The 144,179-nt window shown below is 36.3% G+C and overlaps 10 protein-coding genes, 1 long non-coding RNA gene and 4 gene segments (V, D, J or C); 6 read left to right on the top strand and 9 right to left on the bottom strand.

Annotated features, from left to right (window-relative positions):
• Positions 1–5,615: 5,615 nt before the first annotated feature.
• slc6a5 (solute carrier family 6 member 5) lies at positions 5,616–17,210 on the top strand. Its single transcript, XM_073836401.1, has 16 exons — positions 5,616–5,743; positions 6,536–6,979; positions 8,321–8,465; positions 8,872–9,003; positions 9,156–9,329; positions 10,097–10,244; positions 10,327–10,459; positions 10,779–10,913; positions 11,063–11,166; positions 13,378–13,502; positions 13,667–13,779; positions 13,869–14,000; positions 14,278–14,377; positions 14,711–14,811; positions 15,595–15,762; positions 16,755–17,210. The coding sequence occupies exons 1-16, from the start codon at positions 5,741–5,743 to the stop codon at positions 16,911–16,913; spliced, it is 2,316 nt and encodes a 771-aa protein (XP_073692502.1). The 5' UTR covers positions 5,616–5,740; the 3' UTR covers positions 16,914–17,210.
• A 20,462-nt stretch (positions 17,211–37,672) lies between these two features.
• On the bottom strand, positions 37,673–39,080 carry LOC141331657 (Ig kappa chain V-VI region NQ2-6.1-like). The segment is given in 4 exon segments: positions 37,673–37,766; positions 38,098–38,119; positions 38,523–38,870; positions 39,038–39,080. Coding segments are annotated over 4 exon segments (507 nt in total).
• A 9,661-nt stretch (positions 39,081–48,741) lies between these two features.
• On the bottom strand, positions 48,742–50,575 carry LOC141331656 (Ig kappa chain V-V region T1-like). The segment is given in 5 exon segments: positions 48,742–48,855; positions 49,497–49,528; positions 49,649–49,798; positions 50,030–50,407; positions 50,572–50,575. Coding segments are annotated over 5 exon segments (678 nt in total).
• Positions 50,576–52,113: 1,538 nt separating this feature from the next.
• On the bottom strand, positions 52,114–53,814 carry LOC141331655 (Ig kappa chain V-II region 7S34.1-like). The segment is given in 4 exon segments: positions 52,114–52,221; positions 52,574–52,608; positions 53,262–53,612; positions 53,772–53,814. Coding segments are annotated over 4 exon segments (537 nt in total).
• An 8,034-nt stretch (positions 53,815–61,848) lies between these two features.
• On the bottom strand, positions 61,849–64,840 carry LOC141332509 (uncharacterized). The gene is made up of 6 exons (XR_012355314.1): positions 64,246–64,840; positions 63,685–63,750; positions 63,223–63,337; positions 63,018–63,095; positions 62,700–62,933; positions 61,849–62,615 (listed from the first exon to the last, which is right to left on the bottom strand). It is a non-coding gene; the product is annotated as an uncharacterized lncRNA (long non-coding RNA).
• A 7,043-nt stretch (positions 64,841–71,883) lies between these two features.
• On the top strand, positions 71,884–73,157 carry LOC141332485 (uncharacterized). 2 transcript variants are annotated; one of them, XM_073837623.1, is made up of 4 exons: positions 71,884–71,978; positions 72,072–72,166; positions 72,558–72,902; positions 72,985–73,157. In XM_073837623.1, the coding sequence occupies exons 1-4, from the start codon at positions 71,884–71,886 to the stop codon at positions 73,155–73,157; spliced, it is 708 nt and encodes a 235-aa protein (XP_073693724.1). The 2 variants fall into 2 exon arrangements, with proteins under 2 accessions (XP_073693724.1, XP_073693723.1); XM_073837622.1 differs by having other exon boundaries at positions 71,884–72,166.
• An 8,480-nt stretch (positions 73,158–81,637) lies between these two features.
• Positions 81,638–82,857, bottom strand: nitr8 (novel immune-type receptor 8). The gene is made up of 4 exons (XM_073837624.1): positions 82,827–82,857; positions 82,324–82,674; positions 81,852–82,211; positions 81,638–81,690 (listed from the first exon to the last, which is right to left on the bottom strand). The coding sequence occupies exons 1-4, from the start codon at positions 82,855–82,857 to the stop codon at positions 81,638–81,640; spliced, it is 795 nt and encodes a 264-aa protein (XP_073693725.1).
• Positions 82,858–86,152: 3,295 nt separating this feature from the next.
• Positions 86,153–86,905, top strand: LOC141331774 (secretory phospholipase A2 receptor-like). Its single transcript, XM_073836803.1, has one exon. The coding sequence runs from the start codon at positions 86,153–86,155 to the stop codon at positions 86,903–86,905; it is 753 nt and encodes a 250-aa protein (XP_073692904.1).
• A 4,249-nt stretch (positions 86,906–91,154) lies between these two features.
• On the bottom strand, positions 91,155–92,851 carry nitr12 (novel immune-type receptor 12). Its single transcript, XM_073836695.1, has 5 exons — positions 92,809–92,851; positions 92,335–92,688; positions 91,864–92,241; positions 91,659–91,781; positions 91,155–91,225 (listed from the first exon to the last, which is right to left on the bottom strand). The coding sequence occupies exons 1-5, from the start codon at positions 92,849–92,851 to the stop codon at positions 91,155–91,157; spliced, it is 969 nt and encodes a 322-aa protein (XP_073692796.1).
• A 2,878-nt stretch (positions 92,852–95,729) lies between these two features.
• Positions 95,730–98,280, bottom strand: LOC141331653 (uncharacterized). The gene is made up of 5 exons (XM_073836694.1): positions 98,277–98,280; positions 97,753–98,103; positions 97,298–97,450; positions 97,129–97,160; positions 95,730–95,843 (listed from the first exon to the last, which is right to left on the bottom strand). Exons 1-5 carry the CDS (start codon positions 98,278–98,280, stop codon positions 95,730–95,732), a joined length of 654 nt encoding a protein of 217 aa, XP_073692795.1.
• Positions 98,281–99,332: 1,052 nt separating this feature from the next.
• Positions 99,333–100,855, bottom strand: LOC141331368 (Ig kappa chain V-V region HP 123E6-like). The segment is given in 4 exon segments: positions 99,333–99,437; positions 99,632–99,666; positions 100,303–100,653; positions 100,813–100,855. Coding segments are annotated over 4 exon segments (534 nt in total).
• Positions 100,856–102,958: 2,103 nt separating this feature from the next.
• Positions 102,959–104,222, top strand: LOC141331652 (uncharacterized). Its single transcript, XM_073836693.1, has 3 exons — positions 102,959–102,995; positions 103,571–103,915; positions 103,999–104,222. The coding sequence occupies exons 1-3, from the start codon at positions 102,959–102,961 to the stop codon at positions 104,220–104,222; spliced, it is 606 nt and encodes a 201-aa protein (XP_073692794.1).
• A 7,795-nt stretch (positions 104,223–112,017) lies between these two features.
• Positions 112,018–114,005, bottom strand: LOC141331363 (uncharacterized). The gene is made up of 6 exons (XM_073836395.1): positions 113,975–114,005; positions 113,423–113,773; positions 112,923–113,282; positions 112,519–112,611; positions 112,362–112,402; positions 112,018–112,143 (listed from the first exon to the last, which is right to left on the bottom strand). The coding sequence occupies exons 1-6, from the start codon at positions 114,003–114,005 to the stop codon at positions 112,018–112,020; spliced, it is 1,002 nt and encodes a 333-aa protein (XP_073692496.1).
• Positions 114,006–123,884: 9,879 nt separating this feature from the next.
• On the top strand, positions 123,885–124,637 carry LOC141331651 (snaclec stejaggregin-B subunit beta-2-like). Its single transcript, XM_073836692.1, has one exon. It carries the CDS (start codon positions 123,885–123,887, stop codon positions 124,635–124,637), a length of 753 nt encoding a protein of 250 aa, XP_073692793.1.
• A 1,347-nt stretch (positions 124,638–125,984) lies between these two features.
• On the top strand, positions 125,985–126,737 carry LOC141331650 (lymphocyte antigen 75-like). The gene has a single exon (XM_073836690.1). The coding sequence runs from the start codon at positions 125,985–125,987 to the stop codon at positions 126,735–126,737; it is 753 nt and encodes a 250-aa protein (XP_073692791.1).
• Positions 126,738–144,179: the final 17,442 nt, after the last annotated feature.

Genomic DNA, 144,179 nt, shown 5'->3' with positions numbered 1-144,179 from the left:
ACTCTTACGTGTCATTTGTTTCATTCATACTCGACACTGGAGGGCACCCTCGCCGAGAAAGTCCACAAGTCAGATTCATATTAGTAATAAAACAAATGACTTTTTTGACCAGGAAATCTCTTACACGGACAAAGGCATACAGCTGTCACTGTAGCTAAATAAAATGCAGAAAGAAATGTTTTGTATGATTAAACATGATGAGAATTAGCCCACAAGTATATGGTTTATCTGTGTTCTTCAAGCCATCTTAGGTATTTTCATATGGATGATGATGTATATTTTTATTGCAATGCTAATCAACATAATCTGGTTTGCACTTATGTTACGGTTTGGTCAGTTACCCAGATGTACAGCCATTTTGGAGATAACTCGCATGTAAACAGCACGAATCGCATGGGTAATGTTATACTGAATGCGTTATTCTGCTAATTTATGCTGTCTAAACCATGAAAAAAAAAACATGTGGAAGCTGCTAAATCATACTGAGAAGGACTTAAAAAAACGTAAAAATGCAACAAAAAAAGCTGGAAAACCAGTGATATTTTGGCAAAGTAAAGTTAATAGTTGTTAAGATATGCACAAGCAGTATGAATTAATTTATAAGCCTAATATTTCACCTACCTGAACGGAAATGGTAAGAACAAACATGAATGTTGTCCAGATTCTTGCCCTGGAAATCCTGCCTCAGTTTGGCCAACCACAAACACCTTTTGTTCTCTTCTGCTGGATTTCTTGAATCTGATATCGTGACTGCCCTAATTTAAACTTTATAGTTTTTGTCCTTCGTATTAACAGGCCTCAACAGTCTTGCACTTTTTTGGGGGCAAGGAAAAGTGAAAAGTGAAAGAATTAATTTTTAATGTTCTTTTAAGGGGATCATTTGACAGTAAAAGGTACAAGAAAACCAGTGTGACAGTTGCAGCGCACCATGACGGTCACGTCTGACTTCTCCCCATCTCCTTGTGTCAAAATGCTGCAGTCAGCATATTTTTATCTCATGTAACCTGCAGCAAAGAAAGAAGTGGTGGGGGGTGGAGAGCTTGTTTGCCAAGTGGGTAAACATTCATTTACGTCTGGCAGTGAAACGTGAAGTTAATCAAAGTGATTATCTGGTGTAATCATCGTCATTGTCTTCAGGCCTTCGCGATAAAACGTGCCGCCTGTATTCCTACTGTAGCCGTACTGTAGCAAGCAGCAGCTTTCTCTGCCATCTGGAGCCAAGTGGCATATCATCCTCCCCTGGTTCACTCTCAGCTTTTTAATCGCATCTTTCTCTTCTCAGCTAGGTTTGGTTTTGTTCAAAGAGAGGCATAGATATTTGCACCTTTGCCATTACACAGCTCTGAGTTTTGACAGAAAAGTGTCAGGCTGAGCTATATGGTAATAAAAAGTGAATGTTTTCTCTTGCATGTAGAGGAAAGCTCAAATATCTTACATTTTAAGCTGATGTGAAGGCATGTCCCCATGAAGATTGATCTGTGTTAAATCCTGTTTACCACTTTCTGTTTTTCCTTGTGCAGGAGAAGAACTTCCAGGTCGAATCGCAGTGCATAAGAACAGAAAGGACCCCAGAGCACTGCTGATCACACTTGACGTCGCTGGTCGGAAGCAAACCTACAGCCTTCAGTGAAGAGGTTGATTTATTGGGGAATAACACATACAATGTAGTGTTTATTAACTGCAGTGTTTATTAACTGAAACATAACATTAAAAAGCTTTTCTACCAAATGTCAATCATTCATGTGTTGTATATAAAGCCAAAGTTGTCAATGTTTATATATATATATATATATATATATATATATATATATATATATAAGTTGTTATAAGATGTTCTCTCTGTGACAAACAACAGGACCATACACTGAGACAGCTTGGGCAACTAATGAAACTGACTGTTTTAACATTTGGGGCTCTTTGACTTTTCATATAAAGCAATGGAAAAAAAATATTTCCTGTTTGTTTGAATAATGACTGAGTGAATAAAGTAAAAGCTTCCATGTAATTCCTCAATTACTATTTCATTTTAACCACCTTTTTCTTCATGTAAGAGTGGGACCATTTGTAAACTTTATGGGTCTGGCTTCCGGTCTCATCCACGTCCAGCTGTTTTTAGCTTTACAAAACAGCTGATTTTGCTGCTTGATATTGCAAAGTGGTGTGTCTTACCATCATTTTTAGTGTATTACCTTAATTCTAAGCACACTGGTTTGTAGTGCAAACAGTATTACTGTTTACTGCAGTTATTCTTCTTGTTATTTCCTTATAGCGGATAATGAACCGGAAGTGTCACCTATAGGCTTACTTCCGCATTGAAGAATAAGGTGGATAGGAAAGGTTTTATGTTTACCATGAAAGTAACTCTAAAGTTCCCTGAGCCCTTTTTTCATCAGAGTTGGAGAGTAGACACAAGATGATGTGATGGAAAGATATTTATTTTTGTGCAAACCATTTAAAAATACATCCCGCAGTTCTTTTACACCAGGGCTATTCAATTGGCGCCCGCATTCCCAATCCGGCCGGCCAATCATATTCTTCCTGCCTGAGGGACGAGTATTCTCAGGTCGCATTAGTTTGTCCAAAAGGTTGTAACACTGCTCCAGGCCAGCCGAAAAAATGGATAAGAGACAAGGCTCGTGTGAGGGTGTTATGAGATATCCACAACTCTAATTTAAACTAGTATAAAGACACTCATATTGGTCATAACGTCTGGCAAGAAATAGCCAAACTGGACAAAAATGATTAGCAAATGAAGTATAATTTTGATGTGTAAGGATATGTGTAAGATCTGCCTCATGTAGGTCAGGTTTCAAAGAGACAGCGCTGCTTTTAAAGTGAAACCTGCTTGAGTCTGTCATTGATGGAAATCAAAAAAAAAAAAGTCACTCAACTGCTTTAATCGCTAATTAACTTTTGTAGCTTAAATAAAGGTTAATATAGTTTATGCCTATACAATTTATAGTTTATATGAAGATTGTTTTAAGTTTACTTTAATTGAATTATATTTCTCAGAACCTATTGAATGTTGAAACATATTTCAGTTAATTACAGAAAATGTGTTTATTTATTTTTTTAATCGATTGACAGACAGCACTGCTGTTAACCTTATTAATGTTAGTGTTGGTAATTTTAGTTCATTTTAATGCTGAATATGCATTTTAATTTCATTTCTAACTTTATAGGCCCCCCAGAAAAGAGATCAGGATCCTTGGCTTCCTTTAAAACTTTAAGTTCCATAATCCGGCCTTTTAAATGAAGCTAATTGAATAGAGTTATTGTTTTATGCCATCCTGCAGTTATGTCTTATTTATAACAGCTGTCTAATTAAACGGTAAAGGTCGAGCATTCATGTAGTAATAGCCGATATAGAAGATCGGTTGCCGTTTGAGAAGGATATGTAACTTCTGAAAGCCACGATTGACCAATCAGAATAAAGTTTTAAAGGAGCAGTGTAATAACAAAACCCGTCCCCTAGGGGGAGCCTCAAATATTAGCTTAATTAGATCCCGGAAGATAAACAAAAGCTTGTTTGAATGTCATACCGCAGAAGGATGAATAAACTGCGTTTGTGTTGAAAAAGCTGGTAATATAACAAATTTGTTATAGGCCTAGGCCTATCCGCTAATCTAACTTTTGGCATGACTTATTTAATTTCAAGTCAGTTATATTTAGGGTCTGGGCCCCAAAATGCTGTTTTTAAGAGAAGTCAGGAACAATTTTGCCTCACGTATTATTTATTATACGGCACTAATATGAGTATGTTCCAATATCCACACTTGTGCTTGCCCCCCTAAATGCGCGTGCACGCTGCAGCGAGTAGGTGTGCAAGACTGATTCCAGGTCTTCAAAAAAGCCATCAAGCTAATATAAAACTAGCTTTTATTAAAACGATTGCGTTACATTTTAAAAACGTCCATGCAAGGAGAGAATCTGATAATCGTTGTTGAGACTTGCGTGAATTCGTTTAAGGCCCGTTAATATTTCATATCTTACAGGCAGGCACGTTTTGTGTTTTAACAACAAATACTAACAAGACAAATCGACTGATGCATAATGTTATAGTATGTAATTAATTACAAAGAAAGTGAAGAGCACTGCTTTGTTTCAATGTAATTTATTCTTTATCAGACCCAGTGTGTCCATTGTCGTTTTTATGGCAAAGCAAGACGTTGGGAAAATACCCGAATTCAAAGTTTTTATTCAAAACAAGACCGTTCCTTATTTAAAACTGGAATAAACTGCAAAAGAAATTGAATTATTCGTTAGATAAATGTTTGGCTCGTTGTAGACCATTGAGGACTACATATTTTTTGGTTCTTTCTACTTAAGGCATAGGCTACCTTGTTTCTCTTTAACGTGCTTTAAAGAGAACGTATAAAGGTGACACGAAAAGAGAAGCAGAAATCAATTACAATTATTCTCTGTTGACAAAGCAATTAAACCCAGAGCGAAGAGCTAATCCAGCCGTATAGAGGCTTATCACAGGCGGCCGCAGATTTATGATGGTCACCGCAGCAGCGTGCATGTATAGAGTGATAGCAAGGCTGAGCGGCCCGAAGACTGGAAAAACAACTTACCGACGTTATTATATTTCTTGATTAACTGGTTTAAAGTTTAATCAAAGGCAGTTATTATATAATCTTTAACAACTCAGTACATTAAAATATGAATCGACTTCAATCGGTTATTATGGGTCTATACATTATAATGTGTTCAAGTTTTGCATGCAAGTTAATATATAGCCTATTCTTCATAATAATAAGTATTTCATTGGCTAAAGAGGCTATGTTCAATTCAGTGCTTTTCTGTATAAAAAAAATGGTACTCCAGGGCATGATGCTTGGATGCTCAATGCAATGTGCTTACATCGAAGCTAAAAATTGAAAATTACTCCTCCTTTGTCTTGCGTAAAACTTTAACAAATGAGTGCCTCCACTCCTCAAAAACCTCGCCCACTTTCCACACTTGAACAATATGTATGCAGGTGACGCATTAGGGAACGCGCGCGTTCGTGTGACGTGTGAACTATGAACCGTGATCTATTACACAAATACTATAGTAAATATGCTACAAAAGTTTTATAGTCGTGTTTCATAATTTTCCAAAGTCAACGCGCGGTTTGGTTGTAGACGTAGTCATTCATATAAAATATAAGCAAATCGTTTAAAAATACCATGCCCATGGCCTTATAAGTAAAAAAGCAAAACTTGAGCAGAGCAGATCTGTGCATTGCATGTAAATAACCTAAGTGTGATAAGATATAATTAAAAAACATAAAGTAGGCCTGTTATCTATCTTTAATAATATTGCATGATGAAAAGTCATTAGATTTATCTACATGTATAGGAGTCGGTCAACTATACAGTCTCCACGATGCCTGCGTCTGCAGAATCTTCCCGTGCGTCAGATGAACATCTTTACATAGTCCTGAGGGACAAGTTTATTAATCAGTCACGAGCCAGTCCGTCCCCAAACGTAGTCTCGCGCTGCCTTGTGTGTGTCACGAGCTCACGTCTTCGCTCGTTGCCCCTTTAAAAATCAGAATTGAAGGCCAATGATTTATCAAAGCCCTATTATCAAGAAAATGTCATGCGAAGGGTACCTTGCCATGCACTGACGCAAACCCGATCTTTCCCACGGAGATATAGAAAGCTTTGCACTTTGCACAGCCAAACTCAGTCTGCCTGCCGTCTTTCCAGCTGTTTTCTGCTATTAACCCACATTTGTTGACTCTGCACAAATGGTAAGTACAGCACATTCGTTACTTTACGCTTTGCGTGTTTTTTGCAGTTTACAAATATTTACAGCAGTCTTGGGAACAAAAAAAAGTATTATTTGTAAGTGCACTAATGAACGAAGTGTCGCTATCCATGGTGCTGAAACTTTATGGCAGGCTTTTAGACACCTTTTCAATGGCAATATTAGTTATACAGTATATGTTATAAGAAACTATCACTTTAAAAAAAGTGTTATTCATAGAATGATATGGAAAGACAAACGATGTATTTTAATATTGTTTTTTTCTCTTTTGGTATTTAGATAATATTTTAATTTTTTTAAAAGGGTTTTAGCACAGTGCTCTCCTATGGTGCAGTGTAATTGTTGGTGTAATGTTCCATGTTTGCACCCGGGTTTGCACTGCACACTTACACCGGGACTGGTGCCTGCCGCAGGGGGGAAAAGCCTCGGCCGAGCCCGGCAGCTTGTCTATTGCCCATAAAACCAGGGGATGTGCCGGGGTTGAATGACAGGAGGTAAATGAGGCGTAAAATTAAAGAATCTTTCTCTAATGGTAAAAGCAAGAAGCAAACAGCTACCGTCCGTGAGCTGAAAATCAAAGAAGTGGAGCAGACATGTCCAGAAACGGTCTAGCATAAAATACATTGCAGAAGTTAGGCTATGATAGCGTTACCATTTCGCTGTGCTGCCTGAGGGTAGGTCTATGTAAAAATGTTGGGTCGCTGTAGGTGTGAAATAGCAGTTAGTTATTACGTTAATTATACTGGTCCTGACTAATGTGTATTTAACGTTGCAGGATTTTTCAGAGCACGGGGAAATGTTGAGACAGCCGTCAAACAGTATCCCGCCCCAGCCATCTGGGGGAGCGGTTGGAACTACTAACAAACCGGAGAACGGGAACCCGGTGCCCCAGCCGCCGCCTGTAAACGAACGGAAAACTTTTTGTCCCTCGGAAAATAAACCGTGCGACATGGAAGCCAATAAAGCATACGGGACGTTTAAAAACGCCGCACCTGGACCCACGTTTTCTCCCGTTAATTCTGCCGTGCGCAAGGATTCCGTGGGTAAAATGGATGGTTCGACCGGTAAAGCCACGTCGGACTTCGTGTCTAACAATCAAAGTGCTGTAAGGATCGCGGCGGAGCATAACAACACCGGTGACTGGACCTCCATGAGCCAGACCACCATCATCCTTGGTACAGATGGCAATACATCTGTTCTGCCTGGCACGGTGACCGGGGTAAGTGGTTAAGGAACGTTTCATTCCGGTTGAATCAGCCAATCACCCCCAAGCGTAAAGCTTTCAAACGGGGAGAGTCTTGAGCAAAAACAAAAGCTAGATATTTTCTTTTAAGTGTCGTATATTTCATTGTAATACCAAAGGAGTTCAACCGCCGCTTTGTCCGTTACGACCGTAACAGTTAAAATTTTATTCGCGAGATATTTATTTAACCCACTTGCTTTTGTAAAAATAAAAAAGATTCGAAAAATGATGATGATGATGATAAGGTTGGACTTTTAAGAGGTTTGTCTCACTCAAACGAAACTGTCATTTGGCCTTATCACAAGCGCTATTTTTCTTTAAAAAATATGTCGTGTTTTATTGTGATATTTAAATTACACTTAGTGATAAGTAGTGACGGTTATTTGGAGCGGCGTACTGTTGCTATGGTTACCTCGTAACCGAAATCTATTCGCTGGCGTCTAAAGCGACAGGTAAAAATGCGCTGCGACTAATTTGTAGTTTTTTGTAGGATTGTACCGCTACTGAAACATTTGAAACAAATATGCACTTACATGAATATGTATTCTAATTTAAGACCTCCGAACCTTTTGTTTGAACTTCCCCATTATTTGCACAGTTTTTACTGTGTAAAATAACGGTATAGTTTTCTATGCAATGTGCTTCACGAGTAAAAAACTATTTGTGATTAACGGCTCGTAAAAATGTTTTGGACAAAAAGGACATTGTTCTTTAGTCTCTCAAAAGTGAGCAGCGAAACGAAATCCGCTTCCAGTCTGGAAACATTTGAACAGTGATAGTGATTATTTCTGACAGCACAATAATTACAGCAGTTTTCACGAACAGATCGAGTAAGAGGATATGTCAAGGAACCTGAATACATCAAATGCTGTAGGCTGTAGGATACTGCATTGCTATTGAAACAACCCCCCAGAACAAGAGTTACAACATTTGCTCTATGATTGGAAATGAAGCTGCTGAGCTCTGCATGTATGTATGAGGTTTATTGTCCTCAGAGATTGCTTTCTGATGACTGGTTGTGTTGTAGGATAATGTGTTACATAAGAATCTGCTTATGGTACAATTCCCATTGGGGTGTTTCATTAGAGCCAAGGGCGACCCGTTTATTTCCAGGTCACGGAAACGAGACAAAAAAAGTTGTTAGAGGAGCATTTTGATTTTTAATTTTTTTTCTTCAAATGTTAATACCTCTTCAATTTTAATGCTCCATAATTTGATGATTGTCATAATAGGTAAAAACTGAATATCTATTAAAGTGTAGGCTACATAGAAGCTCACATTCGATCATACTAAATACTTAGTGGACTGTTCTTTCAGGAGGAGGAGGATGATGGAGGAGATGAGAATAAGGCCCGGGGGAACTGGTCCAACAAACTGGATTTTATTCTGTCCATGGTGGGATATGCCGTGGGTTTGGGAAATGTGTGGAGATTCCCATATCTTGCTTTCCAGAATGGTGGAGGTGAGAGATAATCAAGGGAAAGCATACTAGAAAATATTAGGATATATTTTTGTTTCATACAGATCGAAAATTAGTAGTTTAAAAGTCTGGAAAGTCAATGCGTATTAATACACACAAATAAACTTTCGTTAGAGGGAATTTGAATTTCTGTTATAAAGTAAAAAATTCGTTTCATGATTAAACGGATTTTATTTTAATGTGCGAAATATAACGGCAACGAAATTTCTATACATTAATAGTGTATATATGTAATTGTATTTTTTTTATTATATTTAATATTTAGTGTGTTTGTTATAAACGATCTATTATAAAATAATACAATGCATTATATTTGTAATAGATTTGTTGACGCACTATTCATGAATCATGACTTTTTTTCAACAGTAGCTGTTCTCTCTTTTTGTAGGTGCGTTTTTGATACCTTACCTAATCATGTTAGGCCTCGCCGGTATTCCTATATTTTTGATGGAGGTGTCTTTGGGTCAGTTCGCCAGCCAAGGCCCGGTGTCAGTATGGAAAGCGATTCCCGCTCTACAAGGTAAACTGGCGTTACTTTAATAACTGACCCTCCGTTATAATAAGTAATGTTTGTGCTAATGTGTTACATTCGTGTTTCCAGTGAACTGGTAATCGACTTTCCGACTGCTTTAAGTGTAATTTCTATTATCTGGTTTCATTTTGTTATTATAGGTTGCGGGATTGCCATGTTGATAATATCTGTCTTGATAGCCATATACTATAATATTATTATGTGCTGGACATTGTACTACCTGTTCGCTTCGTTGAAGGAGACACTGCCATGGGCCACCTGTAAAAATGAATGGAACACAGTCGAGTGCAAAGACAAAGACATGCTGCTTTTGGGTAAGGATGAGCGTCTCTCTCTCTCTCACTCTATCTCTCTCTTTCTTTCTCTCTCTCTCTCCCCCTGTGAGTCCACCCCCCAACACCCCTTCTTTTTTTCTAACTAAAATGCGCAATGCGCAACCTGTATTTCAGGAATTAAGTAGCCTACTGCTCAATTTAGGTTATTCAGTGTCATCCTGCTCTCTTTGTACCCCAAACGCAACTGTTTCACCTCATTAAGCCAAAAGTTCTTATTTGATGACTTGACAGATTTTTTGTCAGCTATGTAAACTTTAAAATCAAGTGCTTTTTTAATTTTAATTTTAATTATTTAATAATTTTATTTAAGATTATTTTGTCACTGAAAAGTGAAATAAGTGCTTCTAATCAGAATGAGTTTTGCTTAAAATCTAATTTGAATTAATTCTCTTGTGTTTTATCGTGCATTCGATTTAATTACATAACATTTTTACGTTTTAATTCGTTTTAAAACGTTTTTCTCAATGTCGTGCTTTTGGTGAATTCAGCAGAAAATCTGCTTGCTTGACAAATTTACTGTAAGAGTTGGTGCAGTGCCGCAGTGAGATGCACTGCCACCTCCTGGCCACTTTGAGTAGCGCCACTACTACAGACTGAATCAAATTGAGTACAGTACTGCAGTTGTACGACGTTTAAACATTTAATTTGTTGTAAGAATGATTTTCAACTAGGCAGTGAATTACGATGGAAAACAGGAACTTTTTTTCACGTTCATTCCAAGTTCTATCATTGTTTCTTCTGGCCAGACTCCTGTATACTAAGAGACAGAAACATCACATCAATCAAGAACTCTACATTCTGTTTATCTGCAAATGCTTTCGGGAATTTGAGTAAACTGTTAAATATCACATCGGACAATAAAACCTATGTCAGCCCTAGTGAGGAATATTTCAAGTAAGTGTGCTTTTCCATTTAGGTGTATTTAGAGGTGGTTTATAATAGAGGTGAGATACTAATCACTCTGCTTTCTTGACAGGTATAATGTGTTGCATATTTCGAAGGGTATTGAATACCCAGGTGACATCCGTTGGCCCTTGGCTGCTTGCCTTTTTCTGGCTTGGCTTATTGTTTATGCCTCTTTGGCTAAAGGGATCAAGTCCTCAGGGAAGGTAAGAAAACTGCGTGACTATTTCTCTCATTATTTCTCCTCTCTGTACAGTAATTGGCAAGAGAGAAGCCTACAGCAGGCCTCTGTCTAGTCTATTGCAATGCTGACTTCCAGAAAAATCCTTCATATTAACATGTAGACAGTAACCAAATTGTAAGTAATCAGCAATTAAGTGGAAATAGTCCTGATGTCACAAAGTAAATGTGTGTTTACTAATTTGAAAGAAATATTAAATGGGTTAATAATGGTTTCTAAGGCTGTAAGATTTATTTTTTGAGTGATAACTGTTTTTCATTGTATTTTGTATATGTGTTTTTCAGGTGGTGTATTTTACTGCCACGTTCCCCTATGTGGTGCTGGTCATCCTGTTAATCCGAGGGGTCACTCTGCCCGGAGCCGGTTCTGGGATCCTTTACTTCATAACACCCAAATGGGAAAAACTCAATGATGCCAAGGTAATAAAAAAGGACAGCAATAAACCATTTTTATTTATTATATTTTATGATAAAATGTTTCCAATGTTGTCCTCCAGAATTAATTTAATTTATTTTTCTCTCTCTATCTGTCTATCTTTGTTTCTTTCTTTCACTATTTTTCACTTTAGGTGTGGAAGGATGCTGCTACACAGATTTTCTTCTCTCTGTCTGCAGCATGGGGTGGACTTATAACCCTGTCTTCCTACAATAAGTTCCATAACAACTGTTACAGGTAAGCAGACTGTCACTTAAGAATACACTACTGTTTAAATGTTAAGGGCAGAAAGATTTTTTGAAAGCAATTTATAGTTTTTATTCATAATGGATGCATTACTTTGATCAAATGTGAAAGCAAAGACATTTATGTTACAAAGGTTTTTATCTGCTTGTGTTCTGAACTTTTTATTTATCAAAGAAATGTAAAATGTGCATATTTTCCAGCACAACAGTTTTAAAAACTGATAATATTAAATGTTTCTTGAGCAGCAAATCAGCAAATTAGAATGATTTCTGAAGGATCATGTGACACTGAAGACTGGAGTAGGCTAATAGTTGCTAAGAATTCAGTTTTGCCATCTCAGGAATAAATTCCACTTTAAAATGCATTAAAATTAGGGCTGTCATTCGATAATTTTTTTATCAAATTAATTACATGATGCGTTTATTAATTAATCTAATTAATAGCTAAATATATTTGACTGTGAAAACACCCACAAAAGATTATTTAAATCATTTTTTGTGTGTGTTAAATGAGAAAGTATGGAGTAGAGATTACAAATTGTAGATTTAGAAAGAAATATTTTATTTAAGTCATAAATGTCATTTAGGGTGCAACGGCCTAACATAAACTATGGAACATAAAAGAAGATCATTTGAAAAACATCTCAGTATTTTTGTTCATATAATGAAGGTCACTGGTAACTAAAACAGCTTTGTTATCAACAGTCTTCAAAATACTTTCTTTTATGTTCCACAAAAGAAAGGTTTAAAATGACATGAGGGTGAGTAATTGAAGACAAAATGAATCATTTTTGGGTAAACTATCCCTTTAATGTTATTAGTTTTATTATTATTATTTGTTTTATTGTATTTTCTTTTTTTATATAATTTTTATATATATAACCCTAAATAAGAAACTAAATCTGCCAGCAGATGGCGGTAAATGTCTTTATGAGTCATTTACTCATTTGATGTACTCAACTGTGAGACAAAACACATACAGGGGCATTTTTACACCAATATCTTGAAATTTAGGCCATAACTGTATTTATGGAGTTGTTGCCCTACATCATATTTGTCAACAGTCAAATGTAGAGACGGAGCGCATTTAGACCATGCCCACACCAGCCAAGCCACGCTCATCATTGACTTTGTATTGTGAACCCAAAAAACAATCAATGTTCACTGTTGCCGTTAAATTTCCCTCCAGCGGGCGCAGTTCTCTGAGTAATAAGACGCGTTGCGCTCTACTTTTGTGTTCTTAAACACTGTTTTTTTTTAGGTCGACAGCTTATAAAAACGTAGTTCTGTGTTTTTAGCTCCAGTTACTCCAGTCATAGCAGCTTTTAGACATTGTTTTGATTTTTTTTTGTTTTGAAGTCAGAAATGACAAGGAGGGAGCCTCCCCCAATACAAAGTCAAAGTGGTCGTTTTTTTTTATTACGATGGGTGTGGCTCTGTCTCTATAATGAAATATAAGACAATGTATGGGGGCGATGCCAGCGCGTTTAACTGTGTTCAAATATTTTAATTGCATTATTTTTTATAACTTAATTTTAACATTTTATCAACTGACAGATTTTAATACATTTTAAAGTGGAATTTATTCCTAAAACTGAGTTCTTTGCAGCGGTTACTCCAGTCTTCAGTGGCACATGACCCTTTAGAAATCATTTAAATATGCTGATTTGCGGCTCAAGAAACGTTTAATGTTATAAGTTTTAAATCAGTTGAAAGTTCAGAATAAGAGCAGATAAAAATCCTTTGTAACATAAATATCTTTGCTTTTACATTTGATCAATGTAATGCATCCTTGATGAATAAAAAACGATTAATTGCTTTTCATTTTTGCACCAATATCTTGAATTATACGCCATAACTGTATTTATGGAGTTGTTGCCCTGCATCATATTTGTCAACAGTCAACTATGAAATATAAGACGATGTATGGGGGCGGGGCCAGTTCGTTTAACTGCGTTAAAATATTTTAATCACGTTTTTTCATAACCAATTTAGTAAGTTAACGCGTTAGCGTTAAACTTACAGCCCTAATTGATTTTTTTTTATTATAAAAATATTTTACAGTATTACTGAAATATAAAACTTAACTGTGCTAGATATTACACACATTTTAATAGACACATGTTCTCAAAATAACATCTATGCATTATGATTATTATTCATGATGTGAGATCACATGATGTGCTCTGTCTTTGTTTTTCAGGGATACTCTCATTGTGACGTGTACTAACAGTGCCACCAGTATTTTTGCTGGTTTTGTCATATTTTCAGTAATTGGCTTCATGGCTCATGAGCTCAAAGTACCAATTGAGAGTGTGGCAGATGAAGGTACATAGTATGAATGCATGTGTTTGTGGCTGGTGAGCTATGATTAACTGGGATTAGATTTTTTCTAAAAATACAAAACATGACATCACATTGTCATTTTAACTTTCATCAGACCTGAAAGTCATTTCATCTGTTATGCTCTTTTTATGCTCTTTTTTGTGTAGGTCCTGGGATTGCGTTTGTGGTTTATCCAGAGGCTCTGACTAGGTTGCCCTTGTCACCATTCTGGGCCATCATCTTCTTCCTCATGCTGCTTACACTGGGTCTGGATACCATGGTAATGAAAATGATATAGTATTTACAGACTTTTCTAAACTAAATCAATGAACTAAATCACTTTTCGTTCACGCTTTCGTTCCTCTCCAGTTTGCCACCATAGAAACTATAGTGACGTCTGTTTCTGATGAGTTCCCCAAGTACCTGCGCAAACACAAGCCTCTGTTTACTTTGATTTGCTGTCTGTCCTTTTTTGTGCTGGGTTTCCCCATGATCACTGAGGTAGGAAGTTTACTCTTATTCCCAACTGCAGAAAACTTTACCTTTATAGCACACTTTAATTAAAGCAGCTCTCTGGTAAACAATAAAAAAACAAGTAAATAGAAAAGCAAAGAGACTGGAATCGAATTCCTAAAGCAGATAATTGGAAAGGTCTGGAATGAATGTTAGTTTGTTTGTTTGTTTTTTTTAATTAAAGTGATCCGCTGGGTGATTTTTAGATCAGGTCTCATTTATTTTTATATTAAATGTGCATGAATGTGTGTGTTTTCACGCACAGAGTGGAATGTACATGCTTCAGCTGGTGGACACATTTGCAGCCTCTTACTCTCTGGTCATCATTGCCATATTCGAACTGGTTGGAATCTCATACGTTTATGGTGAGTTTACAAAAAATTATGGTCATTTGTTTTACTTAGGGCTCCAGTAATATATTTTAGTGCACAGCAGGAATCAGACTTTTAGGTAATGAATAAGAAAATGACAAATAATTAAACAAACAAATAAGCAGACAGCAGTGAATACATTTAAAGCTCAAAAGCACACAAGCTAAATAGTACTATTTAGTATAGGTTTGATTAGTTTAGCAACATTAATTTATTTGATATATAGTTGATAAATAGTTAATTTAAACAAACAACCATGACTTTCTTTCTTTCTTTCTTTCTTTCGTCTTTCTTCTTTTTTTCCTTCCTTCTGTCATTGTGGTGCAGGTCTACAGCGGTTCTGTGAGGATATTGAGATGATGATTGGGTTCCAGCCAAACAAGTTCTGGAGAATCTGCTGGGCCTTTGTCACACCAACCATTCTCACAGTATGTCCACCTTATACCTTACTGTATATGTGACTCTGGACCACAAAACCAGTCTTAAGTAGCACGGGTATATTTGTAGCAATAGCCAAAATACATTGTATTTTATTTTATGCCAAAAATCATTAGGATATTAAGTAAAGATCATGTTCCATGAAGATATTTTGTAAATTTCTTACCGTAATTATATCAAAACTAAATTATTGATTGGTAATATGCATTGCAAGAACTTAATTTGGACAATTTAAAGGCGATTTTCTCTGTTATTTAATTTTTTCCACCCTTAGGTTCCAGATATTCAAGTAGTTGTATCTTGGCCAAATATTGTCCTATCCAAACAAACCATACATCAATGCAATATTTATTTATTCAGCTTTCAGATTTTGTTTAAAAAAAAAAAAAATTACACTTATGACTGGTTTTGTGGTCCAGGGTCACATATGACCATTCCTGCAGATACCTGTGGCACACAACACATTCATCAGTACACTGTAAAAAGTTTTAACCAGTTCCAACTTAAAAACTGAAGTTCAGCAGCTGTCTTTAAAGTTAAATCAACTTAAAATTACAAGTAATTTCAACTAAATGACAATAAAATTAGTTAAAATGACTTGTACTTTTAAGTTGATTTAACTTATGAGTTGAAACTACTTGTATTTTAAGTTGATTTAACTTAAAATGTTAAGGCAGCTGCTGAACTTAAGTTTTTGAGTTGAAACAGTGTACTATTACTGTTGTTTAGTACTGCCAATGACCCTCTCTCTCTATATATCTCTCTCTCTTTAGTTTATTTTGGCACTCAGTCTGTACCAGTGGAAGGTGATGACATATGAGGATTACACTTATCCGACCTGGTCTATGGTTCTCGGCTGGCTTATGGTCATCTGTTCTGTCATATGGATTCCCATTATGTTTGTTATTAAGATGCATCTTGCACCTGGATCGTTAATTGAGGTAAGAGAGAGATGTTTGGGTTGTTTTCTATTTGAGTGTTATTGTAAATTGCTCAATATTGCTATGTAATAAGTAGATTTTAGTTTGTTAGAAATTCTGGAAAAGTGTTTATTCCAGGGGTTTTCTTTTTTTTTTTTTTCACCAGTTTTTCACCTTTTTTAATTATGTTACACCATCATTATTTCATTGTATTTAGTCCTGTGGCATGAAAGTCAGTGTTATTTCAGTATCACTACTAGTTTTAATTTTATGATTTTGATTTTAAAGTTTAGTACTCTGTGACCCTGGGCCAAAAAACTGTCATAAGGGCCATTTTTTTAGTTGAGATTTATACATCATCTAATGGCTGAATTAATAAGCTTTCCATTGATGTATGTTTGTTAGGGCAGGACAATATTTGGCCAAGATACAACTATTTGGAAATCTGAGAAAATCGCTTTTAAAGTAGTCCAAATGAAGTTCTTAGCAATGCATATTACTAATCAAAAATTAAGTTTTGATATATTTACAGTAGGAAATGTACAAAATATCTTCATGGAACATGATCTTTACTTAATCCTAATGTTTTTGGTGTAAAAGAAAAAACTATCATTTTGACCTATAAAGCATATTTTTGGCTATAGCCACAAATACACCTGTGGTATTTAAGACTGGTTTTGTGGCCAAGGATCACATTTCAGTTTTAGTTTTAGGTTTTTTTAAGTACACCAAGTTAAACTAAATAAAAATGAGAAATGTTGCTGAAATTTTCTAAAATAAGGTTTTATTTTACATTTTATTTTACTTTATTTCAAGTAATGAAAATCTTCTTTTTATGCATGCATAATCATTCTAAAAGAATGGATATAAAAACATGTTTTATGCACATAAACAATGTTAACAACAAAATTAAAGTGAAATCTTTTCAGTAATTCTGTTTTGTTTAATCAGTATCTAGGATGCAAAGCAAGCACCTGGCATCCAGTTTTGATGGCTCTTTTCTTTCTCCGCAGCGTCTGAAGTTGGTGTGCTCTCCTCAGCCTGACTGGGGTCCATTCCTGATGAAACACCGTGGGGAACGCTACAAAAACATGATCGACCCACTCGGCACCAACTCCCTCGGCCTCAAACTTCCCCCCAAAGATTTCCAGCTATCAGCCCAATATCAATAATCCTCCTCAATTCCATGTGAGTGCGAAATTCCCCGAGGCCTCTGAGGGTGAGACTAGCACTCACGTCAAACTCTTTCTCCCCTTTTCCGTAGTGTTCTCTTTCAGCCATATTCCCCCTCTTCTGGCACATCTAGAGGGGTCTTTCAGGTGGAAAGCACAGACAACTCCCTATGATTTCAATATTTTCTGAATAATTATCAATAGTCAGTCTGAGAGTGGAAATCTTTCGCATACATTCTGATACACCGATTCCAGCTGAACCTTTTTCTCAGAGGCAATATAATGATGCAGTTGCAACTGTTGAGGCAATATTTGACTGATTGTGCATCATGCAGTGATTGTTTTTTAATTCTTTTTTCATTCTGAAGTGACTGCTGATGTTGATAAGAAAAAAAGAGGAGAATAGCATTTATATTTCTTGTCTATTTGCTTGTCATAAATGTAGCAAACATAAATGAGATAAACTGCTGAGTAGTGCACAGTGAACTCGAAATCTTTTCTGGTATCGTACTATCGCTCTCCACTTGTGTCCACTTATAGCCGTACCTTGTGCCTCAGACTTCCTCTATTTATAACATACCGCATAGTATAGTGCTAATTAAACCAATCGTACTACATTATGGAGGGAAGTGAGCACATTTCAGTCTCTGTGAATTATAAGCTATCCTACTCTTCTACTAACCTGTCGGAAATATCTCTACAATGTTATAGAAGCCAAACTCATAGTGTAGGTTCCAGTAGTATAGATCCATCCCTGTCTTCAAAGAAAACTTAGCCATGCAAAACTGTAATAATACCTGTCAGTGTTGTTTAGAGTAGTACTCAAAGGCCAACTAGCAGTTATGTATGTATGTATACTAATATTTAGAGTATGCTTTCGAGTTTGTGTCGTGATCTGTTCATAGAGTTTGTGAATCCTCCTGTACTTATGCAGTACGCAGTTATAGTGGAGTACACAAAAGAAAAGTAGAGGAGTGTGGTATGTGTGGCAAACCAATCGTCTCATAAAAAGTGTATATTTTAGAAACTTCAACTAGCTGACACACTATTTTTAACAATTGCTTGCAGAGGATATGTAGACTAGAAAAAAACGTTTTCATCTTTCAATCCTGTGCTTGGGGACCACACTCCTTTTTTTTAAACGTTTTCCATCCGTTCGTCTTCATGAAACAGGGTCTCAGGTATTACTTCATTCCATCAACCTTATTAGATGTTGGATTAGAGTTGAACATATTTGTGGAAACTTGATGTGATTCACATACTGTAAAACTAGGGCTGCACGATGAATCCTATTTTAATCGTGGCTGTGATTTCTGCTTCTCTCGATTTATTAAGCATAATCGCCTGTGATATATGCCCGCTGGTTATTATCCTGAAAACCTTTGATTTAATTTAGCATTTGCATTATCTTGTACTGGTAATAAGCCTCCTTCATGTTTGCCGTTGAAAGATTTCAAAAGTTGAATCCCCCAATCAGAGATGTCTTTCTTAAATTAATAATCTGCAAAAAAGCACAGATGAGCTAAAAACACCGGCAAATATGTAAGTTTGAGTTTAGAGATCTCTACTGAGATATTCTGCTCAAATAAAAGTGCAATACAGCAACTCTGTTTTCTTCTATGTTGGCATTTGCACTGTTTGCTGCAAGCAAACCATGCGAGTTGACGTTCTCTTATGTGAAAGTGCAATAATTCTAATGAAATAAAATAAAAAATACATATATTTTAAGCAAAGAAATTTTAATCGACCCTTTAACCATTATCGTGCAGCCCTACATATAACCAATTCTCTATAAGAGTTGTAAAAGTGCACATATTCAGAATATTATGCCATATATTGACATTTGAATCCTTATAAATCTTATAAATAGTGTCCTTTTTCCAGCTATTGGACTGTAAATATGGTTACAGATAAAAGGCTTTAGTAGTATTGCTTTAGGCAAAAGGTTTTAAGTTCTGGTTAGTTGTGGTGCTGGTCAGTCAAAGCACTCCAAAAAGCACTTTGATTAAACATCACATTAAAATAAGTGGTTGTTCTCCACCACCAAAATAAAAAAAAAGAGTAAATTAACAAAAAAATTAAAAATAAGAAGAAGTCCTTTTTTTATTAGTTCAACATGTATACCTAAATAACGAGTACTGTGGATATGATTTAGTTAGTGTAAAGAGCCACACTGCCCACGCAATGGAAGTAAAACCACTGAGACTTTGCCTGGGCGTGATGTGTTTCAAAAGCCATGTATTATGCAGATACTACACTAATCACCTTGAATATAAAGCATTTATAAAACAGAAAAAGAAAAAGATATTCCTCAGTATATTAGTGTTGCAAAAGAGATGCTTTTTCTGTACATGTTTAATCTTACTCTCTGTGTAGTATACGTGTGTGAATGTGAATGTGAATGTGTGGAATAATATGCAGCGCTTGATGTTTAGATTTATACTTATCCAACCATCCAGACATGGTCAAATGCAGCCTGGCAGTCAGGTCAGTTGAGGTTTCCCTATACATTGTTTCATCTGTATTCAAGAGCTTCGAATAGAAGCTCTGGGTTACGTAGCACAACAAAGGGTATACAAAGCACATGAATTGTTTCGGCTGCTGCGATCGTTATAATATTTGCGGTTCTGGATGGAGTTTCCGTTAGTCCTTGTGTTGCTGTACGTCTGTCCGAGAGCTATAGTTACAGCCCTATCATGTAACAAATATTCTGTGGGAAAAAAAATAATAGGTAACAGTCTTGCATGTGCTGTTTGTGTTGCTGTGGATTATTTGTCCATGTATGCTTCCCCTTTACGCTCCTTTTCTCGAATGTGTCCCTCACTTAGCAGCTGCAGCTGAGTTTACCACCTCTTCCTACCTACAGGGCGACACTGGGCAGTAGGCAACCAAAGAAGGAGAACTTCTCAAAGGGTTCTGAAAAAAAGCTTAAAAAGAAATATATACATATATATACAAATAGCCTATATGAAGAAATAAAATATATATTATTCTGTGTATTTAGGAGACTGAGATACTGCCACTCATCCTTCATTTAGTGGTCATTATTGATGTGTGTCAATATGTTATATGACATCTTCAGGTAACCTTTTGGCCTTATAGATGTCCTCTGGTAATAAACTATTACGTGTATTTCAGAATAATGATACAGAGTAGCTTCCAATCAGTCATTATGTGGTCAGTCTATATTGTAATGTATGTCGTGTCATTTGGCACTTTACTGTGGACCTATCGGAGCATAGGTAAAATTTCTTATTACTTGGGTAATGTCATATATTTCTGTGTGTTTTACATGAGGGAAATCTGCCTATGGATACAGATACGTACCTCCAACAGATCATGGCATCATTTGAGTTGAACTGTAGAGTATAAATATGAAAAATATCTAGATTTTGAATCATGTGCCGGACAAAATAAAAAAAAGCAAAACATATACAAAGAGGAAAATATACATATATGAAAAGGCATAATTTATTTTAAATGTCATTAATCCTTGAGGCCCTACCTCAGATTTTGTATTTATGTATAGAAATGCAATTTGAATCATAGTATCTTTGCCAATAATACAATAAAATACCATATTTATCATAAAATGTATAACCTCTTAATCAATAAATAAATGTTAATGTTTTCAACTCCAGTTGTGTTCTTATATGCCTGAGGTGTTTTGAGTAATATTTTGTACAAAAACACGTGCACTTACACATACTTAACACTGCACACTTTACACATGCTTTTCACCAGATTCAACTTAACAACAAACAAACAAAAAAGTTTAGCAGCTGCCTTAAAATTTTAAGTTAAATCAGCTTAAAACTACAAGTCATTTTAACTCAAATAAAATAAATTGAGTTGATTTAACTTGTGATTTGAAATTACTTATGTTGATTTAATTTAAAACTTTAAGGCAGCTGCTAAACTTAAGTGTTTAGGTTTTACAGTGTACAAGACAGTTGGTTGCAATTTTAAAGAAAGATTAAAATGAAAAATTGTGTCAGACAATCCATTTCAAGACAAAATATCAACATCTTTATATATATCTTTGAGAATTTGTCAAATAAGTACACTGGAAAAAATGACTTTTCAAAGATTACTGCAGTGCGTTTTTACAAAGAAAATACTTTTTTGACCCTGGACCACAAAACCACACTGTAAAAAGTTTTCACCAGTTTCAAAGTAAAAACATAAGTTTAGCAGCTGCCTTAAGATTTTAAGTTAAATCAACGTAAGTCATTTAAACTCACAAGTTATATCAACTCATTTTTATTGTAATAAGTTAAAATGACTTGCAGTTTTAAGCTGATTTAACTTAAAAACTTAAGGCAGCTGCTGAACTCAGGTTTTTAAGTTGAATCTGGTGAAAACTTTTTACAGTGCAGTCCTATGTCAATTTTCTGAAATTGAGATTTATACATAATTTGAAAGCTGAATAAATAACCTTTTCATTGATGGTTTGTTAGGATAGGACAATATTTGGCCGAGATGCACCTTTTTGAAAATCTGGAATCTGAAGGTGCAAAAAAAAAAAAAATCTAAATACTGAGAAAATCGCCTGTAAAGTTGTTCAAATGAATTTCTTAGCTATGCATATTAGTAATCAAAAATTGTAATTTGAATCATAGTATCTTTGCCTTTAATACAATAAAAGACCATATTTATCATACAATCAATAAATAAATGTTAATGTTTTCAACTCCAGTTATGTTCTTATATATGAGGTGTTTTGAGTAATATTTTTTTTTTTTCAAAAACATGTGCACTTACACATACTTTACACTGGACACATGCTTTTTACAATACAGACAAAATGGTTGCAATTTTAAGGAAAGATTAAAATGCAAAATTGTGTCAGAAAATCCATATCAAGACGAAATATAAACATCTTTATATATATCTTTGAGAATTTTTCAAATAAGTACACTGGAATAAAAGACTTTTCAAAGATTACTGCAGTACGTTTTTACAAAGAAAATACTTTTATTGACCCTGGACCACAAAACCAGTCCTAAGTGTCAATTTTCTGAAATTGAGATTTATACATCATTTGAAAGCTGAATAAATAACTTTGCGATTGATGTATGGTTTGTTAGGATATTTGGCCGAGATGCAACTTTGGAAAAATCTGGAATCTGAAGGTGCAAAATAAATAAATAAATAAATGAATAAATAAAAAAATTGAGAAAATCGCCTGTCATTGTCTAAATTAAGTTCTTAGCTATGCATATTAGTAATCAAAAATTAGGTTTTGATATATTTATTAAATCTTGGAACATAATCTTTACTTAATATCCTAATGATTTTGGCATAAAATAAAAAACGATCATTTTGACCCATACAATGTATTTTTGTTAATTGCTACAAATATACCCATGCTACTTAAGACTGGATTTGTGGTCCAGGGTCACATTTCAGTTGTTGTACTTCATAATTTCACATTTTATTCAATATGTTACTTGCTGTTTCTGTATATGTGACCCTGGACCACAAAACCAGTCGTAAGTAGCACAGGTATATTTGTAGCAATAGCCAAATATACATTGAATGGGTCAAAATTATACCGTAAATATATCAAAACTTAATTTTTGATTAGTAAGATGCATTGCTAAGAACTCCATTTGGACAACTTGCACAAACGATTTTCTGAATATTTAGATTTTTTTGCACCCTTGGATTCCGAATTTTCAAATAGTTGTATCTCGGACAAATTTTGTCCTGTCGTAACAAACCATACAACAATGAAAATCTTATTCATTTAACATTCAGATGATATATATATCTCAATTTAAAAAAAACTGACCTTTATGGCTGGTTTTGTGGTCCAGGGTCACATATTTGTGAAAAAATTACTAGCAATTTCTGAGTGAAAATTGTTTCCACAACCATTTTTTTCAGTTTGCCATACACTCCTACTGTGAGTGTTTTTCATGCGTATGAAACATTAGTACACATAAACTTGATCAGGAAAATAGTTACGCTACCTGATGCATTAGACAACAGAAATATTGTATTGAAGCAGTCAACTGGGCATGACATTGCATATTGTTTTGTACACAGCATGTTTACTACACAGCACAAATTATACAGGTCAAAATTGGCATTTAGTATTTTAATTGTCAGAAAAAAATTATCGCTGAATTGGATATACTGTAGGTCAATCCCTTTTACAACAAGATTATATAGAATAATTTCAAATGATCATTTCAAATCCATTAATTCTCTTGATGTCTCACAGCCTCGTATATTACCTGGGGCTCTTGAACTTTTTTTGGTCTCGGTTTAGTTTTCCTTGGATTGCGAGCAAATCTTAATGCAGCGTAGTTCACCTCCTCCGTTTTTGACTGAAAAAAATATTTTTAAAAGATAGATTAATACATTTAATAGCTATTAAATATTTGATTTTAAACCACCAAATCATGTAGAATGTGTAGAAAAGTTCTTACATTTTGACTTGCATTAGTTTGTGACATGCCTGAAAAAAAATGAACAAAAGTGAGATTAGAAAAACAAAGAAATTCACATATTTTAAAAATACCAGTATATGCGGCAAATAAATATTACCTGCTTTATGTTTCTTTAAGATAAAACACAGGATGACGTTGATAAGTATTAACACCACAATGATTGTCAGCAGTGTTGGCACAACATAGACGGACTGGTTCTCTACTGTAAGATGAAATATAGAGTATTTTGACATTCTTTAATTATTCTGGTAACACTTTACAATAATGTCTCATTTGTTAACATGAGGTATTGCATTTGCTATTCTAAACTTTATTCTATTGAATTATTCCAACAACTGTAAAAGTACACCGTAAAAATGGTTTCTGAAATTGTATAAATTAAAACAAACTGTTAAGAAAATACAAATTCTTAAAAGTAGTCTTTCTAATTCAAAATATCATGTTAACTTCAATGTGTTATTTGCCATTTATTTGTCAAATTTGTGAAATTTACTAGCAATTTCTGAGTAAATCCTGCACCAACTTTTAAAAATATTTGATTTCATCATCTTGTCTTTACTATTCAACTACAGTAATTGAAATCAAAGTGGACTTACTGCAGTTGTCTTCCTTTTCTTTAATTACTTCCTTTCCTATAAACAAAGCAAGTAATTTCATATTAAAATAAGTCACACTGTATAATGCAATATTTGAAAGTTACAAAATCATGACACTAAGGCTATTTGCAAAGTATTTCTTCACACACTTCAGGTGCATGAAATAAAGCACATGTGCTGGGTCTACATCCTAATTCTATTGCTTACCATTAAAATGCTCTTCAAACATCAGTCTTGTTCCATTTCCAAAAAGCATCCTATTATAAAGAATAATCCCACAGTAGTACACAGCAATGTCTGTTTGCTTGATGTTCAGGACTGAGAGATTGAAGCTGAGCTGGTTCCATGTTAAGCTATACTTTGAGGGATCCTGAAATTTTTCTCCAATCTTTATGTCAGCTTTGTCTGATTCAGCCAAAGCCACAAAGACTGGAGCAGAGCTGTTTTGTAATTTCAACCAGAACACTTTAAAGTGCCCCTCGTCTGGTATGAAGCACTGAAGAGTTGTAGAGTGTCCAGGCTGAACTCTCACTGCTGACTCTGGTTAAGATACATAGAATATCTCAGCAAATGCACCTGAAATAAATTTAAATAAACGTTCAGTGTTTGCAATGGTAAACACTTGTTTCTAAGTAAAAAAAAAAAAAAAAAAAAAAAAGGACAAGACATATTAAGTGTAATAGTCTAGTCATGTTTGAGGAGCTGTGCGCATACACTCCTTCACCAGAAATGAAAATGAGACAGCTTTGATCTTGTCTTCCTGTCAGCCTTCTCTTAAATGCTCATTCATTGGGTCGGGGTTTGGAGAAAGACATCTGGGCTCAAAAGTGGTTGTTTTTAGTTATTCACAGCATCTTAGGCGGAGCTTGTGCAGGAACTTAACAGGAAATGAACAGGAACTTGAGGCAAAAATTCAACCGAATTAGACAAAAATGCAACTCTACAATTGAATTAAATCTATTACAGCTATCATGAATAAAGTGAAAATTAAATAAAAAGTGTAGATTTCAGCATTCATTTTTAGATCAGCTCGCATTGCATCATACGCCTGTTTATGTATACAACGTTTAGAAATTGTAACCAATCACACGCAATTCTATTGAGTTTATGAATGCAATGGCCAATCAGTGGCGTTCAGATTAGTCATCGCATTTTAAGAGTGCTTAAATTCATGCTAGACTGAAGTCAGTGATAATGTTCTTTGATAATGTAAATGTTTTTGCTCGCTTTCTATATATAATTTATTTTCTGTCTGAATAAATGTGGAAATTAAATAAAATTATGGAATAGGCAAATTAGTAATTTACGTTTTTTTAATTATGATTAAAATGCTAAATTCAGTCAAATTAAAATATATACAGTATATATATTTTATGAGATAACAGTCAGCTTAACCTGGAGTTGGTTCACCCTCCGCCTGTGCACATCAGCATATTCCAGTAAGCCTATATATTTTTTTTTTCTTTTAGCCCTTAATTCTATTTAACACTTAAACTTGATTCAGAAATAATTTTCTTTTATTCAGTGTCCAACTCACCAGTGACTGTATTGATCTCTGATGTCAACTGTATTGTATGTTTGAGAGGTGATGAAAATAACCAATGTTGGGATATTAAAGCCCCTGGGGAAAGTACTCCTTTCTGTCCATCAAATGTAAAATCATTTTAGAGTTTAATTTTAGATTCATTATATGTGACCTTTTGAGTCTCAAACTATTTTTGTGCAGGCTCTAGCCTCTTACCAAGAATTGAAACATTTTAACAACTGCAAAGAAAATGGTAACTGTTGTCATGGCTCTCCAGTCCAGTAGCCTATTGCTGCCTCAAATGAAGGGAGGTGTGAAAAGCATTTCTGAAATGCTTGTGTTTGTGGTTTTGGGTGTGAAAGTGGAGGTACGGTCAGCACTGTGGACGGAAAGTTTATGTATACACCTAAAAATAAAAACTAGGCTATAACATAGCATGGTACATCAAAAATAACGGGGTTTTTGCACCACTTAGTTTTTATGAACTCAATTCTAGGAACTAGCCAGCAGGGTGGTTCCTAAAAAACCAATTACCTCCTTGGGCCGTTATCCCAGCAAACACATTTACGTCTGTGCAAAGTTGCATTTTTATAAAGACACCGTCGCCGCCTACGTGATCACAACATTGTAACAACGTAGAAATGTAAGACGCGAAAGGCTGTGGCAACGTTGTTGGGCGACCTTTATCAACCGTGAGGCGACGTTTTTACTATACATTTATATTTTTTTCATGCCAGATTATAAATATAGCCTTTTCTGCGTGTTATATCAGACACAGGATAAGTGTTATACTTGTACATACTGTTTAATATTAAAAATCGTTCATTAATATTGTTCTTTTTAACTTAATATCGTCTGCTTGTGTAAACTTTGAAGAGTAAAAATGCCATACAAAATTCATATAATCAAACTTTATTTCATACCAAACATTCCATACATACCATAGTCAAAGGCAAAGCGGTAGGAAAAAAAAAAACAGTTCAAGAAAGATCAATAAATCCAGTTGGCAGGCACAACACCAAACATCAGTAAGGATATCTGAATACTGAAAGCAATATAGCATTACACCAAACTCGACCGCAAACTAACACAGTTATCAGCTATTATGTTCATCCATTAACAGAAAAAATAAATCTCTCATTGGACAAGAAAATTGTACCTTTCAGGGTACAACAACTTGTCACTGGAGCAGTATGCTTAAAAAGACAACTTTGTTCCTTTTTTTTACCCCAAATCGGTACATATAAGTACCTTAGAGTAGTAATACGTATCCTTAAGGTTCTAATATGTACCTATTAGGGGTAAAAAAGCTATAAAGATGTCCTTTTAAGGGTACTGCTCCAGTGACAAGCTGTTGTACTCCAAAAGGTACAATTCTGGCCTGCTTTTTTCTTTGTATAGAACTGTTTTAGACCCTACTTTGAAGTAGGAGCTAAATTAGTTCCCTAAAACAAAGTTCTTAGAACTAAAACCTTTCCTAGTTCCTGTGGTGCGAACACGCCAAAAAGTGAATACTTTCGCCAATAGTTCTAGGTACTATGAAAAGGTTTCTCAGGTGCGAAAGCCCCTTACAAGACTCATAAACCGCAGTTAATTAATTTAATTAAGAGCTGTCTTATTACTAAATGTATTAGCAATGCTCTGTACTAATTCAGTTAAGTAGCACAGAACAGGATGAGGCAGAAGCATAGTTAAGATTACACGTTTAAACGGCATGTTTCCCACTGTATTTTTAGGCCTATATAAATAGCTGTGATGTGGTTTCTCATGCATGCAGCTAAAAATCGTCATTCCAAAAAGAAATACCCCAAAAAGTTTTATAACAATATAAATTTATAGACAAAGTCTGACAAGGGCAGAAACAATGTCTTGGACTGAAGGTTTACACCATTTTGCTGGGCTCGAGCTGTAATCACATTCTCACAGATCACTTGCACCACAGGAAGTGTTTTTCATTTTTTGACATCATGAACATCTGGGGATAGTTGCATTAGCATATTTACCACATTAAGACTGTGCCTTAAGAACTAGTTTGACTAACTAGCAGTTAACCAGTTATCATTCCTGTTTCAAATGAGATCAAGCTACATTTTTATGTAGATGACTTTAAAATGTTATGACCAGACTTGCATCAAAAAAAATTAAGTGTCTAACTTTTAAGGCTATAGTCTAAGCAGTTTATGCAACAGGCTATTGAACTCCTTCTTCATGGCTGCTAGTAATGTGGCAACAGGTGATTTTGTACTCTTTAAGCTTATAGTAATGCTACCAAATGATTCAAAAGTTAATCTACTGATAAGGAACACACTTTCTCAAGGGTGCTTGCACTCTATTGTTTATGACAGAAAAACAACAATGTACAGGTGAACAAAAAAGTAAATACATATAACTTGGAACATTACAAATTTCAGGCATTTGTAATCTGAAGAAAAACTGACAATAAAAATCACTGATATTATAAAAGAAAAACGAAAAGAAAAAAAAATACAATTGAAGGATAGAATTAATTCAAAAACTTTTTTTGTTAAAATAATATTGACAATCAAATATTCAGTCCAAAATCAATCATCTTTTACAGCTGTGTATACAACTTGGGTCTCCACATCTTTTAAAAGAAACATTTGTATTTTACCTGGTTTATGACTTTGGCTCTTTTACATGTCTGAAAAAGTGTCAAAAATAAGATTTTAATAAAAAAAGTCTTCTTTTTCTTTAACTAAACCTGTTCCTGTAAACAAAACAAATTTGTTAATAAATAATAACTATTACAGACATCATCATCTGAAAGGCTTTTTTACTACAATGTATTTTTTTTTTTTTACTGCAAACTATTTACCTTTACATTTGCATGCATGTATTGAAGTATTTGTTGGGTAAATAGTCCTTAACATTTCAATGTTTCTTATTTTGATTATTCACTACTTACCATTAAAATGCTCTTCAAACATCCGTCTTGTTCCATTTCCAAAAAACATCTTATTAAAAATAATCATCCCACAGTAGTACACAGCGATGTCTGCTTGCTCAGTGTTCAATACTGAGAGATTTAAACTGAGCTGGTTCCATGTTAATCTATACTTTGAAGGATTCTGAAATTTTTCTTCAATTATTATGACAGCTTTGTCTGATTCAGCCAAAGCCACAAAGACTGGAGAAGAGCTGTTTTGAAATTTGAACCAGAACACCTTAAAGTGTCCATCGTCTGGTGTGAAACACTGAAGAGTGATAGAGGTTCCAGGCTGAACTCTCATTGTTGACTCTGGTTGAGAAACATGCAATGAAACGCCCTCAGCAAATGCCCCTAAACAATTACAACAGAAAATTAAATATCATATTTTTAGTGTGATTCTGTTTTTAGCATTTTTATGAACTGTCAGAAAGTTCTTAATTTGCCGAAGGATTAAAGAAAAATCTTAAATTCATACTTACACAGGTTAAGTATAATGCATGTGATGTATGATAATTTAGTCATCTTAATGGATCTGTTGAACATTACACATGCAACAGGCCTTTCTTCACAGGAACAAAAGATCGATCTTGAAAGGGTTATAAATTGAGTGTTGGGTTGGAGGATTTGTGCACATTACATGCAACTTGACCACATTAGCCACATCTTCCTGTCATGTGGTCTAAAGTGTAGAAGGTTTACCTAAGATACTTATCCTTTGTTATTTGTAGCACTGGCCATGTAAAGTCCTAAAAAGGACCTTACGAATTAGCAAAAACGACTTAAGATAAACTAACATTTGTTCTTTTTTTTATTGCTGAAGGGTTTTGAGGCTTTTAATGTGAAAGGGCTTTTATGTTTGGCAAAAATATAACTTTTTATATTAAACACAGACAAGCAAGCACTGCCCAGGTTTAAAAAGTAACGTAATGCATTACTTTCCATAAAGAGTAACTAAGTAATGTAATTAGTTACTTTTTCGGGAGTAACGCAATATTGTACCTAATGCATTACTTTTAAAAGTAACTTTTCCCAACACTGCTTCCTGAAAAATGTAGTTCAAATGGAATGTAACAATGAAGCTAAACATAGGGTGTTTTATTTTTATTTCATGTGGCTGATTGACAGCATAAAGGCTTATTTTGGAACTGACCAATCAGAATGGATATTAAACAACGCAATGTTGTTTGCTTCAGCCAGAAATTGACCATATGCACGGAGCGTTCTTTAGAACTTCTGCATAATGATAAGCCAGCTCGTAAACTTCCGCTGAATTTTATATGTGCTATATATAGGTGGAAACTCTTGAGACTGCTCTACTGCCTGGTTCCTGAGAAAAAAAGTAATTGCTACATTGTAAACAATGATAGTGGCATGAACATTCAGTTTCATATTATTTAACAACGTATAATTTAAATGCAGAGTCTGGTAATTCCTAGGAGAGTACCTGCATAGTTGTACATAAATGCTGACAGCTAAACACTATCATAACGTGTTTAGGCTAGCGTTAGCTAGCTAGCGATACTTCTCTTCAAAAACATCGTACAATCGTATTCTTGATAATCAGTAACTTGCCTTCATAGTCATGAACACATTTTTTAAATCTTGTAATATTTTAAAGTCTTAATTATTTTTCAACTTCATTATCAACTTCAAAGATTCACTTTTTATTAATAAAAATGACATGGTAAAAAATGTCTTCACGGAAAACATGAAATTACTCATATAACCAGAAGATGGCATCAGAGGATCAATCATTAGCTGGAACTGCCAATTCAGCTCCCTTAGCTCAGACACAAACAGCCTATATTATTTAAATACATATTCATATTACATATTACATTACATATACATTGTTCACTACAAATTTAATAAGTTAAATATTAATGGTATAATAAATAAATAATGCACTCAATATGAATCATTATGAATTTGAAATATTTTATATAATTTAATAACTACATCTTTTAAGCTTTATCTTAAACTGTAAAAGCTATTACATAGCCTCTATTTAACCATCACAAACTTGTTGCTGCCGTAGTTTTGTTATTTTGAATTTAGTCTGAATCATTTAATGCACAGCTCTTTTTTTGACATCAGCTTGTCAGATGTTTCGTCCGGTTATTATTGTCAATCATAGCAATTACTCGCACATATTTAGCCGATTTACTCCCATATTTTTTTAAACTCACGTTTGTCATTCTTGAAATGGTTTACATGGACGTTTGGTCCTCTTAGACAAACAAAACTTTTCTTCACTTGTAAACGAATTATAGAGAAAACGAGCAAACTATACTCCTATTATGATACAGTTGGCTGGAAATGACTTAGCTGGCTTGTCTAAAACAAGGAAGTAATCCGTGCATATGGTCAATTGCGGCTGAAAAGGCCTAAGGCGAATGAGTTTGTCGTGTCTGTATATAAAACCAGTCAGGGTTACTCATACTAGTCAATCAGGTTTCAGTAAATTTTGCATAATGACGGAATGGAGAATGGAGCTCATTTAGCCTACGCAAATGTGAGTAGATGCGAGATGGATTGGGATTCTCCATTTATATTTAAATGTTTATAATGGTCATAATATGTATATAGTGTGATTTGATTAGCTGATTTATTGTATTGTTGAGTTGTTAACCAGATTTTAACGTGTCACCATTATCAAGACATTTCAGTAGGATATCATTCGTGTACGCGAGTTTAATTGTCATATTATTATATCAAAAACTTAGGCTATCAATTTTTGTTTTAATTAATATTATTAAAAAAAAGTCCTCAACTGACCACCAGTTGTCAGTAACACGTGTTTAAAGTTCACCAAAGATTATTGTGTCATGCCCAATCCATCTCAGGACCTCTATTATAAACTTGACATTTAGTATACATGACGCTGGATTGAAAACATTTCAGTTTATTAACCGCATTTTAAGAAAATCTGCTTCACCATTGCAATTTCGATTCTCAACAGGAGGGGGAACCAAACTACACACTCCAGTGCTATTCTGCTTCAAATAGCCTTATTGCGTGTTGTAGTCTTAATAATTAAAGCCTAATTTAACCAATAGCTTAAACTGCTTTAATCTGACATGTATTATTATTGTTTTGTTTTTATATGCATATATAGCTTATTTTGGTTCAGGTGATTGGCTCAAAAAAAAAGAAAAAAGAAAAAAAGAAGTAAAACGGAGTATTAGAAGTAAACTCTGAAGATGTTTAGTTACTGTTTTATGTTACTGTTCCCATTCTGAATGGGAAAGTGACCAAGAAACATTGCGCAAAAAGTTACCTTGTGTATCATCACCTTTACTCATACAATACAAAGTATTGTGTTGTTGTATTTATTGCAATAGATCAGTTTTGCTTCACTGATTAATAATAAGAAATCGCTTAGCGAAAGAATAAGACCACAGGAAATGGTCTTTAAAAATAGAAAATATCTAGTGAGCAGCAGTTTTGTGGGCAAAAATGCCTTGTTGATACCAGAAGTCAGAGGAGAATGGCTAGGTTTGAACTGATAGGAAGGTAACTAACTCAGATTACACTGGTGCTTCACGATACCATAGAAGAACCTTTTTGTCCAAATGACTCTAAAAGGAGCCTTTAACATCTGAAGAACCTTTCTGTTTGACAAAAGGTTTTTTGTGGCAAAAGAAGGTTCTTCAGATTATAAAAAGGTAAGAAAGAGATAGTTCTTTAAAGAACCTTTGACTGAATGGTTCGTTGTGGAACCAAAAATGTTTCTTCTATGGCATTGCTGTGAATAACCTTTTAAAGCACCTTTATTTTTAGGAGTATAGGAAGAGCACCTTCAAACCCACAACATGTCAAACCTTGAAGCAGATGGGCTACATCAGTTAAAGACTATACCGGGTGCCACTCCTGTCAGCTAAGAATAGCAAACTAAGGCTAATTTCACAGAGACTTGGACAATAGAAGATGAAAAAAAGATTGGAAAAAAGTTGCCTGGTGTGATGAGTCTTGATTTCTGCTGCGACATTCGGATGGTAGGGTCAGAATTGGCCCATGAAAGCAAGGATTCAGTCTTATATCAGTGGTTCAAACTGGGGGCAATAGTGTGGGGGATGTTTTCTTGGCACACTTAGGTAGTACCATTTGAGCATTGGTTAAATGTCACAGCCTACCTGAGTATTGTTGTTGAACATCTCCATCCATTTATGACCACATCTTGTGATGGCTACTTCCGGCAGGATAATGCACCATGTCACAATGCTCAAGACTATGCACAGTGATTCAGGAAATTAAAAAGAATCCCGAATCACTATTTGTGCTAGAGGGTTGGTTAGTAAAGAAACTCTAAACATAGCCAGATCACAGTCTGCATTTCACTTTGATGTTTGGGTTTCACTGCAATAAGATAACAAATGGAAACGTTTACCCACAGAGACCTAAGTGTGCTTAAGGCCACTTGTTTATTGTGTTATTTTTAGAAACAAAAGCTGACCGCAACCTGAGCGCTGTGCATCAAATTCATTGTCTTGTATTTTAACGGCTTAAGTCTGTTTCTGAAACCATTAGTCAATGTGTGAAAGGAGCTAAATGTGGTATAAATGCAGTTGCACACTTTAACAGTGCATTGCAACAAAATTGCATTGACACTGAGACTTTAACACACTACAATACTAGAAATAAAACATAGTAGTATATTTATAGCTAAATAAGCAGAAGTAAAGTCAGTCGAGTTTCAGTGGTGCACAGTTCTAAACAAGTTATTGTGCATTAAGAGAAATATTGTTTCTGTTTTGTACGCCAGCCAGGAGCCTATAAGGTTTATTTTGGACTACTATAGGTGGGACCAAGATAAGTGACACATACTTTTGGAGTTTTTAATTTTATTAGCCTACACATTGACCTGGGAAATGGTCCTTTTGAAAGTTGCATTAAAGACAGCCAGTCATGAGAATGCAACTGCAGCACATAACAAAAATTTGCTCTGAAAGCCACCAGAAATCATTTTGAAAAACAAACATTGTGGTTTTGAATTTAGGCCGTATTAAATTTTAATTTTTTTAAATTGTTATTAGTGCTATTAACATCATGTGTTAATTTATTTATCTTTATCAAAATGTCACGTGTTCTGTTGTCATTTGTCCTCTCAACATCAAATGCTTTAAACATTTCAGCTTTAGTATCCACTTGGAATATCTGTCCATAACATTCCATAAATTTACAGTATTTAATAACGCTTTACAGCAGTATACTACATATTTAAAAAATACTGGGAATTGTTCATTTCAGAGCAAAATTAATTTAAAAGATATTTTTTCAATCAAATTCCCAACTGTATTTCATCATCATTATTATTATTATTCAAATTACTGTCATCTGTGACTTGTCATCGTTTTTTTTTTTTGTCTGTGGTTGTGAAAAGTAGTGTGAAAGTCAAGTAGTGTGATGGTGTTTTTGTGGTTGAGCTGCAGTGAGGGAAACAGCCAAACTGTGTAAATAGGTACAGGCACACAGACTTTTAAGAATACCTTTTTGTCGTTCTTATATGGCATCATTTCATTACAGTAGATAAAAATTTTGTTATAATAAAGTTTTTTTGCTAATAAATTGACATGAGTAATATCAGTATTCATGATGGTCATTCGCTATACTGCTCAAGTCAAGTCAAGTCACCTTTATTTATATAGCGCTTTTAACAATACAGATTGTGTCAAAGCAACTGCACAGTATTTAAACAGCACCATAGTGTGTAAGTAACGCATTATTGAAAATAATCAATTTTCATTCAATTGCAGTTCATCAATGAATTCAGTGATATCATCGTCAGTTCAGTTCAAATAGTATACGATATCGCTGGAAAGTGTCCCCAACTAACCAAGCCAGAGGCAACAGCGGCAAGGAACCAAAACTCCACAGGTGACAGAAATGGAGAAAAAAAAACCTTGGGAGAAACCAGGCTCAGTCGAGGGACCAGTTCTCCTCTGGCCAGACGAAACCAGCAGTTTGTACCAATGTCCGATTGTAGAGAACTCATCAGGTTCCTGTGGTGTAGTGCCGATGGCCGTCTAGGTTGGTGAGGTCTTTAGTGATGATCCGTCTCTGGAGCTCATCTGGTTGACATCCACGGCTACTGAAGTCATCTCCAGGTGGTGATCCATGATCTAAGATGGGTACGGACTGGATCCGGGGGACTGCAGTGACCATCTGATCCGGATACAGGCTGGGTCTGGTGGCTACGGTGACCTCGGAATAAGAATGAAACAGACTAATATTAAGGTAGATGCCATTCTTTTTACGATGCAACGAGTGCATCATGTGTTATGGTAAGTTTTTTCGGTTCCGGTTTACCTAATTAATGTAGCCTAACAATCCTTTAACGGATTTGAATTATAGGAATGTGTTAATGTTTTTATGTTTAAGCCAGGTTAAAGAGATGTGTCTTTAATCTAGATTTAAACTGACAGAGTGTGTCTGCCTCCCGAACAGTGTTAGGTAGATTGTTCCAGAGTTTAGGCGCTAGATAAGAAAATGATCTGCCACCAGCAGTTGATTTTGATATTCTAGGTATTATCAAATTGCCAGAATTTTGAGAACGCAGCAGACGTGAGGGACTATAATGCAATAGGAGCTCGCTCAAGTACTGAGGAGCTAAACCATTGAGGGCTTTATAAGTAATTAGTAAGATTTTAAAATCTATACAATGTTTAATAGGGAGCCAATGCAGTGCTGACAGAACCGGGCTAATATGGTCATACTTTCTAGTTCTAGTAAGAACTCTAGCTGATGCATTTTGGACCAGCTGGAGTTTGTTTATTAAGTGTGCAGAACAACCACCCAATAAAGCATTACAATAATCTACCCTTGAGGTCATGAACGCATGAATTAATGTTTCAGCATTTGACATTGATAGCATAGGTCGTAATTTCGATATATTTTTAAGATGGTAAAATGCGGTTTTGCAAATGCTAGAAATGTGGCTTTCAAAGGAGAGATTGCTGTCGAATAGGACGCCTAGGTTCCTAACTGATGATGACGAATTTACAGAGCAGCCATCTAGTAGACTGTGTTTTAGGTCATTACTTGTGGAGGTTTTGGGTCCAATAATTAACACCTCTGTTTTTTCAGGATTTAACAGTAAGAAGTTATTTGCCATCCAGCTATGCATTCTGTTAGTTTTTTGAATTGATATGTTTTGTCGGGCTGCGTAGAAATAAAGAGCTGAGATATGGTCTAAAACCTGACTGGAAATCCTCACAGATACCATTTTTCTCTAAGAAGGAGTATAATTGTGAGGATACTACCTTTTCTAGTATCTTTGACAGAAAAGGGAGATTCGAAATTGGTCTGTAGTTAATTAATTCAGTGGGGTCAAGTTGTGTTTTTTTTAATGAGTGGCTTAATAACAGCCAGTTTGTAGGTTTTGGGGACATATCCCCAAAATATGTCATAGCCAGCTGTACCATTAGCTGGCTCATACAGAACAAAATTATCATCAAATGTGTACATAATCATATTTTATAACAATTATAATAATACAACTATTTTTAATGTGTATTTACAGCTTTGTAATCTAGTCCGCTGAAATTCCCCCCAGCATGTCTCATTCTACACTGAACAGCTTCTTCCTGTCAGGGTCTGTATAGGAAATGATATCATTCACAGCCCCTGCCTCTAGAGAAAGGTTCTGCTTATATATTTATCATATAGAAACAGGTCTAAATGAAAGGTGTAAGCTGAAAGTTTACATGCATTTGATATTCACTACTTTTATTGTGTCAAAATACTGAACATTGCAGAGCTTTTATTTGAATTACAAATTTATTGAAAAGTATAAATATTAAAGAGTATTGATGAACATATGGCTTATGAATGGTACAGCTGGCTATGATATTTGGCCTTGTGCCAGTGTTAGACTAATAGCAGAATTCACAACAGTCGTGTAATCCACTAATCTTCTGGATTTGTGTTCTGAGAACTGTTAGAGTGGCATACACTGATTAATGAGGCTCCTGCAACAGAGTGAAAGATGACCTAAACACCAGAGTTGCTTAATGATTTTACTGTCAAAATGCAATTTATTTGTGATTGAATTAAACTCAGATAAGTTCAGCTTAAAAAAAAGCACAGTAGCACAAACTGCAAGACAACGTACAAAACAGAAGCAGGCCCAAGAATACAAATATGCATTACCTGAAAAATGTTAGAAATGTAAGAAATATTGCTAAACACAAATTTTAGAAAAGATATTTTAGAGTTTATAACTATTGTCATTCCCCATTTGAATAGTATTTGTATATTGAAATATTTTCATGCACGTCAACCCAGTATTTTATTGCATTATATATATGCTGCCGATCTAACTTCTGGGTGAAATAAGCTTTGCTTATTAAATATTTTTTTTATTTTTAAAGTTTACCTCATGATGTAGTGTTTGATGTCGATTTGCACCGATGACAACACAGACAAAGAGACATTTAGATTTTTTTAGCTTTACATTTGTGTTTTATAATTTATGATGAGTAAATACTGTAAACACTATTATATCATTACTTAATATATTACCTTATCCAATCAAAGGTGTCTTACTGTAAGTTATTTGCCATTATACATATTAAATCAGTCACACTGTAAGTAAATCTCTTAAACTAAATATATATTTTTTCTGTTTTTCTGAACTTAACAATGACCACAGTGAGAGGAATCATGACAAAAATAACAATAATACCAGCAAAAAGAATGGTCAGTTTATAAAATGTGGTGCAGAACGGGCTTTTGTAATGGGACTCTTCTTAAGATCTATTAAAAGTAATATTTTACTCTTACAAACACCAGCTAGATAAAATATTTATTGTATATGAATGTTATGAGTGTTAAAAAGGCACTTTTTTAAATGACCTTTAATGTTATTCCTATTAAATTATTTAAGACATGAGTCTTACAGGTTTGGAATAACATGAGGTTGAGTAATTAATGACACAATTTTTTATTTTTGGGTGAACTATCCCTTTAAGGCCAAGACTTTTGCTATCAGCTTTAAGTAGATAGAAGGCTAATGGGCCTAAAACTAGAACAAGGTCACCAAAATTTAAATGGTATTAGTTAACAGTACAGCCTCTGTTTATTAGCATGAGAAGACTTACATTAATTACATTTCTTAATTAAAACAGTTACATTTTTTAGGTGTTAAAAATAAACCAAAGTTCATGAACAAAGCTTGTGAAAGTTTTATGTTTCAAGTAGCATCAGTACACACAACAATTGCATATTCAATGTCTTCCTGCTTTTTTTGGTCTCTTGTTTGAGAAATACACAGCAGCATATTCTACTGAATCGTTTTCCTGCAAGAAGGCAGAAATATGTCTGTCAATATTCGGATACAGGCCATCACATGAGAGGTCATTAAAAGATTTGTGAAAAAGAAAAAAACCCATATGCTTTTCAATGTTTTGCCAAAAAATACAAAACAGCAAATACAAAAGCTTGTCTACCCGACAGATTTATTAATAATTAATTTAATTTTGTTCATTATAAAAAAGAACAAACAACAAAAACTTTCTATATTCCACTCAAGGGCACAATAACAGTGATTTTAGAAAGCGACAAAACAAAGACAAAGTTTTGCTTGTTTTTATTTCTACGTTGCGATACGGAAAATAATCAAAAGTCTGTGGAGTTTACCTTGTTATCCTGCTGTTGTGCTAGACATTCAATGACTGCTACAAAGCAGAAAAAAAGATAATCAGTAGTGAGGGAAATGTGTTTACCAAAGCCAGAAACATATCTGTTTTTAATATTAATTTCACATTCGCATTTTACCTTTTTTATACTTCTGTCTTCTTTTTCTGATGATCATCATTATGAGAGGAGTAGCATACGTAAAAAAAATTATCCCACCAAATAGGAGGGTCAGTATGAAATAGACGTTTCTAGAATACTCCTCAGTAGACATGGGTGATTTTTCCTCATCTGTGAAAATGTAATAATTTCAATTAAACTTTTTGACACCACAAAGAACATTTACATTTATTTACATTATTTGTGTCATTTACTAGGGAGACGAAAAAGCATAAAGCTCAGAAAATTATGAACATGACAGTATAGTTTTGAAAATATTACCTTTTACTTCAAGCCTGGTTCCATCACCAAATTTCATCTGATCTCCCGCAGTTCCACAAAAGTAGAAGCCAGAATCAGAAATGCTTGCTTTCTTAATTGTTAGGTTGGTGCTTTTGTTAAAAGGATGTGCGACCAGATTGTGTCTTGTAAAGTCATTATAATATTTTTGTTTTGCCTTCTGACTTTTTGTGAATGATATACGCACAACAGTAATGGGTACAGCCCCATCTGTTTGTTTAAACCAGTACAGAACTCCGGGAACATAGATATTGTGATGACACAACATAGTAACACTTTGTCCTGGATGAGCCTGAATATTTGCTATCGAAAACATAACTTGGAGAAAACCTGAAAGCCATTAAACAAAAAAAAGAAAAAGAAAGTAAAACTATAACACAACACAAAACAAAATCATTCAATTAAAATATGTCTCCCCATTTCAGTAACACCTCATGTATATTTATCATGTGTCACTTATCATAATATTGTAGTTCAGAGTACAAAATAATTCTTACCTGTCACAAAGAGCAATACAGCTGGAGCTGAAATATGTAACATTTCTGCACTGAGTCAAACCAGAATTCAAGAGGAAATAAATGTGATATCAAATATTTAAGAAGGAGGAGTGGCTTTTGCAACAGGAACTGTGGTAGACCCACCAATGAAAAGGCCCGTCAGGGTCAGACCATATCTGATAGTTGTTATACAAAAAATATATAGAGTCAAGCCCGAAATTATTCATACCCCTGGCAAATTCTGAGTTACTGTTATTCAACCAGCAAGTTTTTTTTATTTTTTATTAGCTCTATGTTTTAATACTAGAACATCTAGCAGTGGAATATACAACATGTGCGTTTGAGCTTCTATCAGTCTCGTGTCTCTTTAAGTTTCTTCCATGGAAATGTACTGCTGCGTAGCTTAACTCTGCTGCGCCCTAAAACCAACACCAAAGTTATTTTTTACATAACTAAATAAATTAAACAAAGTATAAGAAACACAGCAATATAGTTTATTTAAATTTTACCTCAGTAGCAGGAGACGAAGAAAGTGTTGTTTGCAATGGCTAGGTTTCTGTGAGGAATATAAACATTTTCAATTGCAGTAATCAGTTTTTTTTTTAAGATACATTATTAAATATATAAAATCTTAATATTTAATATTTTTTTGATATGTTAATATTCACATGTATATTTTGCAGTGAGTGCTCTAAAATAATGAAACTTCTCTCAATCATATCTTAATGATACAATCAGATTTCATCATATTTAACAATATAGAATTTTTTAAAATTCAGGATTTAATTTCATAATTAGTGTCAGTAATGCGTTAATAGTCAACATTATCATACAATATGCTCATCCATGAATATTAATGGCTCACCAGAAAATGTTTCTTGTCGTTTTTGTACTCTCTTACATAGAAGGATAGCGATGATCACCAACCACAAAATATTTGTTGCTACCAAAACTTCTTCAAAACTGTAAATCTCTTGTCATTCTTGAAGTCTCCATAAAACGTTGGTGGGAAAGTTTCAGCATAGAGGCTGAGGATGCATGTTGGAGCTTCTCCCAGAGATTGCTTGAACCAGGAATAGTAGTTTTCATAGTTTTGAGATATCAAGCACTCTAAAGTTGAAGTTTCACCTGCAGTAAAGGTCTCCAAGACTTTCTTTTGAACTACAGCAGTAGATGCGATGAAGTCTGATAGGAAAAAAGATCAAACAGAGTATCATCAGAGCAAATCAGAACAACAGTTTCCTAAATATTATAAGATAAGAATTGAATTTGCACAACAGATCTCTTTTCCACAGGAAACACACCTCTCCCAATGGGTAGAAAAAATATCAGAAGTAGTTTAAACATAGTTGAGATCCTCTCTGCATTTGGCAACATCTTATGGAGTGTTCCCTTTCGATACTTTCACTCGTACTGCGTCGTAAGACGCTTATGGGAAAAGCTCCTTTTCTCCTGAGACTGAAGCATTTCAATAACGCAGTGTAACTGCACGGCCATTGGTTCGTGCAGTGTTAAAGAAACGAACCAATGGCTCGGCAGCGGAGATGCACAAACCTATGGCGATGATTCGCGCCCGATCGCGCCAAAAGGGGCGGAGGATCTGGCTATATAAGCGAGCATTTCGCCATAGGGAACTCAGATCCTTCTTCTTCAGCGACGACTTCATATCTTCGCAGAGACTGACTACGCAGACTTCGCTCAAGCAAGCCTCTTCTTCGCCGTTGACGAGCCTCGCAGCGGATCTTCACTGCTCGGCGGATTGACGCTCCGGAGCTGATTCCCTGCTGCTATCCGGCGAACATCATAAGAGCAAATTTCAAAGAGCAAATTTCTAAAACGGCGTTGTTTCAAATGCCACGGCGTTATTGTCGCTCGTGCAGAGCCCCTCTGCACGCCGCTGACTCTCACGCTGAGTGCGTCTCGTGCCTGGGTCACGCCCACGCCGAGTCTGCACTCACTGAGACGGAATGTTCCCATTGTGGGAATATGAGTCTCACTTCCCTCCGCTCGCGGCTAGCTTTCTTTTCAGAGAGCGACGCCGCTCCTCGCGCCCTCCCGCTTCCTTCCTCGCAAGAGCCTGCTAGGAAGAAGCAGCGGGGCAGGAGAGCTAAGAGCGCGGTGACAGGCGAGCTCACGCCGGCTCAGACCCCGCGTGCCTCGCCTTCACCCCATGGAGAGGAATCGCCAGTTCTCTTCCTTCACCCTGACCAGCGTCCCTCCGCGGCTGCGAGCGATCTGGTCTCCTTCGGAGGAAGTGAATGCGAGGATGACAGCATGTCATTGGCCGCATCTGACGCGGAGGAGTTGTCGGGCTCTTCTCACGACCCCGCCCCCTTGCCGTCTGCGCAACCCAGCGCCGCCAGCGCCGGTATGGATGCCGAACTGTTCCGCATCTTATCTAAAGCTGTCGAGGAGCTGGAACTTCAATGGTCTCCCCCCGAGGAGCCCTCTAGGAGCCGGTTAGACGAATGGTTTCTGCCGGGGCGCCGCCAGGCCCCTCGTCAGCGAGCTTCACCATTCTTCCCCGAAGTCCACGACGAAATCTCCAAGTCCTGGCGTGCTCCATACTCCGCCCGCCTTCATACTTCCTCTTCTGCAGCCCTCACTACGGTTGATGGCGCCGAGGAAAAAGGCTACGATAAGCTGCCCCCGCTGGACGAGTCTGTAGCTGCGCACCTTTGCCCGCCCACCGCTATCGGCTGGAAGGCGAGGGCGTCACACCCGTCCAAGCCCTGCAGGACGACCTCTACCCTCGCTGGACGAGCGTACTCGTCTGCTGGACAGGCAGCTTCAGCGCTTCACTCAATGGCGGTACTCCAGGTGTACCAAGCGAAACTCCTCCGCGGGCTGGACGAGTTGGGCCTGGATGATTCTCCGCTTAGAGAAATCCGCAGCGCTACGGACTTGGCGTTACGCGCCACTAAGATGACGGCTCAGGCAATCGGGCGATCGATGGCCAGTTTGGTGGTGCTGGAGCGCCACTTATGGCTCAATTTAACGGAGATCAAAGACGCGGATAAGGTCGCTTTCCTTGACTCCCCCATCTCGCCGACCGGCCTATTTGGTCCAGCTGTGGAAGGTTTCGCAGAGCGCTTCACTGCAGCGCAGAAGTCGTCCCAAGCCATGCGACACTTCCTGCCTAAACGCTCTAGCTCTGCAGCGGCTCCTAGTCGCCCCAAGCCGGCGCCGACTCAGCAGCCTGCAAAAGCCACGCCTCCAGCTGCGCAACCAGCTCCTCAGACGGAGCTCCGTCCGCGGTCACGCTCGGCCAAGCGCTTCCCTTTCCCTAAGCGCCAGGGACCTCGGCCAAGAGTGGTGTTGGACCAGGCGCCGCCAGCGTCTTCCTGATCCCAGCAGCAGGAAGAGGGAGGGGCCAAGTCTCGCAGCAGCCGGACCAGCCCCCAAAGTGCCTCTTTTGAACCCTTTTACACCCCGTTCTGTTCCGAGTGTAAAGGGACACATGTTTGTGGACAATTTAGCTGTAACTCACGGGCCCTTTGTATCAGCGCCCTTACAGCAAACCGCTGTGATAGCGGAAAAAATAAAAAACAAACATTTTCAAGAAAAGAGCAAATTTCCTCTTCCAATGCTTTCAGACAGCATACAGCTGTGCGAACCATTACAGCCCCTGGCGACACGATCCGTGGCGTGGCAAGCCATCCCCGGAGTGTCAAAATGGGTTTTGGGTATAATAGAACGAGGTTATGTACTCCAGTTCGCTCGAAGACCTCCTCGCTTTCATGGTGTGATCACCACCTCAGTTCGCAGCAAAGACGCAGACGTCTTGCGATTAGAGGTAAAGAATCTGTTGGCCAAGGGCGCCGTGGAAACGGTCCCCCCAACACAGAGCGAGTCAGGTTTCTACAGCCGTTACTTCCTCGTTCCAAAGAAGGATGGCGGTCTGCGACCCATCCTCGATCTCAGACAGCTGAATCGCGCCCTCATGAGACGGCCGTTCAGAATGCTCACACTAAAACAGATCCTCTCGCAGATACGCAAAGGGGACTGGTTTTGTTCACTGGATCTGAAGGATGCATACTTCCATATTCAGATCGCCCCCCATCACAGGCAATTCTTGAGATTCGCCTTCGAGGGAGTGGCATATCAATATACAGTCCTTCCGTTCGGACTGTCGTTAGCTCCTCGCACCTTTACAAAGTGCATGGACGCAGCGCTTTCCCCTCTGAGACAGATGGGAATTCGCGTCCTGAACTATCTAGACGACTGGCTCATTCTAGCCCAGTCAGAGAACGAGCTAATACACCACAGATCCTTAATCCTCAGCCACTTAGAGTGCCTAGGACTCAAGGTCAATTTCGCCAAGAGCGTGCTGTCTCCCAGCCAACGCATTGCGTTCCTGGGAGCAGTTTTCGACTCATCTCAAATGAAGGCAGCAGTTGCGCCGCAGAGAGCCCAAGCCATTCGCAGGCTCGCGGCCTCCTTCAAAATCGGAGCCCTTCGCCCACTCAAGATTTTTCAGAAGATGCTCGGCCTTATGGCCTCAGCATCTCCAGTACTTCAGTTGGGTCTGCTTCAAATGCGCCCCCTGCAGTTCTGGCTGAAGCCAAAGGTTCCTCCTCAAGCCTGGCGTTTAGGACGCCAGCGCATCAAGGTAGATCGGGCCTGTATAGCAGCCCTAGCTCCTTGGAGGTGCGCTCAATGGATGGAACAGGGCGTTCCCCTGGACTTGGTAGTCAGAAGGAAGGCAGTCTCGACAGACGCCTCCAACTTAGGTTGGGGGGCGCTGTGCGACGGCCAGCCTGCTTTCGGCCTATGGTCGAAAGCAGAGAGTCGCCTTCACATCAACTGCTTGGAAATGCTAGCAGTGTGTTTAGGCCTTCACACCCTTCTACCTGCCCTGAAAGGACACCATGTCTTAGTCCGTTCGGACAGCATGACAGTGGTGTCCTTCATAAATCACCAAGGGGGCCTCTCGTCGAGACGTTTATTTACGATGGTAGAACGTCTTCTAAAATGGGCTCAGCTGCACTTCCGCTCTCTGTGCCAGGCAAACTGAACCAAGGAGCAGACATGTTGTCTCGGAGCAACGTCTCCTCAGACGAATGGATGCTTCACCCTCATACGGTTCAGCAAATATGGGCTGTCTTTGGCAAGGCGCGAGTAGATCTTTTCGCCTCAAAAGACAATCATCACTGCCCAATTTATTTTTCGAAGGAACAGGACGCATTGACCCAAGAATGGCCCAATCTCCTGTTATACGCGTTCCCTCCGATCGCTCTGCTACCACAGGTCATCAGACGAGTGCGGGAACAGAAACTCAAAGTCCTGTTAGTGGCTCCATTCTGGCAGAACCAGCATTGGTTTCCAGATCTTCCCCGGCTGCTCTCAAAAGCACCATGGCCCGTGCCACTGAGACGAGATCTCTTAACACAGGCGAACAGAACGATATGGCACCCCCAACCGGAATTGTGGGCGCTGCACGTTTGGGCTCTAGACGGGAGCCTTTAAGTCTCCCTGAGTCGGTTTTGAGTACTATTTCACAAGCTAGAGCACCCTCTACGAGGCGGCTCTACGATCTCAAGTGGTCTGTCTTTTCCGCCTGGTGTTCCACCCGCGGTGCAGACCCAATTTCATGTGACATATCAGTGATATTGTCCTTCTTGCAAGAGCTGTTGGATAAGGGGAGCTCCCCTTCTACGCTCAAGGTCTATGTTGCAGCTATAGCGGTATTCCATGACCTTGTAAACGGTCAATCTGTGGGAAGGAACGACTTGGTCGTTCGTTTTTTAAAGGGGTCAAGGCGGCTTAATCCTCCTCGCCCCGTCACAGTTCCGTCTTGGGACTTACCCACAGTGTTGAGGGCCTTGAGAGACCCTCCCTTTGAACCGCTTCAGTCCATAGGCCTTCGCCCCCTGACGTTGAAGACTGCCCTGCTATTGGCATTAGCATCAGTTAAACGCATGGGTGACTTACAGGCGCTCTCTGTGAGCCCCGTTTGCTTGGAGTTCGGGCCAAATGACTCTAAGGTCATCCTGAAGCCAAGATGTGGGTATGTTCCCAAAAGTCTCTCTACACCTTTTAGAGACCAAATTATTTCCCTTTTGGCTCTTCCTCCTACGGAGCAAGACCAGGGATTTAACCCTCTCTGCCCCGTCAGGGCTCTGAGATGTTATATAGAGCGTTCTGCTCCTTTTAGGCAGTCAGAACAGCTGTTTGTGTGTTTTGGTGGCTGCACCAAGGGGTTTTCGGTCACAAAACAGAGATTATCCAAATGGATTGTGGAAGCCATCACGCTGGCTTACTCTTCTCTGGGCCTACAATGTCCCATGGGAGTAAGGGCCCATTCGACTAGGGGCATCGCCTCGTCCTGGGCGTGGTCTAGTGGGGTTTCTATTGCAGAAATTTGTGCGGCGGCAGGCTGGGCCTCACCGTCCACATTTGCTAGATTCTATAATCTGGACGTCCCAGTCTTACAGACTCGGGTCCTTTCTGCATAGTGGTATATCTGTTACCAGTATGTTATGTATGGTGCACCTTGGCCTCTTTGGAGCTCCAAGTTGTACTTATTCCTTGGAACGGACGTTTATCAGGCTATCTGAATGAAAAAAATTGGCCCTTATTAGTCCTTTAGTGCTAGGGTCATGTCAGTCGTTCCTCTACCTTAGCAACGGCGGGATTGTACTGGTTCCCCATAAGCGTCTTACGACGCAGTACGAGTGAAAGTATCGAAAGGGAACGTACTCGGTTACTTTCGTAACCTCGGTTCCCTGAGATACGGGAACGAGTACTGCGTTGCTGGCCGTGCTAGGTAGCTGCACGACTCAGTCGTCGCTTCAGTCGAAGTACCTGAGTTCCCTATGGCGAAATGCTCGCTTATATAGCCAGATCCTCCGCCCCTTTTGGCGCGATCGGGCGCGAATCATCGCCATAGGTTTGTGCATCTCCGCTGCCGAGCCATTGGTTCGTTTCTTTAACACTGCACGAACCAATGGCCGTGCAGTTACACTGCGTTATTGAAATGCTTCAGTCTCAGGAGAAAAGGAGCTTTTCCCATAAGCGTCTTACGACGCAGTACTCATTCCCGTATCTCAGGGAACCGAGGTTACGAAAGTAACTGAGTACGTTTGTAAGACATGCAGGTGTGAAATGTCTGGGTTTAGGGGAGTCAAGTCTTGTCTTTCTGATTTAGACAACGTGATTGGCTGTCATCATTTTTCCATTCTGGGCTACTGGCCCATGTGATGTGGCTTGTCTTTTGTTCTTATGCTCATGATTGGAGCCTCTGTGAATCTGGTTCTGGTGTCTTCTGATGATCAACTGGTAATCATATTCTTTAATTCTCGCAAACTCTTATTTTCAGTAGTTTTTGACCTTTTTATAACATCATACTCACAAAATAACTTTTATATGTAGTATGTAGTCTAGAAATGCAGGGAACATTTAAATGTAGCTCATCTAGTAATGAGCTTTTCCGTATAATTTAGCCTCATGGCTTTTGGACACACTTTGCGTGCTTTCTGATGCCTAATTGATTATTTAACCCTCAGAACATGTCCACTAACATGACCACTAACAATTATTTAGTGAAACATGTCAGCTACTGAACTAGTGCCCCCTATGTGCAGTCATTGGAAAAACACCTACAAAAGTATCAAAACGCCTCCCATCTGTCAAACCACTACAGAACAACTTGTCATAAAGTGCTTTTATTAGTTTCCCTCACAATATAAAAATCTAACCTTAATAAAACACACCTCAACCAGCTAATCAAGAGTTTAAAATTGCCCACATGCCTTCATTCACTGTTCCCTACATTAGTCCATTAATATAGTTCATTTAAAGGAGTGAGTGAATTTGGACACTGAGTGTGATAGAAGTGCTGCCACTTTTGCGTAGTTTGTGCCCTTCTGTTTAATAATCATTAGAAAACTGTCAGCTCCTGTTGTAATAATAAAGATTTATCTTGACCTCATGGAAACTAGCATGTACACTATGCATGGTGATTCAGTTTATTGAAGAAGTTATTGAACAACCACTATTTGTGATAGAGGGTCGGTTTAAAGTGCTGGAAGAGAAACTCTAAATATAGCGAGATCTTGCACTTTGCTTTGGTGCTTGCTCCACTGCAATAAGATGATGGATGGAAACTTTTACCCACAGAGACTTAAGAGCGCTTAAGGCCATTTGTTTATTCTCTGTTACTTTCAGAATCAAAATCTTGACCGCAGCCTAAGCGCTGTGCATCAAATTCTTCGTCTCATGTATTTAGTGGCATGAGCCTGTTTCTGAAACCATTAGTCAATGTGTGAAAGGAACTAACATGTGGTATTCATGCAGTTGCACACTTTAACAGTGCATTGTGACAAAATTGCATTGACACTGAGACATTAACACACTATACATAAGATAAGACATATTAGATCATTAATGACGGATAAATAAGCAAATGTGTCATGTTTCAGTGGAGCAAAGTGGTAAACAATTGATTATGCATTAAGAAAAATATTGTTTCTCTATATCACACTAAAAAAAAGTCTATATAAATAGGGCCCAATGCACTATTCATCTAACTGAATTTTCAGTATTGATTTTTTCCATAGGTGTTTTACCCATATTTTGAATAACACATTGCATTGTGTTGTGTGAGTTAAAGAAAATGTCTATGAACTAAACAGATAATGTCCTGGTAGAATATTACCAGCATTTTTCCTGCTTTTCTACAGTGTTTAATACACTGGCCAAAGACATGTTACATGTTTTGGACTGCAGGTTGGACCAAGATAAGGTACAGATCATGTTAAACAAGTTTTTGAATTTAGTAATAAGACTGGCTTGGAAGATAGTACTGAATGTTGCCACACCCATTGAAGGTATATTATAATAAATAAATATATATAATATGTTGATAATATGTTTATTTTCGTGGCTGTTTCATAATCAAATTCTAAAAAGTTTTTTTTGCTGTCATCTGTGACTTGTCACCTTACTTATAAACAAGGGGTATTTTGTTTGTGGTTTTGGAAAGTAGTGTGAAAGGCATGTAGTGTGATTGTGTTTGTGTGGTTGTGAGGGCTGTGAGAGATGAGCTGAGGGGTCAGTCAGGTGGGTGGAACACAGTCAAACTGTGATACTCTTATATGCTAACAGGTGCACACACTGGCACACAGACATTTAAGAAAGCCTTTTTAAACATAGTTTACACAAATTTTAAATAGATTTAAACATTGTTTTAAAATTTTCCAAGTAATATTATCAATATTCAATAGTATTATTAATACCCCTACTGCTCACAAAGTACTACACTGTTGTGAAATGTGTGCTTAGTTATTGATAATTTTATTTATTTGTATTGCTATGTTTTTTTTGTATATGTTTTGTAAATGTATATTTTTACAACTTTATAATTTGGTCTGCTGAAGTTCCTCTCAGAATGTCTCATTCTACACTGAACAGCTTCTTCCTGTCAGGGTCTGTATAGGAAATGAAATTATACACAACCTCTGCCTTTAGAGAAAGGGCCCGCTCTTATATACATCATAGAGAACATAAACAGATCTAAATTAAAGTTCTTAGAACTTTCAAGTGCATTTGAACTTTTATTGCAAATACTATGAAAATACTAAGCATTGAGCTCACATACACTTTAAATGTATGACATTAGTAATAGTGTATCGGTATTACAGTCTTGATGAACATATTGCTTTTAAACATAACAGTATACTACAATATTTGACCTTGTTGGACTATCTAGTCGCAGAATACACAACATCAGTATCTTCTGTATTTCTGGTGGCTCTTCTGGATTTTTTCTGGTGTTTTGAGAACTGTAGAGCGGCATACACTGATGAATAAGGTTCCTACAGCAGATTGAAATATGAATTTAATGACATTTAAAAATTGAAATTGAATTTTACATTTAAAAATTGTACAGAAACGTACAGAAGAAGGCTTATTAGAGTCTGAATACATTCTCTAATGTTAGAACTTACAATTCATTGCTAACTCTGATGTTGGGGACAGCTGAGAAATAGTCAAGGAATGTAGATTTTCTAGCTGATATTGGTGCTTGTACCCCACACATACAAAAGGCAAGATACTTTATACCCAAGCTTTACTTCATTACGTTGTTTTTTTGGTTTATTTTTACTTTTAAAAATGAACCATATTAAATTACTGTAAGACACAGCAATATTCTATTAAAAAGTTGTATTTTCACATAATGATTTTGACCATATGCAGGCCATATGCAAAACAGTGTCAAAATATCTACTATATTTCACTAAAAGATTGTTATATAAAAGTAATATTGAAAAACATTGTTATTATAGTAGTAATTTAAAGAAATCATAATTTTGCATTTTTAATATTTTTTTGTACACCGGTCAGCCTTGTCTTTAATTTTAATATTTTTTCTATATATGTTGCAGACCTTTCGGTTATGGATTTAAATAAAAATGTTCCCCATTTAAAGAATGTACATTTTTATTTTAAAATTTACCTCATGATGTTGTGTTACATGGTGATCAGCCTCTGCGGCAACAGAAACAGAGCCTGAAAAATGGTGAAAAAAGCGTATTTATTTTATTTTAACAATTATTTCACAGTTATTTACCAGAGTAAAACTTTTGAATTAAATAGATGTACTGTTACCGTTTTCTTGTGTGTTTCTCCTCTGTATCTTAATGATAAGGGTGGTGAGCAGAATGATGATAAGAATAACAATACCACCAAAAATAAAGGTCAGCTTATAAAAGATGTTTTCAGAACATTCTCTTGTAGAAATTGGGCTCGTCTTGAGATCTGTTCAAATTAAATCACATTTTACTTTAACAGACCACCATCTAAATAAAAGCATGTAAAATAATGTTATGAGTGTCAGATAATAAACACCTTTATTTGCTATTTCTGTTTCATTCTGCAGTGGTGTAACAGCCCTCTCTGCAAAATAAAGAAAGGAATTTTTTCATATTTTGCTTTTAGTCACTGAGCATGAAATTTAAAAAAAAACTATTACTGATAATGACAGATTACCTTTAATGTCTAGTTGTGTTCCGTCACCGAATGTCATTATTATAGAGTCCCAACCACAGTAGTAGAGTCCGGAATCAGAAATATCTACATTTAAAATGGTTAGGGATGTGTTTTCGGTGTTCAGAGACATCAGCATGCGATCTTGTCGAAAACCATTTAAATAACTTTTGTGTAGTACCTTAAACTGGTAGGTTATCATCATGTATACAATGGCAATAGGTACAGAACTGTTTGTTTGCTTGAACCAGTGTATGTTCTTTCCAGTTTTTGTTGTGTGTGGACACCAAACAGTGACATTCTCTCCTGGTTGAGCTGATAATTTGACTGTCTGAGATGATTGAACAGCTGTAAACAAGCCTAAAACCCACAAAGAAAAAACTGTTTTGTAATAATCATATTTAAAACCTTGATAACATAAAATAAAATGCTCCCAAAACACTTTTAAAGCTAATAGAACTATCTCACACCTGATGTTTACTAATCAATCTTGAATTAATCATTCATTAATCTTGCATGATTGAAATAATTATAGAGATGCTTACCCATGCCACAGATCAACAGCACTGAAATTATTCTATGAACCATTGTAGTACTGAATCAGTCTAGAACCAACGAGGAAATTAAGATGAGGAAATCAATGTGCTTTTTTATGTGAGGGGGCGTGGCTTATGCTTACATCAAACTATGACAAACCTGTCAATCAACAGGCGAGTCCACGGTTACTATTGCCAGTTTAAAAGTTAAGAAGTATCATTATTAATCAGATATATTGATAATGATGTGATGCTTTCTTTACTTATTAAGCACTTTTAAGGCAAGACACTGCAAGTGAATAGGGTAAACAAATACTTACCCAGTTGATTGATTACTTTGATAATTGCAAACATTTTTTAAGTTTTTTAAAATGTTAGGTTTAAATATGCAAATGAGGCATTATTTAATGAAATATGTGCTAATTTGCATACATTTCCTGCATGAAGTCAGTTTCAAAATTCTTGTTTAATTTCTTTGACATAATCAAAAGTTTTTACAGAGGGAATTTGGGTATCTCATTTAGTCACAAAATAATTCCAAAAAACTTAGAACAGACAGGAAACACTATATTTTATTATTGAGAAATGAAATGTTGTATAAAAAAAATCCCTCTGTAAAAACCTTCAGGATACAGACAGGAATAAAAATGTAAAGTTTGATGTGTGTGAGTGCTACTTAAGTGGAGATTTATGACTCAGTGTTGGAGAAAAAAACTCATTTTGAGGGAATGGCCTATAAAAATATGCATTGTAATTTAAATCTATTGAGACAAGTAGATAAAGTGCTATAAAAAAATACTTAACAGTATTTTTTTTATGTTTTCCACTAGTCTGAAAAAACACTTTATGAAAAATCAAAAAGCCCAAAATCTCAAACTTGACAGGTGCATGAAAGAATAAAGAATAAATTGTTCGAAAGCTGGTTTACAAAGAACAAAATGCATGTTTGACTCTTAAATATCTTTGAAAATGTCTTTTATTGATAATTTCTGAATTATCTTATTGACATACATTTTACTTTTCCCCCAAATTGTTACTTGATTTTATCCTAATTTTATTTTTCTGACAGCCCAGAGTTTAGGCAGGACCGTAGCTTTCTGCCTAACCCTTTGACTTAAAGTGTATGAAAGTGACTAAGCAAAACTACTTAGTTACGAGCTAGTGAACATAAATTAGGTAATAGTTAATACTACGATGTATGACTGATCAAAACTGGTATATTTGGGACCATGAGACTCTTGTATGGCCAGCATGACACTTTAAGCCACATAAAAATTGAGATGCAGCCTTAAACACCGATATTTAATTGGAATTTGAATTCAAGGACTTTGTGAACTAGTGAGATTAAATGAATTAATCAGGAGGAATCCAAGTTAACTGCAGTGCAATTTTAATAAACTTGACCATTATGTACAGTAATGCAAAGAAAAGACAGATCTCCGATCACCTCAATAAGTACATATCTAAATAAATAAAACAGTGATACAATTTAGCTGTTAAAAATAAACCATAGGTAATAAATTAATAATATTTTTGAGTAAGTTATATATTTCAGTTAGTATCATTGTACACAACAATTGTTTCCTCAGTATGTTGTCCTGCAGTTTTGGATCTTTTGTTTGCGAAATACACAGCAGCATATTCTACTGAATCATTTTCCTGCAAAGAAGTACAAACATATATGTCACGATTCTAATCCAGCTGATCATATGACAATTTAGATTTGATTCTGAAGCCTTTGCATACTGTTTTCCTTTTCCTTAGCCCCCCAAAAAAAATCTACAGCAAAAAGAAGAAAATGCAACTATTTAAAACTAAAAAAAAAAAAAAAACTAAAATAGCAGTAATTAATCACTTATAAAAGAAGCAGAGCTGTAATTATTGTATAAAGTAATTAAATGTTCTTTATAATAAAAAATGGTTTGATCTGGTAATAAAACAGCAACAGTTGAAACTGGGATTGTTTTAAAATGTTTTTTCTTAGCGCTTGGAGTAAGTCTGTGGAGTTTACCTTGTCATTGTGCTGTTGTGTGCGACATTCAAAGACTGCTACAAAGCAGAGAATATATATATATATAAGATAATGAGAGATTTAAAATGCATTCCAATGCCACTTTTGAATATTCACTTCACATTTGTGATTTAATTTGATCTTTCTAACCATGTGAAAATGGTTTACCTTTTTTATGCTTCTGTCTCCTGTGTTCCCTGATAATCGCCAAAATAAGAAGAACAATAAATGTAAGAAAAATTATTCCACCAAATAGGAGAGTCAGATTGAAATAGATGTCTCTAGAACACTTCTCAGTAGACATGGATGATTGCTCATGATCTGTAAAGGAGTGGACATAATTTCAATTAAACTTTTAAGTAATACTCCAAAGAACACATTACATAATTATTTTCCCCCATAATTTGATTAGAGAGATTAAACAAGAACTTCCATATATTAAACACATGTTAACTTTAATACTGAAAGTAAAATAACATACCCTTTTTTGAGGTTCCTGTGTCATTTTTCTCTGATATAAAAACAGTTGACCAGTATAAGTTATTTGCCAGTGTGACACTTGCAATGTTATTTAAATTGTGGTGTTTTTCAACATGGGCTATTACTGACAAAGTGAGAAAAAAGAGCTATAAACAGGATAAAAAAAATAAATAAATAGAGTACAGCGAGAGAGCTTTAAAAAGATTACCTTTTACTTCAAGTCTGGTTCCATTGCCAAATTTCATGTGATAGTCCGTAGCTCCACAAAAGTAGAAACCAGAATCTGAAATTTTCACTTGCTTAATTTTTAGAGTCGTGTTTTTGCTGAACTGATCCATGATCATGCGGACTTTTGTGAAATTGTTGAAATAATTTGGCTCAACCTTCTGAAGACTTTCAGTGTATAACATATGCACGATAGCAATGGGTACATCACCGTCTGTTTGTTTGAACCAGAACAGATCTCCAGTAACATGGATATTGTGTGAACACCACATAGTGACACTTTGCCCTGGATGAGCCTGTATACTTGCTGTCGAAAACATAACTTGGAGAAAACCTGAAAGTCATTAAATAAGAAAATTAAAACAAAATCACACCAAAAAACAATTTAATTATATTAAAATAAGTGTCTCCCAATTTCATTAGCACCTATTTTTAAAATGTACTACACTCTCTTAATATAGTTTTGTAGATTACAGTAGAAAATAATTCTTACCCGTCCCAAAGAGCAATAAAGCTGCAGCTGAAATATGTAACATTTCTGCACTGAGTCAAAACAGAGCTGAAGAGGAAATTAAGTGGGCGATATCAATGTGTTTTATATATAAGGAGGAGTGGCTTTTGCTAAAGCCAAACTATGGTAGACCTATCAATGTAAAGGCCAGTCAGGGTCAGACCCATATCTGATATAGCTGCAGAAAAAAAAAAAAAAAAAAAAAAAACTCACAGAGAAAGAGAGCATGATCAAATACAAAATATGTTCTGATGACGGCCTCATTGCACTATTGTTTATCCGATTTTTTTCAGTGCGCTGAAAATATTTGCTACTTTCTGAATGAATTAGATCAGTAAATTTGTATAATAATAATAGTTGTTTTGATTTGTATAAATTAAGCTATTTTATGTAATTAAAAACGTATATGAAAAAATATTTCATGGTTAAAACTTAATGCGAACCATAGAGGGTTAAAATATAAATAGCTGGCTGAAAATATAAGAGATTGCACTTATTGTAGATATCAATATATATGTCTCAATAAATATATATCAGAGAGGTAAGGTACTTACAAGAAAAATACTCAAATGTAATTGTAGTAATATCATTATTACATCATTAATATGAAAGTATAATATATTACATTTATTAAATGCATACAATATAATAAACACAACAAATTAATAAAAAACTGCAATCAAATTATTGATGTTACTATCTATAAAAAATCCCACTGGGAAAATACATTACTTCAATTCCACTGTGGTGCAGTGTTGCAATATGGCAACATACCAATGTTTCCGTAGTGGTACAGTGTTGCCATTATGGCAACATTGATATTTTCTAATTTTGCATTAAAACTATGTTAGATACTGTTAATTTGTGAATAAAAATGTGTAATTCACTAACCAAAGATGATGCAAAAAAAATCCCCCTTGAGAAGAAATGTTCAAAAAATGAGTTTAACACAACCATTTCTGGAGTACATCAACAGGTGTCCTCTATGGGAGGGTGACGGTGAGAAAAAGTGTTTTGGAGGAACATTTAAATGTCATTTGACTTAAAAACAGCACACCATTGACTACCTTTGGGCTGGTCCTTTTAATAACCATATTCCAATATATTGTATTTATTTTCAGAATAGCAAGGAAATCAGTTGAAATTAATTGTTGCCATGTGGCAACTATGTACCATGGGTTAAATGAGATTTTTACACATTTGCTTGTAAACACCTACTAAAAGAGGTTGCACATCTACTGGAATCTATATGATGTTACACTTAATGTTGTGCATTGGGTCTAGCCTGTACAATGCTTTCTAATACACTTTGTAAGCCAAATGAATTAGCAATACAAAAGTAGAAGTACATCTTTTTATTTTACTCCGTGTTAAATTCTTCTCATTTGCAGTTTAAAGTTAAAATATCTAATTAGCAAACATGAGTAATTACCATCCCTCACTACAGCCCTCTGGTGGCTTTTAAAATCATAGCCATTAGGCTCCTTTTGTCTACAAAAACACTTGGCTGGATGGTGGGTCAACACGGTCTCACCCCTATTCGTCACATACTGCCGTTTGGTCATTTTCCCCTCACGTCCATAAGCTGACGTTGAGGGTACCCCCTCTTCGTCGCGTGGCACCGTAGAGGGTCATCCGATAGATTTGAATGCAAATCCCTCATCTTTGGATTTTGACGAAAGGGGGTTAGGCATCCAGATGAGAGCAGTTGCGTACAAATACCACGCAGAATCTTCTACGGCAATTACGTCACCAGCGAGGCTCAGTTCGACCAGTTCACCTGATACGTGGTGTACACCTTCAAGCAGGTAAGTGACCGCAACAATCTTTTCATTATTTTAATTATTTCACTGTTTCTGCATCACTTGCATGGGGTCATGTGTTAAAACGGAAGCTTAGTGGAACAGTTAGCGCGGCTGCTAAGTTAGCCTACGATTGACATTAGCCGAATGCTAACTTCTAACTCGTGCAGTTTGAAATCGATACATAAATAAAACTGTTTTTAATCATATTCACGTGGCTGAAATCAGCTCTACAAATCAACCAGCCTAGTATCGCGTATCATGTAAAAAGTCCGCACATTTACCATATTTTTACCATAGTAACGTTCACTGTTGCTCGACAATGTCATGTAAATGCACACTAACCACTAGCTTACTATGGTTTTACCACTGTAACCGTAGTTTTACTGTGGTATTTGTAGTATAAGCACACTAACCACTAGCTTACTATGGTTTTACCACTGTAACCGTAGTTTTACTGTGGTATTTGTAGTATAAGCACACTAACCACTAGCTTACTATGGTTTTACCACTGTAACCGTAGTTTTACTGTGGTATTTGTAGTATAAGCACACTAACCACTAGCTTACTATGGTTTTACCACTGTAACCGTAGTTTTACTGTGGTATTTGTAGTATAAGCACACTAACCACTAGCTTACTATGGTTTTACCACTGTAACCGTAGTTTTACTGTGGTATTTGTAGTATAAGCACACTAACCACAAAGCTTACTATGGTTTTACCACTGTAACTGTAGTCTTACTGTGGTATTTGTAGTATAAGCACACTAACCACTAGCTTACTATGGTTTTACCACTGTAACCGTAGTTTTACTGTGGTATTTGTAGTATAAGCACACTAACCACTAGCTTACTATGGTTTTACCACTGTAACCGTAGTTTTACTGTGGTATTTGTAGTATAAGCACACTAACCACAAAGCTTACTATGGTTTTACCACTGTAACTGTAGTCTTACTGTGGTATTTGTAGTAGAAGCACACTAACCACAAAGCTTACTATGGTTTTACCACTGTAACTGTAGTCTTACTGTGGTATTTGTAGTATAAGCACACTAACCACTAGCTTACTATGGTTTTACCACTGTAACCGTAGTTTTACTGTGGTATTTGTAGTATAAGCACACTAACCACTAGCTTACTATGGTTTTACCACTGTAACCGTAGTTTTACTGTGGTATTTGTAGTAGGCTATAAGCACACTAACCACAAAGCTTACTATGGTTTTACCACTGTAACTGTAGTTTTACTGTGGTATTTGTAGTATAAGCACAGTAACCACAATGCTTACCACACTTTTAAAAAGTTTTTGTGAAGTAATTGTAATTCAGTATTTTTTTTTTCTGTCTTGCAGTTATGTCAGATCACCTACTCCAGGAGCTCTTTTAAGTAGGGATGCACCGATCCGTATCGGCCGATCACTTGCGCGTTTTGTCAGTAAAGCCGGTTCTGTAATCAGCGGTAAATGCCATCAGGTGCGTGATTTCACGTTGAGCCGTATATACTACACACAGCCGTTGTTCACTGACGAGCTGCGCACATTCACACTAGGTGCGTTCCGATCGACAGGGTCCCTACGCAGTGTTCACTGCTCCCTACTCCCTTAGCACGGTATATCCGTTGAAGTGGACTTCGCTGACAATAATCGCTCATTTGGAATGCCCTGGAACGTCATCAAAGCAAATCAACGGCAGGGTCACGCAGATTATGATATAACATAAATAAATATTGTAATTTATTTTACTTTCAAATTTAAATACATATAAACTTATGTATTAAATAAATAATTCAAAATGTATATGTTTAGACCGTTAATAGATTGTAGTGGTCTTATCTCGCGCACTTTCTTTCCAACATGCAGCCTATATTTAAGTATCTTGTGGTAATGTTAAATAAAACAAAATAAAACATGATAGAGCCTCACCTTGCCAGTTTTACCTTCATTCATACAATACAATATGCACATGTAACTTGAATTGCCATAACCATTCATAAACACTCTAATTTGTATAATAATAACAACATATATTGCAACCGCAATATAAACTTTAAAAACTTTAAAAAACTTAAAAAAACTTCAACGGCTCTGCTCCATCGTTAATTCTAATTGGTGATGCGGTGCGCAATGACAGTTGGGTAGTTTTCCCCGTCTACTTCCTGTGAAGTGAAGTACCGATGTTCCCTTATTCCCTATGCCGTTCGCAGTGCCCTTCGAACTGAACATGTTCGCTCCCTTTGGTTTGGAATCTCACTTAAGATGGCGGAATACCCTGTGAAGTCCACTTCGCAGTCCACTTACGGTCGAATGGAACGCACCTACTGATAATGAACATTGATTTGCGCAGCTCGTCGGTAAACAACGGCTGTGTGTAGTATATACGGCTCAACGTGAAATCACGCACCTGATGGCATTTACCGCTGATTACAGAACCGGCTTTACTGACAAAACGCGCAAGCATGATCGGCCGATTCGTATCGGTGCATCCCTACTTTTAAGAAGCCATCTCTGGTAAAAGCCATCACTGTATGAACTGTAATCCATAATTAATCTACACATAGTTTTTCTCTCTCTCTTTCTGTGATTTATCATGACATTTTTAAAATCTCATAATTTTGACCAATTCTGTCAGAAAGCTGCTAGAATTAACAGGGAACTTGAACTCAAAGCTCCCAATGCTGATCTTGAAGAAGCTGTTAAAGAGGCTAAACAAGTCCTTCAATGATTCAGTCTTTCACAGTAATGTTGAAGACATTTAGCTATAACTGATTTGCTTTAATCAACGCATCCTTATTTTAGGTGTTAATGATAACTTTCCTTACAGTCCTTCCTCTCAAATATTTTGGTCACAGATTTTGTTTAGCACATTGTCTCAACATGTGTGTATTTCTCTTTGTTTCAGGGTAAAGGGAAGACCAAAGGAAGGCCTGTCATGGGATTTGAATTGGGCCATGTTGTGCATTTATGGAAAAGACCAAAAGCAAAGGCAAACATTCCAATGGTATGTCAATGTTGGTCTGAGCACCTTGACTGAACTGTACTGCAATATCATATATCAATATATATATATGATATTGTACAAGTGTACTCAAACAAAATTCTCAGATTTTTCACTTTTACTTCTGTCATTGGCCATTGCCTCAACTCTCATGTTAATTGTGTCCATTGTAAGTAGTCAGAGTGTTTATACCAATCCAGTTCATATTAAGTCCATTGTATTCTCTCTATATTAACCTTTACAAATTGGCACTGCCTCTTCCTGTTCTAACAGTACATGATATCTGCCCACAACTCAGAGGCTCAGAGGGAGCCTTTTTTTTTCTATGTTGATTTTTATTTAACACATCTGTATAAGAAGCACAAGTCTGGAAATGCTAGTTTATCTTGTCACAAATCAGATCATTGGTAAATTTGGCCAAATCAGATTGCTTAAAGCGGTTCATACCAAGAGCAAGAACAACAATAAGAACTATTTTAGCATCCACACCAACGGACGATAGCGTTCTGTTTACACGCTACAGTCATCTGCCATCTGTTGTCAATGTTTTTGTTGTTCATCATGTGATAAATTCTCTTTCTTCCTGTCTTGCAGGATTTCTCACAGACTACTTATGTATATACATATACAGTGATTGTGACAGGAGTGACCACAGTAGAGATGGGAGTGTTGACTGTAGAGGAGAAAGTTAAATAATAATATTTTATGGGACATTCATATTTGTACTTAACTAGCACACTGTAAATACTGTTACATTTCTATTCCTTAAATTTATTTGTCTTTTACTATACTAAGTGCCTTTTTATTTTATTTATTTTATACATTTATTTATTTCATAATTTTACTATGTTTAATATGTTTATCTGTGCTGCTTTCTTGTTTTATTGCTGCTGGTCTTTTTGAGCTACCAAACAAATTTCGTTGTATAACTACAATGACAATAACGAATCTTTATCTTTATCTTTATTTTTATATTTTAATTGTTATTAACCAATAATTTGTCTTGCATTTAGTCACAATAGAAGCAAACAACAATTACAGGAGAGATATATTTTTAAAGGTAATAATTGTAAAATATTGAAGTATTGTTCTAATCATTTTTTTTTGGCCTATTAGTTTGTTAAACATAAGCATTGAATATTATCTGGCATCTTAACGTTTTCTGTAAACAAATTCTCTTTTTATTTTTGAATATTAGACAATCTTTTTAAGGGGTTTTCTATTGCCTATTTTTTTAATTACCTCTATGCAAATGCATTTCAAATACAATCAACTACTTGTTTTGTCTTTTTTTTTTTTTCTTTCGTAATGGCACAAACTGGAGAGAGAGAATGCTGTTCTGGGCACTGTTTATCTGTGAAAAGTTTGATGTCAATAAACATTGGGAAATGACTACAAAATGTGTGATTCATTATTTTATTCTTATAGTTCATCTGTCAGGTCTAAGAATTGCAATTTTGTAAGGTCCATTTCCAGGAAACAGAAGTGATTAATTGTTTACCCTTAATACACTGTAAATGTTACAGAAGCTAAATTAAACAGTAGGAAAAAGCTTCATGTTTAAATAATCATTAGAGGTGCATGTTTTTTTGTTTTGAAAGCAAATGAAATATTTTGAATTATTGTTCACAGCAATTAATATCTAAGTTTTGAGTTTAAATATTGTACATACATTTATATTAGTGTGAACATAATTTACAATGGGAACCATTATTCCCTTATTTAAAAAAATACAAATTATCCCAGTAATCAAATCTATTGCTGCATCAAGTTAACCAAACAATCCAATCTGTTGTTCCAGTTTTATGTTGAGTGGGGACAAATAAATATTTAACTGATTATCTGTATTTGCCACAAGAACCGGGAAGAACCTGTTATAAATGACCATATGTGGACAAGTAAGTGAGACGACTCTGTTCAATTGGGTTGCCATTTGGAACTCGCTGTGATTGGACTATCTTTTAATCCAAATGAAAAACAACGCTTAATGTTGCAAAGTCCGTGTTGCTCTTATTATTACATCAGTAATACCTTCAGTTAACAACGAAGTGTTGCTATGTTGTGAGAACTTCCTAATTTACAGAGATCCTAACCCTAACCCTAAGCAGATCTTAAACTACAAATAACAGCGCCATTTTTTTCGTGTTCTATAGATAGAATGGAAGAGGTTTGTGGGTAATGTAGTTTAAAATGTTTAATATTAAAATAGTGGAAAATGCAATGTTTTTTGAACAAAGGTTTATCTAAACATGTTCATTGTGTAAATATCTATGACATATTTAAGAGGCAGGCTGAAATTTGTTTTTTTACTAAGATCACTTTTTAAAACACCTTTATACCACATTTCCATGTATGTTTGAAAACTGTGTCCAACATTATGTAATTAACATAGCATAAGTAGTTGTCCTGCCAATTTTCTCTTTGACATTATAATCAGACACTGATTTACAGCCATTTGAAATGTTCATTTTTTTGCTCTTCCATGGGACTCTACTGGGCCCCTGGAGATGGAAGGGCAGTTAAAACACAAATCTATTCTCATCATGGACAACACACTGTGCTGAGTCACATTTTTTAGATTGTCTTTTCAACAATTTGCCAATATGTAAGTTGCAAGTCATAGTTATCTTAGAATAAGAATAGACATTTCCTATTTGAATTGCGCTCCATTTATTTCATTAGATCAGGAGCAAGAACACAGTGATGACAGGAAATTAAGACACCAGTTTAAACAACCAATACATATTGTGACACTTCTTTGTACTATCACACAATGTCAGTGTGTCATTCAGTAAGAAAAGGTACAGACAGTGTGGTTTATGCAAAAGCCATACAATTCATTCAATGCAAAGGATCATAATATAAAAGACATCATTTGTATCTTTGTCAAATATTCCTCATCTTTGTCCTTTGTCCATCTTTGCAAAACATCAGTAATGTGCATGCTCATCTTATTTATTATACAGTACAGGATTGATGTTGATCTTTCCCTGGTCCATCACCCTCAGCTGTGCATAAAGTGCCTGTAGCAATATAGTCCATGCAGTCTCTTCTAATGAATCTTTCAGCCTTCCCTTCATGTAATGAAGGTCATTAATATGACCAAATGTCACATCTTAATTAAAACACTCATGGTAATTATGTGTATTGTTAACTAAACGGTGTATTTACCAAACACCATTCCTAATAAAGAATATTTACCATACGTTATTATCCAATACATCACTAAGACAGATACAGTAACATATTAAGACAAATGATATTCAAGAGAAATAAAAATGCGTTATGTTAAAACCATGTTATTTTAACCAGATGAAGCCTCCCAAATGCATGCATGGTTAAATGTCTTCAGCATCATAGAATCACATTCAGTTTCCTGCTCATCATCAGAGCTCTCTTGGTTTTCTTCCTCTTGCTTATCCATATCCCTATCTTAATAATCCCCTTCCATGTCATGAACAATTTCGGTTGTTATTCATCACACTACAGTACAACTGACGGACAAAAGACATGTGACCAATTCAAATCATATCACTTTATTTTCACAATACCATGATCATAAGTGTACAGGCGGTGACATTTTTTTGTGCAAACTGCAGCATGACAGTAAAGACAACAAATGTTCAATATATAGGCAACACACATATAAGGGACTCAATACAGGTAGAGAACAATATGGTAAATAGTATGCTATACAGAGATCATGAAATTAAAACAATCACAGTACGCATACCTTTGCAGCGCAGTGTGGAATGAATTAGTGCAAACAGAATGTCATGGTGCAGAATAGTGAGTTAGAGTCCAGACAGTGCATCTATTAGAGTGCTGTGCATATGAGCTTGATGTGCTGTGTATTGTTTCTGGTACAAGTTCAGTGCAGTCTAATTGCCTGTGGAAAAATGTGTCTGCTGGTGCAGGTTCTGCAATAACTTCTGCCTGATGGTAACGATGAGAGTAATCCATGGCTCTGGTGGCTGGAGTCTCTGATGGTCCTCTGTGCTTTCCTCACACACCAACTGATGTAAATATCCTGGAGGGACATAACATGTATTTAGGGTGTTGTAAATCAATAAACAATATATATTTTTATTTTTAATTGTTGCATTGGACTTACCATTGATTCTTGTTGGAGATATGGGCCAAAAGGATCCCTTCACAACTATTTTGCAGTTGTTCAGTTGAAACAACTGAGTAAACAGTGAAGTTTACTTTTATGGACCGTAACATCTGAGCTGTCACAGTAGAGTTGTTCAGGAATGCAGTCTTCATCGCAGTTAACTGGTGGTTTCAGGCTGCAATGCTGCATCTGGTGGCCATTGAATTGATATCGTCAACTGCCTTCATCCTCCTTCAAACAAACAGACAAAACAATAAGTCAACAATATTTCCAGAGAAATAGTGTTGATGAATAGGTGCAGGTGTCAGTACTCACCATATTTGGCCAATCCTGCCCAAATTCCAGATAATGGAATTGGAGATGATAGCACAGTTGATATGCCAATTCTAGGAGCTATAAAAAAAGAAGTGCATGTGAAAATGGTAACTGCTGTCTTTTGAGAGATTAACATCAATTGCTATACCCCATATAACCCTAGCCCATGTAACTACATTGCTTGATGTATTGCATACATACATACCAGTGGAAATGTGCAACTTTTCAGCTGTGTTTGGGCACAAGAAGACCATGTTCATTCCTCATTCATCAGGACTGGCTTGCTGGGACTGATTTTCTTTGCATTTTTTGGTCTTCAGCTTTAAAACAATACAATATTTATTAACCCAATTTTTTTTATTATTGTTGTTTAAACATAAATTAAGCAGTTATAATTATATACTTCAAGCTCAAGTTCCCTGGCAACTCTAGCAGGCTCCTGAGTTCATCTGTATACATTTCTATTCAGAGTCTGAGAAAAGGCCATCTTGCAAACTCTAAGCTTCTATTTTTCAACAGAGCACAAAATAATGTGTTAAGTGAGGGAGTAAAGAAATAAGATGAAGAGAAATAGGCAGAATTGTGTAAGTTTAACAAAATGAGAAGAAAGCAGCATTAGAAAAAAAAAACAATTATTTAACAGCAAACTAAAATGAAATATAATTACCTGCTGATGGTTTTGTTGTGAGCAGTTTAAAGGCCTCTTCACACCAAGGATGAGTCCACACCACAGCTATTTGACATAAAATGACACAGAAACAATATGGTTGGAATCTCTTTCAGAACAGATTTTTCCAGATTCCAAAACATTGACAGCCAATCAAAATCCACCACACTATAAATAGCCTGAGCATTTAAATGCAGACAACATAACTGCAGCACACGCTTATAATAAAAAAAAAAAAGTTATTTTCTGTTAGTGTGTTAGTCATTATAATTCTTGCTCTTGGTGTGAACAGCTTTAAGTGATCTGATTTGGCCAAATTAACTGAAGGTCTGATTTCTCACATGACAAGTTAGAGATAGGAGTGAGTGTTGACTAGAAGAGAAAAAAATAAAATAAAAATCAGTAGACATGCAAGGCTTGGTAAATTGTATTAGTTATTAATATTTCGACATGACACTTTGTTGGTTGTTCTTTCTGATGGGGCTGTAGGGTATGTAAAGATGCTGCACAATTTAACTACAGTACAGTTCAGTCAAGGTGCTCAGACCAACATTGACATACCATTGGAATGCCTTTGCTTTTGGTCTTTTCCATAAATGCACAACATGGCCCAATTCAAATCCCATGACAGGCCTTCCTTTGGTCTTCCCTTTACCCTGAAACAAAGAGAAATACACACATGTTGAGACAATGTGCTAAACAAAATCTGTGACCAAAATATTTGAGAGGAAGGACTGTAAGGAAAGTTATTATTAACACCTAAAATAAGGATGCGTTGATTAAAGCAAATCAGTTATAGCTAAATGTCTTCAACATTACTGTGAAAGACTGAATCATTGAAGGACTTGTTTAGCCTCTTTAACAGCTTCTTCAAGATCAGCATTGGGAGCTTTGAGTTCAAGTTCCCTGTTAATTCTAGCAGCTTTCTGACAGAATTGGTCAAAATTATGAGATTTTAAAAATGTCATGATAAATCACAGAAAGAGAGAGAGCAAAACTATGTGTAGATTAATTATGGATTACAGTTCATACAGTGATGGCTTTTACCAGAGATGGCTTCTTAAAAGTAGGGATGCACCGATACGAATCGGCCGATCATGCTTGCGCGTTTTGTCAGTAAAGCCGGTTCTGTAATCAGCGGTAAATGCCATCAGGTGCGTGATTTCACGTTGAGCCGTATATACTACACACAGCCGTTGTTTACCGACGAGCTGCGCAAATCAATGTTCATTATCAGTGTGAATGTGCGCAGCTCGTCAGTGAACAACGGCTGTGTGTAGTATATACGGCTCAACGTGAAATCACGCACCTGATGGCATTTACCGCTGATTACAGAACCGGCTTTACTGACAAAACGCGCAAGTGATCGGCCGATACGGATCGGTGCATCCCTACTTAAAAGAGCTCCTGGAGTAGGTGATCTGACATAACTGCAAGACAGAAAAAAAAAAATACTGAATTACAATTACTTTAGTGTTGGGCGATATGCTCAATTTTCATATCGCCCTATCGTCAGCCTGAGAGATCGCCGATACACGATACTATCGTGCTAATTTAATTAATTATCTATGTACTAAATTCCTTATTCGTTTTGTAAAGGTAGACTTTCTTTTGGCATATGATTAAGTTGTGCGTGTACAGAGCGCTATCTGCCGGAGTTGTTCAAGTTACTTTCGGTTTCATTCTCTGCTATCGTCAGTGAGTGAGTTGAAAATGTGCGTGCCAGAATGTAAATGAATGAATCTTTCTTTACCCGTCATATTGCGATAATGTTACCGCTGTATGTCTGAGCGTTATCATCAGGTGATGTTGTAGTTCAGTTCATATTGGATGCGGAGAAGTGATGCGCGTGTAATTCACGTGCGTATGTTTAGCGCCATCTGATCGCATCGTAATTCTAATTAACGCCTATAGACGTTACTGAGATGAATGTTTGTTTACTATATACAGACTGATTATGATACATCGTAATTAATTCAGCCTGAACCAGGTTTTACTACCTCTGTTATCCTAATGACTGCAATGCTAATATAGTATAACACTCCCTTTAGAATCAGCTAATCTACCACCGTACTATATGATGAAAATCTCCCTTTTTCACTGCACGAGGTGCGTTAAGGCACTGTGGCCTCTCTATGCGTGTGTTTATACCGCGGCAAGTTTCTGAAGCATCCTAGAACAGACTCTCTGTGCTGCATTGCTAAAGTTAAGTTCTTTGTTGACGGATAATAATAATAATCGTCCAACTATCGTCAAAGGCATCAGCAACAGGCGATATCTCTGACTATCGTCGATACACGATACTATCGTCTATCGGCACAACCCTAAATTACTTCACAAAAACTTTTTAAAAGTGTGGTAAGCATTGTGGTTACTGTGCTTTACAAATAGTATACCGTAAAATCAAAAAACCATAGTAAGCTTTGTGGTTAGTGTGCTTATACTACAAATACCACAGTAAAACTACAGTTACAGTGGTAAAACCATAGTAAGCTAGTGGTTAGTGTGCTTATACTACAAATACCACAGTAAAACTACAGTTACAGTGGTAAAACCATAGTAAGCTTTGTGGTTAGTGTGCTTATAGCCTACTACAAATACCACAGTAAAACTACGGTTACAGTGGTAAAACCATAGTAAGCTAGTGGTTAGTGTGCTTATACTACAAATACCACAGTAAAACTACGGTTACAGTGGTAAAACCATAGTAAGCTTTGTGGTTAGTGTGCTTATACTACAAATACCACAGTAAAACTACGGTTACAGTGGTAAAACCATAGTAAGCTAGTGGTTAGTGTGCTTATACTACAAATACCACAGTAAAACTACGGTTACAGTGGTAAAACCATAGTAAGCTAGTGGTTAGTGTGCTTATACTACAAATACCACAGTAAAACTACGGTTACAGTGGTAAAACCATAGTAAGCTAGTGGTTAGTGTGCTTATACTACAAATACCACAGTAAAACTACGGTTACAGTGGTAAAACCATAGTAAGCTAGTGGTTAGTGTGCTTATACTACAAATACCACAGTAAAACTACGGTTACAGTGGTAAAACCATAGTAAGCTTTGTGGTTAGTGTGCTTATACTACAAATACCACAGTAAAACTACGGTTACAGTGGTAAAACCATAGTAAGCTAGTGGTTAGTGTGCTTATACTACAAATACCACAGTAAAACTACGGTTACAGTGGTAAAACCATAGTAAGCTAGTGGTTAGTGTGCTTATACTACAAATACCACAGTAAGACTACAGTTACAGTGGTAAAACCATAGTAAGCTTTGTGGTTAGTGTGCTTATACTACAAATACCACAGTAAAACTACTGTTACAGTGGTAAAACCATAGTAAGCTAGTGGTTAGTGTGCTTATACTACAAATACCACAGTAAAACTACGGTTACAGTGGTAAAACCATAGTAAGCTAGTGGTTAGTGTGCTTATACTACAAATACCACAGTAAAACTACGGTTACAGTGGTAAAACCATAGTAAGCTAGTGGTTAGTGTGCTTATACTACAAATACCACAGTAAAACTACGGTTACAGTGGTAAAACCATAGTAAGCTAGTGGTTAGTGTGCTTATACTACAAATACCACAGTAAAACTACGGTTACAGTGGTAAAACCATAGTAAGCTTTGTGGTTAGTGTGCTTATACTACAAATACCACAGTAAAACTACGGTTACAGTGGTAAAACCATAGTAAGCTAGTGGTTAGTGTGCTTATACTACAAATACCACAGTAAAACTACGGTTACAGTGGTAAAACCATAGTAAGCTAGTGGTTAGTGTGCATTTACATGACATTGTCGAGCAACAGTGAACGTTACTATGGTAAAAATATGGTAAATGTGCGGACTTTTTACATGATACGCGATACTAGGCTGGTTGATTTGTAGAGCTGATTTCAGCCACGTGAATATGATTAAAAACAGTTTTATTTATGTATCGATTTCAAACTGCACGAGTTAGAAGTTAGCATTCGGCTAATGTCAATCGTAGGCTAACTTAGCAGCCGCGCTAACTGTTCCACTAAGCTTCCGTTTTAACACATGACCCCATGCAAGTGATGCAGAAACAGTGAAATAATTAAAATAATGAAAAGATTGTTGCGGTCACTTACCTGCTTGAAGGTGTACACCACGTATCAGGTGAACTGGTCGAACTGAGCCTCGCTGGTGACGTAATTGCCGTAGAAGATTCTGCGTGGTATTTGTACGCAACTGCTCTCATCTGGATGCCTAACCCCCTTTCGTCAAAATCCAAAGATGAGGGATTTGCATTCAAATCTATCGGATGACCCTCTACGGTGCCACGCGACGAAGAGGGGGTACCCTCAACGTCAGCTTATGGACGTGAGGGGAAAATGACCAAACGGCAGTATGTGACGAATAGGGGTGAGACCGTGTTGGGTGGGTGGGTCTAGATTAGGGAGTGATGACATAAAGTCTTGAAATCACAAATGCCAATGCATAATGCTTTTTATATCAACATTTACCATTTCAGACACTCTGTTGATGTATCTGTATGCTTCTGTAGTCTGCGTTGTGTTGAAAATTAGTTAAGAACGACAAGAGAGTGACAGCTTCAGCTCACACATCAGTAACACTCTTTTGAAAATGTGCAATACTGTGCAATTTACCACTGTGTTGTAAAAGGAAGGGGAAGTTTCCATCACCTTCTTACAGCCTTTTTAATGTATTTTTAAAAACAGTGATTTAAACAATTATAGTACAGAATTCAATGCTTATTAGCAGGAAAAATTTAGTGAAATAAAACAATTGTAACCTTTAATGCCAAAAAATGATTGATTCCATGTCAGACAGGTGGGGGTTAAAAAGGTTACACATTTATTCAAAAGACAAATATTATAAAAGTATAAAAATAAATGCCACAATTAAAAGAATAGCAGCAATAACAAGAATCAAATTATTAATGACTGTTAATTCCATTCATGTAATTTTGATTAATAGGAATACACATATTCATTCCCAATTCCTAGTTGTCAATAATTAAATAATTCATCAATCGGATCAAATACAGCCGAATCAAATATAGTCTAATTAGTCAAATTAGAATTAAAATCAAAGACAAATTAAAGACCTAAGTCAAATTCAAAGCCAATTAGAATCAAATTAGAGTCTGATCAAATAAAATCTGAGAGAAGTCTAATAGAAATATTAGACTGTCTAGGTTCACCTAGTATCAGAGTAAAAGATAGAGAGTGGAGAAAAAGATGTAAGAAGTGTGAATGTTATGTCTAACTTTGATTAAGAACACATTACTCATGTCTCAGCTTGTGACCAAAGACGTTATTAATTTGCATGTTTGCTTACCAACCCAAACTTTAAAAAGGCACATTTACAAAGAAGTACTTCTTGTTCAAAGAACATTGGTCTGTGGCTGAAATGATGATAGATATGATAAAATGTATGAAAATAACATACAGTACCTTCCGAAATTATTCATACACCTTCATTTTTTTCACATTTTATGTTGCTGCCTTATGTTAAACTACTTTAAATTACTTTTTTCCCACGTCAGTCTACACTCCATACTCCATAATGGCAAAGAAAAAAATAGGTTTTTAACATTTGTGCAAATTTATCAAAAGTAAAAAACTTAAAAGATCCAGTTGCATAAGTATTTATACCCTAAACTCAGTACATAGTTGAAGCACCTTTACAGGCTCAAGTCTTTTTGGGTATGATGTGACAAGCTTTGCACATCTGCATTTGGCAATTATCTGCCAATCTTTGCCTCACCTTTTCACCTCTCAAGCTCTGTCAGCTTGGATGGGGTCTGGCAGACATTTTTTAGAGTCCTAGTTATTCCAATCGTCTTCCATTGTGGATAATGCTTCTGTGAACCTTCAATGCAGTAGATTTTTTTTTTTCTGAATTCTTCCATAACACTTTGTCTTAACACAAGTCTGTCACTGAGCTCTACAGGCAGTTATCTTGACCTCAGGACTCGGTTTTTGCTCTGATATACATTTTCAGACCTTTTCTGAGAGGTGTGTGCCTTACTAAATCATACTCATTCAAATGAATTTGCCACAGTTTAACTCCACTTGAAGTGTAGTAACATCTAGAAGCAATATGAATGCTCCTGAGCTAAATTTCGAGTGTCCCAGAAATGAATACGAATACTTATGCAACGGGATCTTTTCAGTTTTTTATTTTTAATAAATTTGCACAAATGTTAAAAACCTATTTTTTGATTTGCCATTATGGAGTAGGGAGTGTAGATTGATGTGGGGAAAAAATAAATTTAAAATAGTTTAACATAAGGCAGCAACATTAAAAAAAAATTGAAAAAATGAAGGGGTATGAATAATTTCGCAAGACACTGCACATAGCAACAGTATACAGTCTCATGTCATGTCTCAAAGGGTCAGTCAGGGTAAAACTGTTAGGGCACTGAATGCATATTATATAGTAATAATATGAGAATATATAAGAATAATATGTGACCCTGGACCACAAAACCAGTCATAAGGTTAAATTTTACAAAACTGAGATGTATACATCACATGAAAGCTCAATAAATAAGCTTTCTATTGATATATGATTTGGAAGGATAGGACAATATTTGGCTGAGATACATCTATTTGAAAATCTGGAATCTGAGGGTGCAAAAAAAATCAAAATACCGAGAAAATCACCTTTAAAGATCTCCAAATTAAGTTCTTAACAATGCATATTACTAATCAAAAATTACTTTTTTGATATATTTATAGTAGGAATTTTACAAAAAATCTTCATGGAACATGATCTTTACTTAATTTCCTAATGATTTTTGGCATAAAAGAAAAATCAATAATTTTGACCCATACAATGTATTTTTGGCTATTGCTACAAATATACCCCAGCGACTTAAGACTGGTTTTGTGGTCCAGGGTCACATATGAATAAATATTCTCAAAAAGATTAATAATGATATAAATATAATAATTCATAAGACATATTCATAGTACAGTTAATAATGCATTATCTTATATATGAATATGCAAATTCTTGTTAATTTCATAAAGTCAACACATCAACCTTGTTACACTGATACCTAATAGATGTGTCTTAATTTTATTTTATTTTTCTTAAAGAGTTTTTTGCAACTGGGCACTTGTGATATGTGTTCATTGAAAAAAAAAATATATCTTTCATCATTTGGCTTAAATTTACTTTTATTTACAATAATTTAAAAATGCAACAATAAAAAAGTCATTAGTTTAGAAATATATTGGCATCAGAACTGACATGAAGTCATTAGTAGTTCAAAATAAGAAAGTGGAGTTTAAACTTCATAGGACATATACACCTTCCACATTATTCTATATTCTATAGCCTTTCATAGTCTGTACTATGAAGCGGATGTGAAGTGTAGCTGTGAAGCCACAAGGCTATAGGTCTAGAGCATGTCATTGTGATTTTGTTGTGGTCATCACTGATTTGATTTCAGTCCATGCTTTGTTAATATTTTGAATGTAGGATATTAAAAAGGTTCTTGATTAATATCAGACAAGAGAAATCATTGTCCACTGTCTTCACTTAAAAGTGCAATTTTGATGATGGCACAGTTTTGTGATCACATGATGATTTCCCTTCATCTGCTAGGCGTGCAGCCAAGAAACACTTGCTTAGAACTTAAGAAGGTCAAGTTACCACATGACCAGCAGGAAACCACAACTAGCACACTGCCTTCATATCTTTGTTTTAGAAATAATAATTTCTAAATGTACTTATTTTCAAAATGGCATATATACTGTAAAGGTATTTACTGATAGTGGCTACTGATGGTACTTGTATGCAATTATTTGTCTGAGGAATTAAAAGTAGCTAATAAAATCTCTGAAAGAAATAGATCAGTGGAAAAAAAAAATCTTGTACAGCACTTTCTGACATCTAAACACATCCTACTGGTTGGTCGCATCGTTCATTGTATCTCTGGTGAAGTTTGTTTTGTCATTTGCTCTCCTGTTTCTTACTAGGATAAATCCATCCAGATATGATAAACTTAAGATTTTTGCTTCTCTTTCTAATTGGTGAGTTGAACATTTATGTCAGAACTAAACTGTATTCACATTAATTCAAGCTAATCAATTTTTACTTGTTGCTTTAATATTTTTGTTTAGGCCTTACTGCATCGCACCTGAATAAACCACCTGTGTTTGCCAAATTGGGAGAAACCATAAATATGTCTTGCTTTTACCGGAGCCAAATGGCCATGCACTTCTCATGGTACAAGCATGAACTTGGAAAAAATCCCAGGCTCATGTCCACCATCTACAAGTATGACAACAAAGCCCGGTTTTACGATAATTTCCAGAATAATTCACGCTTCTCTGTGCTGAATGACAAGGGTGTGCATCGCTTGGTGATAAGAAACATACAGCTCTCAGACTCGGCAACATACTACTGTGGAAACGCTTATTCCAATGTAATGGAGTTTGTCGGAGGGACAGAGTTGATAATTGAAGGTAATTATTATTTTGAGTAATTTATGGTTGTTTATAACATCTGAGGTATAATACTGAGCAGTAAAGGGGGTTTTGGCCGCAACACAGTAGAAAGACTATTTTGGGTTCCAACAGAATCTTTAAGTGAACATTTATTAAAATAACCTTACTGTGAATAATCTAAAGAACTTTTAAACTCTTTGGAACCTTTTTTCTTTTACAAAAGGTTCTTTATAATGGAAAAGCACTTCATTGAACCATCAATGCCTATAAATAACCTTTATATTTAAGAGTGTATAGTGATAGTGAAGCTTTTATACCGAAATGCTAACTTTTAAAGAACTAATTACCATATTTGAATGCAATGTCCATAGTATCTTATTCAAAACTCACTCATTAAATTTCCATACAGGGGTGAAAAGCAACACTTTCATAAAACAACCTGCTTTAATTTCATCACATCATGGAGATTCAGTGAGTCTTACCTGCACAGTTTTAAATCAGAGCTGTGTGGGAAACAACAGTGTGTACTGGATCATACAGGAATCAGAAGAATCTCAGCCGAGATTCATTGGCGTACATGGAACAAGTATTGGTTATTGTGAGTGGAGCTCTGAAGCTGGTTTTAGAGCACGTAGATGTGTCTACAGCTTCTCTAAGAAAGATCTAAAACTTCCTGATTCTGGGACTTACAGCTGCACTATTGCTGCATGTGGGGAGATTCTGTTTTTGAATGACACCAAACTGGACATTATAGGTATGTTCCTCAAGAAGTAACTGGTAAAAAGGAGCACTTTTATGGTGTGTTAACATTATATCCACAATTTTGTCTATTTCAGGTGCTGATTCAGCTAAACAGATGATGACTTTTATAATTCTTTCCATTGTAAGAACATTCCTTCTTTTAATTACTATTGTCATAATTACTTTTTGGTACTGCATTAATTCAAAAAGCATTTCAAAAGATGTCTGTTCTCCATCTGCCGTTGCTCTCCAAAATAAAAAAACCTGATCAGATGGAAAACCAGGTCTGTTAAGGAAACCAGCTTCTGATCATCTGTAATATGTAACATATCTCTCCAAATTCATGTGTGATATGATATGCAAAGACATAATCTGAATCTTGATTTTGTTTCATGTAACATAATGCTCTTTTATGACTGTCTACTTGTTAGAAATAAACCAGTATTAAACTGTTTGTTTCTCATAGGAGCAATACAAGACTCTCCTGGAATTTAGATTTTCAAACTCATGTTTTGCATACACATTTTACAGAGATTAAATGTTCTTAATTCATATTTATTTCACGACAGAGTGGAAATTAGTATAGATGTGCTTTGGTACACAAACACGTTTTAAAAATCCATTAAACCACTATTTTTTTTTACACACATGCTAATAACACCAACACGAACCTCTAGCATGGTACTTCACATTACACAGGAAGCATTCTCATAACCAACAAATTTGATGGTTTTTCTGGGATGTAGGCATCTGATTTTGTGAACATCCAAGGGAAACCTGTTATAGGAAGTAGAAATAACCATGAGAATATATGCTTTAGCTTCATATGAATATTATGCAACAAAATAGCCAATAGCCAATAGAGGTTCTGGAAAAGTTTTTTCAAAATGCTAGCAGCCATTGCAGGGCCAAGCCCATTATGGCCATTTTGGGCATATTTGAATGTTGGATTTTATTTGGAGACTTTTAAACAATGTATAGTTCCCATAATGTATAGTTCCCATAATGATTTTCTGACTAACTTTTCAAAAGTTAGAAGCAAAAATGTGCATTTTTGGTATCTCACGACCCATAGGTGGTGCTATTCCCTACTTTGGCATGGACCCTCAGAACATGGTGTTGATGAAGCATACCAAGTTTCATTTCATTTGATCAAAGTTTGGTCAAGATATAGCCTCTGAACCCATTTTGGGTCAACCTCAAGGAGGAGTAGCAAAAAACAGAATACTGTACTTTTCAAAATGGCTGCTACTGTAATTGGTGGTGTCTTAATGTAAGCTATTGAATGTGATCAGCATGAGGAGAGGAATCAGTTGTACTAAGTTTAATTTTTCTGGAATTAGGGATTTTAGAGTTATTACCATTTAAATATTTCATTTTTGAACTAGTGTTGGCGCTATAGAGTTGGTTCTAGAGACCCCGTAATTTGGTCAGATAACTATTCATGGCCATCACTACATGTGCGCCAAATTTCATAATTTTCTTATAATCCGTTTATAGGGCTGCCATAGACTCCACTGAACTGTACACGGCAGAGTGATGTTATCACCGAGATGAACCAGCATGCTGTAGATAAATCAGGTTACTGTAGAATTGTTCTTGTACTTGAATGTTTTCCTTAAAAATGATTCCAAAAATATAACAGTTATTTGACAGCAGAATAGAATACTTGTTATCATCAGAAACATTTCAGGACTAAAATACAATGCAGTGAACTTAATCACTCCACAATAATAAGTTGCTACATCCTTTTGTGTCATTTGGAAAATGTTTAGACGATAAGTTCCATTCCCCATTTGGAAAATGGACATTGTTCCTATAATAGGGCAGTGCTATGGACTGCGGCTTCTTTCCTAATAGTTGGAATCTTGGAATCTTTTTTGAGAAAAATATCATTGTATTGTCTAGGGGTGTAACGATATTACAAACCGAACCGAAATATCGCGATACACCAACCACGATACGTATCGCGAAACTCTCGTGGCGTACCGCGGTACTCTCACTCCCCCTGCTGCCCATTGTTGAGGTTGACCTCACTTGTCTCTAACTAATTTAACCAATTTAAACACATCTTTATTTTATCACATTTGATTAAATTGTATTAGTAATGATGAGATTTTGTTCTAAATATTATATTTTAAAGTTAGTATTTTCCAAGTGCATGTCATGTCATGTGACTTGAGTGAGCGAGCACACTCGTTACTACTCAGGGCACGACATTAACGCTTGTCCGGGACAAGTGGATTTTGTGAAAGGGCAAGTGTGAAAGGGTATTTTACTTGCCCAAGCGGACAAGTAACCTGATTAAAACATCAATTACAAACAATAACTAGCGCAGCAACGAAACTTTGGTGAGCATAATTCTGATTTTATTACTTAAGATGACTGAAAACGGACAGTATCAAGTATCAAGCTCGTGCAGGCTATCTGACTCACAGAAAATCAACACTAATAGGCTCAACAGTATACACAAAGAATCAAGCATGAACAAACATACTGCACCATTACGATTGCAAACGTGAGTGACATTGATTTTATACAACAGTAGTTCAATAAACTAGTAGTTAATATTAACTGACTTACATTTTAGACACATCATTAACCATTTTTGCAAACGAAAATAGTTCTAAGCAACAGCAGAACCTCTCCGTGAATCTCCGAGCAACACAGCGGTATTTCAGCACTGAATGATTTAGCATTTTTTTTAATGAATCGAGTCAGTGAACGAACTGGTTGATTCCATCTATGGTTGAATCCGTGACTCGCTCATTAAGACAGTGACTACTGCCACCTATTGGTGGTTTGGTTTTATATTTAAAAAGGTTTCCAATATTTTAGATTTGTTTTAAAAAAGTATAACATTAATCTTATTACATTATTTATGTATTTGCAATTTTACTGTGTAAATGCATTTCTTGGAACCTCTTATCTTCATTAAACAGTCTAAGTAAATACAGTTAAATGTCAATTTCATTGCAGGCCCGGTTTTTCCTGTGCAATGGAAAGATGGAGTTTGTTGATACTGCTTTAATTTGTGCAACCATACAGAGTCTAATTATTCTAATTTGATGTATTGATAAAATGTAATACTTTGATGTGAATGATGACACATACAGTTAGTAAGGTTAGGAAAATAAAGTTAAAAAGTGACCTAGAAATCAATTTAAGGAAAATATCACAAATATTCAGATTAAAGTAAGACCTTATAGAGTAGTGATGAGACTGTTGCTTCAGAATGGATTAATTTACAGCAAAAAAGGCATTTTTTTGCCCCGGACAAGTAAATTTTTCACTCGGACAAGTGAATGTCTAATTTTCACCAACTTACTCGGGTATCCTGACTGTACTAAAATGGGTTGGCAAAGTTAATGAAGAAAAAGTTTAGTTGTTCTTGTTATTAAGTGAATCTATTGTTCCTTAGCATTGCTGTTAAGAGGACATCAACCCTAACCCCACAGCAAACAGAAACCGAACCGAACCGAACCGTGGCTCCAAAACCGAGAACCGAACCGAATCGTGCCTTTGGTGTATCGTTACACCCCTAGTATTGTCACACTGTCTCCAATTTTGACTTGTTGCACAGATTTTGATTGCATAACAGCTTGGGCTGTGAAGCAATCTGGATTTGAAAAGTAAACAAAAAGTCATTAAAGGCTAAAGTTTAACAATATATATTTGAGAAGAAGATTAACAATGTTTGCCTACCACAAAAAGCAAGGATGGTTGCATTGACAGCATGCATCTTTTCTAAGCATTTGCTCATTTTGAAGAATGAGAGACACAGGCCACCAAAAGAAAAATGTTGTTTAAGCTGATTGGTAGATGTTGGCAGATGACAGAGTTTCCCTTTATTGGTTAACCAACAGCCTTCTTTTTAGGACATGTTTTGATGCCATACGTTAAACCCACTGGTGGAAAGTTTGTCATTACATGCTTATATAACAATACGTTTTTTTTTCCAAACCGAAACTAATCTTGACCACTTACTGCTTGTATCATTTGAAAACCTTAAATTCTAGTTTCCATATTTTGTTTGAAATGAATTAGCAAAAGTAATTTATGAATTTGTGACAAAATACTTATGGGCAGTGACATTTTTTTTTTCTTTTTTAAGGGGATTTAAAAAAAAAAATGTTTAGCATATAAAGCGTGTCCTTTATGTGTCCATGTAAAATTTGTTATTGGTTGAAATAAAATAAAATATTGCTATACTGCATATTTAACTTCTGAATGCAATGCCTACTTCATAAATAGTATGCAAGATCATCGGTGCATTTAGCATAGATAGATTATGTACTTTAGAAAAAATGTTTGCGATAAATTGAATGGATTATGAAAATAATTTTATAGGAAAACACAGAGGTTATAAAAAAGGCCAGACATACTTAGCTGGAATAAAAGTTACAGACTAACCATCTGAATAATAATAGTTTGCAAACTTTGCATTACATATACATTCTCATTTTTTTATATTTAGTTTTAAAGTTGTGGTAGCCTGTTTTTGTCCTTTATTGATATGCTACAACAATTAACCTTTAGAAAAATAGGCCACTTTGTTTTCCATCCATCTTTGAAACCACCTGATGTTTCTCTCTCAGTGTCTGGTTTTTGTGGGCAAGTAGAAGTGTCTTAACAGCACATTAAATATATATGCACATTTGCCTCTGAGCCCTTTATAGGACATAAAAGGGGGCAAACAGGGAAAGTACCTGGAATATTGGTACTTTCCTTTGTCACGGATTAGGCAGGAACACACGAACAACGACGTAATAAAAAGACGTATATTTAATAAATCCAACAGAATACAGGTAGACATGGGAACACCAGGGGAAAACATCCATTAAACATCAAAGACCGACAAGAGTACAGGGGAAAACACACACCTTAAATAGACAGACTAATTACACAGACAGGTGCAGACAATGACAGAGAAAATGGGAGAAACCAACAAGAAAGTCCGGGGGTGTGACATCCTTGGAATATCCATGTTTAGCAGTTAAAAATTCTGATTGCATTCACCCCTAATATAGCACTAACAATCTCCATAGTAAAGTGTATGTTTTTGTCATTATTATTATAAAAAAGAAGAAGTAATCAACAACTCTGCTGCAGTTCAAAACAATATGTAAAGGACAAGAAATAGCTTAGCTTTCTTCAGTGATGTCTGACATTGGCATTTGGCATTTAAGGCTGGAGTAGATTGTATCCTTTCTTGTTATTCTTTGCTCAATCTCTGAACTCTCTCTGGCATTGTCTTCAAGGAATTGTAGGGTTGTGTAGTTTGGGTCCAGACTATCTTGGTTCTGTGACGGAAGAAAAGGGGAAGGCATTTGCTCAGTGAATGCAAATACCAACTTTTAGCACAGCAGCTTTATTTGGTGTGTTCCTGACACTCAATCAGTTGATCATAGCATGCGTTTAATTCTCAGAGAAAGCATGAACTGATAAAAAGGTATACTTTAAAGGCAATGTAAATTTTAGAATAAGTGCATGAATGTAAATAGAAATGTTAAGAGATTCTGACTTACAAGAGTAAAACTGACATCAGGCTCTGAATCTTCTGAAAGGGGGTCAAAAACTTCTGAAACATATTAAAACATGTTCTGTCGTGCCAGGAAAGTGGTTAAAACAACCGAGGCCCTTTATTTCATAATTAAAATGTACCTGCATGCAATTCACTCGTTCTTCTCAGACTTTTACAGAGCAGTATGTTGATTATTCTACTCGAGCAAAATGAGAGTATAAAGACAAATGCCTTATGTTAAGGCCAGTTTTGGACTTGAACTTGATTCTCTTAAAGATGGGGAAAATATTTTGGTTATGCAAATTAATAAGCGTAATAGGCATATCAGTAATGTAAAAAATATTTTGCACTTTTCTTTTGCTAAATTATTTTAATACAAAAACTTTTCTGTTTTAGTAGTGATCACTGAAGTAGTTCTAACCTTTAAAAGAGAGACTGAAATTTCCAAAGATGGTTTGGTTACTCCGCATGCATTGATAATGTAAGAGTCTTGTTGAGCTTTCAATACTAAAAATTAACCCATTATGTTATTGTATATTCTAGAAGTTTGCATCACATTTTACAACTCTACATACTTCATAAACATTTGCATTTATTTTCTCACCTAAGAGGAACTCACAAAATAGACCTGTTATAATAAATATATCTACAATACTCAAGTTCTGACAATGTAAAGAGGAAATTAACTTACATGTTGTGTAGTAAGAGTGTCTCACACGATCAGAGTTCTCAGGGGTCTAAGGAGGGACAGGCTTTGAACAGTGCATTATATCGGCCACCATATAGACAAAATTACCTTTCACCTCAAGAGGAGCTGTCATTAGTGTGTGAAAGTCGGTTTGATTTTAACATTGGTGGTGAGGCTACAAATGCCCACACCTAATAAATTATAAAGTCTGTGGTTTAGAAAGTCACTTTTATATCAATGTGTAAAATAGAATTCATTAATATGTATTTAAAGGAAATACACATATGTTGTTTGTTAGACAACTGAATTAGCCAATCAGAATGTTAATTTGCCAGTTTAGTTAAATAGAAAGGTTTGCACCAGTATTTGCATCTTTTTCCGTTGACGACCATTGATGCTTACTGTGTGCAAACACTACACTTGAAGGATAGGATACTTTTTCAGACACTGCAATCAACAGGATACAACGTCACATTTTATAGTTTCTTAGAGTGTAATAAACAAATAATAAATATAAAATAAATAAAAAAGTGACAATGTAGAATTAGTACTCCACATTCCCACAACACTACAAAGATTTTGCCTTTAATTTATTTTATTTTATTTTATTTTATTTAAGGTCAGTCTGTGAATTGAATGCATTTTTATTTTATACCTACTTATCAGATGATCATTCTGCCTTATTAGGATGTCCACATCCACCAGTTATTCATCTCCACTCTTTTTATATACAGATTTTTTATTATGAAACAGGGGTCAAGCAAATGATGAAATGTCAAAGGCAAAATATTTTATTAGCTATAGTTTTTTTTTCTTTTTCCCAAGCATGAATGCAGACTCAATGATTGCCATCTTCAGACCATTTTATAATTGCAGTACTGGATTTGATTGTGTCTTGTACTTTTTGGTGGATCATGTTTTAGGCATTTACATATTTGGATCAGTTTACTCAAGTACAGAATTTTTTTAGGCTTTCCAGTTTTTGGTTCTGCTGTTAGGATCTGATCTGTGAATAGACATCATTATGCTGGTGTAAGGTTCAACTCGCCGGCGCAAAGGCAGAGTCCAGTGACCTGGTTGAAGGTTTAATGCATGTTCGGTCTTTCCACAGCGCTTCTTCAAAGTTCACTTGATTTATTAAGATTTAGTTTAAATTTTAATCTAGCTCTGTATTCATCTGACTCCAATGTCAAGTGATCATTAAATTTAGACTGTATTTCTAATCAAAAGCTGATCACAAATTTTGATTGTGTATTAATTTAGAAATCTGATTATTCTGGAAATCCTATTTTTCAAATTATTTGTTCATTAATGACCTGGTATCACTATTCACTCGGCCGATTAATCAACCCACAACACAAGCTCGCCAGCTCTGGACTTGCTCAGAGGATGAGGGATGATTATAATGCATCTTAAATGGACTGCACCCTGCAAGTCCATACTATAGAGTGCCTTTTTCCTATAATCATGAGAACATACAATGTGACAGTCAGAAATTGGAAGCCCTTCGGTATGACTTGTCCTGGACGCAGAATTGTGGAAAATACCAGACTGCAATTTAATCTATTTGAAATAATGAAGAAATTCTAGAATAACTCAAAAATTAACATTTATTGTTGCCAAGTAAAAATGTATCATGCCAATTACACAATTAAACAATGAGAATCCAATTCAGAATTAAATTCAGTTTCAATTCAGATAAATACATAACATCATTCGAATCTAAGCGTGGGAGATGCATACCTGACTGCAGAGAGACACAGCTGCATGTGAGAGACTTAGCTCCAGAGACTCTTAAACATAGTGTGGGGGTTTATCTGAATACAGAATCCCAAATTACAATAATGCCACTTTGCTTATATACCCACAAAAAACAAATCTTCTAATCAGTTGTAAAAACACAAAAACCTTTTGGTTTATCAGATCAGACCTTGCCTTTATTGTTTTGTTGCATGGCATCTGCTTTTGTGAGAGTTCCTGGACTTTAATTTCATGAGGGAATAATTTTGCGTCTTACACTGGGAAATGTTGTAGAGGGCCATGATTTACTGCTTAAACTCACAGATGTGTAAGTCAAGGCTTCTGCATATCCAACCTGATAACGAAATATTTTTGATTATTTAAATAATTTAATTAATTTCTGTTGGAATCTGTTCATAAAACGATACATATTTTAATGGAAGCAACTTGACATTATTTAAAAAATTAAACACTAAATATTAGGAATTGTACAAGAAATAAATATAAAATACAGTTGTTCAGTTTGATCAAGAGACTTCTGAAATATTATAGCATTGACGTGACATCAGAGTTTTTATTATGATTAAAAAAATGGTTGAATTTACCTGAGTACCTTCAGATAAAGATCTACCGCCTGACACAAAGTACAGTATAAATGTTTGCAAATAAAACTTGTCTGATCAATAAAATATTGAATATAATTAATAAAATAATTAAATAAAAAATAATATACCTGAGGAGCTTCCTTCATCCTTACATTGCACAGCCAAGAGTAAGATCATTATCATCATAGAAATTATGTTTGATGTGAGTAGTATAAAAACAAAGGACTTGTTATCAACTCGTTATCTGCACAAAAAAATAAATAAAATAAAATAAAATAAAGCATTAAAAATCTCACTGTATGTCGATCCTGTTTAAAAACCTAAATGATGATAATAATAAACAGTAGTACAGTAAACAAACAGTTACGTTTTATGCAATTTATAATGTTTTATTTAGCACTTTACCAGATATTGAGCTGAATTCCAGATAAGTTCCGTTTCCAAACAGTATCTTGCCGCACACGAGTGCAGCACAGTAGTACATACCAACATCAGAAAGGCTGAGGTTCGTCTTTGTGAGGGTGTAAATGCAGGTTTGAGTAGTAGAATCATCCTTACAAATCTTTTCATGTGTCTTCATATCTCCATCAGTGTGAATGATGCCAGAACCGGATTCTTCTGCAGCCTCTCTGAACCAGTAGGCCTCATGTTCTCCTTTACATTTCTCATCTGGCATTTGGACTCTACATGTGAGGGTAATGTTGTCTCCAGTGTGAACTTTATCTGAAATAGGCTCCTGAAAAACTGTTGCTGTGGTATGCTCTCCTTTAAAGCAAAGCAGAAAGTAATTGTAATTGTGCTATTATAAATTTTACAGTCTCTTCATTATAACCAATATTTATTCTTTTTTAACATAAATATAACAGATCAAACATACCGTGAAGCATCAAAAATGTTCCATGTCCAAAAGTCAGTTCTCCTATAATTATGACTCCACAAAAGTATGTTGTTATATCTTCCTTTTTTGTCAAGGAAATCTGTAAATGATAAATGCCTTTACTTATTGTTACGTTAAAACAACCATTATTATATCCATCAGCAAAATCAACTTTTGCCAGGTAAATGTAACTTTTTGAAATGGCTTGAAGATTCATTCCCATCTCCTGCTTGTGCCACACTATTTTGTTAAAATTTATTTTCGGTGAGTAGCACTCAATAGTGATGTTATCGCCTAGTTTAGAGGCTTGAAATCGTTTTGGTTGCAAAACGGTTTGTGCCCCAATGCAACCTGCATTGAAAAAGCAGTAAATGTGTTACACAAACCTTTTGCATGAAGTTAATTCAAGAATCTATTAAAAATTATAAAAGTTCAAATGAATAAATAAATTTACATTGTTAGATATTTTTCAATGCATGCCAGTTAATTCAGTCTATACCTACAAACGATGATGAGGAATAAAACTGTGCTCATGTTAGTTTGATTTGCTAGCAAAGAATAAGAGATGGCAAGGTGCACAATCAAAGTAACTAAATCAACTGGAAACTGATCCTGTACGTGATTGGTTAATATCAAATATTGTCATATGACAAAGTCAGATTTGGCTGTAGATTTTGGGTGAAAGGTGACACTCTCACAAGCAAAGGAAATAGTTTGTCTTCTTATGAACACCAACAATGAAAACAGATAAATAAATAAATAAATAAATACAATCTATATTATATTCAAAAACATACTAACTTAAAGTGTGAATTTGTTTCAGGACTGACAATTAACAGGGCACAATTTTAATAAATGGTGTTTATTATCATCCAGTTTAGAGGCTTGCAAATGTTTTTGCTGCAAAATGTTTTGTGCCCCAATGCCACCTGAATTGAAAAAGCAGTAAATGAGTTACAAAAACCTTTTGAATAAAGTTCATTTAGGAATCAATTAAGGGGAGACACTGTAGGCAAAAACGCTGTTCCTTGTCCATGGTGCTGAATCATGTCAACTGACTTCAACAAAATAATTCTTCGACTTTAAAGTCACTATTAAATCAAACTTGATATAGACGTACAGAATACTTAAATATAAAAAAACTTTTTGTTTAAATAAATGATTTATCCCTGCACATATTTTTAATTAAGATATCAAACTATAAAGCATAGCCTATTTTATTGTATATTTTGAACTTATTTTTGAATATGATGTGCTCTCACATTTTAGAAAATCATTAATTAAGCTTTAATCACGTGATTCAGTGAACAGTAAATATACTGTATGCTTGCTTTTTGTGTTTTATTTTAAATGGCTATTGTATTGCGGTTATTAGTAAGAAACATTTGACCCTGGTACTTTTCAAAAGTTAATACAGATTTAACAAAAGAAAACAATGCATCTAATCTGTGCATTTAAAGGAAAAAGTTAGATGTGATTTAGGGTCAATCGTGTATTTGTGAAGTTCTATTACGTATATTAGCATTATAGTGTATAGGTAACAAATGTATTTATATTACTTTGCTGCATTATTTTGATGCTTTTAAAACAGACTATTTGTTGACATTCGGTGTATGGTTCAGACCACCTTGAGGACATGAGGACAATTGCATAACAGTTTTTTTTCATGCTGGCACCAACGTTAGTATGGAAACTTCTAACCACAGAAATGTGAGCTCTGGTGGGGGCTTTCTGAATGCTCTAACTCAAGGTTGGACTCAAAGCCCCAAACCACGAGAGCATGTTGCATCATCCTGTCAAAGTCAAAGTCAACTTTATTGTCAATTTTGCCATATGTACCGGACATATACAGAGAATTGAAATTGCGTTACTCTTAGACCCTAGGTGCATACACGTAACACTAAATACAAAAGGTAGAAATTTTAAAATACAATTATACATATAATATATAAAAAAACTAAATACAAACAAGGGCATATGGCAGAGAGTGCAAACCAGACAGAGTAGTGCAAATGCAAAAAAGAATATGGTGCAAAAGGAGCTTATAAGTTTAATAAAGTGACAGTTATAACAGACTAGTCTTTAGAGGTAGTCTGTGTGTAGTAAGAGGTAGTTAGCAGAGCACCAATACTACACAAAGTGACTGGTGCAGGTCGGTGGTTGAGTGTGTTTGTGTGAGTGTGTGTGTCTCTGTGTGTGTGTGTGTGTGTGTGTGTGTGTGTGTGTGTCGCAGTTCAGGAAGTTTGTGGGGCAGAAGGAAGTGGGGGCAGAGTCGGTAAAGAGTTAAGCTTCCTGACAGCCTTATGGATGAAGCTGTCCTTCAGTCTGCTGGTCCTTGCCTGGAAACTCTGCAGTCTCCTCCCTGATGGCAGCAGGCTGAAGAAGCTTTGCATTGGGTGGGATGAATAAGCTGCTATGCAGAGGGCTTTTTTGGTGAGACAGGTGCTATAGATGTCCTGGAGGGAGGGGAGGGGAGGGGAGAGGGACACCAATGATCCTCTCAGCTGCTCTGACTATGAGTTAGAGAGTTTTTTGGCAGGACGCATTGCAGGCTCCAAACTACACAGTGATGCAGCTCGTCAGGATGCTCTCGATGGTGCCTTTGTAGAAGGTATACATGATGGGGGCTGGTGCTCTTGCTCTTCTCAGTTTGTGGAGGAAGTAGAAACGCTGCTGTGCAAACAACAAACAACAGCATGGTTGCTCACATTTTTGTTCCTTTAAATGTAAAGTTTATTAGCATGAATGAAATCCATAGATCATATTTATCTCAGCTTTAATTTAAAAATAGATTAGTTCCCATATTGTTTTAGCCTGTTTTGAAACTTAGTTTTGTTATTTTCATAATAATGCATATCCTAATGCATAAGTTGGTCCGCCGATGCTCACCTCAGCAAAGCTCAATCTGCTCTGAACTACTACTTCCTCTTTCTGACTTACAGGAAACGCTTCTGTTGTCTCCACCTATTGTAATAAGTCTCACAACATTTCCTTATACAGAAAATGACTCAGCTTCTCTGAGGCCCATGGTTAGTGCTGCTAAAGCTTGCTATTCTTTATCAATTTATTATTTAATTTCACATTATTCATTTCAGATAGTTGAATCTGAGTCTGTTACAGTGTGGCTCATAATATAAGAGACCAGTTTTTGCTTCTTCAGAGCTTTACAAACCAGATTTAAAAGTGCTTACTTCTTTCAATGATTGTCATAAATCAGAATGTCGTGCGATCCGGTGTTTGTTAGTTTTGTATTTGCTTGAATGGATCAGCAGATTTGCCTGCATTAGCAAGTGTGAGGGTTCTGTGAACATTTGTTACTCAAATAGCCTGACCATGACATTAATGCTGAATGAGTGCAAAGATGGAGGCGACAACTGACAACTGAATAGAAATTTAAAGTGTTCCTGGGAGGGAAAATCCACTACATAAAGAGCACATAGTGTTTATTAAATACATTTCATAAATATGAGAAAATTAAGGAATATTAGTCGGACATCAGAGAAGATTGTTCATTACTTTTGGCTGGACACCTTTAGCTGAAACAGAATACTAATCCTAAAATGACATGTTCAACTTGCATATTGTGTTTATTAGTTAATAAACTGCTGTGACGTTCCAATGGAATAATCTTTTATTACATTATCAATTCGCTGGATAGGCTTCACTTCTTTTAGCTTGTTTTCTTAGACATTACTCAAATACTTGAAGAGCCTGACAATCGGGTTGGTCGTTGCCTTCCTGTTTGTTTTATTGTCTCTCATATATACAAAGTAGCCCTTTATCGCTGAGCACACGCAAAGGCTGCACGGAGTAGATCAACTGTATAGAAATGAAGGCTACGGTCACCGTGTTTCTTTTTTTAAATCTCTTTGGACTGTACTTCAGTCTCAACAGAAAACACTTTTTTTGTGAGAAAAAAATGGCCTGGAAATATGCACAGGCATACTGCAGAGAGTACCATGATGACCTGTCCACTTTCAGTAAAGAAGAGGCACAACTGCTGTCCATAAATCCAGAAATCAATGATTATCATTTTTGGATTGGACTGTACATGGTTTCTAAAAACATACAAACATGGAGTTGGTCAGGAGGTGAGGATCAAAAAACAGACTACTGGGACACTGGGGAACCGAACCGTCTCAACAACGAGTGTGGCTGTGTTCGAAAATCTACTGCTAAACTGCACAATGCTTGGTGCAATCAGCCTCTACCATTCTACTGTATGGAGGTTTTTGAGCCCATTCTGGTGCATCAAAATAAGACGTGGGATGAAGCCCTGAACTACTGCAGACAGAACTACATTGACCTGGTGAGCCTAAGTTCTCAGATAAAAATGGAAAAGGTGATAAATATCACCATAACATCCCAGACAGCTTTTGTGTGGACTGGTCTGCGCTTTATGGTTGGCCATTGGTTCTGGGTCAATGATGATAATCTTCAATATAAAGCCTGGACTGCAGAGGGGAAAGTCCAGTGCCCTGCTGGAAACCTGCGTTGTGGAGCTCTGGATAGAACAAGGAAGATTTGGCAACCCAAAAATTGTGAGGAAAAACTCAACTTTGCCTGCTTTAGGAAGCTTTAAATGTTCTTCATACCACAAATGTTTTGCCACTTGAAATGATGGTTGTGGTCAGCTTTTACCATATTGCACACTTTTGCCATTATTGCTTATACCACTGAGTGACAGATTGTTTGTGGTTGCTGTCTTAGATTTTTTGCATCACCATCACTTAATCTTGTAACAAAATCCTTATTCTAGAACACTATGTCTAAGTCTAAATATGTCTAAGTAATTTAAGAGAATTTTATTTTACTTTTTTTTGTAGCCACATAATGACTGACCTACTAATACGATAATACTGAATCTTCAAGCTCTTGAATGATTACCTATTGAAATTTGGAGTTTTTACTTTTAATTTGCATGCATCGCCTGTTTTCTTTGTATCAGTGTATTTAAGTATTGGGTGTACATTTTCTGTGTTGGGTTTCTGTAAACATTTTTTTTAATTGAATATTGCAGTCACTGTGTTCTTTATTTGTAGTCTCGTAGTTTTGGACTGAACTTTAAACTATGTAGAAATCACTTTATTGAGACCAATTAAAAAGATTTACTGCAGAAGGTACAATGATGACCTGTCCACCATCATTAAACACTCTTAAAGGTTCTTTATCGGCATTGATGGTTTAATGAAGAACCTTTAACATCCATAGAACCTTTCCACTGGACAAAGGATCTCCTTTAGTTTTCTTTCTCCTTTAGCTTACAAAACAGCGGCCATGGTGTGAGGCAATGATTCAACTAGGTGGTGATATGTCTTCTGGAGTATCTGGTATCATAAAGTGAACAGGTCTTCCAGTTCCTGTACATTGTGGGGTGATAGTGATGTAGCACAAACCAACTTATTTATTGGGTTCAAGTCAGGTGAATTTGGAGGCCAAGGGATTACCATCATGTTCCTCAAAGCACTCCTTATAATCCACAGTATATGTGTGGACTGAATAGATTTGAATGGATTGCTTGTTTATTTTGTTTGAAAGTAGATTTGTTTTGGGTGTTTATGGTTTCTGTATACATTTGTTAATCAAATATACTGTATGACAAACACTGATTGTCCGGTGTCTTTTTATTGATTTCTTTAAACACTAAACTGTGATGATATGGGTCTTATTGCTCTATTGCACTTTTTATTAACTTTTTATTGCACTATTTACCTCAAAAGAACCGGTGGGGCACATTTGTATTTATTCAGACATGTCTGTGAATATCTACAGTATGTGCCTGACAATCTGCTATATGTTCAGCCTATAAATTGTAATACTATTTTTGTTTTATATATCTTTTATATATCTATAAATGTGATTAGTGAAGTCACAATATTTTTTTTTTACATTTTCCTAGAAAAAGTAATTTCACACTCTGATTTCACACTGAAACACAAATCAAGATATGTTTTTGTTTATCTGGGGTTTAGAATAACCTAGGGTTAACTGTTTGAGGTGAAAAGCCATCTACTGTCTACCTTCTGGATCATATTGCAAGTCTGCTGCAATATGTAAGTTGATACACATTCAGTAATGTGCATTGGTGCACACCCAGCAGGTACATTAAGCTTCCAGTCAAATGAAAGTGTACTCTTTATAGCAAGTATGCAAATGTAGTATTCTTCTGCAGCATTTTGATTTGCACTTAAATCCTCTAACACATGCATTTTAAAGTTAAAACAGCTTGAGTAGAATACCATCCCTCACTGTTGCCCAATAGTGTTTTTTAAAATCATTGCCAGCACCCTCTTTGTTTTTAGAAATAATTTTTTCTTTTTTAATCTTTTTTTTTTTTTCAATTATAAAATCTCTAGCTTGCCTGATGGTGGCTAGGACTGGTGCATGTCAGTGTGGTTTTGTTGTGGTCATCATAGCTTTGAGCAGTTTAACCCTTCTTTAATTCATTTCTTAATTTATGATTTAATGTAGTCTGTTGGAAGCAGCCTAATACTAGGCTCACCTGAAAATATTGTAGAGACATGCATGGTATAACTCATAGAAAAGAGGCGTTCACTGTCTTATCAAATATAAGATTGCAAGATTTCCCTTCATCAGATGCAATTCTCAGTTTGAATGTTACAATTATTCAAAAATTGGAGTAAGACACAGAACTAAGATTAAATTGAAAGAACAAAGTAAATTATATTATTTAAAAAAAAATCCTGACATAGAATAGAAAATAAATAATTATAAAGAGACAAAATGTTTATCACATTTTATGACCCAATTAAATCCTGAAAATCTTCTCCACTCATTATTCCAGTTTGTTTCAGCCAAAACTACAAGGAATGGAGCAGAACTGTTTTGAAATTTTAACCAGAACAATTTAAAGTGCTCATGGTGTGAAGCACTGATGAGTTGTTGAGTGTTCTTCTCAATGCTGACTCTGGTTGAGACAATTACCATAAATGGCAAATGTAGCCTACCTGAACACTAAAAATTCAAAAATTAAATTTTTAATTAATTAATTAAAGAAAAACCTACAAGTATAATGCATAATGCATGTGATATGTGATGATTTCGTCAATTTAAACTGATCTGTAGACGACTACACATGCAACAGGCCTTTTTTCACAGGATAAAAGCTCAATCTTGAAAGGGTTATAAATTGAGTGTTGGGTTGGAGGCTTTGTGCACATTACATGCAACTTGACCGCTTTTGCCTCATCTTCCTGTCATGTGGTCTAAAGTGTCATTTATTGGGTTGGTTTTGGTAAAAGCTTTGTTTTAAGTCCCCAAACAAGGCACAACAAAAGTTTCAAGTTCTTTTAAAGGAGTATGCACGTATTAAAATAGATCATAACTGGCCTTACTACAAAATCTATAACCTTGAAGTCTGGTTAAGTTTCCTCAAAAATGTTGTTCAAATGGAATGTAACAAGCTAAAACACACACACACACACACACACACACACACACACACACACACACACACACACACACACACACACACACACACACACACACACATATATATATAAACATACGGGTATTTTCTTTTTCTTTCATATGGCTGACAGCATAGAAGCTCCTCTCAGAAACAACCGATAGAATAGATATTAAAATGACGCAATGCCGTTTGCTTCTGCCCAAAATGCTGGAGAAAACGGCACAGATGAGGTAGGCTAAATTAAATTTGCATCGTCTGTAGCCTATATACAACCAACCACTGTCAGGGTTAACCGGGTCCGGGGTTAACCATTCAAGCCAGTCAGCTTTCAGTATCAGCTTACTTCATCATCAAACCTGCTTGTGTCAATATAACAGGTAAACAATTTCAAATTGAGCCAAAATTCATGAAATACAAATGACTATAGAATCCGAAAGACTGAATGACAGGCTATATATAAATTTGGCATGATGAATGTATGGAGGATAGAACTCATTTAAGTTGTCAGTACATAGATGTTGCAATGGCGATCTCCAGTCAAATACAAATGTTTATAATGGTCAGAATCTGTATATCATGCGATTTGTTCCGCTGATTTACGCGTATAAACTTGGTGATCAGAGAGATTATGACGCCATCATTTATTGGTTTGATCAATTTTAGGAAAATATTTATATATTACTAAGCCATGCCGAAAAATTACTTAACTGGCCGCCATTTGTCAGTAACACCAGTTTTTCAAGTTCACCAAAGGTTGTTTCATGCCCAGTCGATCTTAGGACCTCTAGTACAAACTTGACATTTAGCGTACAGTATACATGAGGCTGAATTGAAAACATTTAGTTCTTGAACTGCAGTTTGAAACAAACTCCTTTACCTTTGAAATTTCGTTTCTGAACAGCAGGGGGAGTTAAATAGCCAAACTACACATTTCAGTGAACTTCTCCTCTTGCTGCTTCAGATAGCCATATTGTGTGTTAGTCTTAATAAGCAAACCTTAATTTAACCTTAGCGATACATTAATATACAAATAAGGCTATCAACAACTTAAAAGGGCTTTTAAAATGGCCATGTTACAAGCGTTATATAAATAAAGGTGACTTGACTTAAAAAAGACTTCAAAAATGTTTTTCCACCAATGGATTTAAAACCTTATATTTTTTTGAGGAATTATTTAGAGTTTGTAACTAGTAGGCTTTGCTGTGGATGTTATTAAAACCACTATACAAAAAAAGATAAAAGTTTTAGTAAGACAATGATATTCATTTTATTAGCACTCATAACTGCACTCAAATATAACTAATAAACATATTACTTATCGCAGACAGTATCACAGAATTGTTATTTAATACTAGAACATTTAGTAATGGAATATACAACATGTGTGTTTGAGCTTCTTTCAGTCTCGTGTCTGTTTGAGTTTCTTCCATGGAAATGTACTGCTGCGTAGCTTAACTCCTCTGCTGCACCCTAAAACCAACACCAAAGTACTTAACTAATTGAATTAAACGTAAATATAAGAAACACCAATATATTTTGTTTAATTATTACCTCATAAGCAGGAGATGAAGAAAGTGTTGTTTGCAGTGGCTGGGATTCTGTAAAAAAAAACAAATAAATAACTTTTTCAGTTTTCAGCAGTATCAGAGTTTTTAAAGATACAATGATATGTTAATGTGTACATGTATATTTTGCAGCGAGTGCTCCATAATAAACAAACTTCTCATAATAATATCTCAGTCATAACATCTGAATTTTCAGATTTTATAATATTCTATTTTTTACATCCAGATGGATTTAATTTGATCTTCATCACAATCAGTGGCAGAAATGCTCTAATAATTAACATTTTCATAATATGGTCATTAATGAATATTCTTGTTATGGAAATGAAATGGCTTACCAGAAAATGTTTCTTGTCGTTTTTGTACTCTCTTACATAGAAGGACAGCGATGATCACCAACCACAAAATATTTGTTGCTACCAAAACTGGAACCTTTAAGTCAGTCCAGGCAGACTCAGAAACTGGTTCTAAGATATAAAAAAACTCTTAATATTTCAACTGCAATTAAAATATGATTTGATCAATCATGTGAATTTTTCTCACCTCCAATTTCAAGCCTACTTCCATTCCCAAACAGTATCTCCCCACACGTGGCCACAGCGCAGTAGTAAGTCCCAGCATCGGTTAAACTGAGGTTCTTCTTGGGGAGATTGTAGACACAGGACTGTACATGTGAATCTTTCTCAGAGCTCTTCTCACATTGATCATTTATGTTTCCATGCTTGTAAATGATTCCTGGATGAGTGTCTCCCGATTCATGTCTAAACCAGTAGACACTCTGATTTCCTACACATTTCTCAGTGAGAACTGAACAGTGAAGATTCACAGAGTCTCCTGGGTTAAACTCGTGCTGATTTACCAAAGCACCCGAGTCCATTGTAGACAAAAACTGCTTAATATGATGTTGTCTTCTGTTTACCCCTGGAATGAGAAAACTATTACAATAGATGTTTAGTGATTTTTTCTTCTTCTTCAGAACATGCAATATGACTGCTTCTTGCTAGGTTTGCTTACCTTTATAGTTTAAAAATAACCCACTACTAAAAGTTGTAAGATCATAGTCACGAGCACCGCAGTAATAGATTCCAGTATCCGATGGCTTTGCATCATCAATGGTTAGAGCAAAATGATTCCCTTTCTTCAAAACTGTAAATCTCTTGTCATTTTTGAAATCTCCATAAAACGTTGGTGTGGAAGTTTCAGCATAAAGACTGAGGATGCATGTTGGAGCTTCTCCCAGAGACTGCTTGAACCAAGAGTAGTAGTTTCCATGGTCTTGAGATATCCAGCACTCTAAAGTTACAGTTTCACCTGCAGTGAAGGCCTCCAGGATATTCTTTTGAACTACGGCAGCAGATGCGATGAAGTCTGAGAGGTAAAACAAATGTACAAGCAGTATCAGCAGAGCAGATTAGTTATTCTTATTATAAGAGATATGTTTTCTATTATAACTTTGCAGTACAAATCTCTCTTCCATAACAAACACACCTGTCCTGAAGGGTAGACAAAATATCAGAAGTAGTTTTAACATAGTTGAGGTCCTCTCTACATTTGGCAACATCTTATGGAGTGTTTGCAAGACATGTGGGTGTGAAACACCCGGGTTTAGGGGAGTTAAGACTTGTCTTTTTGATTTAGATGAAGTGTGATTGGCTGTTGTAATTTTTCCATTCAGGCCTTTTGACCCAAGGCATACAGCATGTGATGTGGCTTATCTTTTTTTTCTTATGCTCATGATTGGAATCTGTGAATCTGGGTATGGTGCCTCCTAATGATCTACTGGTATTTTTTTTTTTTATTCTTGTGAATTCTCATTTTAAGTAGTTCACTTTTTATTTTCTTTATTTTTTACAATGTTAGCTCGAAAAAAAAAAAAAAATGAAACAAAACAAAACAAACAAACAAACAAAAAAACAAACAGGTCCGGTGTTATTTTATCAGGTTTATTGATAACCAGTCATTGTTTCAATAACAAAATACTCATGAAATTACATCTATATGTAGTATGTAGTCAAGAAATACATGGAACATTTAAATATTGTAGCTCATGCAATTAGCTGTTTCATATAATAAAGGATAATTGGATCATGGATGTTGGATGCACATTGGATGCTTTTTGATACCTAATTAATTATTTAACCCTCAGAACATGTCCACTAACATGTCAGCTAATGAACTGGTGCCCCCTATGTGCAGTCATTGGAAATACCTGCTTCTGTCAAACCACTAGTCATACAGTTCTTTGATCAGCTTCCCTCAAAATATTGTAATCCTTTACATTACCTATTTTAAAGCAAATAAAACATATCTATTCTTGTAAACTCTAAGCTCATGTACTGTAGTTTAAGTTTAGGCAATCTTTTTAACATAAGTTACTTGTAGGTTAGGGGTGTCCAAACCTGTTCATGGAGGGCCACTTTTAGCTCCAACCCTAATTAAACCGACCTCAACCAAAGTAACCAAGGTCTTTATACTCACTAGAAACTTCCAGGCAAGTGTAGCTCTAGGAGCAAGATTGGACTGTAGGTCATGGCTTCAAAAACAACATTGGTTGAAAGCAAGATCTTTGCGTAACATGCAATATATTTAAAACAGATTTTATTGTTTGCATGTGGTGTATTTTGAACCACTGCAGAAACACGTTTGCATGGTGATTCAGTGTGATAAAACACCTTGAATAATACTTTTGTGATAGAGGGTTGGTTGATAATGCTGGAAGAGAAACTCTAAATATAGCCAGATCTCACACTTCGCTTTGGTGCTTGAGTTTCACTGCAATAAGGTGATGGAAACTTTTACCCACAGACACCTTAAGCGCACTTAAGGCTGTTTGTTTGTTCTGTCACTTTTAGAAACAAAAGCTGACCGCAACCTGAGCACTGTGCATCAAATTCGCTGTCTTATATGTGTTTGCTGGCATAAGTCTCCTTCTGAAACCATTAGTCAATGTGTGAAGGAACTAACATGTGGTATTCATGCAGTTGCATTAACATTAACACTGCACTTTGATAAAATTGCATTGACACTTCAAAACACCATACACAAGATAAGACATATTACCATATTTTGATTGCACTATATGAAGGTTAAATAATGCCACATACGTAGAATTGAAGGTGTCTAGTTTCAATGGTGCACAGTAGTAAACAATTTATTATGCATTAGGAGAAATATGGTTTTTATTCCTAACGCGAAGAAAAGTCTATAAAAATAGGGCCCAATGCACTATTAATATAATGGAAATTTCAGTATTGATTTTTCCCACAGCTGTTTTATCCATATTTTGAATTACACTTGTGTTTTAGTGTTAAAGAAAATTTTTGTAAACTAAATGGATAATGTCCTGGCAGAAAATTATCAGCGCTTTTTCTGTTTTTCCTACAGTTTTCAATGCCAGAAGCCTGTAACATGTTTTAGACTGCAGGCTGGACCAATTTAAGTGACAGATCATATTAAACAAACACATTGTTTACATATTTTAAAATACATATACTATTATTGTTATTATTTATTTATTTATTTATTTTACTTTTATGAAGCATTACAAATATTTGTATATATTCTGACAAAAATAAGTATTCTAAATTTAGAGTTTATTTTCATGGCTGTTTCATAATCACATTCTCAACTGTATTTTTTATTCAGTTTACTGTCATCTGTCACCTTACTTGAAAACAACGGGTATTTTGTTTTTGTGGTTTTGGAAAGTAGTGTGAAACACATGTTGTGTGATAGTGTTTGTGTGGTTGTGAGGGCTGTGAGAGATGAGCTGAGGGGTCAGTCAGGTGGGTGGAACACAGTCAAACTGTGATGCTTTTATGTGCTAACAGGTGCACACACTGGCATACAGACAATTAAAAAAGCCTTAGTGTGATTTATTTTTGAACATAGTTTACACATTTTAGCATTTTCTTTAAATTCTCATGAGTAATATTATCAGTAATACTATATTTATAATGATCAGGCTACACTGCTGTTCACAAAGTGCATTGTTGTGAAATGTCTGCATAGTTATAATAATTTAAAAAATTTATAAAAATTTTAATAGCTATGTTTTGGTGTATATTTACAGCTGGGTCCGCTGAAGTTCCTCTCAGAATGTCTCATTCTACACTGAACAGCTTCTTCCTGTCAGGGTCTGAATAGAAAATGAAATCATTTACAACCCCTGCCTCTAAGAAGAGAAAGGGCCTGCTTTTGTCTTCATGATATATAAACAGATCTAAATAAAAGATTTCTTAGAACTTTTAAATACATTTGATCTTTACAACTTTTATTGCGTGAAAAAATACTAAACATTGCAGAGCTCACATACACTTTAAATGTACAGCTTTAGTAATAGTGTTTATATTAGAGTCTTGATGAACGTACGGCTTTTAAACAGTATTTGACCTTGTGCTGCTGTTGGACTATCTAGTTGCTGTATACACAACATCTGTATCCTCTGTACTTCTGGCTGCTCTTCTGGATTTTTTCTGGTGTTTTGAGAACTGTAGAGCGGCATACACTGATGAATTAGGCTCCTGCAACAGATTAAAAATGACTTCAACAACATTTAATAACAAATTTAATTCAAATATATGAGCACTTATAAAGAAACAAGGGCTGTACATACATACATACATACATACATACATACATACATACATACATACATACACACACACACACACACACACACACACACACACACACACACACACACACACACACACACACACACACACACACACACACACACACACACACACACACACACACACACACATATACACTTTTGTAGACTTATTGGGTTTACATGTTTTATGGGGACATTCCATAGGCGTAATGGTTTTTATACTGTACAAACCGTACTTTTTATCGCCCCACACCTACCCTACACCTAAACCTAGCCCTCACAGGAGATTGTGCATACTTTTACTTCTTCAAAAAAACCATTGTGCATGATTTATAAGCCTGTTTCCTCATGGGGACCTGAGAAATGTCCCCACAAGGTCAAAATCTACTGATATTCCTATCCTTGTGGGGACATTTGGTCCCCACAACGTGATGAATACCAGGTACACACACACACACACACACACACACACACACACACACACACACACACACACACACACACACACACACACACACACACACACACATATACACTTTTGTAGACTTATTGGTATCCAAATTCATTCTCTGGTCTTAAAATTATTATTAATTGCTAATTTTGACGTTGGGGACAGTTGTAAAAGAGTGAGGACATGTGATTTTATTTTTTCTAGCTGATATTGTTGCTGGTTTTACCCCACGTATACAGAATGCAAAATACTTTACATGCTTGCTTTACATTTTGCCTTATTTTTACTTAAAAAAATTAACCATATACATGTTTTCCGAAGACAGCAAAAACATGTTGTCCTTTTTAAAGACCTGGAAGGTTATAGCTATACAGAAAAGAGAAGCAGGCCTGCAGTCCATATGCAAAACATATCTCAAAATATATTCTATATTTCAACTAAAGATTGTTAGGCAGAAAAGTAATATTTAAAAAAACACTCATATTAGAATATTAGAAAAGTTATTTTATAGTTTATAACTATTGCCATTGTAACTGTTTTCAAAAGCAGAGATTTGCATATTAAAATCTTTTTGTACACCGGTCGACACGGTCATTCATTTCAACAGTAGATACTCTTTCTATACATGTTGCAGATTTTAGAATACTCTTAAGTAAAAAAAAAAAAAAAAAAAAAAATTCTTTTTGGTTATAGATTCTAATTAATTTATTTCATTTTTATTTAAATAATATAAGTTTACCTCATGTTGTTGTGTCACATGGTGATCAGCATCTGCAGCAACAGAAACGGAGACTAAAAAAAGAGGTTTAGCTTTTTTTTTACAGTTTTTTCACAGCACAGTTATTTGCCAAATTAGAACCATACAATAATGTAAGTAAAAAAAATTAACTGAATTGATGTACTGTTACCTTTTTTCTGTGTGTTTCTTCTCTGTATCTTAATAATGAGTGTGGTGAGTGGAATGATGATGAGAATAACAATAATGCCACCAAAAATAAATGCCAGCTTATAAAAGATGTTTTTAGAACAGTCTCTTGTAGAAATTGAGCTCTTCTTGAGATCTGTAAAAAAGTAAATTAAAAAAAAAAGTTTATCAAAATAAATTTTGATAAAAGTATTATTGTTTATGTATTTAACAAGTGTTAAAGGCAAATGATAAAAACCTTTATTTGTGATTCCTGTTTCATTTTGCTTTGGTGTAACACTCCTCTCTACGCAATAAGTGAAGACTTGAAATGAACACTATTTCTTATCCACACAGCATCACAAAAGCATTTTGGAAATTGTAAGAAGGAACATCTTCATTTACAAAAAAAAAGTATATTTTTGTTCTACAAATGTGCTGTTGAAAAAGAAAGATTACCTTTAACGTCTAGGTGAGTTCCATCACCAAATGTCATCACCCAGTTATGCCAACCACAGTAGTACAGACCAGAATCAGAGATATCCATGTTCAGAATCCTTAGGGATGTGTTTTTGCTATTTAGGGACATCACCAGATGATCTGGTTGAAAACCATTTAAATACGTTGCCTTTACTTCAAGCTCATAGGGTAAGATCATGTATACAATGGCAATAGGTACAGAACCGTTTGTTTGTTTGAACCAGTGTATGTTGTTTCCCTTTTCTGAGGTGTGCTGACACCAAAAGATCACGTTATCTCCTTTTTGAACTGTGATATTGGTTGACTGAAAGGCTTTAGCTGTGAAAAAACCTAAAAACCCACAGAAGACACATATAACTTTGCAGCATATTACAATTTAGAACATTGATAACACAAAAGAAATGCTGTATATAGAACTGTCTCACACCTAATATTTACAAATCAGTCTTGAATTAATCATTCATCTTGCATAATTGAAGTAATTATAGTATGGTATTGCTTACCCATGCCACAGATCAGCAGCGCTGAAAATATATGAAGCATTGCAGTACTGAACCAACAAGGAAATTAAGATGAGGAAATCAATGTGCTTTTTATGTGAGGGGTGTGGCTTATGCCTACTTCAAGCTATGGAAAGCCTGTCAATCAAAGGCAAGTCCACAGCTTATATTTCTGTCAGAATCTTTGATGCCTTTTAATGATAATTTCTGAATTATATTATAGACATACATTTTACCTGCCCCACAAATTGTTAAACTTGACTTCATCCTAATTTTGATTCTCTGAAGTCTCATGATTTAATGTATCACGTCACAGTAGCTTTCCACATTTCCAGTTGATTTACGGTGTATGCAAGTGACTAAGTAGAACTACTGTTTAGTAATGAGCAAGCTAGCATTAAATGGTATTAGTTAACACTATAGTCTCTGACTTTGACAAAACTAATGTGTTTGAAACCGTGAGATCCATGTATAACAGTCAGCGTAATACTTTAAGCAGCATTCAAATTGAGATTTAACTTAAAACACTGACGTTTAATTGTAACAAATGTTACAAATGTTAAATGTACAAGTGTCAGACTCTGCAAATGGTATTATTTCAACACTGACGAACCCGGCACTTAGTTCAGTTAGATTTTTCTCCAATATGCGAAAACATTGGCAAACTAGTTTGTATGTAAATATGTGATGTTGTGGATTCTGTCTGTTTTTTTTGTATTTATTTATTTTTTATTATTAATTGTTTTTGTTATTTTGTTTGTTGTATTGTTTGTGTACTTTTTTGGACCATGATGTGTAATAAATAAATAAATAAATAAATAATCTTAACCTAAGGTCAAAGCATTTGTGAACTGGAAACAGATTAATTAATGGTAGGAGTCAAAGTACATTGCAACCAAATTTTAATAAACTTAGCCGTTATTTACAGTAGTGCAAAGAAAAGACAGATCTCTGATTGCCTCAATTACATTTCTTAAAAAAAGTAAAACAGATACTATTTAGCTGTTAAAAATAAACCATAGTTAATTAACTAATAATATGTACAGTATGTTTCTTGTTTCAAGCATCAGTGTACACTGCAATTGTTTCCTCAGTATGTCGTCCTGCTGTTTTGGGTCTCTTGTTTGAGAAATACACAGCAGCGTATTCTACTGAATCATTTTCCTGTAAAGAAAATTAATTTTATTATACGGCATCTTAGCAAAATGTAATGCAAAATAGAGAAATAGACTATAGAAGAGGCAAGACAGTAATTAATTTAGAAAATAAGTAAATATTTGGTTCATTATCATAAAAAGGGATTGTCTTTAAATGATTTTATCTTAGCCCTTAGAGTAATATAAGTTTGTGGAGTGTACCTTGTCATTATGCTGTTGTGCTTTGCATGCAGCGACTGTTCCAAAGCAAAAAATAAATAAATAAATAAAAAGGAAAATCTGTTGCTGTTTCAGTGTTGTCTTTTTAAACATTTTTGATTTAACTTGATCCTTTTAAGCAGGTGTAAAGAGTTTACCTTTTTTATGCTTCTGCTTTCTTTGTTCTTTGATGATCGCCAAAATAAGAGGAACAATGCATGTTAAAAAAAGTATTCCACCAAATAGGAGGGTCAGCATGAAATAGATGTCTCTAGAACACTCCTCAGTAGACAAGGATGATTGCTCATGATCTGTATCTGTAAATGTGGATACAATTTCAACGATACATTTTTTGATGACACCACAAAAACATATATATATTTTTTTCTCCTTAATTTGATTAGAGATTAACCAAAAACATGTCAGACATATATTAAACACCTGCAGTTTTATACTGAAGTTAAAATGACATACCCTTTTTTGAGGTTCCTGTGTAAATTCTCTCTGACATGAAAACAGTTGACCGGTATAAGTCATTTTCCACCGTGACACTTACTATGGTATTTAAATTGTGGTGTTTTTCAAAGTGTGCTATTAATAACAAAGTGAAACAAAGAGATAAAAAAACATTATATGAACATGAGAGTATTTTGAGAGAGGTTAAAAAAAATTACCCTTTATTTCAAGCTTAGTTCCATCACCAAATTTCAAATCATAACCCCCAGCTCCACAAAAGTAGAAGCCAGAATCAGAAATTTTCACTTGTATAATTGTTAGCGTGGTGCCTTTCCTATGCTGATCCATGATCATGCGGTCTTTTGTGAAATTGTTGAAATAATTTGGCTTAACCTTCTGAAGACTTTCGGTGTATAACATACGCACAATAGTAATGGGTACATCACCGTCTGTTTGTTTGAACCAGTACAGATGTCCAGAAACATGAATATTGTGTGGACACCATATAGTGACACTTTCTCCTGGATAAGCCTGTATACTTGCTGTCGAAAACATAACTTGGAGAAAACCTGAAAGCCATTAAACAAGAAAAGTAAAACCATAGCCACACACAAAAAACCATCATTTTCTACATTAAAATGTATTTTGTAATGTTAAACTCTCAAGAGATTTTATTACAATTCTCTATAATTGCATAATTGTAGTTTTCAGTAGAAAATGAATCTTACCCATCCCAAAGAGCAATAAAGCTGCAGCTGAAATATGTAACATTTCTGCACTGAGTCAAAACAGAGCTGAAGAGGAAATTAAGTGGGCGATATTGATGTGTTTTATATATAAGGAGGAGTGGCTTTTGGCAAAGCCAAACTATAGTAGACCTATCAATGTAAAGGCCAGTTGAGGTCAGACAGATATGTGATATAGCTGCAATAGAAAAAGTCTCTCTACAGAGACCATAATCAAAAACAGAATATGCTATAATGATGGCCTGCACTACTGTTTAGCTGGTGTGTTTTTTTCTACTTGTTTTTTTTTTTTTGTGTGTATATTTTTCTTGTAACTACATACCTCTCAGGTATATATTTATTTAGACATGTCTGTTAATATCTACAGTACATGCTTGGCTGCCTGTTTTTTACACATTTGCTTAGAGAAACCGTAAAACAGGTTGAACATCCTATGGACTATATATTATGTTACACTTAATGATGTGCATTGGGCATATCCCAAGCCTGTACAGTACAGTACAAGTCAAATTAAGTATGCAGTACATGCTTATTGTTTTACACTGTATTAAATCCTTCTCATAAGTTAAAATATCTAATTTGCAAATTTGAGTAATTACCATCCCTCACTACAGCCCCCTAGTGGTATTCAAAATCAGAGCCTTCTGTCTACAAAAACGCTTGGCTGGATGGTGGGCCTATTAAGGGCATCATGACATGAAGTCTTGAAATCACAAATGCTCATGCATAATGCTTTTTTAAATACATACAGAATGTTTTGCACCACAAAAGGACTAACATTTTCCATTTCAGACACATTGTTGAAAGCTAATAGAAGTGTGTGTGTGTGTGTGTGTGTGTGTGTGTGTGTGTGTGTGTGTGTGTGCGTGTGCGTGCGTGTGTGTGTGTGTGTGTGTGTGTGTGTGTGTGTGCACCTGGTATTCATCACGTTGTGGGGACCAAATGTCCCCACAAGGATAGGAATACCAGTAGATTTTGACCTTGTGGGGACATTTCTCAGGTCCCCATGAGGAAACAGGCTTATAAATCATGCACAATGAGTTTTTTTGAGGAAGTAAAAGTGTGCACAATCTCCTGTGAGGGCTAGGTTTAGGTGTAGGGTAGGTGTAGGGCGATAGAAAGTACGGTTTGTACAGTATGAAAACCATTACGCCTATGGAATGTCCCCATAAAACATGTAAACCCAACATGTGTGTGTGTGTGTGTGTGTGTGTGTGTGTGTGTGTGTGTGTCTTTTTGCAAGACGTAAAAAGAAAAACCCTTTGTTAAATGTTTATATCACAGGTTTTTATTTGTACTCTTCTTAAAGGGTTTGCATTTATGGAAAAAATGTATTTGTCCTTTATCATTTGGCTTACATTTTTAATACATTTAATTACAATCATTAAAAAAAAAAACTTTGATAAAATGCCAACGCTGATGAAACTATCTGTACTCAACTTTCCGTCAGCCATAATAAAAATAATTTACAAGCAATGAAACAGCCACTAGTAGTTTAAAACAAGAAATTTGAGTTTTCACTTCACTTTTTATGACATACAGACCTTCCAAATTATCCACTTTCACAGTTTGTACCTGTAAAGCCACAAGGCTATAGGTCCAGAGCACGTTGTTGTGATTTTGTTGCGGTCATCACATATTCGAGTTCTGTCCATCCTTCATTAATGTTTTTAATGGCTGCAATTTTGATGACCGCATGGTTTTGTGATTACATGTTCATTTCCTTTCATCTGCTATGTATGCAGTCAAGAAACACTTACTTAGAACCTAAGAAGGTCAAATTACCACATGACCAGCAGGAAACCACAACTAGCACACTGCCTTTATGTCTTTGTTTTAGAAATAGTTTTCTCTAAGTATACTTCTTTTAAAAATTGCACATATAAAGTGTTATATATTTACTAATGGTGGCTACTGGGGTTACTCATGCAATTATTTGAGAAATTAAGAGTAGATTATGAAATAACCTCTGAAGGAAAAGATCAGTGGGGGAAAAAATCTGGAACAGTACTTTTTTTTTTTTTAACACATCCTACTGGTTGCTCACATCATTCATTGCATCTCTGGTGATGTTCGTTTAGTCATTGTTCTCCTGTTTCTTACTAGTTTAGGATAAATCCATCCAGATATGATAAACTTTGGATCTTTGCTTCTCTTTCTAATTGGTGAGTTGAATTGTCTTTTATGTCAAAACTAAAGTGTATTTATGTTAATCTAAACACTTGCTTGTTACTTGCTACTATTTTTGTTTAGGCCTTTCTGCATCGCACCTGAACAATCCACCTGTGTTTGCCAAACTGGGAGAAACCATTAATATGTCTTGCTTTTACCAGAGCCAAATGGCCATGCACTTCTCATGGTACAAGCAAGAACTTGGACAGAATCCCAGGCTCATCTCCACCATTTACAAGTATGACAACAAAGCCCAGTTTTACCATAATTTCCGAAATAATTCATGCTTCTCTGTGCTGAATGACAAGGGTGTGCATCGTTTGGTGATAAGAAACATGCAGCTCTCAGACTCGGCAACGTACTACTGTGGAAACGCTTATTCTAATGTAATGGAGTTTGTCGGAGGGACAGAGTTGATAGTTGAAGGTAATTATTTTCTTTATATTTAAGAGCGTATAGTGGTAGTGAAGCTATTATGTAAATGCTAACTTATAAGAATTAAGTACCATATTTGAATGCAATTTCCATAACATCTTACACAAAACTCACTCATTAAATTTCCATACAGGGGTGAAAAGCAACACTTTCATAAAACAACCTGCTTTAATTTCATCACATCATGGAGATTCAGTGAGTCTTACCTGCACAGTTTTAAATCAGAGCTGTGTGGGAAACAACAGTGTGTACTGGATCATACAGGAATCAGAAGAATCTCAGCCGAGATTCATTGGCGTACATGGAACAAGTATTGGTTATTGCGAGTGGAGCTCTGAAGCTGGTTTTAGAGCCCAAAGATGCGTCTACAGCTTCTCTAAGAAAGATCTAAAATTTCCTGATTCTGGGACTTACAGCTGCACTATTGCTGCATGTGGGGAGATTCTGTTTTGGAATGTCACTAAACTGGACATTATAGGTATGTTCTTTAAGAATGAATTGATAAAAAAGTAGCACTTTTATGGTGTGTTAACATTATATCCACAATTTCGTCTCTTTCAGGTACTGATTCAGCTGAACAGATGATGACTTTTGTTATTCTTTCAATTGTTAGAACATTTCTTCTTTTAATTACTGTTGCCACAATTACTTTTTGGTACTGCATTAATTCAAAAAGCATTTCAAAAGATGGCTTTTCTCCATCTGCCGTTGCTCTCAGAGATAGACGATTCCAACCAGAAGGAAGACCAGGTCTGTTAAGGAAACCAGCTTCTGATTATCTGTAATACGCATGTAACATCACTCCAAATCCATGTATGATGTGGAATGACAAGCAAAGACATAATCGAAACCTTTCAACTTTTGTTTCATGTAATAGTGTTCTTTTATGAATGTCTCCTTATTGGAAATAAACTTTCCAGTGTTCAACTATGTTTGATTCTGGTTTATAGGAACAATACAAGACCACCCTGGAATTTACTTTTTTTTTTAAACACGTCTTCGCAAATTAGGTTAAATATCTGAATTATGCAGAAATGAAAGATACATACACATTTTACATCGTTCTTAATTCATGTCTTTATTCCATAACAGAGTAGGGAATGGACAGATGTGCTTCTGGACACAAAAACGTTTTAAAAATGCATTCAACCAATGAATACAATTTTTGATAAGGAAATAGACACACACACACACACACACACACACACACACACACACACGCACACACACACACACACACACACACACACACACACACACACACACACACACACACACACACACACACGCACGCACACACACACGAAGAACACAAATAACAAGGGTATTTAAGCCAAGAACAGGTGGAACTTTGTAGGAAACATTCTCATAACAATAAATTTGGTGATTTTTCTGGGATGTGGGCATCTGATTTAGTGAACGTCTAAGCAAAACCTATTATAGGAAGTAGAAATAACCAAGAGAATTATGCTTTAACTTCACACAAAAATAATGCAACAGTGTTTAGATGCAACAGACCTATAAATATTTCAACAGGAGGTAAGTTACTTTATTTTTGTATAAACATGGTAAAACAAAACAGATAGTAGAATACAAAAATGTATAGAATGTATATACTTCACCCAGAACAGCTATTTAGGATAATTGTCAGAATTTAACTTCTCAATTCATCATCGACAAGAGTAAATTTAGTATACAGTGCCTTGCAAAAGTACTCATACCCCTTCATTTTTTTCACATTTGGTTTTGTTGCAGAATTATGTTAAACTGCTTTAAATTAGTTTTTTCCCCACATCAATTTACACTCCATACATTATAATAATGACAAAGCAACCAGATTTGCAAATTTTACAAATGTATTAAAAATAAAACACTGAAATAAGTACACTGCATAAGTATTCATACCCTTAACTCAGTACATAGTTGAAGCACCTTTACAGCCTCAAGTCTTTTCAGTTGAGATGTAGATTAATGTGGGGAAAAAAAGTAATTTAAAGCAGTTTAACATAATGCTGCAACAAAACAAAATGTGAAAAAAATTGAAGGGGTATGAATACTTTTGCAAGGCACTGTAGCAACAAACTAGCCCATAGATGTTCTGGGAAAGTATTTTAGTTAATTAAATTATACAAAATTATTATTGTTAAACAAATACCAGACAACTATTAATAAAACACATTACAAATACAGATAAGAATGCACTTACCTACAGAGTTTCACTGTTTTTATGTTGTTTGAACATGATTATAATAATTATAACTGCAGAAATTATGTTTGAGGACACCAAAATGAAAGTCACTGGATCCATAATGTTCTGCTCTGCAAAGCACATATTGCATATGGTAATGTTTTTAAAATACCAGCATAACATTCACGAACATTCAATAAAATGCACTGAATATTACCTGTCTCAGCCAAAGTCAGTTTAGTTCCATGGCCAATGATTATTTCTCCATCTACATCCATGACACAGTAGCAAATACCAGTATCTGAGAGTGTGAGGATCCCCATTGTGAAGTTGTAAAGACATGTTTGTGTTGCAGCCATTATAAAATGAGCATCTTTGTTGCCATCTATAATTCTCAACATGGATTCTCTTGAGCTTTGCTTGAGCCAGTAGCCACTGTGTTGTGCACAGTCCTCAATGAACTGAACTGTACACTGTGATGTTATCACCAAGATGAACAGGGTTTAAAACAGGTTGCTGTTGAAATCTTGCTTTTGAATGTTTTCCTTAAAAATGAATTCAAAATATAAAATATAACACACTTTTTAGACAACAGAATGAATGAGTTCAAAGTTTTGCAATAGTACAGATAAATACTTACTTTTTATCATCAGAAACGTTCCAGGACTGAAATACAATGCAGTGAACTTAATCACTCCACAATAGTAAGTTGCTACATCCTCTTATGTCATTTGGAAAATGTTAAGATGATAAGTTCCATTTCCCATTGTCACACCAAGATGTCCATCATCAAAGCCTTTCAGAAAATGGACATCGTTCCTATAATAGGACATTGCTATGGGCTGCGGCTTCTTTCCTAATGGTTGCTTGTACCACACAATGCGATTAAAATCTTTTTGGGAAAAATAACATTGTATTGTCACACTGTCTCCAATTTTGGCTTGTTGCACACATTTTGGTTGGTTAATAGCTCGGGCTGTGAAGCAACCTGAATTTAAAAAGTAAATTAAAAAATGTCCTGAAATAAAAGTCCATGCTTTAACAATATATTTAAGAAGAAGATAAACAATGTTTGCTTACCACAAAAAGCAAGCATGATTGCACTCACAGCATGAATCTTTTCTAAGCATTTGCTCATTTTGAACAATGAGAGACACAGGTCACCAAAAGGAAAATGTTGTTTGAGCTGATTGGTAGATGTTGTCAAATGGTAGAGTTGCTCTTTTTTGGTTAACCAACAGCCCCCTTTTTTAGGACATGTTTTGACACCATACGTTAAACCCACTGGTGGAAAGTTTGCTATTACATATTTATTAAAATATTGTTTTTCTAAACCTAAACTAATCTTGACAAACTACTTAATCTAGTTTCCATATTCTGATTAAAATACTTAGCATAAGTAATTTATGAATTTGTGACAAAGTACTCAAGTAATGCACATGTGCAATCATTAAGGGTAGGTAGAAACCTTGATTAGTGGTCATGCGAAGAGTTTAACTTCTAAATACAATACTTACTGCCTACTTCATAAATAGCATTAATAGTATGTAATTATGATTTAGATTTAGATTGCTATAATCATCAGCATAGATAGATTATGCACCTTTGAAAAATTTTTTTGTGATAAATTGAATGGAGTATTAAAATAATTCGAACACAGAGGTTATTAAAAACGCCAGACATACCTAGCTTGAATAAAAGTCACAGACTAACCATCTGAATAATGATATTTTACAAACTTTGAATTACATATGTATTCTTACGTTTTACATTTATTTGGAAGTTTTGGTGGACTGTTTTTGTTCTTTATTGATATGCTACAACAGTTAACCTTTAGGAAACTTTGAAAAATAGGCCACTTTGTTTTCCATCCGTCTTTGAAACCACACAATGCTTTTTTCTTAGTTTCTGGTTCTTGTGGGCACGTACAAGGGTCTCAACAGCTCATTAAATATATATGCATATCTGCCCCTGACCCCATTACAAGACATAAAAGAAGGCAAACATGGAAAGTACAAGCAATACTAGAAGTTGTTTTTATTATTATTATTATTATTATGTTCTGAACCCTTCAGCTTTGACATACTGTAGTAATTCTTAAATGATTCCAAGTTGTTCATAGTTTGCATAGAGTGCAATTTTAATATAGCTTAGGGTCAGTTTTAATAATGTCAGTTGAATATTGATCATAAGCTGAAACAGTAACTAAAACAGAAACTTTAAACAGAAGCGCAATTTTAATAATAATGTTGCAAAATAAACTGAAAGCAGGAAAGTACATGCTGCAGGAATGAAGTATCTGTCCGGGTTCAGCAGCTTCAAATACTGAGAACCTGATGAACCTCCATAGTAAAGTGTAAGGTTTTGTCATTATTATATATAAAAAAGAGGTCATCAACAGTGTACTGCAGTTCAAAACAAAATGCGAAGCAGAAGAAATAGCTTAGCTTTCTTCAGTATTGTCCGGCATCAACATTTGGCATTTAAGGCTGGAGTAGATTGTATCCTTTCTCGTTGCTCTACGCTCAGTTGCTGAACTCTCTCTGTTGTCATTGTTTTCAGGGAATTGTAAGGTTGTGTAGTTTGGGTTCAAACTATCTTGATTCTGTAAGGAGAGAAAAAGCGGATGAAAAAGTATACTGATAAACTGAATGAACTGATAAAAAGTATACTATGAATGCAGTGTAAGTTTTATATGAAGTGCATGAATATAAATACTAGTGTCAAAAAGTTAGGAAATTCTGACTTACAAGAGAAGAACTGACATCAGGCTCTGGTGTGTCTGGTGGAGAGTGGTTAGTGTCAGGAATGTAAAATAAGGAAATAAAACAACTGAGCCCCGAATTTTTATAACTGAAATGTACCTGCATGTAATTCACTCGTTCTTCTCAGTCTTTTACAGAGCAGTATGTTGATTATTCCACTCAAAAGCAAAATGAGAGTATTGAAGACAAACACCACATGGTAAGGCCAGTTTTGAACTTGATTCTCTAAAACATAGAGAAAATATTTTGGTTATGTTGGCGTATCAGTAATGTACAAGAAAATGCACATAAGACACTTTTCTTTCTCAAAATTCTTAATACAAAAACTTTTCTGTTTTAGTAGTAATCACCAAAGTAGTTCTTACCTTTCAAAAAGAGAGTTACATTTCCACAAATGGTTTGGTTGCTCTGCGTACACTGATAATGTAAGGGACCTGTTGAACTTTTAACGCTAAAAATGAACCTATCATGTTCTTGTATATTATAAAAGTTTGCGTTGCATTTTACAACTCTACATGTTTTACTGAAAGCCATTTTTCACCTACAAAGGAAACCACAAAATAGGCCTGTTAATGTTATAATAAATAGATGACAATGTACTGTAATATGATTCAAGAGGAAATGAACTTACATGATGAGTATGAAGAGTGTCTCACATGATCAGAGTCTCAGGGGGCTAAAGAGGGACGGGCTTTGAACAGTGCCTTATATAGGCCACCATATAGACAAAATCACCTTTCACCTCAAGAGGAGCTGTCATTAGTGTGTGAAAGTCAGTTTGGTTTTAACACTGGTGGTGAGGCTACCATGCCCACATTTATATACTGTATATACTCTATGATATTTGGCTTAGAAAGTCACTGGTGCAGTCCTCTCATATCAGTGAGTAAAATGCCTTCAGAAATTCTTGATTTATAATTAAGTAATATATATTTAAAAGAAATTCAGAGGAATATTATTGCTGTTGCCTGTTAGACCACAACCAATCATATTTTCATCTTTCGCCACTGATGGCCATTAGCACATGTGGTCACACCAGGGGCGTAGCGTCTGGGTATGCAGGGTATGCAGGTGCATATGGGCCCACCGAGCCGAGGGGGAACTTTTAATTGAAACGATGGAACAAATATAGTCCTGCACAAGCCCAGCCCTGGCTCGAGATGCTCAGGCCTGAGACCTGCCATTGTCTGACAACTTAGCTATGGCTATGTGGCAGCCATTTAAATGGTTAAGTTTTGGATTTTAATGGCAAAGTGACAAGATTTGGTTTCATTTCTTTATTAAGGTCAGTTTGGAACATTTTATGTTTTTTAAAGTAATGACCAAGCGGTCAGCGGCAATGAGTTGAGCATGTAAAGAAAAGGGAAGCGCCAGCGCAATCACTTTCATTTTTTTCTTAATAACAGTGGAAACCTAAAATACGCCATCATTTTTCCTCATAAAGGTAAGAGTAATACACAATTCAGAACTGCAAAAGGTCTATTTATCTTTTATATGTGTGCACTTACAATATCAACAAAACTTCTTCTGCTTCTGTAAAATAGCTAAAGAAAACAAACCTTTACTTTCTGCACTTTTCTTCTCAAAAACGATCCAAAACTAATTCTTGCCTCACAGATATGGTAAATGTATCTATAGAATGCTTTAAATTACTTATTTAAATTACTAAAATGAAATAATTAATGTAATAACATCATGGTGTATTGCATAAAGTTAATGTGAAAACTCTGTCTACTCCGCCCCAAAAAAAGTCTGTGGCATCAAACCAGTCTTCACATTTAACATGTTAAACAGCAATAAAAATGTAGGCTTCAACTCAGTTAACTGGCTGATTTATGAGAAAAATTAAAACAATGTTGGCAAAGTTATAGGCTTGTTGGCTTTTCTGGGGTAGGCTAAACATTATGTTATTATTATTATGAATTATTCACAAGATCTTTTATTGATGTTTTTTTTTCCCCACCTCAATTTCATGAGATATGGTGTTTATTATTATTATTTTTTTAACATACATTCAAACATTTTTCCATGTTTATTTCATGCTGCAAAAATTAAAAAGGAAATGATCATTGATTCACATGTCGCTTGATCTGAGGCTAATATAATTATCTCACTACAAATTAAAGAGCGTAAAAACATAAAATTGACAGAATTTATAGGCTGACACTTGCATGCTACAAATAATGGGCTTGAAAATGTTAAATATTATTTCCAAGCATTTATACCGTAAATAAAACAGCTTGTGAATATTCATGTAACGTTATGCACTTGAAGAAAAATCAAGTTAACCGAGTTGGAGCCCATAATGATTTGGGGCCCGTACAATTGTTTTGCATATGGGCACATGGCTGACTTGCTACGCCACTGGGTCAAATTACAAAGATGTTTTGAAGTTTGTTCTTTTGAGGTCAGTCTGAAAATTTGAATAAAAATTTAAATGTAAATCTTCCGCTGGTGGAAGGTTTTGTACTATGCAAATTTGCAGGTCAGAGTTCACCAGTATCATGCAGTAAATTCATAATCAACATATATATCATTATTATTTCATACCAGTATGATAAATTATTCACAGAGGTTTCTTTAAAGCATGAAATCGACTTAAATTTTCCCTTGTGTGCTGTCTTTTCACAAGCACTAGTAGCTGAAGGGTTTGGTACTGTGCCAGTCAGCATTACTGTGATGTAATGAATGAAAAAAAAAAATGACAGGACAGCTCGTATGTTTTTATTTTCATCTTTTTATATTTTTCTGAGCATATGCATATATTGCTTGTGCCCTGGCCTCTCAGAAATATAGAGCAATATTCACAAAACCACAGTTGTCTCAGTTGTTTTCAATTGTTTTTTTCTTCTTCACATAAACCAGGATAAGAGAAAGAATTTTAAAAATACCTCTGAGAACAACAGGCCTCATTTTTTAGGAGTCATCAAAGATTGTACATCAGTATTGTTATTATTAATTATTACTATTTTTGTGGTGTTTAAAAGAAACAATGATACATTATACATGTGTTATTAGTAGTTTTTTAGGTATGGGATTTTGGGATTATTTTCTCCAGGTTTGGTATCAACAGTACAAGCACCTTGATATCAATTTGATGTCAAATATTAGTAAAGTATTGATCGAGATGCTGTAACATCATTTTAAATTCAGTTTGGATAATTGGTTGAAAATAGGAAGTATATTCAATTGTATGGATATATGTTTGACGTTCAGTGTACATCAAATTAGTATAATAAAATAATAATAATATAATGTCAGTTCGATTCGCAAATGACTTCGTTTTAACATCATTTGCCTACAGGCTAAGGTGACTACCCAGGCTAAAAATTATAATGCAATAATAAACAAAAAGCAAAAATGAATTTAATATTAAAAGACCTACGGAAACTCTCTAAGAAAATATTAGGCTATATAAGACAATGTTTTTTTTTTTTTTCAAAACAGGGGTCAAGCACATAAGTAAATGTCAAAGGCAAATTGTTTTTAATAGTTTTTTTATTTGTTCCAACATAAATGCTAACTCAATGACGTCCATCTTCAGACAACAGTTTTAAGCATTTGCACATTTACATCAATCACAGAAAGTACAGAAAATATGTTTAGGTTTTTCCAGTAGTTTTTCTTTTAAGATCTGATCTGTGAATAGATATCAGTATGCTGGGAAATGTTGTGTTGTTTAGCACCTGTAGAGGGCCGTGATTTACCGCTGAAACTCACAGATGTGTAAGTCAATGCATTTGCATCTCCAACCTGAGAAAAGAAAGATCATTCAGACATTTCTGTTGGTAAAACATCTGTTCATAAACTGATACATATTTTAACTAAAATGAACTTAAGTAAAATGAAACAACTCAAGTAATACAAGAAGCAAATTTAATACACAGTTGTTCAAGAAACTTCTGAAACATAACAGCATCATAATTACATTACATTTATCATTATAAATAAATAAAATATATAGGATTTACCTGAGTACCTTCAGATGTCTCTTGACCACAAGACCTGTTGACTGACAGAAAGTATACATGTTTCCACAGAGTTTATAGTTTTTCAAATAAAACTAGGAATCAGATTTAAATAGTGAAATTAAAAATATGATACCTGGTGAGCTGCATTGGTCTTTACGTTGCACAGCCACGAGTAAGATCATTATTATCATAGATATTATGTTTGATGAGACCAGTATAAGAAACAAAGGACTTGTTGTCAACTCACTATCTGAAAGTAGAAAAAAAGAAAACGTGAAAAAAATGAAAACATCAAAATGTCAAACTTTGACTTTGTCTTGCTTAAAAAAAATTACCTTTTTTTTTTTTTTTTTTACCAAAAATTGTAAAATGTTTTATGTTGTTTATAATGTTTCGTCATGACAAAATGCAAAAAAATCATACTTTTATAGTAATTATACTGACATGATAAAATATAATTATGATATAACATCAAGAAACACATTAAAATATTTTATGTGTAGTATTAATGTAGTATTAATAAACAAATTATAATTCACTTAATAGGGTTTAACACTTTACCAGGAATTGAGCTGAATTTCAAAGAAGTTCCATTTCCAAACAGTATCTTGCCACACACAAGTGCAGCACAGTAGTAAGTACCAGAATCAGAAAGGCTGAGGTTCCTCTTTGTGAGGGTGTAAATGCAGGTTTTTGTAGTAACATCATCCTTACAGATATCTTCATGTTTCTTTATATCTCCATCAGTGTAAATGATACCAGAACTGGATTTATCTCTAGTCTCTCTGAACCAGTAGGCATGGTGTCCTTCTTTACATTTCTCATCTGATGTTTGGACTCTACATGTGAGGGTAATGTTGTCTCCGATGTGAACTTTATCAGAAATAGGCTCCTGAAAAACTGTTGCTGTGGTGTGCTCTCCTTTAAAGCAAAACATAAAACCAATTAAAATATATATTTTTAAATCATTGTGCTATTGTAACTTTATAGTATCTTCATTATAGCCAGTGTTTATTATTTTTTTAACACGAATATCACATACAATGAAAGGTCAAACATACCTCGAAGCATCAAAAATGTTCCAGGTCCAAAAGTCAGTTCTCCTAAAGTTATTACACCACAAAAGTATGTTGCTATATCTTCCTTTTTTGTCAAGGAAATGTGTAAATGATAAATGCCTTTGCTTATTGTTACATTAAAACGACCATCATTATATCCATCAGAAAAATCAACTTTTGCCAGGTAAATGTAACTTTTTGAAATGGCTTGAAGATTCATTCCCATCTCCTGCTTGTACCACACTATATTGTTATAATCTTTCTGGGGTAAGAAGCACTCAATAGTGACATTATCACCCAGTTTAGAGGCTAGCAAACGTTTTGGCTGCTCAATGTCTTGTGCCACAATGCAACCTGGATTGAAAAAGCATAAAATGTGTTACACAAACCTTATATGTAAAATTCATTTTAGGATCTTAGTTTTTTTAATAAATGCCTGTTGATATATAATAAAAAAAAAGGATAAAAGGTAAAATTAATACATAAATCGTCATAGCTAGATGATTATATTCATTAAACACAGTTTAATGAAATCAGTCTATAAATCATACTTACAAACAAAGGTGAGGAATAAAACTGCGCTCATGTTGGTTTGATTTGCTACCAAAGAATAAGAGATGGCAAGGTGCACAATCGAAGTAACTAAATCAAATGGAAACTGGTCCTGGGTGTGATTGGTTATTCTCAAATATTCTCGTATGACAAAGTCAAATTTCATTGGCTGGAAGTTTTGGCTGTGAGGTGACACTCTCACAAGCAAAAAAAAAAAAAAAGGTTCTTCTTATGAACACCAATAATGAAAACACAATTTAAAAAAACAAAACAAAAAACTATATTATATAAAAAAAAGTTACCTAAAGTTGAAATGTCAAGTTGCCGTTTATACGTAATGAATAAGGTTTTGACTGAATATTTCACACTAATTACAAATCTAAGTTAATTGTAAATTTTAAATTAATTTTAAATTAAATTTAAATTTTAAATGAATTTAAATGACCTCAGGGAAAAACAAAATGAAGGCTTCTGGTGTTTAAACCACAGCAGCTCTATGTGAGGGGGTGTTGCTTGGCCTGTGCAGATGAGGTTACTAGGCCATGTAGGCTGAGCAGAGCTTAATCAGACTTTTTTTTTTTTTTTTTTTTACATTTCTTTTTACTTCTTAAATTTACATTAAAAGTAGTGCTGGGGTACTGTATTGTTCCACATGTCCTTGTCCATGGTGCTGAATCATGTGTTTATGGCAGGAAAATATTGCTTTATATGTTTGATATACTAATGACTACAATGTTATCAATCCAATAACAAAACGTAAGACCAAGACGGGGATGTAATGATGGAGATTCCAATCAAACAAACATAGTAATCTTAAAGATACTCAAAAAGAGGCTGCCGTAAGGGAATCAGTGGGCCTATGACAACTTGACAATTCCTATATATATAATATTGCTGTTCATTATAAATTATTTATCCTTGCAGATTATATTTTTAATGAAGATAGTAAACTAAAAACAAGCCAAATGAAATGAGAAAATTGTTGTTTTTCTTTACAATTAACAGCATATCCAAAGTGAACTTATTTAAAGACTATGTAATACAACCCCTAAATTAATATTTTTTATTGATTGATTGATTAATTGAATGATTGTTTTATATCTTTACCATGATGTAGTCTTTTCATCTCAAATGCTCAGTTAGACTGCCCTTGCGTATGTGAGTCACACACTTAACAGAAAATTAGTGTGTGCTTGCTTTTATGTTTTGCTTTAAAATGTTTAAAGAATTAGTAAGAAACATTTAACCTTAGTACTTCTCAAAATGCATTTACATTGATTTACTGTAAAACAGACCATTTGTTGACATTACACCTTAAAGGCATGAGGACAGTAGTCATACTTTTGAAAGTAACAGTTTTTACACTGCACTTAAGCTGGATTGGAAACTTCTGACCACAGAAATGTGAGCTCTGCTGGGGGCTTTCTGTCAGCTCTTTTCTATTTTCATTCTTACAGTTTGGCTGCAACTGAGCAATAGGTTGGGCTCAAAGTCCAAAACCACAAGTACATGTTGCATCACCCTCTGCAAACAACAGAATGGTTGCTCACATTTCTTTTGTACACAAAGGTTGTTTTGTTCTTTTGAATGTAAGGTAGGTTTATTAGCATAAATGAAATCCATAGGTCATGTTTATCTCAACTTTAACAGTTTTGGTCTCTCAACTGAATCAAAATGTTTTTTGTTTTTTTTTTTTTTTTTCTTGACATGTTGCTTTAACTTTATATTATAATGACTTATTAAACTTTCACATTTCAGACATTTCAGACATTTTCTTGATTTTTTTTATCAGACAAATACAAAAGCTAAAATTGTAAAAGTCTAATGTATAATTCATCTGTAATGTTTATTTTACACAATGTCCACAATTAATGTTGTTAATGTACACAAAACTCTAATACAGCTGTGTACAACACCACCAATTAGTTCTCATTTTTAGACTGTTTTGAAGCTTAGTTTTGTTATTTTCATAACCATGATAGTCTGTTGTAAAGAAGGAGGGACATTTGTTTAGAGAGAAGTGTCTCGTGAGAATACTGCTTGGTAGACCATGTGGTTTTATTGCTGTGAAAGAGGGTCAGTCTTGTGGTTGGAAAACATCTAAAATTGGATACACAAACATTCAAAAGCAAACGACACACGCCACTATATAGTCTATCTGTTCTGAATCTAATTTATGTGCAAATATTATATGTAGTAGTAAATGCATAATTTTATTTTTAAACCAACAGGTCTGTTTTAAGGCTTGTTTCCTGAATTATGTTGATACTTTTCTATTGCATTTATTATTATTATTATTATTATTATTATTATTATTATCACTGAACCAATGATTAGGTTTACTCATTTAAATTGCCTGCAAACCTTAATGTATCAGTTGGTCCGCTGCTGTTCATCTTAGTAAAGCTTAGTCTGCTCTGAACAACTGCTTCCTCTTATTGACTCTACAGGAAATGGTTAGTCTCCGCCTACTGTATTAGATCTCACATCTTTCCCTTTTGCAGAAAATGACTTCTCTTCTTTGAGACTCATGGTTGGTGCCACATGGTTAGTTTATTATTCTTTATTATTTTATTATTTCATTGTATATTATTATTTGCACACTTCTATTCTCAAAATATCAGCTAGTTGAATCTGAGTCTGTTATAGGACCAGACTTTGCTCCAGTAACCCAGATTTAACTTTTAGATTCTAACTTTTCAGTGTCATAAATCAGGATGTTATACAGTCTGGTGTTTGTTAGTATTGTGTTTGCTTGTATTTGTATTTTTGGTAAGTCAGAGGGTTCTGTAAACATTTGCTACTCAAATACTAAAGCATCACCCTCTCCACATTACAATAACACTGAGCAAATGCAAAGGTTGTGAGGAGGCAAGAACTGACAGTTGGTCATCTGGTTGGTCAGTGTCATTTTTGTTTGTTTTATTTTCTCTCATATATGTACAAAAAAGGCTTTTATCAATGAGCACACACAAAGGCTGCATGTTGTGTCATCTGAAAATTTAGTCTACAGTCAGTTAGCATGTTCCTTTTTTGAGTCTCTTTGGACTAAACTTCAGTCTTAAGAAACACTTCTTTGTGAAAGAAGTGACCTAGAAAAACCTGCATAAATATTCCAGAGAGCACCACGATGACCCACCAATAAAGAAGAGGCACGACCTCTCTCCATAAATCCGGAAGCCAATAATGCACATTTTGGAGCTTTGGATTGAAGAAGGAATAATTGGCAACCAAAAGAAGATAAATGTAACTTTGTTTGCATTGGGAAGCCATGAATGTTATTTGACTTTTGTTCATATTTCGGGAAATGTTTATAGGTGCATAATGCCTGACTAATTTTGCATAAGAAAATATGGTAACACTTTATTTTAAGGGTCCAGAATGATGCATTAGTTAAGCATTAATTAACTGTTAATTTGTTCACAGTTAAGCTGTCACAGTCAGGCGGGGTAGAGGAATGGAGATGGATGAGGAGATCCGGAGTAAATGAAAATATATAAGTTTATTAAATAAAACACTGAATATGATACAAACAAACAAAAACCGGGAGCAAAAAGGAGCACATGTAACATTAGTCAACATTAACGATGGACAAAGGGTAGTGAGCAGACACAGACTTAAATACACAAAAGACAAGGCGTGGTCACAAACGAGATAACAGGATGATGAGGGGGAAATACAAATATGGGCAAGAACAAACCAAAAGGACTAAACCAAAAGGGGGAGAACAAGGACTAAACCAAATGAACTAGAAACATAGGGGGAAAAACACTAGTAGAACAGAACAAGACAGGACAAAATACTGACATAAGCATTAGTTGAGCACAAACACACTAGTAATTAATGATTAATTTAACATTTTAAGGTTCCCAAATGATGTATTAGTTAAGTATTAATAAACTAGTAATTCACGATTAACTTGTTCACAATTATGCATCAGATAAGCATGAACACATACATAAATAGGCTAATGATTAACTGAAAATATAGTAAGGGCATATTAGCGATTATTTACAAATTATTAAACGTTTAAAAACATAAATAAGCAAAAATAAATAAAAATAAGCTAGTAAAAATTTAATAATTAAATGTACAGTAAATACATGTTAGCCATTATTTACAAATTAATAAGCCATTATTATTTTAATATTTTTTGTAGTGATGTAAATATATTTCTGTGATTTACCATCTATTAAGTTAACCGAATAATAAACTATAATTATGTTTAATTACTGCTGGTTTGTAATTATATATGGCTAATATGGTTCAGGTTATGCATCAGGTTCTAAAGTGAAAGTTATATCCACATTAATTATGGCACTTAAGTGATATTTAAGTTTATTCACCAGAATAAGCCAATAATTATGGCTAACCTGCCATTAATACAGTACTAATAAAGCCGATTTGACCCCCTATTCTGAAGTGAAAGTTATATCCACATTAATTATGGCACTTATTGAGTGATATTCAAGTTTATTTACCAGAAAAAGCCAATAAGTAAGGCTAACCTGCCATTAATACAGTACTAATAAAGCCGATTTGACCCCCTATTCTGAAGTGAAAGTTATATTCACATTAATTATGGCATTTATTGAGTGATATTCAAGTTTATTTACCAGAATAAGCCAATAATTAAGGCTAACCTGACATTAATACAGTACTATTAAAGCCGATTTGACCCCATATTCTGAAGTGAAAGTTAGTACTGTATTAATGGCAGGTTAGCCTCAATTATTGGCTTATTCTGGTAAATAAACTTGAATATCACTCAATAATTGCCATAATTAATGTGAATATAACTTTCACTTAAGAATAGGGGGTCAAATCTGTCACGGTTCACACATCCGCTGTGTTCTCAGGTCTCGTGATCTGTGTGTGTGTCTGTGTTGTGCGTCATGCTCATCAGCGCAGCTGCTGATCATTACTCTCCCCAGGTGTCACTCATTACCGCTGTCTACATAAACTCACTCCTTGCTCTGTTTCCCCGTCAGATGATTCACCCAGATTCACTGTCGTCGTTTGCTGTTCGTGTTTCTTGGAGTTTGTGTTCTTGGAGTTCGTGCCGTGCTGGATGTGTATGTGATTTGTCTTCGTGGGATCGCTGTGACTGTGTTCATCTGTGTGTTCACCTTCATCAGGATCTTCATTTCACCAGCACCATCTTGCCCCTGCCTCACCCAACCGAGAGACATTCTCACCACTTTGTTTGTATCATCTCATCATCTTCAATAAACTGGTTTACACTGCTTTTGCTTCCTCTCTGCTTAAACTTGAATATCACTCAATAATTGCCATAATTAATGTGGATATAACTTTAACATTAGAACTGTAGAACCTGATGCATCAAATAGTCCTTATTACACTATTTTAGCCATATATAATTGCAAACCAGCAGTGATTAAACAATTACTAGTTTATTATTCGGCTAACTTAATAGATGGTAAATCACAGAAATATATTTACATCACTACAAAAAATATTAAAATATTAATGGCTTATTAATTTGTAAATAAAGGCTAACATGTATTTACTGTACATTCAGTTATACATAATTACTATCTTATTTTTGTTATTTATTTTTGCTAGTTTATGTGTTGTTAAATGTTTAATAATTCGTAAATAATGGCTAATAAGCCCTTACAATATGTTCAGTTAATCATTATTTATGTATGTGTTCATGCTTATCTGATGCATAATTGTGAACAAGTTAATCGTGAATTACTAGTTTATTAATACTTAACTAATACATCATTTGGGAACCTTAAAATGTTAAATAAGTCATTAATTACTAGTGTGTTTGTGCTTAACTAATGCTTAACTGTGAACAAATAAACAGTTAATTAATGCTTAACTAATGCATTATTCTGGACCCTTAAAATAAAGTGTTACCGAAAATATTAAATTTTGAAGCTCTTGATTGATTAGGTATTGAAATTTCTAGTTTTTGCTTCTACATTAAAGGGATAGTTCACCCAAAAATGAAAATTTGATGTGTATCTGCTTACCCCCAGGGCATCCAAGATGTAGGTGACATTGTTTCCTCAGTAGAACACAAACGAAGATTTTTAACTCAAACCACTGCAGTCCGTTAGTGATTTAATGGCAGTGGATGGGCACCAAACCTTTAAAGGTAAAAACAAAAACAAAAACATGCAGAGACAAATCCAAACTACACCCTGCAGCTTGTGACAATACACGGATGTCCTAAGACATGAAACAATCTTTTTTTTGTGAGAAACTGAACAGTATTTAAATCATTTTTACCTTTTACATTTGATTTTTTTTATTGGGTGTGTAGTATTAATTAGCTCAAATTTATAATGATTCAAATAAGGAATCGAATCGAAAGATTCGAGACTTGATTAAATTGATTCAGAATTAATAGATTACACTTCTTAACCATTCGTCCAGCAAAGTGGTCAATTCAGTATACTGTATTAAGTAAAAAAGGTTTATATTATGCTCCTGGCCAAGATCACAAATAAACCAAACTATTACGTTAGGAAATTTTAAAGCTGAGGTAGCTTGATCTAAACACAGATAGAACTTTTGTGAACATAAAATTCAAGACACTTCTTTTAATGAAACAATGATTTATTGACTACTCTAAGACACAAAACTAATCTACTAAAACACAAACACACGCACGCACGCACGCACGCGCACACACACACACACACACACACACACACACACACACACACACACACACACACACACACACACACACACACACACACACACACACACACACACACACACACTCATACAGTTCCGGGGATGAGAAATTACTGAATTGAAGAGAACCCCAAATGTTCTGGTATCTTAACTAGTTCTTAGATCGCAACCTTAGAAAATCACAAAAGCAGAGACTTAGCTTTTAACTACTTAGGGAATATTTTGCACCAGTTTCAGCTAGAATGTGAGACCTTGTTTTACTTGCGTTTGTGTCGGGAACGGGGATTCCGGGGGCTCGTCTGAGCGAAAGTTCTGGTTGGTTGCTGGTCGATGACGTACTTTGGGAGATCCTTCGAAGTGGAGGAGTGGGTTGCTGGAGCCGGTCTTCGGTTGCCTGGTTACGCGGTTTGACACACTCAGAGCTCTTCTGCGCTGCGAGACTTTGAAGAGTTTGGCAGTCGCGAAGTTTTCAGTTTGTTCTGTAGAGTTTGGATGGCCCAATCGTGTGCTTGGTCAAGCGGCTGAGCGCAGGTGAAAAGCACTCAAACCACGGCAGGCGAAAGACCAAAAGCGACGGCGACAGGCAATGGCGAAAAGCAATGGCACGGGCCAATAGCAAAAAGCAACGAACTGTTAGAGTCCTGAGATTTTAAGCAAGGCCGCCTGAGCACGCCTCATGGTGCTGTGGTCCAATCGAACACAGAATGTGGGGTGGAGCTACGCTCCCTGGGCTGTACCTTCTGGTGCGTGACTTAAGATAATAAAATCTCTGCCCGTTCGTTATTAACCTCAATAAACTGTTGCAATGCATTAAATATACACAATATCAACTTCTCGTTCATTTTGCTGTGTATCATTCATCCAGACAATTCATTACATATCAAATAAGGCTATATTGCTTGCATGCTAATACATTTGTGTTTTAGTATGGTTTCTGAAAAATTCAAGGTGAGACAAAGTGTGGTGTGTATCGACAAGGGGAGGTGCCAATAAAAGGTCCATTCACCATACTAATCAAGCAGTTCAACTGTTTATTGATGTAAAATACAGCTGATCAAATTATGATAATAATAGTCAATAATGATATCAATAATAATCAACAAGTAAAAGCATAAAGGAATAGACAAAGCTGGATAGTTATATGCTGAACCTCAAGCAGAAGAATAAAGACCATATTTACAACTCAGAGACGTGCCATCATCTTCCCTCTCAAAGACTGGGGAGCCCGTTGCAGTCACAGTAGAAGACCAACACGTATGTCCGAGAAATGCCGGGCGATGCGCGCTTGTCCCACGGCTGAGCTTCCACTGTGCCAACAAAAAGTCCCATCTTTTATACTTTAAATTTGGGTGCAGTTAAGACAACCTCCAAGTGAGAGAGAGAGCCAAGTTGATCAAGCTCGACCATCTCCCCACCTGGGTGCACGTTATCTCAATTTCAAGAAATTATTTATGGCGCGTCTCTTAGTTTCTCAAGAGTCTGTTACCATGGCCTCGTACTTATAGATCGTCACAATAAACGGTTTGTTCTAGGCTTGTATAAACTTGTCTGAAGACCAAGGCCAATGTTTTCCCAGGAGACCAGGTGTTCTTTGGGAGGATAGTGGCACCGAGTTATACCAATCGGTTACCATGACCTCCAAACTCACAACTCACACTCCCCCTATTCTCCATCTCCGTTGAGCGCACAGAAGCAAAAAACAAAAATGACCCATCGTACAGAGGCACCGGAAGGCCCATCTATTACAATTTGATAACTTCCTTTCCCAAAGGCATATAATGCATAGATTAAACTCCAATCATCACATAAAACACAGCAGGCATATAAAAGAAAACATACTGTTGCTCTAATAGCAATACTAATAAGTTGATTGTCTCTTAAAGTTTGTCTTTGCATGCTCTCCATTGAGAGATGGGGTTTTAGGAATGTCATAGGAGGGAGATGGGATTAACCGAAAGGTCACGCGAGTCACGCTGGACGGATCTTGTGCCTTGCAGGCTCGTATAAATCTGTCCTTTTCTGTTTATCTGATTGAAATTTATGTCGGGAGAAGACTGAACATCTGTTTCTTGGGCGCTCTCAGACAAAGAGCGGTTTGTGCTCCTTGGTCGCGTTATCACTGTTTTAGTGTCCTGTGAATTACCGTCTTCCTGTACTCCTGACGTGGATTAATGTTAACCGGCAGGCCAGGTTAAAACTAGGGAGACTAGTAGACTAGCTGGCATCTGGTGATCGTCCTGTGATGGTCATGGGTCAATTTTGTGGCTGAGAAAGAGGGTCCTTTTGTTTCTTTGGAATGTGGCCATTTCTGTTTGGTGCTTTTTTCGACCGAGATCCTACAGGTGTGTATATCGTGTTAGGTTTCTGTAGACATTTGTTAATCAAATATATGACCGACACGCTGATTTGTAGTAACCTTTTTTCTGGTTGACTGATAGTTACCTCAACAATTCAACAATGAATTGCTGAAGTAACTCATTCTACATTTCTCTTGACTGGACAGTTTTAGGTGAAACAGAAAGCTGAAATAATAGCCTGACATTTTCTCTCTCTCCCCCCTGAATAAACCTTGGAACACAGGAGAAAAATTGAGATTGGAAACCTGGTACTAATGTATCTGTTTTTTCATATCTTTTATATGCATGTATTGTTCCTGGAAACCAGCCTAGAAAGGAATCATCTGTAAGATATCTGTTAAGCGTGTTCTTTAACATCTAAAACCTTGTTTTGTCTTTTGTATTACATTATGATGTAATGTATAATCCTTATTGGTCGATCAATACACCTCCTCTTTTGACAATGTATTTGAAGTTATGCTTGGAAAATAATATTTTGTGGACAAAGAATTTGTCTGTGTTTTTAACTCTTCCCACAGCTTTGTGAGGGGACTGGTAAATATCTGGCCACACTGAGCAATTTTCTAACACCAAATTATACTTAAAAAGACATGTTCAACTTGCATATTGTGTTTAGCAGAAAATTATATTTTTGCTCTGAGGCTTCAATGTGACAACCTTTCATCAAATTATCAATTCACTGGATAGACTTCAATTATTTAAGCTAGATTTTTGCATTTGATTTCGAGATTTGCAACACAAATACTTGAAGAACCTGACCATCTGGTTGGTCAGAGGCTACCTGTTTGTTTCCTTGTCTCGCTCATATATATATATATAAAAGTCCTTTATTGCTGAACAATCACAAAGACTGAAGGGTGTAGATCATCAGTATAGAAATGAAGGCAATAGTCACTATGTTTCTTTTTTTGAGTCTCTTTGGACCGAACTTTAGTCTCTATAGGAAACATTTTCTTGTGACAGAAAAAATGACCTGGAACGATGCACAGACACACTGCAGAGAGTACTATGATGACCTGTCCACTGTCAGTAAAGAAGAGGCACAACTGCTCATCATAAATCCAGAACTCAATGGTGATTATTTTTGGATTGGACTGCACATGGTTTCAAACAGCTTAGATCAATGGAGTTGGTCTGGAGGTGAGGATCAAAAAATTGACTATTGGGACTCTGGGGAACCAAACAAGGTCTTTGAAGAGTGTGGCATTGTAATAAGATCTAAAGTGAAACTGCATAATGCTAATTGCTCTTGGCCTCTACCATTCTACTGTATGGATGTCTATGAGCCCATTCTGGTGCAGCAGAGTAAGACGTGGGATGAAGCCCATGACTACTGCATACAGAACTACATTGACCTGGTGAGTCTAAGGTCTCCGATGAAAATGGAAGAGGTGATAAAGAAGACCATAACATCCCAGACAGTTTATGTGTGGACTGGTCTGCGCTTTTTACCTGGCAATTGGTTTTGGGCTGGTGGTAGAGATCTTAAATATAAAGCCTGGTCTGCCGAGGGGGAACTCCAGTGCCCTGCTAGAAACCTGCGCTGTGGAGCTCTGGATAGAATAACGAAAATTTGGCAACCCAAAGATTGTGAGGAGAAACTCAACTTTGTTTGCATCAGGAAGCCATGAATTTAATTTGACTGTTGTTCATATTTTGGGAAATGTTTGTAGTCACATAATGCCTGACTTACTAATTTTGCATATGATAATGTTACATTTTTAAGCTCTTGAATAATTACATGTTGAAATTTAGAGTTTTTACTTCTAATTTTAAGTTTCTGTAAATATTTGTTAATTAGATATATTTGGTTGACATGCTGATTGGTCACAGCCTTTTTTCTGGTAGATTGGTGATTACTTCAACAATTCAACAATGAGAAAATTCTGCATTGCTCATGGCTGGATAATTTTAGCTCAAACGGAAAACTAAGTAACAGAAATATTAGGCTCTTAGCCTGACCTTTTCTCTTTATCCCTCTATATGAATCTTGGAATGCAGGAGAAAAATAAAGATTGGAAATGCTGCCTTAACACATCTGTTTGTATCTCCTATATGCATGCACTTTTCCTGGAAACCAGGCTAGAAATGAATTATCCAGTTTAAGATAAATGTTTCCATGTTTTTTTTGTGTTTTTTTTTTTCCATTTAAAGTCTTATTTTCTTCTATTGTATTACATTTCTATATGACTTAATGTTTAATCCTTATTGGTCAATCATCACAACACTCTGCATGACAATGTATTAAAGTTATGCTTGGACAATAAACTTGGAAGAAGTTTGTGGACAGAGACTTTGTCTGTGTTCTTTGCTCTTCCCACAGTAGTGCGAGCAGGACAGTTGCTAGGAGTTCTGGCCCTGTGCACTGCATTTGTTATTGGGACCCCTCAAAATCAGGTTAAGTTGGAGGTGAGGATCACAGAACCCACAGACCTCTGGGCCCTATGAACCCCCCCCCCCCCCCCCAACTAGAGACATCCCAGCGTGTGAAGAAGGGACTGGGAAGTATCTGGCCTGAGTGAGAAATGATCTAACGCTAAGCTGTAACTAAAAAGACACGTTCAACTTGCATATCGTGCTTATCAGAAAATTGTATTTCTGCTGTAATGCTTCAATGTGACTGTCTTTCATCACACTATCAATTAGCTGGCTAGGCTTCGCATATTTTAGCCTGTTTTTTTTCCCCAGCACATTTGGTTTTTGACATTTGCAACCCAAATACTTAAAGAACCTGACCATCTGGTTGGTCAGTAGTTTCTTGTTTTTTTTATATTCTTATAAATACAAAATAGCCCTTTATTGCTAAATGCTCACAAAGACTGCATGGTGTATAGTAGTCAACATTCGAAGTGGATCAGAAAAGTTAATCAAAAGTTGTCCTAAGATAAGAACGGGTATTCTTTTTGGTTTTAGGACTAATTTGATGAAAGGTTTTGATCCACTTTGAATGTTGACTACTGTAGATCGTCTGTATAGAAATGAAGGCTATAGTCACTATTTTTCTTTTTTTGAGTCTCTCTGGACCAAACTTCAGTCTCTGCAAGAAACACTTTCTTGTGACAGAAAAAAAGACCTGGGACGATGCACAGACATACTGCAGAGAGTACCACGATGACCTGTCCACCACCAGCAAAGAAGCAGCACAACTGTTCTCCATAAATCCAGAACTCAATGATGATCATTTTTGGATTGGACTGCACATGGTTTTTAACAAATTAGATCAATGGAGTTGGTCTGGAGGTGAGGATCAAGCAATTGACTACTGGGACTCTGGGGAACCGAGCAATGTCACTGAAGAGTGTTGCCTTGTAAGAAGATCTAACGGTAAACTGCACAATGCTATGTGCTCATGGCCTCTACCATTCTACTGTATGGATGTCTATGAGCCCATTCTGGTGCAGCAGAGTAAGGCGTGGAATGAAGCCCATGACTACTGCATACAGAACTACATTGAGCTGGTGAGTCTAAGGTCTCCGATGAAAATGCCAGAGGTGATATATAAGACAATAACATCCCAGACAGTTTATGTGTGGACTGGTCTGCGCTATTTGTCTGGTCATTGGTTTTGGGCTGATGGTAGAGATCTTAAATATAAAGCCTGGTCTGCAGAGGGGGAACTCCAGTGCCCTGCTGGAAACCTGCGCTGTGGAGCTCTGAATAGAAGACTGAATGTTTGGCAACCCAGAGATTGTGAGGAAAAGCTCAACTTTGTCTACATTAAAAAGCCATAAATGTTCTTCATTCCACAAATGTTTCTCTACTTGAAAATAGACTAGTTTTTTGGTCAGCTTTCTTTTGTCTACATATCTGTTCATATTTTGCAAATATTTGCAGTCACATAATGGCTACATTTTAAAATAAAAATAACTCTTTTGAAAGATTACTTACGAAATTTGGGGTTTGTACTAAAAATTGAAATAAATAAATATATTTAAATAAAATTGTTTCCTTTGTTTCATAGTAGAATTTTACTGGGTATTTATGGTTTCTGTAAACATTTGTTAATCAAAAATATGACTATCACTGATTGGGCTGTGCCTTTTTCTATTGATTTCTTTAAAAAGTAAAATAGATAACGTACTCGGTTACTTTCGTAACCTTGGTTCTCTGAGATACGGGAACAAGTACTGCGTCTTAAAGACGCTTTGGGGAAAACTCCTTTTTCTCCGAGACTGAAGCAGTTTTTTAATAATGCAGTGTTACTGCACGGCCATTGGTTTGTGCAGTGAGTAAAAGAAGAACCAATGGCTTGGCAGCAGAGCTGCATAAGCCTATGGCAATGATTCGCGCCAGATTTCACCAGAACCAGTAACTGGCTATATAAGCGTGCGTTTCGCCATAGGATCTCAGGTTACTTTGACTGAAGCGACGGCCAGCAACGCAGTACTCGTTCCCGTATCTCAGGGAACCGAGGTTACGAAAGTAACCAATTTCAACAGAGCATGAGCTTACCATAACGCGAAAATCATTTTTTTTCTATTTTACTAATGCATGTCGTCTGCTCCATACCTTTTCTTACATTTTATCTCTACGTTATTGATAAAAAAAATCACAATGAACAACCTATGCTAATAGGTGTGGCTAGCTAGCATGCAATATGTTACAATGTTGCCCAGTGAAAAAAAAAACGTATTTGTCTTTGTTGACATACGTTTCCAACACATTCTCACTTCCAACTCGTCACATATTGACGCTTGGTCAGAACCCCTTGGCGTCCTCCTTTTTGCGTCACTTTTTGACATGCAGGGTCCTCCATTGTTTTCAGTTGCTTGTCTTAATTTAATTGTTTGCATGGATTGGTAAAAATATTATAAATTGTATATAAATGTATACTTTCATTGGAGCAACTAACCCCAACCCTACCCTGAACCTACCCACCTCTGAACAATATGTAACAGGCAAATATAAGTATAGTCACAAGTGTTTATTTCAAAACCATAAACAAGATGTAAGCATTACAATTACATTAAAAGATACATAAAAGATTCTCCTGACTGCTTACCTATTGAAAAGTGTTTTTTTATGTTCCTAATTTCAATGGATCAGTTGTTCCTATTGTATAAGAGTAGATTTGAATTGGGTGTGTATAGTTTCTGCATACATTTGTTAATCAAATACATGACTGACACACTGGTTTAAAAAAAATAAATAAATAAATAAAACTGTCATATAAAAAATAGCCCTTTATTGTTAAACACACACAAAGGCTGCACTGTGTGCCCGGCTTTCATATTTCATTCATTTTGTTGTTAAACAATGTTTATCCAAGATTTTAATGGACTTTCGGTAACACTTTATAATAACGTTTAGTTGTAAGTCATTTATAAGTGGTTAGTTAATGATAAAATAATGATTTGCAAAACATTCATAAATGTTTAATAAGTGATATGCTAACAATTTGTGTATATTTTGTAATTCATTTTCAAGTTATTTACAAGTAATTCGTTAATGATGAACTAATCATTTACAAAACATGGCTATGCATTCATAAGTGATTAATAAGTGATATGTTAGTATTTTATATATATGTTTTGTAGATTAAGTTATGAATCATTTACAAGTGATTAGATAATGATGAACTAATAATTTACAAAACATGATTATACGTTCACAAATGATTAAGTAATAGGCTAACAATTTACAAATCTGTCCTAATTTATCTTAAAAGAAATAGCATATCATGAAATAATCAAACAGATCCTTAGTAAGTGGTTAATATGTTACTAGTTAATATATTATTTGTCACTTAAAAATAATTAAAATATCAATCATTTAAATTAGGGATGCACCGATATGAATCGGCCGATCACTTGCGCGTTTTGTCAGTAAAGCCGGTTCTGTATCAGCGGTAAATGCCATCAGGTGCGTGATTTCACGTTGAGCCGTATATACTACACACAGCCGTTGTTCACTGACGAGCTGCGCACATTCACACTGATAATGAACATTGATTTGCGCAGCTCGTCGGTAAACAACGGCTGTGTGTAGTAGGCTATATACGGCTCAACGTGAAATCACGCACCTGATGGCATTTACCGCTGATTACAGAACCGGCTTTACTGACAAAACGCGCAAGCATTATCGGCCGATTCGTATCGGTGCATCCCTAATTTAAATGTTTATCCTTCACCGAAGATCGCATCATGAATAAATCATTTACAAATCTTTCTGCATCCCCTAATCTAAAGTGTAAACAATTCATCAGTTGTAAATGTTTTAACCATTTTTCAAAGGTCTTTCACCCAGTGTGTATACCCACCTGATGCCCACACAGTCTGGAACCGGCAGGTTTGTAAAACATTTACAACTGATGAGTAGTTTACACTTTAGATTAGGGGATGCAAAAAGATTTGTAAATGATTTATTCATTATTTATTCATCAACAGCTTTTGAATACTTTGAAGTGTGTACTGCAATGTAAGGGCTGACTGGTGAGGGTAAAGACGTCTTCTCTGGCAAACATGAGCTGCGCCCCAAATGACGCACTATATACTCTGCACTTATTCACTGTGTACTTATGCACTAATGCACTATGCACCATGTAGTGTATGAATTATATAAGGTTATTTAGTATTTTATAACGCCCTAAACAAACTTTTTACAGGAACCTCAATTTTTTTTCAAATCAACTTCAAATTTGGAATAACTTATTTAGATGACTTCAAACTGATATCAAATTTAGGATAAAACCTGTTATGTACAATATGTATTTTATTTAAAATATAATAAAAATTGTAGTGTATTCTCTTTACAGTAAATTTTAACTTCTGTAATTTGTTAATACTTTTTTTTTTTAATTCTGATTCTGCAGTAATCTGCTGATTGTTTTCTTTAAAAAGAGACCTCCTTAGATCCAAAGTGTTCATGAATTACAATTTAAGTTTGGATAAACTTAAAAAATGGGAGTGAAAGTTAAGGGGTTAACTAGTAATTTTTCAACCATTTACTAAGGATCTGTTTGATTATTTCATGATATGCCATTTTTCAGATAATTTACAGATGGGTAAATCATTAGCATAGTACTTACAATAAAATGCACATATCACTTATTCATAATTTATAAACACATAGTCATGTTTTGTAAATAAGTAGTTCATCATTAACTAATTACTTGTAAATTAATTTGCAAATGACTTGTAAATGAATTAACAAAACATACACAAATTGTTAGCATATCACTTAATAATCATTTGTGAATGTTTTGTAAATTATTATTTCATCATTAACTAATCACTTATAAAAGATTTACAACTGAACGTTATTATAAAGTGTTACCGGACTTTCTTATATATACAGTACAGACCAAAAGTTTGGACACACCTTCTCATTCAAATGAATGAGAAGATGTGTCCAAACTTTTGGTCTGTACTGTATATTTGTGATGCGGCGACAGAGGAATCATGAGACGTTGGATCCATGTGCAACAGATTTATTGAATCGGACAACTTTAACAGGCTTAGGTCAATAACGGCAGACTGGTGTGGTGAAGGCAAGTCCAAAACGCTGAAATAGCCGCCATAGCGGATGAGAACCGGGTGACCCGGAACCGGAAGAGCGAGTCCCCAGGTACGGAATTGTGGGTAATGTAGTCAGTATTCAGGTGAGCGTTCCCGCTGGCGCTGGACGGAGGGAGACTCAGAGGCCGCGTTCGTGACAGAGCCTCCCCCCTGCGAGTGCCTCCTGGCACGCGGAGCCAACCAACGCCGAGGTCTTCCCCTACCTCAGGGTCCTGGCCGATCTGGGTGGGAAGAATGGAAGTCCATGGTAAGTGAGGGATCCAAGATGTCCTCCGCGGGCACCCAGGACCGTTCCTCGGGGCCATAGCCCTCCCAGTCGACCAGGTACTGTAAATGACCGTGCCGGCGTCGGGAGTCTAGGATGACATTGACTCTGTAGGCCTCCTCTGCGGGGCGGTCTCGTCTAGGACCGCCGTCCCTCCTGGGCGACCAGCGGGCTTTAACAGAGAGACATGGAAAGTAGGTGAGATACGGTATTCGGCAGGTAAGTCAAGTCTGAATGACACTGGAGTGATTTGACGGATTATTTTGAATGGTCCTTCGTACCTGGGGCTCAGTTTTCTGCAGGGTAGACGGAGGTGCAGATCCCGGGTCGAGAGCCAGACCCATTGCCCAGGCTCGTAGGTAGGATGGGGTTGGCGTTGACGATCAGCCTGGACCTGATTGCGACGGACCGCTCTCTCGAGGTGGATGTGGGCCCGATTCCAGGTAGCTTCACTCTGTTGGAACCAGGAGTTAACAGCGGGGAGATCAGAGGGTTCCCCGGACCAGGGAAATAAGGGTGGTTGGAAGCCCAGCACACACTGGAAGGGAGTCATGTTAGTAGAGGGTTTCAGAATGGAGTTTTGTGCATATTCTGCCCAGGAAAGGAATCGGCTCCAGTCCTCCTGACGATCTTGACAGTATGAGCGAAAGGAAGCGGGTTAACTCTTGATTCAGTCTCTCAACCTGTCCGTTGGCCTCCGGGTGATAGCCTGACGTGAGGCTGATGTTGACACCCAGGAGGCGGAAGAAGCTGGACCACAGACGTGAGGTGAATTGTGGACCACGGTCGGACATGATGTCCTCCGGGAGACCATAAAACCTGAACACAGAGTTGCACAGGGCCTCCGCGGTTTCCATGGCAGTTGGTAGTTTGGGGAGAGGGATGAAGCGACAGCCCTTAGAAAATCTGTCCACTACTGATAGCACTGCGGTACATCCCTGGGATGGGGGAAGGTTTGTTACAAAGTCCACTGCTATGTGAGACCATGGGCGCTTGGGAATGGGTAAGGGCTGCAGCAAGCCGGCGGGTAGATGACAGGGAGTTTTAGAGGTGCTGCAAATGACACAGTTCTTGAAGAACGCTATGGTGTCGGTGCGTAGAGAAGGCCACCAGAAACGATTGCGGAGGAGGTGGATGGTAGCCTCCATCCCGGGGTGACCGGAGCTTGGGGTAGCGTGGACCTCGGAGAGTATACGTGGACGAAGTTTTCTGTGACGCGGCGACAGAGGAATCGTGAGACGTTGGATCCATGTGCAACAGATTTATTGAATCGGACAACCTTAACAGGCTTAGGTCAATAACGGCAGACTGGTGTGGTGAAGGCAAGTCCAAAAGAGCAGTAATAGTCCGTGCAGAGGGGTCGAGGCAGGCGGCGATCAAAGGCAGTAATCCGTAAGGGTAGCGAGGGTCAATAAAGGGCAGGCAGCAATGATTCACACACAGTAATAACAGTCCAGTCGGCAACATAAAGACAGTCCGAAAATAAACGCTCAGGTTTGGGTACATAACCGGCAAAACTTCGCGACGAGTGAGCCGGCGTGGTACGCTGAAATAGCCGCCATAGCGAATGAGAACCGGCTGACCCGGAACTGGAAGAGCGAGTCCCCAGGTACCGAATTGTGGGTAATGTAGTCAGTATTCAGGTGAGCGTTCCCGCTGGCGCGGGACGGAGGGAGCCACAGAGACCGTGTTCGTGACAATATTTTTCTGTTTATTAAAGTTTTCACTCTACATTTGTGCAGTTTTCAGTGGGTTAGTGATATTTTTAAATATATATAAATTAATAAATAAATATTTTTAAATGGGTTTTTATACAAAAACCGCTTTTTTACGTAAAATTCACTTTATGAAAAAAAAAAACAGATTTCTAACTTTAATTCATGGGGATAACATATAATTTCACATGATTTAGTGTAAGATTTTTGCTCATTTTTTGGAAAATCCAGTTTTAAAAGTAAAAAAAAAACAACTACACTTTTACCAGTAGGTGGCTGCAGAGCTCCACTATTTGCTGTTTGCTATTTGACCACCTGAAAGATATTTTTTCACAAGTTGTTTCAGTTGAATTCATATCTACAGTACAGACCAAAAGTTTGGACACACCTGAATGAGAAGGTGTGTCCAAACTTTTGGTCTGTACTGTACATTACATAGTTTATATGTACAATTTATTTAAAAAAATACAATTTGATGAGCCATAATGGAAAACGCTATGTTATGTTTGCCAAACCACATGTTTGTCTACTTGAAAATAAGCATGGTTCTGGTCCAACTTTGTGTACACTATTCCCATATTTGCATACAGATGTGTCAGGTGGATCGTTTAGAAGTGTTAATAGCTATAGATTCAATGTAAAATAGCAGGATTTTCTGCTATTTATACTACTTATTGCAAATAGTGGCAATTATCTGCACCTCAGTATTGTAGTACATTATGAAACAGTATGTAATAATAATGTCACGGTTCTCACATCTGCCGTGTCCTCAGGTCGCGTCATCTGTGTGTGTGTGTGTGTGTGTGTCATTATGTTGTGCGTCACGCTGATTCAGCGCAGCTGCCAATCAGTCCCACACAGGTGTCCCTCATTTCACATGACTATTTAATCTCACCGCATTCTCTTCTCCCTCGTCTGACAGTTCACTCTGGATCTGGATCATTGGATGTACGTTTGGGTTTTGTCTTCGTCTGTGATCGTCGTGTTTGTTGTGTTCACCGTGGGATCGCACTGGAATTTAGCCTGCACCACTGGACACCACGCTTCACGCCTTCACTACTGGATTACACACCTTCATCATCGAGCCATCTAGCCCTTGTGCCACCCAGCCGGGAGATCAACACCATCATCATCATCTTCACTCTCATTTGTATCATCTACTCTCAATAAATCTGGTTTTCACCCTGCACTTGCTTCCTTCCCTTCATTACCGTTACAGAACTGTCAGCCGAAATGGAAGCAGCAGGCAACACATCGGGCACCGCGGAGGACGCACTTCGGGACTGCATCTCTCGGCTGTAGATTCAAGAGAGGAATTCGGCGATATCTGGAAACGCCATCAACACTCTTGTGGCACAAGTGTCCGAGCTGACCCAGTGCCTACGTCAGATGCAGCTTCCCACTGCGCCGCTCACGCCGCTCCACCCGGACCATCTGGGGCGGCTCAACAACCGGAGCCCCGCCTTCCCCCGCCGGAACTCTATGGAGGTGAGCCGAACTTCTGCCGAGCTTTCCTCACTAGATGTTCGATGCACTTCTCGTTACAACCACGCACATTTCCTAGTGAGGAAAGCAAGGTGGCGTTCGCGCTCACCCTGTTAACGGGGAAGGCGGCACTGTGGGGAACGGCGGTGTGGGAGAGTCAAGATCCCTGTTGCGCCTCGTTCGCTGCGCTCGCCGCCGAAATGAAGCGGGTGTTTGACCGTGCGGCCTCAGGAAGAGAGGCTGCGCGGGTACTGGCGGATCTCCGACAGGGGGGAAGGTCCGTTTCAGATTATTCCATCGAGTTTCGCACCCTGGCGGCGGAGTGCCAATGGAACGAGGAGGCGCAGTGGGACATGTTCCTGCATGGGCTGGCTGACCGCGTCCAGAAAGAGATCTATGCCCTGGATCTACCCGCCAACCTCAACGGCCTGATTGAACTAGCCCTGCGAGTAGATGCTCGTCTCTCCCGAGCCTAGCGAAGATCTGCTCGGCTCCCCCCTGGGGAGGGGTTTCCACCTCGAGCCAGCGGCAGTGACGTGGTCAGCCCACTCAGCGATCCCGAGCCCATGCAGGTGGGTCGAGCTCGGCTTTCCCGGGAGGAGAAGGAGAGGCGGAGATCCCTAGGCCTTTGCTTGTACTGCGGGGCGGCAGGACATCTCGCTTTTAGCTGTCCCGTAAAAGGGCCAGCCCGGCAGTAAGTATGAGGCTACTGTCGGGAGGGATCTCCGCTACCAAGTCCTCGTCCAGCAGCACCTCCACGCTCCTCCCGGTTAGGCTCAGATGGCAACATCAGGATCACCATTGCACGGCACTATTGGATTCGGGAGCCGAGGGTAATTTTATGGATTTTTCTTTTGTTCAACGTAATCATGTCCCTTTTCAACCTCTTACAGACACTATTTCCGTCCACGCCCTCAATGGTCAGACCCTCCCCACCATCACCTTCATCACGGACCCCATCACTCTCACGGTGTCTGGCAATCACCGTGAGAGCATCTCCTTTTACATTCTGGACTCCCCTCACGCCCCCGTGGTGTTGGGACACCCCTGGCTCATCAAACACAACCCCCGGATTGATTGGCAGCTGAAGTCGGTGGCTGAATGGAGCGTTAAGTGTTATGAGTCCTGTCTTGTGTCTGCTTGTCCATCTGTCTCTGGTTCTGTGTTTCAGGAGAAGGCGGCGGATCTGAGTAACGTGCCCACGGAGTACCTCGACCTGAAGGAAGTGTTCAGTAAGTCTCGGGCTGCTTCTCTTCCTCCTCACCGTCCCTATGACTGTGCAATAGAGTTACTGCCAGGTACGTCTCCGCCTAAGGGCAAATTATATTCACTTTCAGTCCCTGAAAGAGAGGCTATGGAGAAATACATTTCTGATTCTCTAGCAGCCGGGCTCATACGACCCTCCTCTTCTCCAGCGGGGGCGGGGTTCTTTTTTGTGGGGAAGAAGGACGGTTCTCTGCGACCTTGTATTGATTACCGGGGGCTGAATAACATTACGGTAAAGAATACTTATCCTTTGCCGTTAATGTCTTCAGCCTTCGAGAGGTTGCAGGGAGCGTCAGTCTTCACGAAATTGGATTTGAGAAACGCTTATCATTTGGTCCGCATTACGGGGGGAGATGAGTGAAAGACTGCCTTTAACACCCCCAGGGGGCACTTTGAATACTTGGTCATGCCCTTCGGCTTGTCCAACTCCCCAGGGGTCTTCCAGGCACTCGTTAATGACGTGTTGAGAGACATGGTCGACCAGTTCATATATGTCTACCTGGACGACATATTGATTTTTTCTTCTTCTCTCCAGGAACACGTTCAACACGTCAGACGAGTGCTTCAGCAGCTGTTAGAGAATGGGCTTTTTGTCAAGGCGGAGAAATGCGATTTTCATGCACAGTCTGTTCCTTTCCTAGGGTACATCGTGTCGGCCGAGGGTGTGCGCATGGATCCCGAGAAGGTTAGAGCTGTGGTGGATTGGCCAACCCCAGATTCCCGTAAGGCCCTGCAGAGGTTTCTGGGTTTTGCCAATTTTTACCGGCGTTTTATTCGCAATTACAGCCAACTAGCCGCGCCTCTGACTGCCTTGACCTCCCCCCGAACGACGTTCAGGTGGTCAGACGCAGCGGAAGCTGCGTTTGCCAAACTGAAGAGTCGCTTCGTTTCGGCTCCCATTCTTGTCACCCCTGATCCATCACGTCAGTTTGTGGTGGAGGTCGATGCGTCAGAGGTGGGGGTAGGTGCGGTTCTTTCCCAGCGCTCACCCACGGACGACAAGATGCATCCCTGCGCGTTTTTCTCACATCGTTTGTTGCCAGCTGAGTCAAATTACGATATTGGTAACAGAGAGCTGTTGGCAGTCAAACTAGCATTGGAGGAATGGCGCCACTGGTTGGAAGGGTCGGGGGTACCTTTTATTGTTTGGACCGATCACAAGAATCTAGAATACATCAGAACTGCTAAAAGACTGAACTCTAGGCAGGCTCGGTGGGCACTTTTTTTCGGACGTTTTGACTTTACTCTATCGTACCGCCCGGGTTCTAAAAACATCAAACCCGATGCTTTATCTCGTATTTTTGACCGCTCCGATCGCCCGTCCACTCCCGAGGGTATTTTTCCCGAGACTCTTATTGTCTCGACCCTCATCTGGGAGGTCGAATCGAAGGTTAAGACAGCCTTACATGGGGTAACGCCTCCGGTCAGTTGCCCACCGAACCGTTTGTTTGTGCCAGAGCGTTTACGGTCCGAAGTTATCCAGTGGGGACATTGCTCCAATGTGGCGTGTCATCCAGGGGTTAGTCGCACCTTACATTTGGTCAAGCAACGATTTTGGTGGCCACTTATGGCTCGGGACGTTCGCAGTTTTGTTTTGGCTTGCTCAGTTTGTGCCACTGGTAAGACTTCTAACAGACCTCCAGATGGGCTCCTACAACCGCTGCCAATCCCTTCGAGACCCTGGTCCCACATCGCTCTAGATTTTGTTACCGCCCTCCCACCCTCCCAGGGTAACACGGTAGTTTTGACCATGGTGGACCGATTCTCGAAGGCGGTTCATTTCATTCCCTTGCCCAAATTACCTTCAGCCAAGGAGACAGCGTTGGCAGTCATAGACCACGTCTTTCGGTTACATGGCCTCCCGACGGACGTGGTCTCCGACAGAGGACCCCAATTTGTGTCCAAATTTTGGCGAGAGTTTTGTAAACTTCTGGGGGCCACTGTTAGTCTCTCTTCGGGGTTCCATCCTCAAAGCAATGGACAAACTGAGAGAGCCAACCAAGATTTGGAGAGAACGTTACGATGTATGGTCGCTAGAAATCCTTCCTCCTGGAGCCAACAGCTTTCTATGGTGGAGTACGCCCACAATTCATTACCAGTATCGTCTACGGGCCTATCTCCATTCGAATGTAGTATAGGGTACCAGCCACCAATTTTTCCCAGTCTGGAATCCGAAGTCGCGGTTCCCTCCGCCCACGCCTTTGTCCAGAGGTGCCATCGCACTTGGACCAGAGCCCGTGAGACTCTGGTCCAGGTGGGAGCGCGCACAAAGGCTAAAGCCGATCGCCACCGGTCTAAGCCTCCCGTATACGTCGTCGGTTCTAAAGTGTGGCTTTCTACCAAGGATATTCCTTTGCGTTCCGTCTGGAATAAACTTGCTCCCAAATTTATCGGCCCGTTTCCTGTCACCAAGATCATTAGTCCGGTGGCAGTCCGCCTTCAACTCCCTCCAGTGTACAGGAGAATTTACCCCGTGTTTCATGTCTCTAAAATTAAGCCCGTTTTTTATGCACGAATTAATCCGCCAGTTCCGGTTCCCCCACCGCCGGGACTCATAGACGGGGAACCAACCTATTCGGTCAATCGTATTCTGGACTCTAGGCGGAGGGGACGCGGATTTCAGTACTTGGTGGACTGGGAAGGTTACGGTCCGGAGGAGAGAAGTTGGGTACCTGTCAGAGACATTCTGGATCACTCTCTTATTGATGATTTCAATCAACAGGTACAGGAGTCTGGGAACGTCAGGAGACGTTCCTAGAGGAGGGGGTACTGTCACGGTTCTCACATCTGCCGTGTCCTCAGGTCGCGTCATCTGTGTGTGTGTGTGTGTGTCATTATGTTGTGCGTCACGCTGATTCAGCACAGCTGCCAATCAGTCCCACACAGGTGTCCCTCATTTCACATGACTATTTAATCTCACCGCATTCTCTTCTCCCTCGTCTGACAGTTCACTCTGGATCTGGATCATTGGATGTACGTTTGGGTTTTGTCTTCGTCTGTGATCGTCGTGTTTGTTGTGTTCACCGTGGGATCGCACTGGAATTTAGCCTGCACCACTGGACACCACGCTTCACGCCTTCACTACTGGATTACACACCTTCATCATCGAGCCATCTAGCCCTTGTGCCACCCAGCCGGGAGATCAACACCATCATCATCATCTTCACTCTCATTTGTATCATCTACTCTCAATAAATCTGGTTTTCACCCTGCACTTGCTTCCTTCCCTTCATTACCGTTACAAATAATGCATTGAGAGTAAATTATCATTATAAGGCGAGACACTGCAAGTGAATAGGGTAAAAAAAAATAATGAAAAATTATCGCCTTACTTGCCCAGTTTATTGATTACATTAGTAGTTGCAAACTTTTTTATAGATGGAATTTTGATCTAATTTTTGTCTTTCCATAGTTTAGAAAATATATAAAACAGACAGAACAATGCATTTTCAAATGTTTGGGGGGAATAAAATATATTATATAATCAACCAAGTTATATATGAAAAAATTCCCTGGATATAGACTGCAATATATAGGTGCTGGTCATATAATTAGAATATCTTCAAAAAGTTGATTTATTTCACTCATTCCATTCAAGATGTGAAACTTGTATAATGTATACATTCATTCCAAATAGACTGATATATTTCAAGTGTTTATTTCTTTTAGTTTTGATGATTATAACTGACAACTAATGAAAACCCCAAATACAGTATCTCAGAAAATTTTAATATTACTTAAGACCAATACAAAGAAAGGATATTTATAAATCTTGGCCAACTGAAAAGTATGAAGATAAAAAGTATGAGCATGTGGAATTAGGGCTCCTTTTGCCTGAATTACTTCAGCAATGTGGCTTGGCATGGAGTCGATCAGTCTGTGGCACTGCTCAGGTGTTATGAGAGCCCAGGTTGCTCTGATAGTGGCCTTCAGCTCTTCTGCATTGTTGGGTCTGGCATATCGCATCTTCCTCTTCACAATACCACCATAGATTTTCGAGATGCTTCTGATGCTGTCTGTTGTTCAAGAGTGGCTTGACACAAGAAATGTGACATCTGAAACCCATGTCTTGCATACGTCTGTGCAGAGTGGTTCTTGAAGCACTGACTCCAGCTGCAGTCCACTGTTTGTGAATCTCCCCCACATTTTTGAATGGGCTTTGTTTCATAATTCTCTCCAGGGTGCGGTTATCCCTATTGCTTGTACAATTTTTTTTCTACCACATCTTTTCCTTCCCTTCGCCTGTCTATTAATGTGCTTGGACACAGAGCTCTGTGAACAGCCAGCCTCTTTTGCAATGAACTTTTGTGTCTTGCCCTACTTGTGCAAGGTGTCAATGGTCGTCTTTTGGACAACCAACATCAGCTGTCTTCCCCATGATTGTCTAGCATACAGAACTAGACTGAGAGACCATTTAAAGGCCTTGCAGGTGTTTTGAGTTAATTAGCTGATTAGAGTGTGGCACCAGGTGTCTTCAATACTGAACCTTTTCACAATATTCAAATTTTCTGAGATACTGAAATTGGTGTTTTCATTAGTTGTCAGTTATAATCATCAAATTAAAATAAAATAAACACCTGAAATATATCAGTTGGTGTGGGATGAATGTATAAATTAAACAAGTTTCTTGAATGGAATTAGTGAAATAAGGCTATGTTTACATTAATCCGGATACATTTGAAAACAGAGTTTTCGTTTTAAAACGCTCTCCGTCCACACTAGCGTTTCCAAGCATTTTCCAAAAGTTTCTCATCCACACTGAAACGTAAGAAAACATCAAATTCGCCTTACTGCGCATGCGTAAAGCCTCCAAAATTATACAGACGTAATAAGTTTTTACACAATTCTTCTGGCGGGATCATTTACGGAAATATCTCATCATTCACTGACGCGTCTATGTCATGTTCATTCATATTTTATCTACAAAGCAGCTGTCGTCATGTTTTGCAGGACAGCAACTGTGAGTAAATTTTCATTTTAGGACTGTAATTTGAAAAGTGTACAAGGTAAATCTCTTTAGCAGCAGTGTGACAGTGAATAGCATTAGGCACAATTACTGGTGTAAACATACACTGTAAAAAATTTGCTGTAGTTCTGCAGCTGGTTTCCAGTAACTTACTGTAGATTTTTAATTTATGTTATTTACTGGCAACAGTTTGTTCAAAGTTAAATGAACATTAAACATTAACAAGTCTTTGTCTTTACAGAGTAAAACTATAAAATAACAACCTACTGCAAAGCATTCTGGGAACCAGAAACCTTCATCAACCTTTTTCTGTTTTTTTTCCTTCAGATTTTGGTTCCCAGAATGCTTTGCATGAGGCTGTTATTTTAGTTTTATTCTGTAAAGATAAAGACTTGTTAATGTTTAATGTTCAATTAACTTTGAACAAACTGTTGCCAGTAAATAGCATAAATTTAAATCTACAGTAAGTTACTGGCAACCAGCTGCCAGTAATACTGTAATTTCTACAGATTTTGTTTACAGTGTAGGTATCTATTGGTACAATATGCGTCACATGACTAAATCATGTCATCGTTTTCAAAAGCCTCCGTTTCTCCCAGTTGATGCGGCAACACATAACCGGCGTTATCAGAAATCTCCACTTTGGCCGGAGTTTTTAGAAATAATCGTTTTCTGTGATAAAAACGGGGTTTTCGTGTAAATGAGAGGCCAAACCGCAGGGAAATGTCTGCGTCTTCCCTTCGTGTAAACAGGGCCTTAATCTACTTTTTGAAGATATTCAAATTATATGACCAGCACCTGTAAATATAAAGTAAGTGCTACTGAAGTGGAGATTTATGGATCAGTGTAGGGGGAAATTTTTTTTTAAAAGAAAACAGCCTTTAAAAATATGCATTGTAATTGAAACCTATTGCTACAAATAGATCAGATACTACAAAAAAGAACCACTTAACAGTGTCTTTTGGGTGTTTTCTTTCCACTAGTCTGAAAAAACAAACAAACCAAAAAGCCCAAAATCTCAAACTTGACAGGTGCATGAAAAAATTGCCTGCAGTGCCTCCCCTAAATCCAGATTATCAAATGGATGCCACCTTATTGGGACAAAAGTATAAGCTCTCCCTACACCTGTCCCAAGCCCTTTTTAACTTTTTAATTATGTCCTTTATTTTCATTTGAAAATAAATGTCTTTCCAATGTGATATGAGATTTGAAAAGGGAGAAAAAAAGGCAGATGTGAACCCCTGTCGATCACCCTAAAAAATAACTAAGGCACACACTTGACCATCTACACCACTGGAGCTGTTGTTGCGCATCTTTTGTAGTGTTGACTAGCCCAATCACACATTGGTGGGCCTCAGTGTAAACAGATATTTAGAAAAAGAAACTCTAATCACATCACCTCATCTAAGAGAACTACACATCTAAGAAAAGTGACTATACACTCCATTTAACTGTTTATAATAAATTGTATTTTACTAATATATTTACTCTTCATATTTGGGTACATATTTGCAGTTACATAATGGCTGACTTACAAATTTTACATTAGATCAAATTGTCTTCATGATTCCATGAATCTCCAAGACTCTCCTAAGTGCTTACGTACTGAGAAGGTTCTTTTGTGTTCCTAATTTGAATGGATAAGTTGCTTTCTTTATATAAGAATATATTTGTATTGGGTGTGTGTGGTTTCTATATTTGTTAATCAAATAAATGACCAACACACTGATTTTCTGTGCCTTGTTTTTCATATAAAATATCCCACTTTATTGCTGAGAATTTATTGTAAAAATACAATTTGATGGGCTCTAACAGGAAATGCTCTATTGTATGTTATGTTTACAAAGCCACATGTTTGTCTAATTGAAAATAAGCATGGTTTTAGTCTAATTTTGTGTACACTATTTCCATATTTGCACATATGTAGACGTGTCAGGTGGATTGTTTAGGACTATTCTCACTCTGCAGCAGCACACAAACTTTGTACGCTTTTTATAATTATTACAAATATTAAATATTTCACTGAGCAAAAGAAAAAAAATGCGAAAACACAAACAAACAAAGATTACAATCGCTTGATGTTGTACGGCAATAAAAGCAACCCATGTAAAAATAAAGTGTACTTGAGTGCACTAAAAATACTTAAATACAAGAAAGCTCATTAGTAGCTAGTGCTAAATAAAATTATAAAAATTATACACTATAAATACACTAGTTAAAAGTATACTTTTACTTCAGTAGTACTTTAGTGCAGTTGTGAAAGTTTACTAAATACAACTGATATTTAAACTGATTTTTAGTACATAGCAACAAAGTGTACTACTACAAAAATGCATAGAGTTTTATTAGTGTATTTCTTAAAAGTATGTTTTGAATGTTTTAAAAATTAGTTCAATGTTAGTACACTTGTAGATAGTTACCTTAAGTTTAAATTAAATTGATTTTATTTAAAATATTAGTAATGTAATAGTTAAAATTACATTTTCCCAAATGTATTTTTTAAATTCAAATAGTATTTTATTAATATACACTCTTAAAAATAAAGGTGCTTAAAAGGTTCTTTACAGCGATGCCATAGAAGAAAAGTTTGGTTCCGCAAAGAACCATTCAGTCAAAGGTTCTTTGAGAACCATCTCTTTCTTACATTTTTATAATCTGAAGAACCTTCTTTCAACACAAAGAACCTTTTGTGAAACAGAAAGGTTCTTCAAATGTTCTAAGGAACCATTTAGACAAAAAAAAAAAAAAAGGTTCTATGGCATCGTGAAACACCTTTATTTTGAATAGTGTATGTACTCTTGTTAAAATTTGGGAAAATATTGTCAGTAACATATTGGCTGACTTACTAATTTTGTATAATATCAAATCATCTCCATGATTCCCTATACATTTATTATTATTATTATTATTATTATTATTATTATTATTATTATTATTATATACAGGTGCTGGTCATATAATTAGAATATCTTCAGAAAGTTTAATTTATTTCACTAATTCCATTCAAGAAGTGAAACTTGTATAATGTATACATTCATTCCAAATAGACTGATATATTTCAAGTGTTTATTTATTTTAATTTTGATGATTATAACTGACAACTAATGAAAACCCCAATTGAGTATCTCAGAAAATTTGAATATTACTTAAGACCAACTCAAAGAAAGGATTTTTAGAAATCTTGGCCAACTGAAAAGTATGAACATGAAAAGTATGAGCATGCACAGCACTCAATACTTAGTTGGGGTTCCTTTTGCCTGAATTATTGCAGCAATGGGGCGTGGCATGGAGTCGATCAGTCTGTGGCACTGCTCAGGTGTTATGAGAGCCCAGGTTGTGGCCTTCAGCTCTTCTGCATTGTTGGGTCTGGCATATCGCATCTTCCTCTTCACAATACCCCATAGATTTTCTGTGGGGTTAAGGTCAGGCGAGTTTTTTTGGCCAATTAAGACCAGGGATACCATGGTCCTTAAACCAGGTACTGGTAGCTTTGGCACTGTGTGCAGGTGCCAAGTCCTGTTGGAAAATGAAATCTGAATTTTCATAAAGTTGGTCAGCATCAGGAAGCATGAAGTGCTTTAAAACCCCCTGGGGTATACAACTGCGTTGACCTTGGACCTCAGAAAACACAGTGGACCAACACCAGCAGATGACATGGCACCCCAAACCATCAGTGACTGTGAAAACTTTACACTGGACCTCAAGCAACATTTTTTCGAAGGAAATGCAAAATTTACTTTCATCAGAGACCATAACTTTGGACCACTCAGCAGCAGTCCAGTCAGTGAGATGCTTCTGAAGCTGTCTGTTGCTCAAGAGTGGCTTGACACAAGGAATGTGACAGCTAAAACCCATGTATTGCATATGTCTGTGTGTAGTGGTTCTTGAAGCACTGACTCGAGCTGCAGTCCACTCTTTGTGAATCTCCCCCACATTTTTGAATGAGTTTTGTTTCACAA

The sequence above is a fragment of the Garra rufa genome, chromosome 3, assembly GCF_049309525.1.
Source record: "Garra rufa chromosome 3, GarRuf1.0, whole genome shotgun sequence".
Lineage (NCBI taxonomy): Eukaryota > Metazoa > Chordata > Actinopteri > Cypriniformes > Cyprinidae > Garra > Garra rufa.
This window is presented reverse-complemented; position numbering and strand designations above follow the sequence as displayed.

Bases quoted from the DNA above. Each gene is read 5' to 3' on its own strand.
- slc6a5 (XM_073836401.1), top strand. The intron at 6,980-8,320 runs GTAAGTGGTTAA...CTGTTCTTTCAG, and splicing joins TGCCTGGCACGGTGACCGGG to GAGGAGGAGGATGATGGAGG. The intron at 14,378-14,710 runs GTGAGTTTACAA...ATTGTGGTGCAG, and splicing joins TGGAATCTCATACGTTTATG to GTCTACAGCGGTTCTGTGAG.
- LOC141332485 (XM_073837622.1), top strand. From the start codon at position 71,884: ATGTCTTGCTTTTACCGGAGCCAAATGGCCATGCACTTCTCATGGTAC. The intron at 72,167-72,557 runs GTAATTATTATT...ATTTCCATACAG, and splicing joins GACAGAGTTGATAATTGAAG to GGGTGAAAAGCAACACTTTC. The intron at 72,903-72,984 runs GTATGTTCCTCA...TGTCTATTTCAG, and splicing joins CACCAAACTGGACATTATAG to GTGCTGATTCAGCTAAACAG.
- nitr8 (XM_073837624.1), bottom strand. From the start codon at position 82,857: ATGAGCACAGTTTTATTCCTCATCATCGTTT. The intron at 82,675-82,826 runs GTAGGTATAGAC...TTTTCAATGCAG, and splicing joins TTTATTCCTCATCATCGTTT to GTTGCATTGGGGCACAAACC. The intron at 81,691-81,851 runs GTAAAGTGCTAA...TTTTTTGTGCAG, and splicing joins GGAATTCAGCTCAATATCTG to ATAACGAGTTGATAACAAGT.
- LOC141331774 (XM_073836803.1), top strand. From the start codon at position 86,153: ATGAAGGCTACGGTCACCGTGTTTCTTTTTTTAAATCTCTTTGGACTG.
- nitr12 (XM_073836695.1), bottom strand. From the start codon at position 92,851: ATGTTAAAACTACTTCTGATATTTTGTCTACCCTTCAGGACAG. The intron at 92,242-92,334 runs GTAAGCAAACCT...TTCTCATTCCAG, and splicing joins GTTATTTTTAAACTATAAAG to GGGTAAACAGAAGACAACAT. The intron at 91,782-91,863 runs GTGAGAAAAATT...TCTTAGAACCAG, and splicing joins AAGTAGGCTTGAAATTGGAG to TTTCTGAGTCTGCCTGGACT.
- LOC141331653 (XM_073836694.1), bottom strand. The intron at 97,451-97,752 runs GTAATCTTTCTT...ACTTTTTTACAG, and splicing joins AACTCACCTAGACGTTAAAG to ATCTCAAGAAGAGCTCAATT. The intron at 97,161-97,297 runs GTAACAGTACAT...CTGTTGCTGCAG, and splicing joins AAGAAACACACAGAAAAAAG to ATGCTGATCACCATGTGACA.
- LOC141331652 (XM_073836693.1), top strand. From the start codon at position 102,959: ATGATAAACTTTGGATCTTTGCTTCTCTTTCTAATTG. The intron at 102,996-103,570 runs GTGAGTTGAATT...ATTTCCATACAG, and splicing joins TTTGCTTCTCTTTCTAATTG to GGGTGAAAAGCAACACTTTC. The intron at 103,916-103,998 runs GTATGTTCTTTA...CGTCTCTTTCAG, and splicing joins CACTAAACTGGACATTATAG to GTACTGATTCAGCTGAACAG.
- LOC141331363 (XM_073836395.1), bottom strand. From the start codon at position 114,005: ATGAGCGCAGTTTTATTCCTCACCTTTGTTT. The intron at 113,774-113,974 runs GTAAGTATGATT...TTTTCAATCCAG, and splicing joins TTTATTCCTCACCTTTGTTT to GTTGCATTGTGGCACAAGAC. The intron at 112,612-112,922 runs GTAAAGTGTTAA...TTCTACTTTCAG, and splicing joins GAAATTCAGCTCAATTCCTG to ATAGTGAGTTGACAACAAGT.
- LOC141331651 (XM_073836692.1), top strand. From the start codon at position 123,885: ATGAAGGCAATAGTCACTATGTTTCTTTTTTTGAGTCTCTTTGGACCG.
- LOC141331650 (XM_073836690.1), top strand. From the start codon at position 125,985: ATGAAGGCTATAGTCACTATTTTTCTTTTTTTGAGTCTCTCTGGACCA.